The sequence below is a fragment of the Ranitomeya imitator genome, chromosome 4, assembly GCF_032444005.1.
Source record: "Ranitomeya imitator isolate aRanImi1 chromosome 4, aRanImi1.pri, whole genome shotgun sequence".
Taxonomy (NCBI): domain Eukaryota; kingdom Metazoa; phylum Chordata; class Amphibia; order Anura; family Dendrobatidae; genus Ranitomeya; species Ranitomeya imitator.
The window spans coordinates 450,408,579-450,552,757 of NC_091285.1; the positions used below are offsets into that span (position 1 = coordinate 450,408,579).

The window sequence follows — 144,179 nt, forward strand, 5'->3', positions numbered from 1 at the left end:
TTTGCCCCCCCCCCTAAAAAATATCTGCCCCCAGCCACCCCGGAAAAGGCCCATCTGTAAGATGCGCCAATTCTGGCACTTAGCCTCTCTCTTCCCACTGCCCTGTAGTGGTGGCATATGGGGTGATAAGGCGTTAATGTCACCTTTGTATTGTAAGGTGACATTAAGCCTGGCTTAGTAATGGAGAGGTGTCAATAAGAAACCTCTCCATTACTAATCCTAAAGTTTGTAAAGGGTTAAATAAACACACACACACACACACACACACATGCAGAATAAAGTATTTTAATGAAATGAAAGATCACACGGTTTTGCCATATTTATTCTTTTGCCAATCCAAACGATGCCCTCAATCTCCTGTAAAAAAATGTAAAATAAAAAACCAACAATATACCCATACCTGTCCGGCGTAGTCAGTCCCACGCCGTAATCCATATCTGGGGTATTATTATTTTTTTTATTATTATACATTTTTATAGCGCCATTTATTCCATGGCGATTTACATGTGAATACGAGGCAAATATAGACAAATACATTAAACATGAGCAGATATCAGGCACACGGGTACATAAGGAGGGAGGACCCTGCCCGCGAGGGCTCACAGTCTGCTGTGGATGGGTGATGAAACACTAGGAGAGGGTAGGGCAGGTTGCGCGGCGGTTCAGTAACTTCAGGATCACTGCAGGCTGTAGGCTTGTCGGAAGAGGTGGGTCTTCAGGTTCTTTTTGAAGGTTTCTATGGTAGGCGAGAGTCTGATGTGTTGGGGTAGAGAGTTCCAGAGTATGGGGCAAGCACGGGAGAAGTCTTGGATGCGGTTGTGGGAAGAAGAGATGAGAGGGGAGTAGAGAAGGAGGTCTTGAGAGGATCGGAGGTTGCGTGTAGGTAGGTACCGGGAGACCATGTCACAGATGTATGGAGGAGAAAGGTTGTGGATGGCTTTGTATGTCATTGTGAGGGTTTTGAACTGGATTCTCTGGGCGATAGGAAGCCAGTGAAGGGCTTGACATAGGGGAGAGGCTGGGGAATAGCGGGGAGACAGGTAGATTAGTCGGGCAGCAGAGTGTAGGATGGATTGGAGCGGTGCCAGAGTGCTAGAGGGGAGTCCAGAGAGTAGGAGGTTGCAGTAGTCGAGGCGGGAGATGATAAGGGCATGCACTAGCGTTTTTGCGGTGTCGCGGTCAAGGAAAGCACGGATCCGGGAAATATTTTTGAGTTTGAGACGGCAGGAGGAGGCAAGGGCTTGGATATGTGGCTTGAAAGAGAGGGCAGAGTCGAGGATCACCCCGAGGCACCGGGCGTGTGGGACTGGGGAAAGTGAGCAGCCATTGACATTGATGGATAGGTCTGGTGGAAGGGTAGAGTGAGATGGGGGAAAGATGATGAATTCTGTTTTGTCCATGTTCAGTTGTAGAAAGCGAGCAGAAAAGAAGGCTGAAATAGCAGACAGACAGTGCGGGATTTTGGTAAGGAGGTGAGGTCAGGTCCGGATAGGTAGATCTGCGTGTCATCAGCGTAGAGATGGTACTGCATACCGTGGGATTCTATGAGCTGTCCCAAGCCGAAAGTGTAGATGGAGAAGAGTATGGGTCCTAGAACAGAGCCTTGAGGAACACCGACTGACAAGGGGCGAAGTGAGGAGGTGGTGTGGGGGAGGGAGACACTGAATGTTCGGTCTCTCAGATATGACGAGATCCAGGAAAGGGCCAAGTCTGTGATGCCAAGAGATGAGAGAATTTGTAGTAAAAGGGAGTGGTCCACAGTGTCAAAGGCAGAAGACAGGTCCAGGAGAAGGAGGACAGAGTAGTGTCGCTTGCTCCTGGCAGTTAGTAGGTCATTGGTGACTTTAGTTAGGGCAGTTTCAGTTGAGTGATGGGGACGGAAGCCTGATTGTAACCGATCAAAGAGGGAGCAGGAGGAGAGGTGCTCCAGCAATTTGGAGGCATAAGGGAGAAGAGATATCGGGCGATAGCTAGACACAGAGGATGGGTCAAGGGAGGGCTTTTTGAGGATGGGTGTGATCTTGGCATGCTTGAAGGATGAGGGGAAGACACCTGTTGTGAGTGAGAGGTTGAAGAGGTGCGTTAGGGTTGGGATGAAGACCATGGAAAGGTTAGGGATGAGGTGGGATGGGAGCGGGTCAAGCGTGCAGGTGGTGATGTGTGATCTTGACAGGAGGGTGGAGAGCTGATCTTCTGTCATGGTGGAGAAGCTGGTTTTGGAGGAGCAGGGTTGAGCAGCTAAGAGGGGCAGTGGGCGCTGTGGGCCAAAGCTTTCTCTGATCGTATTGATCTTCTGTTTAAAGAAAGAGGCGAAGTCTTCAGCAGAAATGAGGGGGGAGGGAGGAGGTGCTGGGGGACGGAGTAGAGAATTGAAAGTGTTGAAAAGCTGTTTAGGGTTGTGAGACAGGGAGGATATGAGAGATGAGAAGTAAGTTTGTTTTGCGGCAGTGAGCGCAGACTTGAAGCTGGCGAGGGACTGCTTGTATGTAGTGAAGTGGTCGGAAGAGCGGGATTGCTTCCATCTCCGCTCAGCAATCCTGGAAGCCCGTCTTAATTCTTTGGTCAGGCTGGTCAGCCAGGGCTGCCTGTTAATTGTACGAGTTTTACTATGCATGAGTGGGGCGGCCGAATCAAGTGTTGCTGTTATTGTGGTGTTATAAAAAGTGGCAGCAGCATATGTGTCATGAAGGGAGGCTATGTCTGTGAGAGGGAGAAGGGACCCCGAGAGTGATTGTAAGTTGAGATGTTTGAGATTTCTGCGAGGGAGTTTGTGGAGTGGGGGTTGCACATTAGGAGAGGGAAGAGAATGTCAGTAGGTTGTGGTCTGACAGGGGGAGGGATGTGTTAATGAGATTAGTAAGGGAGCAGATGCGGGTGAAAATGAGGTCCAGCGTGTGGCCATCTTTGTGAGTGGCCTCAGAGGACCATTGACCAGGGTATATATAGTTTACAACCGGGAGTGGTGCTAATGCGATCGGCCCGGCTGTTAACTACTGAGGAATGAATGAGAAGCTGCTGGCGTCTGCATCAATGACGTTAGTGCAGCCTCCCAGCCTGACCCGAGGTGAACTCTTGAGCATGGGAAAAATCAGCTGGCATTTTCCCACGCTTAAGAATTCATGCTGTGAGGGAGAACTGCTTCAGTGATGTCATCGCTAATCTCTGAAACTCCGCTCCCAGCATTTCATTCATTCCCCAGTAGCTTACAGCCGGTCCGGTCACATTAGCACCACTCCCGGTTGTAAACTTTTTATAGCCCAGATATGGATTACGGCGTGGGGCTGACTGAACGCCGGACAGGTATGGGTATATTGTTTTTTTATTTTTTACAGGAGATCGAGGGCTTCGCAGATTACCAGTAACAATAAAATGGTCAAACTGTGTTTAGTGTTTTATTTCATTAAAAGACTTTTTTCTGGCTGTCTTTTTTGAACCCATTAACAACTATAGGATTAGTAGTGGATAGGTGTCTTATTGACACCTCTCCATAAGCCGGCTTAATGTCACCTTACAATACAAAGGTGACATTAACCCCTTATTACCCCATATGCCACCACTACAGGGCAGTGGAAAGAGAGAGGCTAAGTGCCAGAATTTCTGGGGTGGCTGTGAGCTGGTGTTTGTAGCCGGGGGGGGGGGGGGGGGGGGGGGGCAATAACCATGGTCCCTTCCTAGGCTATGAATCTCAGACTGGAGGTGTCTGCATAGCCTTTTCTGGCTATTAATTATATATATTATATTTTTTGGGGGGTCCCCCTATGTTAATAGCCAGTATAGGCTAAATATACAGCTGCGGACTGAGATTCATAGCCTGGGAAGATCCATGGGCATTAATGATGTGTAAATGACTTAAAGAATTTCTCTATGTAAATGCTCATGTTAAAATCGCATTGCAGTCTGATAGCAATCGCACTGCATTCGGATGTAGATCGGATGCTAGGTGTGAAAAATCGTATTGTACTGGCACAAAAAACACATGACATTCACATGACAGTTGCATTGCACTCGTCCGACTCTCCTGCATCAAAATCGGACCGATTTTTAAATCGCTAGCGTGTCTCCAGCCTTACAATGCCATTACATTCCAAAAATGTGCAGACAGGTTCTCTTTAAAAATGCATTTTTTTTAATTTTACTTTATTCTCTGTGTATTTCTTATAATCTGCCTTCAGAGAACTAAGGTTATAGACAAAAAATTCTGCTACAAAAAAAAAAAACAAAACCCTAATCACACAAACAAAAAATATGTCTTCCTTTTCCCTTTCCAACCAAGGGATACACTGTAAAATTTCCTTAACTTTTTCTCTGCAAGACACTTTTATAAAGTAATTGCATTGTTCATTTTATTTCACCGTTGAATCACCATGTTGCTATTAGATAACATCCAATTTTGAGGAATTACCGTCTTTGCTACCTTTAACATCCATAAGGCAGCTATTACTCTCTCTTTCATCTCGTCTCATAAGAATCACAAAATTCAGGTTCTTGGGTTCAGCTTGAAGTTTATTTTATATTCTTATTATGCAGTCTACTGTATTCAACCTGTATATCTCTAACTTTGGCCATCAACAGATTACCAGTAGATATAATATCAGCATAGTTGAAAATGCAGTTGGAGCATATATCATCCATGCTATTTTTTATTCCACATAATAATTTATGTGTATAATATTCTTCATGCCAGATTATAAATGGTGTAACATAATTGAGTGATTCGCACTCAACCTGTAATGTATATTTTCAGCGCAGGTCGTGTGTGTGAGGTCTATTGCCTGGACTTTGTAGCTGATTATACTTTATACTGGGCATATGTCGGTCTTGTTATATAGCTGGCATCTGTTTGTAACAGCAGCAACTTGAGTTGGCTTTGGTTGCTGCTCTTAAACCATTTAAATGCTTCTGTCAATCTCTGACAGAGGCATTTCAATGTACTGGATGCCAGTGAAAGAAATTAAATAAAAAAACAAACTATATATGGTACTGTCGTGCCCATAAAAGTCCAAACATAATGTAAAAATAAAACTGTACATTAAGTGCTTAAAAAAACCTCAACAACCTCCATGCCAACGCCCTTTAAAAACTGTAATCGTACTTAAAAGAATTGAAGCTCGGATGCTGTTTTGAAGTCAAAGTGTTATCACACCACATATTGATTTGATTTAGATTCCTCTTTTGCTCACTTTGTTTTTTGGTAATTGATAAAACTATTAGCATCTCTATTTTTTAAAGAATTCTTACTTTGCAGCATTTTTTCCTTATCTGGATAAAATGTTTGCACAACCCTTTATATATACACTCCTGAGCACTGAAATTGCAGCACCAAAAAGGAAAATTCATGTAATAATGGAAATCAAAGGATCAATAGACATGTTAGTGATATGCAAAGGATGAAAAAATGGAAACAAAATTTTCAAAGTCTCAATATTTTCAGTATCAACTATGAGCACTACACACACTTGCATGCTATAAATGAGGTTACTAATTATTGTCTGAGGAATTATCTGTAATGCTCAATATGCAAATTGCCTCTTCAGAGAAAAAGAGGACTTGAACTCTATAGCACTACCTATTGGAAGTCATGCTCAATGCATTTGGAAACGCAAATCATCAAAATCTGAGGTTGGCAACTCCCTTTGCAGATGCCGACCAACGACGTCCCAGATGTACTCGATGGCAGACAAGTCCGAAGACACTACAGGCCATTTTAGAAATTCTCAGCCATGTAGGCTGCTCACAGTAGCATGAGCAAAATGTGGCCTGACATTGTTGTGTTGAAAAATGGTTACTGGGACACTTTAGTGAAATAGCCATACCATTGGTTCCACAACCAAATCAACGCAAGCTGAGCTGTTAGTGTATCTGTAATGAAGACTCAGGGATCTGGCTACCGTACATTATGCCATCCACACCATAATCCCAGGGACCAGGACCGGTATAAATTTCCTGGTGAAGGCATCCATATAGAATTGCTCATGTGGCATCATAAGATTCAAAGAACGGTGCGTTGTGATTTATTCTTTACTACAGAGTCTGTTTTTTTTTTTTAGGCTTGGACAGAATGATAAAAGTAGATTGCCTATGTGGTCTCCAGACCAATGCCCTGAAGAGGTCTTCACGAAGGAACATCACACTTCCCACTGGCTGTTTTTCAACTAGTCAACACCAAGCTGCATGTTGCTTAAGCTACTGAGCACAGCCTTTTTGGCCTTAATATTATACCATTACTAGTAGCGGCCAACGCCTGGTCTAGCATCCAGCACATCTAGGACGTTATTAGTCAGTATTTGCACAAGGAGTTGCCAGCAGCAAATTTTTTATTTAAATATTAGCTTTTTCTTTTAAATCAGATCTTTATTGATAAGAGAGAATAAATAATGTTACAAGCCAACCATTAGACAATAACATGATTACATGATAGGCCATCACAGTATTATTATCCATTGAATTTTAACACTATCCATTTATATAAACATCTTTATCTCTTATTTATTGATAATTCTAAAAATAAAAAAAACTATTCTCACCTAACTGCCCCCAGGTAACACACCAGAGCAAACTATGTACACATTTCAATACACCACATACAGGTGTTTCTCACAAAATTAGAATATCAAAAAGTTAATTTATTTCAGTTCTTCAATACAAAAAGTGAAACTCATATTAAACAGTCATTACAAACAGAGTGATCTATTTCAAGTGTTTATTTCTGTTAATGCTGATGATTATGGCTTGCAGACAAGGAAAACCCAAAAGTCATTATCTCAGTAAATTAGAATAATTATCAAAAACACCTGCAAAGGCTTCATAAGCGTTTAAAAAGGTCCCTTAGTCTGTTTCAGTAGGCTCCACAATCATGGGGAAGACTGCTGACTTGACAGATGTCCAGAAGGCAGTCATCGACACACTCCACAAGGAGTGTAAGGCTCAAAAGGCCACTGCTAAAGAAGCTGGCTGTTCACAGAGTGCTGTATCCAAGCACTCTGGAAATGGAAAGTTGAGTGGAAGGAAAAAGTGTGGTAGAAAAAGGTGCATAAGCAACCACAGCCTTGAAAGGATTGTTAAGAAAAAGCCATTTAAAAATTTGGGGGGAGATTCACAAGGAGTGGACTGCTGCTTGAGTCATGGCTTCAAGAGCCACCACACATAGACGTATCCAGGACATGGGCTACATGTGTCGCATTCCTTGTGTCTACAAGTGTCGCATTCCTTGTGTCAAGCCATTCGTGACCAATAGACAACACCAGAAGCATCTTACCTGACTGTTGCTCAGTGGTCCAAGGTGTTTTCAGATGAAAGTAAATTTTGCATTTAACTTGGAAATACAGGTCACAGAGTCTGGAAGAAGAGTGGAGAGGCACACAATCCAAGCTGCTTGAGGTCTAGTGTGAAGTTTCCACAATCAGTGATGGTATGGGGAGCCATGTCATCTGCTGGTGTAGGTACACAGTGTTTGGTTTTGATATAAGTCGGCACAGCAGTCTACAGGAAATCTTAGAGATCTTCATGCTTCCCTCTGCCGACAAAGCTTTTTGAAGATGGAAATTTAATTCTCCAGCAGGACTTGGTACCTGTCCACACTGCCAAAAGTATCAATACCTGGTTTAAAAACAACAGTATCACCGTGCTTGATTGGCCAGCAAACTCGCCTGACCTTAACCCCATATAGAATCTATGGGGTATCGTCAAGAGGAAGATGAGAGACACCAGACCCAACAATTCAGACGAGCTAAAGGCTGCTATCAAAGCAACCTGGGCTTCCATTACACCTCAGCAGTGCCACAAGCTGATTGCCTCCATGCCACACTGCGGTGATGCAGTAATTGATGCAAAAGGAGCCTCGACCAAGTATTGAGTGCATTTACTGACTGTACATTTCAGTAGGCCAACATTTTGGATTTTATCAAATGGTGTTATCAAGTATTCTAATTTACTGAGATAATGACTTTTGGGTTTATATTGGCTGTAAGCCATAATCAACATTAACAAAAATAAACACTTGAAATAGATCACTCTGTTTGTAATGACTATATATGAGATTCACTTTTTGTATTGAAGAACTGAAATAAATTAACTTTTTGATTATATTCTAATTTTGTGAGAAGCACCTGTATATCCTGAATTGACTGACATGCAAGAGTCATCCCTGAACTTTATGACCTTAAGCAACCCCTTTGACCATTACTCGGGAATACTGTAACATTCTAACCTGGAATCATTAACTGCCATAACCTTTCAATAATGCAGCAGACGGTAGGCCTAGAACATTCAACCAGGGTCCCCATATTTTCACATTTCTTTATTGCTTTCCTCTTTCTGTATACCCCTTTTTCTAATCATATTTTATAGTTTATTCAATTTATTAATTAATTCATTGACAGAGGCTGGGCATTCAACCAATGTACGGTAATAAAATTAGTTTGCGAGATTTGTATAGTATTCGTGATAATCCAGTAGCTAACAGAGATTCACAATCTGTCAACAGATACCCTAACACACACACATCATAGGGTCCGCCTGAAATTGCACCCTGAAAACCCCTTGTACTAGAGCCAAGGTATTATTCCAATATAAGCCCAAACACCTACATTCCCAGAACATGTGCATTAACCCCTTAGTGACCGAGCCAAATTTTGTAAATCTGACCAGTGTCACTTTATGTGGTAATAACTCTGCAACGCTTCAACAAATCCCAGTGATTTTGAGATTGTTTTTTCGTGACACATTATACTTTATGATAATGGTAAATTTTGTTCAACATTTTTTGTGTTTATTTATAAAAAATATCAAAAATTTGAGAAAAATGTTAAAAAATTAGCAATTTTCTAAATTTGAATGATTATCCCTTTAATCCAGATAGTCATACAACAGCAAACCATTAATAAATAACATTTCCCACATGTCTGCTTTACATCAGCACCATTTGTAAAATGTTATTTTATTTTGTTAGCATTTTAGGAGGTTTAAAAATGTAGCAGCAATTTTTCATTTTTTCAAAGAAATTTACAAAATTTATTTTTTTAGGGACTTATTCATGTTTGAAGTGACTTTAGGGGTCCCATATATTGGGAAACCCACAAACGTGATACCATTTTAAAAACAGCACCCCTAAACATATTGAAAACTGCTGTCAGGTAGTTTATTAACCCTTCAGGTGCTTTACAGGAATTAATGCAAAGTGGTATGACAAATGAAAATCTGTATTTTTACCACCTAAATGTTGCTAACTTCTAAACAGATTACTACAGCCATCAGACTCTAAGACCACTATTTGGTCATGAATTGCCATGGCAAACATCAGGACAACAAAATCATGACCTGAGGGCACCAATTGTGACAAAGAAGAAGCCCCCACACTCTGTTAACCATTTATAATGATGTAGTCACTATTGACAGCAGCATCTAAGGGGTTAAACAGATTTAGATGGTGCAAATACTGATCGTGGCTGGTACAGCAAGTTGTCAGCTATAGTGTACAACCGACAAATGCTGGATTGTCCTCTGTATGGGGAGGCTATTCTCTTATATCTCAGGTCAGTTAAAAGACGTATTGGCGGTCATTAAGGGGTTAAATATGCTTCCTCCACCCCCACATCTATGGGATTCTGCATTAGAGCGAACCCCAATCTTAAAAAGAAAGCTATGCAGCGTATGGAGATATATCTTCGAGAGTCTGACATTCACATGGGGACAGTCTTGGAATATGCTCCAACACCTCCTTCCACTGCTCTTCCGTGATGTCTCACATCCACTTCCCATTTTAGTTTTAACTGTCCAATTATTGCTACTGGAACGGGACTGCAGTAGGTGCTGATATATTCTAAAGATTAGACTGGTCATACATTTTGCTGATGCTAATGACTCAAGTACATAACTTTTTATTTTTTTAATTACAGGTGTGGCATCACAAAACTGAATCTGGAATGCGTGTCTCAATTGTAGGTATTGCAAAAAGGAAGCCAGACAAAGCCTATACTCTTGTCAAAGTTTTATTGCATGAAATTTATAATACAGTAAATCAGAGGCATAGCTAGGGTTTTGGTCCAGGGAGGCGAAGCTTCTGAGTGGGCCCCTAACCAGGTAACCTTGATTACAACTCGGTGACACCCCCTAATGGTGGAGGAGAACCTCAGCAGATGACCGCGCTGTTACTGAAGATAATCTCTATGTAACGACCAATATGGATATTACCGCCATATCTTCAGTGGTAGATGCCAGCCCTACAGAACATGTAAGAGATCACAGCACAGTTACAGATAATGTCTTACCGCTGACGTCCTTTCTGATGGAATCGTTCATTTTTCCCGTCTTTTCCATCTGGCCCAGACCGACATGACAACTTCTTCCAGCAACAACTCACCTGCAAAGAATACAACAAAGACACATTTCACTTCTCATATTCCAGCCCCAACACCATCTATTCCCAACCTGCACAAACTCCTCATGCTGCTGATATCTCAATAGTGAGCCACTGCTGCCGTATGTGACCCTATTACTGTCCCTGATACCCCAATATTGAGCCTCTGCTGCCGTATGTGTCCCTATTACTGCACCTGATACCCCAATACTGAGCCTCTGCTGCTGTATGTGTCATTATTACTGTCCCTGATACCCCAATACTGAGCCTCTGCTGCCGTATGTGTCCTTATTACTGTCCCTGATACCCCAATACTGAGCCTCTGCTGCCGTATGTGTCCCTATTACTGTCCCTGATACCCCAATACTGAGCCTCTGCTGCTGTATGTGTCCCTATTACTGTCCCGGATACCCCAATACTGAACCGCTGCTGCCGTATGTGTCCCTATTACTGCCCCTGATACCCCAGTACTGAGCCTCTGCTGCCATATGTGTCTCTATTACTGTCTCTGATACCCCAATACTGAGCCGCTGCTGCCGTATGTGACTGTTACTGCCCGATACCCCAATACTGAGCAGCTGCTGCCGTATGTGACCCTATTACTGCCTCTGATACCCCAATACTGAGCCGCTGCTGCCGTATGTGTCCCTATTACTGCACCTGCTACCCCAATACTGATCCGCTGCTGCCGTATGTGTCCCTATTACTGCCCCTGATACCCCAATACTGAGCCTCTGCTGCCTTATGTGTCCCTATTACTGCACCTGATACCCCAATACTGAGCCGCTGCCGCCGAATGTGTCCCTATTACTGCACCAGATACCCCAATACTGAGCCGCTGCTGCCGTATGTGCCCCTATTACTGCTCCTGATACCCCAATACTGAGCTGATGCTGCTGCTGTATGTGTCCCTATTACTGCACCTGCTACCCCAATACTGAGCCGCTGCTGCCGTATGTGTCCCTATTACTGCACCTGATACCCCAATACTGAGCCACTGCTGCCATATGTGTCCCTATTACTCCAATACTGAGTCGCGGCTGCCATATGTGACCATATTAATGCCCCTGATACCCCAATACTGAGCCGCTGCTGCCGTATGTGTCCCTATTACTGCCCCTGATACCCCAATACTGAGCCGCTGCTGCCCTATGTGTCCCTATTACTGCACCTGCTACCCCAATACTGAGCCATTGCTGCCGTATGTGTCCCTATTACTGCACCTGCTACCCAATACTGAGCTGATGCTGCCGTACGTGTCCCTATTACTGCCCGATACCCCAATACTGAGCTGCTGCTGCCGTATGTGTCCCTATTACTGCACTTGCTACTCAAATACTGAGCCGCTGCTGCCGTATGTGTCCCTATTACTGCCCCTGATACCGCAATACTGAGCCGCTGCTGCCGTATGTGTCCCTATTACTGCCCCTGATACCCCAATATTGAGCCACTGCTGCCGTATGTGTCCCTATTTCTGTCTCTGATACCCCAATACTGAGCCGCGGCTGCCGTATGTGACCCTATTAATGCCCCTGATACCCCAATACTGAGCCGCTCCTGCCGTATGTGACCCTATTACTGCCCCTGATACCCCAATACTGAGCCACTGCTGCCGTATGTGTCCCTATTACTGCTCCTGATACCCCAATACTGAGCCGCTGCTGCCATATGTGTCTCTATTACTGCACCTGCTACCCAATACTGAGCTGATGCTGCCGTATGTGTCCCTATTACTGCCCGATACCCCAATACTGAGCTGCTGCTGCCGTATGTGTCCCTATTACTGCACTTGCTACTCAAATACTGAGCCGCTACTGCCGTATGTGTCCCTATTACTGCCCCTGATACCGCAATACTGAGCCGCTGCTGCCGTATGTGTCCCTATTACTGCCCGATACCCCAATATTGAGCCACTGCTGCCGTATGTGTTCCTATTTCTGTCTCTGATACCCCAATACTGAGCCTCTGCTGCCGTATGTGTCCCGATTACTGTCCCTGATACCCCAATACTGAGCCGCGGCTGCCGTATGTGACCCTATTAATGCCCCTGATACCCCAATACTGAGCCGCTCCTGCCGTATGTGACCCTATTACTGCCCCTGATACCCCAATACTGAGCCACTGCTGCCGTATGTGTCCCTATTACTGCACCTGCTACCCCAATACTGAGCCACTGCTGCCGTATGTGGCCCTATTACTGCTCCTGATACCCCAATACTGAGCCGCTGCTGCCATGTGTCCCTATTACTGCACCTGCTACCCCGATACTGAGCCGCTGCTGCCCGATACCCCAATACTGAGCCGCTGCTGCCGTATGTGTCTATATTACTGCACCTGATACCCCAATACTGAGCCGCTGCTGCCGTATGTGTCTATATTACTGCACCTGATACCCCAATACTGAGCCGCTGCTGCCGTATGTGTCTATATTACTGCACCTGATACCCCAATACTGAGCTGCTGCTGCCGTATGTGTCCTTATTACTGCACTTGATACCCCAATACTGAGCCGCTGCTGTCGTGTGTGTCCCTATCACTGCACCTGCTGTGTAGTTCTCTGTGCCCTCTAAATTCTAAAGCAACTCTCTACAATATAGTAATGCCAGGTGCAAGTGAACTAGAAAACAGTGCCCATAGTTTGCCCCTAGAAAGTAATAATGCCCTGTGTGCCCCTTTGACAGCCACAGTAACCTGAGTTCCCCTATAACAATAAGTGCCCACTTTACATTTAATAAAGTTCGGAGTCTCCCCCTGTACAGCTACCCTTTACACAGCATGATGCTCTCTTATACACAGTATAATGCACCCACACAGTATACTGACTCCGTAGAAGCCCCCAAACCGAAAACAGCTACGACAACCCTCACACTATAATCTCCATATTGTATGATGGCCCCCTAGATAGCCTCCATATACAGTAGCATAATGCACCAAATAGTCCACAATATAGTATAATGCACTCCCCATAGGCAGACTCTATAGCATACGGCAGCCCCCATAGGCAGACACTGTAATAAGGCAGCACCCTCATATAGGCAGACCCTGTAATAAGGCAGCCCCCATAGGCAGACTCTGTATTATAAGGCAGCACCCCCATAGGCAGACCCTGTAATAAGGCGGCAGACCCTGTAATAAGGCAGCACCCCATAGCCAGACTCTGTAATAAGGCAGCTCCCATAGTCCGACCCTGTAATGAGGCAGCACCCCTATAGTCAGACCCTGTAATAAGGCAGCCCCCTTAGTCAGACCCTGTATTAAAGCAGCATCCCCATAGTCAGACCCTGTAATGAAGCAGCACCACAATAGTCAGACCCTGTAATAAGACAGCCCCCACATAGTCAGACCCTGTAATAAGGCAGCACCCCCATAGTCAGACCCTGTAATGAGGCAGCACCCCTATAGTCAGACCCTGTTATAAGGCAGCACCCTTATAGGCGGACCCTGTAATAAGGCAGCACCCCCATAGTCAGACCCTGTAATAATACAGCCCCCATAGTCAGACCCTGTAATAAGGCAGCCCCCTTAGTCAGACCCTGTAATAAGGCAGCACCCAGATAGTTAGAGCCTGTAATAAGGCAGCCCCCATAGTCAGACCCTGTAATAAAGCAGCACCCCCATAGTCAGACCCTGTAATGAGGCAGCACCCCCATAGTCAGACCCAGTAATGAGGCAGCACCCAAATAGTCAGACCCTGTAAAAAGGCAGCCCCTGTAATAAGGCAGCACCCCCATAGTCAGACCCTGCAATAAGGCAGCACCCCCATAGTCAGACCCTGTAATAAGGCAGCCCCCATAGTCAGACCCGGTAATGAGGCAGCACCCCTATAGTCAGACCCTGTAATGAGGCAGCCCCCATAGTCAGACCCTGTAATAAGGCAGCACCCAGATAGTCAGACCCTGTAATAAGGCAGCTCCCCCATAGTTAGACCCTGTAATAAGGCAGCCCCCATAGTCAGACCCTGTAATAAGGCAGCACCCAGATAGTCAGACCCTGTAATAAGGCAGCACCCAGATAGTCAGACCCTGTAATAAGGCAGCTCCCCCATAGTTAGACCCTGTAATAAGGCAGCCCCCATAGTCAGACCCTGTAATAAGGCAGCACCCAGATAGTCAGACCCTGTAATAAGGCAGCTCCCCCATAGTTAGACCCTGTAATAAGGCAGCCCCCATAGTCAGACCCTGTAATAAGGCAGCACCCCCCTAATTAGACCCTGTAATAAGGCAGTACCCCCATAGTTAGACCCTGTAATGAGGCAGCCCCCATAGTCAGACCCTGTAATAAGGCAGCCCCCATAGTCAGACCCTGTAATAAAGCAGCACCCCCATAGTCAGACCCTGTAATAAAGCAGCACCCCCATAGTCAGACCCTGTAATAAGGCAGCCCCCCATAGTCAGACCCTGTAATAAGGCAGCCCCCCATAGTCAGACTCTGTAATAAGGCAGCACCCCCATAGTCAGACCCTGTAATAAGGCAGCACCCAGATAGTCAGACCCTGTAAAAAGGCAGCCCCTGTAATAAGGCAGCACCCCCATAGTCAGACCCTGTAAAAAGGCAGCCCCTGTAATAAGGCAGCACCCCCATAGTCAGACCCTGTAATGAGGCAGCACCCCTATAGTCAGACCCTGTAATAAGGCAGCACCCCTATAGGCGGACCCTGTAATGAGGCAGCCCCCATAGTCAGACCATGTAATAAGGCAGCACCCAGATAGTCAGACCCTGTAATAAGGCAGCACCCAGATAGTCAGACCCTGTAATGAGGCAGCCCCATAGTCAGACCCTGTAATTATGCAGCCCCCATAGCCAGACTCTGTAATGATGCCGGACCCCTATAGTCAGATGCTGTAATAAGGCAGCCCCCTTAGTCAGACCCTATAAAAAGGCAGCACCCCCATAGGCAGACCCTGTAATAAAGCCGCACCCCCATAGTCAGACCCTGTAATAAGGCAGCACCCCTATAGGCAAACCCTGTAATGAGGCAGCACCCCCATAGTCAGACCCTGCAATGAGGCAGCACCCCTATTGTCAGACCCTGTAATAAGGCAGCACCCAGATAGTCAGACTCTGTAAAAAGGCAGCCCCTGTAATAAGGCAGCACCCCCATAGTCAGACCCTGTAAAAAGGCAGCCCCTGTAATAAGGCAGCACCCCCATAGTCAGACCCTGTAATGAGGCAGCACCCCTATAGTCAGACCCTGTAATAAGGCAGCACCCCTATAGGCGGACCCTGTAATAAGGCAGCCCCCATAGTCAGACCCTGAAATGAGGCAGCACCCCTATAGTCAGACCCCGTAATGAGGCAGCCCCCATAGTCAGACCATGTAATAAGGCAGCACCCAGATAGTCAGACCCTGTAATAAGGCAGCACCCAGAAAGTCAGACCCTGTAATGAGGCAGCCCCATAGTCAGACCCTGTAATTATGCAGCCCCCATAGCCAGACTCTGTAATGATGCCGGACCCCTATAGTCAGATCCTGTAATAAGGCAGCCCCCTTAGTCAGACCCTATAAAAAGGCAGCACCCAGATAGTCAGACCCTGCAATGAGGCAGCACCCATATTGTCAGACCCTGTAATAAGGCAGCCCCAACAGTGAGACCCTGTAATAAGGCAGCCCCCCCATAGTCAGACCCTGTAATAAGGCAGCACCCCTATAGTCAGACCCTGTAATAAGGCAGCACCCCCATAGTCAGACCCTGTAATAAAGCAGCCCCCCATAGTCAGACTCTGTAATAAGGCAGCACCCCCATAGTCAGACCCTGTAATAAGGCAGCACCCAGATAGTCAGACCCTGTAAAAAGGCAGCCCCTGTAATAAGGCAGCAACCCCAGTCAGACCCTGTAATGAGGCAGCACCCCTATAGTCAGACCCTGTAATAAGGCAGCACCCAGATAGTCAGACCCTGTAATAAGGCAGCACCCCCATAGTCAGACCCTGTAATAAGGCAGCACCCAGATAGTCAGACCCTGTAAAAAGGCAGCCCCTGTAATAAGGCAGCACCCCCATAGTCAGACCCTGCAATAAGGTAGCACCCCTGTAGTCAGACCCTGTAATGAGGCAGCCCCCATAGCCAGACTTTGTAATGATGCCGGACCCCTATAGTCAGATCCTGTAATAAGGCAGCCCCCTTAGTCAGACCCTATAAAAAGGCAGCACCCCTATAGGCAGACCCTGTAAGGCAGCACCCCCATAGTCAGACCCTGCAATGAGGCAGCACCCCTATTGTCAGACCCTGTAATAAGGCAGCCCTAACAGTCAGACCCTGTAATAAGGCAGCCCCCCCATAGTCAGACCCTGTAATAAGGCAGCCCCCATAGGCAGACCCTGTAATAAGGCAGCACCCCATAGTCAGACCCTGTAATAAGGCAGCCCCCATAGTCAGACCCTGTAATAAGGCAGCACCCCTATAGGCAGACCCTGTAATAAGGCAGCACCCCCCCATAGGCAGACCCTGTAATAAGGCAGCACCCCTATAGTCAGACCCTGTAATAAGGCAGCCCCCCATAGGCAGACCCTGTAATAAGGCACCCCCATAGTCAGACCCTGTAATAAGGCAGCCCCCATAGTCAGACCCTGTAATAAGGCAGCACCCCTATAGGCAGACCCAGTAATAAGGCAGCACCCCTTTAGTCAGACCCTGTAATAAGGCAGCACCCCCATAGTCAGACCCTGTAATAAGGCAGCCCCCCATAGGCAGACCCTGTAATAAGGCAGCCCCCGATAGGCAGACCCTGTAGGCAGCAGCACCCATTAAAAAAAACAAACTCACCTGTCTTCTTCCTGGTTCCTGCGCTGCTCCTGCTGATCTCCTGACAGCAGGCACCGGGCAGTGACGTCATCGCGCCCGCTGTCAGTGAGGTCAGACGCTGACAGGGGGATGGGAGGAGCGCAGCGCTCCTTCTCCCATCAATGGGATCAGCTATATTGGCTAAATGCCAGTACAGCTGATCTTCTGATGGCGGCGAGGGGACCCACTGCTGGCACCAGGCCCCCCCGCCTGCTCAGGGGCCCCATAGTGGCAGAGCAGGGAGATTGATTCTCCCTGCTCTGCTGCAGAATGTAACTGTATACAGCCGATACTGTTACATTACTGTTTGTATTCCACTCAACTCTTACCTCCTAATCCCCTTTAATTTGTCAAACTACTAACTTATGATTATTCCATAATGGAGTGAATTTGGAATAACCGGTAATTCCTAACAATCTCTTTCCCCTATCCCACACCTTGTGCATTAGCACCAGAGTTGGTCTATCTCCATCCAGGCAGCCCACACCCTCCTCCAAAATTTGAATAGGTAAAAATAATTTTCTGTCTTGCAAGACAAAGGTTCCAGCTTTGCCCATATATTCCCTTGTTTCCCAGCCATGAAAATGCTGCATCTGTGAAGGTATAAAGGTACAGTCACACTCAACGACGCTGCAGCGATATAGACAACGAGCCGGTCGCTGTAGAGACGTCAAACACAGCAACTCCAGAACGATGCAGGAGCGATCCAGTGACGTAACGGCGACTCACTTATCGTTCACGCTCCATGTAAAAACATTGCTGGCGTCGTTGCTTTTGCTGTCAAACACGACGATACACGCCGACCTGACGACCAAATAAAGTTCGGGACTTCTAGCTACGACCAGCGATATCACAGCGGGATCCAGATCGCTGCTGCGTGTCAAACACAACGAGATCGCTATCCAGGACGCTGCAACGTCACGGATTGTTGTCGTTCTCGTTGTAAAGTTGCTGAGTGTGAAGGTACCTTAAGGTATATCCACCAACCCACCCCCGTTTAGTCCTTGCATTACATTTACACCAGATTAGCTCTCTAAACAATATGTCTGCACTTAATTCAATATGGGAGGAGGGATCCAGCATGGGGAATTGTGTAGAATGTAACAATTGTGGCATTAATATAATTTTTTATGAGGTTACGTCTACTGATAATGGAAGTCTACAACATGCATTTTAGATCAAATACTGTCTAACAAGAAGTTAATGTTTAGCATTATATAGGCTTTTATATGTAACTAGATGGTGGCCCGATTCTAACGCATCGGGTATTCTAGAATATGCATGTCCACGTACTATAAACAAAAATGTCCAAAAACATAATAATGCTGCTCAAAGGGTTCCTCCACCAGGATAGGAAATCCCACAGAAAGCATATAGGGTGTGTGGAAAGCTTACACTAACCCAACAGATACAGAGGTATCGAAACACACCACTCAATGAAACTATATAAAAAAGGTAACAAATTTTATTGAAAGTATACACATACTAAAAAAGTAACAATAATCAATAAGCAAAAAAGTAATAAGAGGAAGGATAATACCCGAGTAAAGTGCAAAAAAATCAGAGAATGAGGTAGACTAACACAGGCTATGGGAATGAGGTAGATACCCACAGTCTCCTAATTACATACTGGCATGCATAAATAATTCACCATTACTAGCCACAGTCCAAAGTGCAAGTGCCTAGAGAACTAGTAGTTACCGACACATACCCATGAAATCCACCTGTCCTCAGTCTCAAGAGAAACCCCAACGCGCGTTTCGCGTTCTTGCTTTGTCAAGGGGAAGAAAATTGTGCGTGCTATGTCTCTACTAAACCCCCAGTATATAACGTTCGCTAGTTACCACAGCCACCAATGCCGCATCGCGCATGGCACAGCCGCCCCCGGGTCTCAGCTGCAGCTGTTTCCGGCACTCACGATCGGTGTGCGGGGAGGAAATCCTCCATGACGTCATATCCGCACAACCGATGGTGTAGAGGCCTTCAACAAAATGGTGGTTCCCGGGCGCAGTGCGCATGCGCGTCGCCATATTGTTGAGACCAGATTTCAATACTCTATACACACCGCTGAAGGAGTCGGTCGGTCAAGATGACAAGTGTCGCTCCGGGCCCGCACAGTGAGAGACCCACTTTATAAAGAGAAACGTAGGATATAGAGTATACCGCCACCACAAGACAGAATATAAGAAATACAATTGCATATATAATTCACTTACATAGAAAAATCACATAATAATTAACCATAGAACAAAACATAGGAGATCAGGAGACAACGTAATGAGAGGACAGTGCCATAATCATATATCCACGGAGGTGTTGCTTATAAGTTCTCAAAAAAGATCTTCTCTCCATGTCTCCATATCTCCAAATCATAATCGGTATATAGTCCTCCAGACTGTTAATAAAGGTGGTGGTATTCTTGATATATCCCAATACACAACATCAGGCCAATGAAAAAGTCAGATGCTGCAAAGTGGCAGGTGCTTTAAGCCAGAGTATATATTTCTGGGGCAGTTTATCCAAATTATTACTAAAACAAAACATACAAATACATGAATAAAGACATAAACACATAATTAAAAGACAGAGATTTATAAAAAATGGGGCAAAACTAAGTTTCTCATTAAGTCCCACAGGGGACATAGTACCAAGTTCTACAGTCCACCTAGTTTCGGTTTGTGCCAATAACTGTTTTAAATTGCCCCCTCTTATCCCCCCATGAATCCTATCAATGCCTCTAACCTTGAGGCCACGGGGGTCAGAATTATGATACTGTAAAAAATGTTTTGGTAGCGTTTTTAGTGAAGTAACATCTTCCACCTCCTTCGCAGCTGAAATATCCCTCGCGTGCTCTCTCACTCTAATGCGCAGCTCCCTAGTTGTCAAACCAATAACATTTTGGAGCAGGGACACTGTGCAAGGTATATAACATATGAGGTAGTGCAAGATATATAATGGACAATGTTATATTCATGAGTCCCAGCAGCATTTTTGAAAGTCTTAGCTCTCACGATATTTGATAGGTTGCACGCCATACAGTTCCCACATGGGAAACACCCCCATCTTTGTTTGGGGTTTCCAAAAAGACTTTTGTGTGGAGCCACATAGTGACTTCTCACCAATTGGTCCTTTAAGTTTTTGCTCCTTCTTGCAGTAATGAGGGATCTTGTAGAGATTTCCTTATTTAGTATGGGGTCAGTTTGAAGAACAGGCCAGTGTCTGGTTAAGATTTGACGCATAGCGTCCCACTGACAATTAAATGTAGATATGAATCTAGTTTGAGTATCACCTTTGTCAGTCAAAGTGCCAGAATTACAAAGTAATTTCTGACGCGGAGTATATTTGGCACGGTGATAGCCATGTTTGATGTTTCTCTGGCTATACCCTCTTTCCAGGAAACAATTTCTCAGATCTTTGGCCTGCTCCTCAAACCTATCCATGGTGGAGCAAGTACGCTTTACCCTAAGGAACTGACCAGTGGGGATAGCTTTAATAGTTGAGTAAGCGTGTCCTGAGGAGGCATGAAGAAAAGAGTTGACGGAAGTATCCTTTCTGAAAATGTCAGTGTGTACAGACCCTGAATCGTCAACTGACAACGCAATATCCAAAAAAATCGATCTTGCGTTCATGCCATTTGTATGAAAGTCGAATGTTATAAGGATTGGTGTTTAAAATTAACATAAATCTCTCCAGTTCAGGAACCGGTCCTTGCCAAATCATTAAAAGATCGTCAATATAACGAAACCAGCACTGCACATGGTCGGCGGCGCATGCCCCATCCCCACTAAAAACCTCCCTCTCCCAGTAACCAAGGAAGAGGTTAGCGTAGGCGGGCGCACACGCCGCCCCCATGGCAGTGCTGCGTTTCTGCAAGTAGAACCGGTCCCTGAAAGTAAAGAAATTATGATGCAGTACATACTGCAATAATTCCAAAAGATCGACAAAGGGTCTGCCCAGGCTGCTCATCTCCAGAAAGTACCGTACGGCTTCAAGACCATGTTGATGGTCAATGCAGGTATACAGGGACTCGACGTCCGCGGTGACAAAGAGCATATCAGAATCCAAACAAAGGCCATCAACCCTAACCAGGACGTCCGCAGAGTCTCTGACATAGGAGGGCTGCGTTTCGACCAAAGGTTTAAGATAATAATCAATAAATTTACACACAGGGTCACACAGCCCTCCAATGCCAGAGACTATGGGACGCCCAGGTGGGTCAACAGGATCCTTATGAATTTTGGGAAGGACGTAGAAGGTGGGGACCTTGGGAAATTTTGTCATTAAACCATCCAGGATTTTTTTGGGGATAAGTCCTTTTTCCCATGCCTGGATCAAGATGGTATCAAGCAGTTGTGAGAATGCGGTCAGCGGATTATGAGGAAGTAATGCATAATAATTTTTATCTTTAAGTTGTTTGAATGCTTCCTTCTCATATTTGTCTGTTGGCCAGATTACGACATTTCCCCCCCTGTCCGCAGATTTAATAACCACATCATCTAAGGATTTAAGTTGCTTTAAAGCACGTCTGTGATCAGGGCTAAGATTATCCCGTCTTATTTTAGTTAGAATTTTTTTTAAATCTTCAGTCACCAGACGTGCAAAAATGTCAATCTGTGGACAAACGGACAAGGGGGGAAACGTTTTAGATCTAGGCACAACAGCACTCGGAAACCCGACCGCATTGTCAGAGTCCTGCTCATTAAGTAGGCCCTCCAATACCTCCAAAGCCTCCAGCTCGGTGTCACCACAGACGTCGATATCCCCACCAGGCCGATGATGTAGCCTCCTCAGGACAAGCTTACGACAAAAAAGGTGAAGATCTTTTACCGCTGTAAAATAATGGAAATTATTAGTAGGGGAAAAAGATAATCCATAACTAAGAACCTCCTGCTGCGCTAGAGATAAGGTGTGTGAGGAAAGATTAATTACCTCCAAATTATTGTGGGCACTGCGAGTTTTCTTATAATATTGTTGTGGAGGATAAATTCTCCCTTTATTAAATTTATTATTTCTCCTGGGATTTCTGGTGCTTGGTGGCGCAGATAGATTTTCAGCAGATGGGGCACTAACACTAGGTCTCGGTTCATATACTGTACATGTACTATATTGCCCAGCCCGCGTAGTACATTGCCCAGCCCGCGTAGTACATTGCCCAGCCCGCGTAGTACATTGCCCAGCCCGCGTAGTACATTGCAATGTGGGCATCATATCCCTGTTAAAAAAAAAGAATTAAAATAAAAAAATAGTTATATACTCACCTTTCGTTGGCCCCTGGATCCAGGAAGCGTTTACCGACGCTCCTCGCGCGTTCCGGTCTCAGGAGTGCATTGCCGTCTTGCAAGAGGATGATGTAGCGGTCTCGCGAGACCGCTACATCATCATCTCGTGAGATCGCAATGCATGGGCCGGTCACCGGAGCATCGCGAGGAGCGGGAAAGGCGCCGGAATGTGAGTATATGATGATTTTTTATTTTTTAAATTATTTTTAACATTAGATCTTTTTACTATTGATGCTGCATAGGCAGCATCAATAGTAAAAAAGTTGGTCACACAGGGTTAATAACAGCGTTAATGGAGTGAGTTACACCGCGGCATAACGTGGTCCATTAGCGCTGCCATTAACCCTGTGTGAGCGCTGACTGGAGGAAGGAGCGGCCATGTTGCAGCCGGACTGCGCCCATCGCTGATTGGTCGTGGCAATGGTCGTGGGCATTTTGCCACGACCAATCAGCGACTTGGATTCCATGACAGAGGCCGCGACCAATGAATATCCGTGACAGAAGGACAGACAGAAAGATGGAAGTGACCTGTAGACAATTATATAGTAGATGCAATCACTACTCCAAGGTATTTAAACTTTTCTACCACTTGAATTTGTGCATCTGAAATTCTTTCCATGTGGAAAGGATGAAGGGTGCCAATCCGAGTACAAGTGGTTTGTCAACATGTTTAAGTATACAGACCTCAGGACAACCACGTGGTTGCCCTGAAGAAGTATGTGTACTTCGAAACGTGTTGACAGATAAACCACTTTCACTCGGATTGGCATCCTTCATCCTTTCCACATGGCAGTGCAGATTTAATCCATTTATTTCTCCATCGCCTGCACTTTCATCTTAGTATGATCCGACTCTCTTGGATGAGAAGTTTGAGAACAAAAAGTTCTCTATCCTCTCCACATTGTGTAAATCCATGGAAATCAGACTGCACTCTGTCATCCGAGTACAGTCTGATTATTTCCATGCACCCATAGACTTGAATGGGTGTGCCATTTGTTTTGCACTGCAAATGTCAGTATTCTGCAATTTTTTTTTTTGTCATGCCAAATCGGTATGAGAAAAAAAAAACACTTCAGCAGTCTCAGAATAATGACCTGAGTGCTGTCTAATGTACACGATCGTGTGAGTGAGCCCTTACTATTCTATCAGCAAATGAAAGGTGATTTGCCCAAAATTCAGCTTGCTTGGGGGCAGTACTTTCCTGAAGATTGACAGTTCAGCTACTCTGAACAGTCTTCTCTCATGCTGGAGAGTCAGCTTTGCCTCTACAGTATTGGAAGAGCGCAATGACACTGAAGCTGGCCAGATCCAGCAATCCGGTCAGCTTCAGAACTGTACTCAGTGCCTAACAAGCTAGCTATTGGTTCTATACACATGATCATAAAACTGGCCTGATCCACTATGTGCAGAATTAGCTGGCAACCTTATCTTCAAAACGAAGTCCAGCTCAACTGATTTCCAACACATCTTTTCTTCTCAGATGATTTTACAAATATTACCAAATTGGGGAGAACCTCAAAAGAAATCCCTCTCTATCAAACCATAAAATTTAACTTTTATTATGTTTGCTTTATAAACTAAGGGTATAAAATGTTGTCCCTAATATTAGAGCACTCATCCCTCCAATTTGTTTCACTAGTCCGGCGTCATAAGAGGATGGGACACAGGCATGAACGACCACCAGCCAAACAGATATAGCTATCTCTCCTAAGAACACTTGAGTACCTGGTCGCAAGTCGGATTTTTCCCAGTTGATGTGCCATCATAGATCTTCTAGTATGTTGTATGAGCGGTCACGTGGTGCCGCTTATTACAGTAATGAATATGCGGCTCCACCCCTATGGGAGGTGGAGCCGCATATTCATGACTGTAATCGGCAGCCCCACGTGACCGCTCATACAGGAGAAGGTGCGGCAAGGACAGGACGCTGCGAGGGAGCCGGGTGAGTATTTTATTAACAGCAGGGGGGGGGCGCACAGGGGATGGGAGGGGGTTGTGGGGACAGAGATCTTTATTTTAAACACGAGGACAAAAAAAAAGGATTATTCATATCTTCTTTCCAGCGAACGCTGCTGGAGAGAAGATATGAATGGCCGCTTCAGCACCACGTGGGGACAGCGCTTAACAGTAGCGCTGTCTCCTGCAGCGGTACGCGTTTTACACGGACCCATTGACTTTAATGGGTCCGTGTAATTCGTGCGCTCCCACGAACACTGACATGTCTCCGTGTTTTGCACACGGACACACGGTCCGTGAAAACACGCTGACATGTGCAGTGACACATTGATTTCAATGTGTCTACGTGAGTCAGTGTCTACGGTACGTGAGGAAACTGTCACCTCACATACCGGAGCCACTGACTTGTGAAACCGGCCTTAGGCACATTATTCTGGAGGATGCGGTTCCAGTATTTGTATAGGAGAGATTGGGTCCATCTTTCCGATATTGGCCTGGATATCTTTAATTTGGATCTCCAGGCCATTATCGAGGTTTGGCTGCTGCGTTTTGGGGGGGCCATCCCTCAATTAGGCCTGGCATTTGGAAAATCGCCCGGATTTGGGTGGATTTGGACAGTTCATGGTGATTGCTATTCAGTTCATGAAAATTTTATAAAGATTTGATTGGTTATAATTTATTAAAATTTTTAGGTTACTCAAAAATAAACGCCACGGCCAAAATTTTATTCCAAACCAATCTCTTGTGTCTTTGTTTATTTTACCATTGGATAAGTGGTGCTTATGTTACCATGAACGCCCTCCCCTGAGTGAATCTTAGGGGGGGTCGCATGATAACACAGCCCCCAATAACATTTTTATTACACGGTTTTTAGTGTGCTGCAGCAAAAGGGTTAATAAGTTTTCAACAAGTAAGCTGTGCAGTGCACGAGCAGGTTATAACTGGTTTATTCTGGATGTTCTTCCCGCTCTTTTTCCGGTATTTTGATTGGACACCTGGCTCTGAGCGGGAGGAATTTTTGTGTATTAAAGCAGCTGTTTTGGGACCGTGTCATCAGTCGACCTCAGGAAGATTTGAAGATCCCACCCGCCCTCCCATTTGCTTTGTTAACCCCTTAGTCGTGTCTTTTTTTTTGTGGGAAAATCGCCCAGATTCGGGTGGATTTGGACAGTTCATGGTGATTGTTATTCAGTTCATGAAAATTTTATAAAGATTTAAAGGTTATAATTTATTTAATTATTTAGGTTACTCAAAAATAAACGCCACGGACAAAATTTTATTCTAAACCAATCTCTTGTGTCTTTGTTTTTATTTTCCCATTGGATAAGTGGGGCTTGTGTTACCATGACCAGGCCTAATTTTGAAATCTGACCACTGTCACTTTATGAGGTTATGACTCTGGAATGCCTCAACGGATCCCACTGATCCGGAGATTGTTTGTTTCGTTTCTTTTCAAGACATTCTACTTTGCTAGTGGTAAAATTTTGCGTTTGTGAACTAACACGCCATCAATAACAGGTGAAAAGATGAATTAGTTTAATAATGTATGAAGAAAAAATAAATAAATAAAAAAATCCAAGGCACTAGATATTATTCTTACAAAACTTTTCATAATATATGGCATCCTTTGATCCAGGCACAAAATGACGATGACCTGTCTAGAATAATATCTTTATCCATGTAATACATAAATATAGCATTCCTTATCGAGACAATCTACTATATAATTGTCTAAGGGTCACTTCCGTCTGTCTTTGTCACGGATATTCATTGGTCACAGCCTCTGTCTGTCATGGAAATCCAAGCCGCTGATTGGTCGTGGCAAAACACCCACGACCAATCAGCGACGGCTGTAGTCTGGCAGTGAAATGGCCGCTGCTTTACTGCCCTGCAGTCAGCGCTGAGCGCGCTCACACAGGGTTAATGCCAGCTTAACAGACCGCGGTGTAACGCACTCTGTTACGCAGCTATTAACCCTGTGTGACCAACTTTTTACTATTTATGCTGCGTATGCAGCATCAATAGTAAAAAGATCTAATGTGACAAAAAAAAAAAAAGGTTATTCTCACCGTCCGACGTAGCGTGCTGTCCTCGGCAGTGCAAGCGGCAGGTTCCCGTACTAAGGATGCTATGCAAGAAGGACCTGCCATGATGTCACGGTCATGTGACCGCGACGTCATCACAGGTCTTGCGCTCATACCAACCCTGGGACCGGAAGCTGCCGCATGCACCGCACACAGGCGCCAGGACTTCAAGCTGCCGCGTGCACCGCACCCAGGCGCCAGGACTTCAAGGGGCCTTCAGAAGGTGAGTATGTGTCTATTTTTTTTATTTTAAGTCTTTTTTAAACACGCATATAGTGCCCACATTGCTATATACTACGTGGGTTGTGTTACATACTGAGTGGGCTGTTATGCTGTGCAATATACTACGTGGCTGACCAATAAACTACATACCTGTGCAATACACTACATGGCTGTGCTATATACTACGTAGCTGTTATATACTACGTCAGTTGTGTTATATACTACGTCACTGTGCAATATAGTACGTAGCCTGTGCTATATACTACCTACATATTCTAGAATACCCGATACGTTAGAATGGGGTCACCATCTAGTAAGAGATAAGTTGACGTGGATTAATAGAACATCTGATTTCAAAAGTTAACACTTAATGTCTTATATTCTCCCCTTTTCCCTTCCCCATTAAGCCCAATACAGTTAAGTTAAAACTGTTATGTTTCGGTTGTATATAAATAAGAATATAGAGTCAAGGATATTGTATTTCTCTTTACCCTGACATATTTCCCCCTGCAAGGGGATCCTTGCACTTTTATAAATCAGTGTTTTTCTTGTCAAGTGATAATTTTATTTGAAAAAAGTGTTGAAACTAAAATTTTGTGTTTGAAATTTTTCAAAATTTATACCAAGTTTATGTTCTCACACTTAAGTTTTTATGCCCCTAAAATCAGAGCGTTATGTCACAAAATAGTTAATTAACATTTCCCACAAGTCTACTTTACATCAGCACAATTTTTTAAACAATTTTTGTTAGGGAGTTAAGGGTTAAAAGTTGACCAGTGAGACCACCTCACGTTTGAAATTACTTTAAGTGGCAGAAAATAACCAAAAGTGACACCATTCTAAAAACTGAACCCCTCAAAGTGTTTAACCCCTTTCTGACCTCGGACGGGATGGTACATCCGAGGTTAAAACCCCCAGTTTGATGCGGGCTCCGGCGGTGAGCCCGCATCAAAGCCGGGACATGTCAGCTGTTTTGAACAGCTGACATGTGCCTGCAATAGCAATGGGTGGAGTCGTGATCCACCCGCCGCTATTAACTAGTTAATGCCGCTGTCAAACGCTGACAGCAGCATTTAACCGGCGCTTCCAGCCATCGGGCCAGAAATGAGCGCATAGCCGACCCGTCATATGATCGGGGGTCAGCAATGTGTCTGCATAGTAACCATAGAGGTCCTTGAGACCTGAATGGTTGCTGATGCCGGATTGCTGTGAGCGCCACCCTGTGGTCGGCGCTCATAGCAATGCAGAAATTCAGCTACATAGGAGCTATCTGATGATCGCTCCCATGTAGCAGAGCCGATCGAGTTGCGCCAGCTTCTAGCCTCCCATGGAGGATATTGAAGCACGGCAAAAGTAAAAAAAAAAAAAAGTCGTAGTTACTCACCGATAACGGTGTTTCTCGGAGCCCATGACAGCACTACGGAGAGAGGGGATCCGCCCTTCAGGGACAGGAAACCTATAGATATAAGGGCGGTACCTCTCCCTCGCATCAGTTGGTTTACAGAGCATCGGAGGACCTCCAGGTTAGTTTACAACAGAGAAAAAAATCATATTACAACATTTCTTAAAAGAGGAACCCCGTGCCTATACTTATACTATATACACTATATAAATTATATGTAATTAAAGGTGCTCACCGCACACGTGATGGGAGGGAATAAGCGAGTGCTGTCATGGGCTCCGAGAAACACCGTTAATCGGTGAGTAACTACGACTTTCTCGGTCTCCCATGACAGCACTACGGAGAGAATTGCAGAGACTAAGCTTAGGGAGGGACCACCGCCTCGAGAACCCTTCGTCCGAAGGTTAAGTCAGACACAGAGGCTAGATTTAATCTATAGTGTCTAAAAAAGGTCGATGGTGATGACCAGGTGGCCGCTTTACAGATTTGCTCTATTGATACCTCTGACCTCTCAGCCCATGAGGTAGCTACTGCTCTTGTGGAATGTGCTTTTATACCATCTGGGATCTCATTCCCCGAGGATGAATATGCCAAGACTATCGCCTCCTTTATCCACCTCGCCAAAGTACCCTTGGATGCCCGAAATCCTTTTCTGGGACCCTGGAAACAGACAAACAGAGAGCCTTCCTTCCTATACTCTCTGGTGGAATCTAAATATTGGATTAGGCACCTTCTGACGTCTAGATTATGGAAGTTCTGCTCTCTCATTTTTTGGGTTTGGACAAAAGGATGGCAGGGAGACTTCTTGTGACCTATGGAATTTTGATGCCACTTTTGGCAAATAGGCTGGGTCAGGTCTAAGAGTGACTCTATCATCTAATATTTTAGTGAAGGGTGGATTAGAGGATAAGGCTTGAATGTCACTTATTCTGCGTGCGGATGTTAACGCTACCAAGAGAACGGTTTTAAGTGATAGAGTTTTAATGGAAATCGTCTCTATGGGTTCGAATGGAGGACCCGTTAACGCCGAGAGGACTAAATTTAAGTCCCATGAGGGCACTTTCTGAGCGACTAATGGTTTTGATCTCGTCACCGCCTTAACAAATCTAATTATCCATGGGTTGGCCGCAATATTATGGTTATAGAGTGCTCCTAGAGCTGCTATTTGTACTTTAAGAGTACTAACCGACAACCCCTGTTCCAGACCTTTTTGTAGGAACTCCAGTATTTTAGGAATTGAGGGCCCATCTTGGACTTTTACTTTGGAGACGGACAGAAATTTTTTCCAAGTTTTCCCATATATTTTAGTAGTGATGGGTTTTCTACTTTTTAACAATGTGGTAACTAAGTTATCTGAGAAACCTCTTTCTTTTAATAGTCCCCGTTCAAAAACCAGGCTGTCAAATGTAAGTTCGATTCCTGTGGGTGGAAGATCGGCCCTTGATGTAGAAGGTCTGGTATATTCGGCAGGACCCATGGGTCCGAGACCGAAAGCATCCTCAGCCAGGAGAACCACGTCCTTTTTGGCCAGAACGGGGCTATGAGGATCACTTTCGCTTTGTCCTCTCTGACTTTCCGAATGACTGCCGGGATCAGAATAGTTGGAGGAAAAGCATAAGTTAATTTTTGAGTCCACGGAATCATAAAGGCATCTAGAGCCTGTGGATTCCCTACCGGGTTCAGCGAGCAGAATTTGTTCACCTTTTTGTTTTTGTAATTGGCGAATAGATCTATTGTCGGTGCTCCCCACATTTTTGTGATCTGATCGTAGATGGAATGGTTTAGGGACCACTCGCCTTGTTTTAACAGCGATCGACTCAGGTAATCTGCTCTCTCATTGTTTGAACCCTGAATGTGTAGCGCAGAGAGGGATAGTAGATTTTCTTCTGCAAGGTTGAAAATTTTGGCTGAAGAACTCATGAGTGCCTGAGACCTTGTTCCTCCCTGGTGGTTTATATACGCTACAGTCACTTTGTTGTCCGAAAAAATTCGGACATGATGTCCCTGAATATAGGTCAGAAAAGAAAGAAGAGCCTGAAGCACTGCCCAAAGTTCTTTTTGGTTTGAGGATGCTGATATTTCCTGAACTGACCAGGTTCCCTGGGCCACTCTGTCCCCCATATGAGCCCCCCACCCTGTGGGACTCGCATCGGTTGTTATCACCCGGGATATTTGTGTCACCCAAGGAACTCCCTTTGATAAGTTTTGGCTCTCTGCCCACCAACGAAGGGAATGAATAACTGAGGAACTCAGGGTGATTTGACTTTCCAATTTGTCTTTTAGTATTGACTGCCATTCGAGTACGTGCCACTGAAGTTCTCTTGTGTGGAACTGTGCAAAGGGTATCGCTGGTAGGCATGAGGACAGAGAGCCTAGTAGTGACATTGCTCTCCTTAGAGTCATGGAAGGATGGTGAAAGGTTCGCGCTATCATGGCTGATATGTTGACTTTTTTGGGGTTTGGAAGTCGGCATTCTTGTACTCGGGAGTCTAATGTCAGACCTAGGAACTCCTGTACTTGACAGGGTTCCAACTTTGATTTTTTTAAGTTTATGAGCCACTCCAAGTCCGTCAAGATAGTCATTACCCGGTCCCTCGGTTCTTTGCAACTTTGGGCCGAGTTGCTTACGATAAGAAAGTCGTCTAGGTAAGGGACTATTAATATATTTTGTTCCCTTATGTGGGCCATCATTTCCGCTATTACCTTCGTGAATATTCGAGGAGCTATAGAGATTCCGAACGGAAGAGCTCTGTACTGAAAAAATCTTAATTGTCCTTTTATGGGAACTGCCAATCTCAGGAATTTTGAGACTGATTGTGGATGGGCACATGATAATATGCATCGGTTAGGTCTATCACGACCATGTAGCAATTCGGAAACAGGATTTTTATGGTGGACTTTATTGTTTCCATTTTGAATTTGTAATTTTTTACGTATTTGTTCAGGTTTTTTAGATTTATAATGGTCCGAAAGGACCCGTCGGGTTTTGGTACTAAAAAAAGAGGGGAGAAAAACCCTTCTCCTACTTCCTGAGGAGGGATTTCTTGAATCACAGATTTTTGCAGTAGGGAAATAATTTCTCTCTCTAAAGCTGCTTGTTCTGCCACTGAAGATCTTATTTTCGTTTCTATGTACTTCCGGGGAGGGAAAGAAATAAAATCTATTTTTAGACCGTACTGTATGATGTTTAGAATCCAGGTGTTGTTGGATATTTTCTTCCAGGTGGGAAGGAAAGATGTGAGTCTTCCCCCTACCGTAGGCACAATGTCATTTGGAGGGTTTTTTGTCGCGAGAGGTGTTGCCAAAGAGGTAACCTCTATCCCTTCTCCTGCCTTCTTCCCATTTATTCTGCTCCCTGGGGGGTCTGCGGCGGAAAAATCTCTGATTCTGAAAGGACTGCCTGAATGGGGCTGGGCCCAAATTTGGAAACCCCTTCTTTTTGTCTCCTGCTTTTTGGAGGATGTCATCCAGGGTCTCTCCAAACAGAAAATTTCCTTCACACGGAATAGAACATAGCTTCAGCTTTGTCTGGAGATCCCCAGGCCAGCTTTTGAGCCATAAGGTTCTTCTGGCTGCGTTGGAGAGAGCAGCGGCCTTAGATGTTAACCGTACGGAGTCTGCCGAGGAGTCCGCCAGGAATGCTGCTGCTGCTCTAATTGCAGGGATAGAATCCAGTAATTTATTCCTGGGTAGCCCGTCTCTAATTTGATTCTCTAATTGATCAATCCATACCATCAGAGATCTGGAGGTGCAGGTAGCCGCAACAGTAGGCCTCAAGCTACCCCCAGCCGATTCCCATGCCCCTTTAAGAAATGTGTCTGCTTTTCTATCTAAAGGGTCTCTGAGGGTACCCATGTCCTCGAACGGGAGTGCAAATTTTTTCGAGGCTTTTGCCACCGCTACATCCAACTTTGGTGCCTTATCCCAGGAAGTGGATGCGTCATCTTCGAAGGGATACTTTCTTTTAAGCGAGGGCACTGAAGAGTTTCTCCTATCTGGTTTTTCCCATTCTTTTTTAATTAGGGATTGGACATTGGGATTTAAAGGAAAGGTTTTCCGTTTTTTTTGTCCCAAGCCACCAAACATAACGTCTTGGGCTGTTTTGTCAGGTTTAGGCTCCTCCACCCCCATAGTAGCCCTAACAGCTCTCACTAAGGCATCCACTTCCTCGAGTGGAAAACAATGTCGGCCTGAATCTTCCTCGGAGGAGGATAGGGAGGAGTCAGAATCGTCCGAATCTGCGTCTTCAGATGAGGATCGGACAGAGTGAGATTGTACTGTTTCCTTTACTTTATCTTTTCCTTTTTTGGAGGAAGATACAGCATTCTGAACCTCAGATCTAATGATATTTTTTAGCTCGGATGCAAAGTCGGGAGTCTCCTCACATAGCACACGCTGGATACATGATTTATAAAGCTTTTTGTCCCAGGCTACTGGTAAAGCTTTGTCACAGATGGGGCAGGATTTGTTTTTCCTTTTCTCCAGCTTCTTCTTTCCCTATTAAGGGAGAAGAGGGAGCCCTATTATAATACATTCACGAAGATCAACTCACCATTCGGACGTGCAGGCAGGTACCGGTTCTGGAGGGGGCCCTGGGTCTGGAATGGAAGGTTCCCGAGGAGGTGAACTAGTCTTCGCAGCAGACCTGCTGCGCTGTGTAGAACGGCTGCTAGACCCACTCCTAGCGCTCTTAGGGTCTGTCTTCTTATGGTGCTGCTGCCTAGGCTGCAGCTCCTGTGGATCGCTGTCTTCCATGATTTACAGGGAGATGGTGCGACAACTATGTGTGCACCATCTCCCTATTTGTATTTGGCGCCACCTCCGACGTTCCCCGCACTTCCGGTCCTGCGTCACGTCCTCCAGGGAGAAGAGAAGCTACCGCGCATGCGCGCGGCGATGACCCGGAAGTCCTGCCGCATTTCCGGAGCGGCGGCCATCTTAGTACACCCGGAGCGTGCGCTTATCGGCACAGGAGCTCCGGGTGATCCAGCGCCCCTTCCTCTCCTCAGAATCGGCGGCGTTCTCCCTCCGCTCACCCTGAAGAACCCCTCGGTTCCAGTGGTGGCGGCTTCGGGAGCCGGACAAGCTGCGGCAGGAGCCTCCTCGCTGCCGGAACTCGACCGCCCGGTCCATCGGTCTTCATAACAGGTACCACCGGAAAGAGGTTCCCTGTTCAGGGACAGGAAACCAACTGATGCGAGGGAGAGGTACCGCCCTTTTGTCATGGGAGACCGAGAATTATAAAATATATATATATATATATATATATATATATATATATATATATATATATATATATATATATATATATCTCTCAAACCTACACATTTAGTATCGCCGCGTTCAGAATTGCCAGATTAAAAAAAAAAAAGGATTAACCTGATCGCTAAATGGCGTAGCACGAAAAAAGTCGAAACGCCAGAATTGTTTTTGGTTGCCGCGACATTGCATTAAAATGCAATAATGGGTGATCGAAAGAACGTATCTGCACAAAAGTGGTATCAATAAAAACGTCAGCTCGGCACGCAAGAAATAAGCCCTCACCCAACCCCAGATCACGAAAAATGGAAACGCTACGGGTATCAGAAAATGGCGCAATTTATTTTTTAGCAAAGTTTGGAATTTTTCTTCACCACTTAGATGAGAGAACCTAGACATGTTTGGTGTCTGAACTCGTAATGACCTGGAGAACTCGTAATGACCTGGAGAATCTTAATGACAGGTCAGTTTTAGCATTTAGTGAACCTAGTAAAAGCCAAACAAAAAACAAGTGTCGGATTGCACTTTTTTGCAATTTCACCGCACTTGGAATTTTTTTCCCGTTTTCTAGTACACGACATGGTAAAACCAATGATGTCGTTCAAAAGTACAACTCGTTTTGCAAAAAATAAGCCCTCACATGGCCATATTGATGGAAAAATAAAAAACTTATGGCTCTGGGAAGGAGGGGAGTGAAAAACGAACACGTAAAATCCCAAGGCCATGAAGGGGTTAAAAGCACATTCAAGAAGTTTATTAACCCTTCAGGTGCTTCACAAGAATTGAAGCAATGTGGAAGGAAAAAAAAAACCCACGGACAGAACTTTCACAAAAGTTACTTCAGACAATTTTTTTCCCTCAAGGGTATCAGGAGAAATTGCAAACCAAATATTGTGGTTCATTTTCTCGCGAGTACGCAGATACCCCATGGGTGGAGGAAGACCACTGCTTGGGCGCACGGCAGGGAAGAAAGGATTGACTTTTTGAATACAAAATTGGTTAGAATTGAGAGAGGATGCCATGCCACTTTTGGAGGGCCCCTGATGTACCTAAACAGTGCAAACCCCCCACAAATTATACCATTTTGGAACTAGACCCCTCAAGGAACTTATCTAGATGTGTGGTGAGCATCTTGAACCACCAGATACTTTACAGAAGTTCACAACAGAGCCAAGAGGAAAAAAAAAAAAAAACATTTTTCCTGCAAAATCTCTTTTTCAGCTCTAAATGGTTTATTTTCTCAAGGTTAACAGCAGAAGATGGACCCCAGAATTTGTTGTGCAATTTTTCCTGAGTGTGCCAATACCCCATGTGTGAGTGAAAACTACTTTTGAGGCACAGTGCAAAGCTCAAGGGAAGGAACGTCACATTATATTACAGATTTTGCCATTATGGCTTGAGGCTGCCATGACCCACGGGGAGAGCCACTGAGGTGCCAGAGTATAACACCCCATAAGTGACCCCATTTTACAAACGACGCCTTCATTGAATCAATCTAGGGGTATAATGATCATATTGATAAAGATTTTTATACCATTGGTTAGTGAAGAAAAATTACATTTTTACCACAAATTTTGTTTTAGCCCCAGATTTAACTTTTTCCAAACAAGTGGGTAAAAGTTTCTGCTGAATATAGAAATACAGCATATGTGGCTGCACAGTACTGCTTAGCTATATGGAGAGTCTCGGTACGAATGGAGTGCCATTTGCCTCCTGGAGCACATTTTTCCTAAAAAAATTATATAGAGTCCACAAACTAGAGCCCCCTAAGTGCTAGAGAGCAGAACCCTTTCCCCACCCACAAGTGACCCATTTTGGAAACTATACCCCTGCCAAATATGAATGCTAAGGCCAGTCTCACACGTCAGTGTCTCCGGTACATGAGGTGACAGTTTCCTCACGTACCGGAGACACTGACACACGTAGACACATAAAAATCAATGCATCTTTTCAGATGTCATTGATTTTTTGCGGACCGTGTCTCCGTGTGCCAAACACGGAGACATGTCAGTGTTCGTGGGAGCGCACGGATTACACGGACCCATTAAAGTCAATGGGTCCGTGTAAAACAAGTACCGCACACGGACATTGTCCGTGTGCCGTGCAGGAGACAGCGCTACATTAAGCGCTGTCCCCCCCACTGGTGCTGAAGCTGCGATTCATATCTTCCCTGCAGCAGCGTTTGCTGCAGGGAACATATGAATATTAGTGTTTAAAATGCAGATCCACGTCTCCTGTATGCGGTCACGTGGGGCCGCCGATTACAATCATGAATATGCGGCTCTGCCTCCCAAAGGGGCGGAGCCGCATATTCAGTACTGTAAATGATCAGCCCCACGTGACCGCATACAGAAGATGCTGCGACCAGGAGAGGACGCTACAGCGAGGGATCTGGAAGCTAGGTATTTTAATCACAGCGGGGGGGACCTGGATCTGCATTTTAAACACCAATATTCATATGTTCCCTGCAGCAAACACAGCCTATTTAAGGACACTCTTGTATTAAGAATTGCATGATAATAGACACTGGATTCCTGCCTGTGAAGCTGGCACTTGGGGTCTCAGGCTGCATAACTTGTATTCTGTGAGTTGTGGCCCATATTGTGCTGGGAGAGAAAATTGTCATTTTTTGCATAAGTTATAAAGAAAAGTTGGTTTAATATCATATTGTGCTCCGAGTCATTCGTAGCAGCGCCGTATTCTGTTCGGGCAGAGACCGACATAACGGTCGTTACAACAACCCACTGCCACCCCTTGACAGCATGGCAATAAGGATGAAGCTCTTCTGCCCTACAAGTGTTAAGGGAATCAGTCACCTCTTTTGCATATAATCTGCAGCCACCGCCATTAGGGGCTTAACTACAGCATTCTATAATGCTGTAGATAAGCCCCCAATGCAACCTGAAAGAAAAACAAGTTAGATTTTGCTTTCTCAGGGGTGGTCTGGGTCCAATGGGTGTTGCAGGTCCAGGACCTCCCATTTTCTTGCAATGGCATCCTCTTTGCTTCTGTCGCAGCTCCTGCTCAGACAATTCTCTGCCCTGTTGAGGGCAGAGCAAAGTACTGCAGTGCGCAGGTGCTGGGAAAGGTCAGAAAGGCCCAGCGCCTGTGCACTGCAGTACTTAACACTGCCCTCAGGGCAAGTCAGTACACCTGCGCCGAAGCAAGGAAGACTACATCGTATGAAGATTGGAGGCACCAGACCCGCATGCCCATCGGACCAGAACCGCCCCTGGGTAAGTATTTAACTTATTTTTTTATCTTTCAGGTTTCATCAGGGGCTTATTTACAGCATTAAGGTACCGTCACACTCAGTGACACTGCAGCGATATAGACAACGAGCCGATCGCTGGAGCGTCGCTGTTTAGGTCGCTGTAGAGACGTCAAACAGCAGCTCCAGAACAATGCAGGAGCGATCCTGTGACGTAACGGCGACTCACTTATTGTTGTCGCTGGTTGTTAGCTCCATGTAAAACATTGCTGGCATTGTTGCTTTTGATGTCAAACACGACGATACACGCCGACCAAATAAAGTTCTGGACTTCTAGCTTCGACCAGCGATGGCACAGCGGGATCCAGATCGCTGCTGTGTGTCAAACACAACAAGATCGCTATCCAGGACGCTGCAACGTCATGGATCGTTGTTCTCGTTGTAAAGTTGCTGAGTGTGAAGGTACCTTTACAGAATGCTGCAGATAAGCCCCTAATGGCAGTGGCTGCAGCTTATATGCAAAAAGTGAGGTGACAGATTCCCTTAAGTTCTACTGTCAATTATGGTACTTGACAACAGGATTAACGGTTAACAGCAGCATAGCACCACAGCACTGGAGCTGTTAAGGCACATGATGGCAGGTTTAATCAGCCGTCATGTATCGGGAAAGATGCAAGCCAAATGTGTGAGCCTGCATCAAAGGCAGGACATGTCCCCATAAGGCCTATAACTATAATTATAATAATCACAAGACACCTTTAATGGTTGGAATAAATGGCCGTGAGGTTTTATTTTGAGTTACAAAATCCAATTAATTAAATAAATAACCAATAAATAATATCCATAAGTTCATAAGTCCAAATGTCCATAAACTTCCAGAAACGAAATCCACCCAAAGTTGAGTGATTTTTACCCACAAATAAAACCAAACGACAGGTGAATGATAACATAAAGGGAGGGAGGGCGGGCTCTTTTCTTCAAGCGCCGGCGAACTGAGTATCCAACGCCGGTGCTCAGGTATATATCATAACAAAATCTGCCCAGCAACTGATTGACAACCAATCATCCATCAAAAATTTAGGCGGGCAAAAAGCCAGTCAGAACCAGCTCTGGCTGCTTTTACATACAGTAACAGTAAATACCCTGACCTCAACTTGACCCCTAATATTCATGGCATAAATGAATGTGCCAGGCCTATGTGGACATGGGACCCCCGCTATATTTCTGCTGTCTGAGCGGGGGGGCTTACATGTCCCCATAAGGCCTATAACAATAATTATAATAATCACAAGACACCTTTAATGGTTGGAATAAATGGCCGTGAGGTTTTATTTTGAGTTACAAAATCCAATTAATTAAATAAATAACCAATAAATAATATCCATAAGTTCATAAGTCCAAATGTCCATAAACTTCCAGAAACCAAATCCACCCAAAGTTGAGTGATTTTTACCCAAAAGGCCAAGGTTCAAAGAGCCGAGGCCCCCCCCAAACCACACAGCCATTTTTCGATTATATTGCCCATGTTAAGATTAAATATATCAAGTCCGATATCGGACAAATGAACCAAATCATTTCTGAACATCCCTGGTAAAAAGCCTTCTAAGTCTGTATGTCTAAAAGAAAACCCAGAAATAAGAGGCAAAAACTTCTTCATGGAGAAATTAACCCTCTTCCGGATCTTATCCAAAAATGAAAGTTGATTACAGTGCCAAGCACGCCTGGGAATGATTTCTGAAAAAACGACACCAGACAATGGAAAAGTCTGTCTTAAATAAGTAAGATCTGACCGCATAATGGCCAGTAAATTCAAAGTGTTGATTCTTCCTAAGTCATTCCCAGCGAGATGCACTACAATTAAATCCGGATAAGGGAACTTCTCCAAACAACTCTTTACCTCGGACACCAAAGAAGGCCATTTCAGGCCGCGAATGCCGTGCCAAAAGACTTGAACTTTAGAAGAATGGAACGACAAATTTTCAGAATATGATCGAAGGCCGGCCCTCTTCTGAGCCCAGAAGACAAATGAATGCCCAACGATCCAAATAACTGCAGGGTATAAGAGAAATAAAAATTAATCGGGATATAAATCAGGACGAACATAATTTTTGAATCTTTTCGACTCCCATCTTCCCATTCTTTTAATTCTATCGTCAGATAGGCCAGCTCTTGAGGCTTCTGTAGCCGCACCTATTCTGAAAGAATGGGAAGTAATTTTGAGATGACTTTTACCCAAAAATGCCAAACACTTCAAAATAAAATTGAATTGAAAAACCGTCACCGGGGAAGAATCTCTATGAATAAATAGGGAGCCTTCAGCCGGAGGCCTAAACGTAATCCATTTAGACAGATTAGCCACAGGACAAAATTTTAGATTCAGGGAACGAATTCAATATTAGTTCAGATCCTCTCCCCAGCTGATCCGTTTTAGACTTCCTGATAAACAAGAGAAGAAACGATTCAAAAATTCTGACGTCCGAAAGCATGAGCCCGGATGAAACAGCTTTCTTGGCTGATACTACCTCACTGACCCTCAGTGCCCCAAAAAAGGAGATAGAAAATATGGAATTAAACAAAAGCGCTCCCTCAAAATTCTTACAAACGCGCGCAAGGGCAGAACAAATGTCAATTAACAAAGAAATAGAAATAGGGCACCTTGAATCCGGAAAAAACCTTTCCCTTTTCAGGCCCTTCAAAAATTGCTTAACTAAGAAAAATTCCGTTAACGCAGTACCGCCATGTAATTTTAAAAAGAAAGAGACTCCCGCAAAGCTTTTGGCTATTGCGGAGTAAGATAAGCCCTGTTTGACCAGAGACTCAGCGAATTTCAAAGCCGAAGTCGGGTCAGGAACAGAGGTGTCAAAACCGAAAAGCACAGAAAAAAAATCGACCCATTTCTTCCATGCAGCTGAGTAATCAGCCCATGATCTGTTTGATAAAGAATTCTGAATAAAATAAGGAATTATATCGGAATCAGGTCCTGAATTGAAAGGGGGCAATCGTACGCCTCTTTGTCTACCATTGGGACCTGTAGATAAAAATCAAGCCACTGACGGTGCAATATAAGATCAGTTAAATGACTAACTTTACCACCTCCCGAGACTGCTTTTAACCAAATATTGCAGTTCAAACATTCCAAAACCAATTTTCTCAAAATTTTTGCTGCATTCGCATTTTTGGATGATAGGGTATTAATTGAAAAAATTACTGCCTGATTCATGGAATGTAGTAGAACCCTGGAATTTTGCAATTCACGGCCCCATAAGCAAATACATAGAAGGATTGACAAAAGTTCAGTAATAAAAGGGTTCTTGTTTAATTTTCTAGCAACCCAATTGACAGGCCAGTTCAGGGATACCCAGTGAGATTGAAACAAACAAGCTACTCCTAGAGTGGCGTCTGCAGAAAAAACGAGGGGAATAGAATCCGAAGAGACAAAAGGGGATTGGATTATTGATCTGCCACTAAAACCCGCTAAAAATGCTAGCCAGATTCTGGCGTCCTCTTTCACCTCGGAACACAATCTGATATGAGAATTGGGGGAAGAATGCCCTTTAGTAGCTTCGTAAAGCAACCTGGAAAAAACCCTGCCAATCGGAATGACCCTTAAGGAAAAGTTCAGTAGCCCCAGCAGGGACTGAAGCTCCTTAAGAGTGATTTTGTCTTTTGCTAGTAAGTTTTCCAGAGAACTACGAAGCTTGTAAATTTTTTCCTGGGGCAGGACGGTTTCCATTTTGACCGAATCGATCATGATGCCCAAAAATTCAATGCGACAAGAAGGGCCTACTGTTTTCTCGTGGGCAATTGGGACTCCAAAAAATGCGCACAATTCAAGAAACCTAGAAAGAGTATTTTCACAAGACATAGATTGGGATGGGCCAACAAAAAGGAAGTCATCTAAATAGTGTAGAATACCCGCCTCACAACCGCTAGATTCCAAAACCCAATGCAAAAAGCGGGAAAAATTCTCAAAATAAAAACAGGACAGGGAAAAACCCATAGGAAGGCATTTGTCAAAAAAGAAGCAGTTATCAAAATGAAAACCCAATGAATTAAACCCCTCCGGATGAACTGGGAGAAGTCTGAAGGCAGATTTAATGTCTGATTTGGATATAAGGGCATTAGGGCCGAATTTTCTAAGCATATCCAGAGTGCCATCAAAGGAGGAGTAGGTGACAGAACACATTGTCTTGTCTACCTCATCATTCAGTGATTGGCCGACTGGATAAGATAAGTGGTGAATCATCCGGAAAGAACCCGGCTCCTTTTTGGGAACAATACCCAGGGGGGATAAGCGAAAATTTAAATATGGGGGGAACAAAAAAGGGCCGGCGACTCTGCCTAGCTCAATTTCAGAAAAATTTTTCTCCCTAGCGACATCAGGAAAGTCGGTAATGGACGGGAGATTTTTAACTAAAACACAACCAGAACCTTTGAATTGAGGAACACGAAAACCTAGAGAAAAACCGTCATATAGTAAACTACTGATCTCCCTGTCTGGGTATTTGCTTAGCCAGTGGACCATTTTTTCCAGCCTCACTGGCGATTGAGCCCTTTGAAATTGATTCCTTAGAGGATTGCTGGGCAGCCTGCTTTTTAAAGCATTTGGACATTGAGTGGGAATTCCCACAGAAAGAACATTCATGCCGAAAACGGCAACTATTGTTCCACTTACAGAAAGAATCATTGTAAGCAAAACAAACACCTTTTTTGCTGACAGAAACAGAAGGCTGCCTAGTAACAGCATTCCTCATAGGAAGCATGAGATTGATCCATAAACCAATGTCTTTGGAGCCCCATTTTACTTCGGGATGAACTGACAGCTTATGTCTAAATGCCTCATCATAAATGAGCCATGCGGAGCCACCAAAATTTTTATAAGCCTCCAAAATAATGTCGACGTGTTGGAAGAGACTACTACAAAGGTTAGGTGATTTCTCTCCCAACACGGCAGCATAGATGGCAAACGCCTGGACCCAGTTATTAAAGGACCTAATACTACGCTTAGGATCATCATGGTCAGATTTGTCATCTTTCCTCTGACTTAGGGGGGTGATCCCTACTTGGTAACAATGAAAACAGATCGACAAATTGATTATTCCAAATGAGCTCCTTAACTGAGGGGCTCAAATGGAATCCCAATGGGGAAAGCTCACAAGTTAAAGCCTCCTTGAAAGGATTCAAAGGAGGCATACTAAGGGCAGGAGCTTCTGAGCGAAAAGGAGCAGGAGAAGCTGCTGCCCGAGATGAGTTATTAGCCTCGCTTAATGCTTCAGCTACTACGGATTTAATTAAGTCTCTTAACTGGCTCTGAGGGACAGACAAGGGGATATTACAAGTCTCACCCCTCGCAGGTCGGTCGTCCGGTCTTCTTCCTCCTTCACAGCCTGCGCTCCAGCCCGCAGAATGGGGCGAGCGCAGCTGCCTGGCAAGTCTTGGGTCACGATCCTCCTCTTCATCAGATGACAGGGGGGGCAGAGCAGACCTCGAGCCCCGTGCAGCAGCTGCAGGAGCCGACCGGGCGCCAGCGGAGAGGGGCACCGCAACGCTTTTACGGCCGGTGCCCTTTCTGGCTCTTCCGGCCGCTCCCGATGACGTGGACGGCTCACCCAGCTGATGGTCGCCAAAATCTCGCGGAGGGCTGCGAGACTTCGACGCGCAGCGGCGGCGTGACTTCCCGCTTGCTTCTGACAGACCGGGCCTGGACGCCGCAGGAGACGGAGCAGGGGAGGAAGCCGCCTTCTGTCTTCTGGTCCTCGCCGGAGGGCTCACAGCAGCCGGAGCTCCCATTTCTTGCCCCGCAGCTGGCACCACAGGTTCCGGAACAGGAGGAGGAGCGACGGCTTCGGAGGCTGCAAATGGAGGTTTCATAGCCAAGCAGTTCCTCAGCCAATCCTCCCCGCCAGCTCTTGCTAGGAGTTCCTGCAGGAGCTTCTCCATTGCTCGGTGAGGTCTCTTTTCTTCAAGCGCCGGCGAACTGAGTATCCAACGCCGGTGCTCAGGTATACATCATAACAAAATCTGCCCAGCAACTGATTGACAACCAATCATCCATCAAAAATTTAGGCGGGCAAAAAGCCAGTCAGAACCAGCTCTGGCTGCTTTTACATACAGTAACAGTAAATACCCTGACCTCAACTTGACCCCTAATATTCATGGCATAAATGAATGTGCCAGGCCTATGTGGACATGGGACCCCCGCTATATTTCTGCTGTCTGAGCGGGGGGGCTTACATTGCATGATGTAAATGTGTGATGTAGTGAAAAATCCATTGGGTCTTCACAGAACTTCCTTGAGGGTTATAAAAGACAGTTATTCCCATAGTCCTATATTTGTCAATGGCTAAAGTCACTTCGACAGAGTATAAACACATTTTCTAATGGTAAATGCCAAGAGAAAAAAAATGAAGTGAAGGAGAAAGTACGATTTAAAACAGTAAATTTATTCAGAAATTATTCTAAAAAGGTGTATTTACACAAGATATAAAATTAGACAAAAAGCAGGGGGAACGGAAACCTCCAAATACCAGGGGAGGCACACCACAGTCTATCACCGTTCTGTGGTGCTAATAATCAAAAAAAAAAAAAAAAAGGTCAGCTAGATGAATTGATTACATAATATGCAGCGCACAGAGTAAATTAGCAGATGGTAATGTATAACCTTAGAGAGGGCATGTACCCATGAGACCATAAGCATATGTACCCAGTATGTTAGCATGCAATATGCTGTGAAAAATTCTGGGGAGTGAGCTAAGCACTATATATGCAAGTGGAGTGTAAGGTTTAGCATCTATCTGAATGCAGTGGGTAAAGTAATTACCTGAGGTGAATGGATGTCAGGAACCTGTGCGTGGAAACAGGATAGTGTGGAGGCCTCCCGCGCCCAACAAGCGCCGTTTCGCAATAGAGCTTCTTCCAATGGGGCGTGAAACCTTACACTCCACTTGCATATACAGTGGGGCAAAAAAGTATTTAGTCAGTCAGCAATAGTGCAAGTTCCACCACTTAAAAAGATGAGAGGCGTCTGTAATTTACATCATAGGTAGACCTCAACTATGGGAGACAAACTGAGGAAAAAAAATCCAGAAAATCACTGTCTGTTTTTTTATCATTTTATTTGCATATTATGGTGGAAAATAAGTATTTGGTCAGAAACAAACAATCAAGATTTCTGGCTCTCACAGACCTGTAACAACTTCTTTAAGAGTCTCCTCTTTCCTCCACTCATTACCTGTAGTAATGGCACCTGTTTAAACTTGTTATCAGTATAAAAAGACACCTGTGCACACCCTCAAACAGTCTGACTCCAAACTCCACTATGGTGAAGACCAAAGAGCTGTCAAAGGACACCAGAAACAAAATTGTAGCCCTGCACCAGGCTGGGAAGACTGAATCTGCAATAGCCAACCAGCTTGGAGTGAAGAAATCAACAGTGGGAGCAATAATTAGAAAATGGAAGACATACAAGACCACTGATAATCTCCCTCGATCTGGGGCTCCACGCAAAATCCCACCCCGTGGGGTCAGAATGATCACAAGAACGGTGAGCAAAAATCCCAGAACCACGCGGGGGGACCTAGTAAATGAACTGCAGAGAGCTGGGACCAATGTAACAAGGTCTACCATAAGTAACACTACGCCACCATGGACTCAGATCCTGCAGTGCCAGACGTGTCCCACTGCTTAAGCCAGTACATGTCCGGGCCCGTCTGAAGTTTGCTAGAGAGCATTTGGATGATCCAGAGGAGTTTTGGGAGAATGTCCTATGGTCTGATGAAACCAAACTGGAACTGTTTGGTAGAAACACAACTTGTCGTGTTTGGAGGAAAAAGAATACTGAGTTGCATCCATTAAACACCATACCTACTGTAAAGCATGGTGGTGGAAACATCATGCTTTGGGGCTGTTTCTCTGCAAAGGGGCCAGGACGACTGATCCGGGTACATGAAAGAATGAATGGGGCCATGTATCGTGAGATTTTGAGTGCAAATCTCCTTCCATCAGCAAGGGCATTGAAGATGAAACGTGGCTGGGTCTTTCAACATGACAATGATCCAAAGCACACCGCCAGGGCAACGAAGGAGTGGCTTCGTAAGAAGCATTTCAAGGTCCTGGAGTGGCCTAGCCAGTCTCCAGATTTCAACCCTATAGAAAACCTATGGAGGGAGTTGAAAGTCCGTGTTGCCAAGCGAAAAGCCAAAAACATCACTGCTCTAGAGGAGATCTGCATGGAGGAATGGGCCAACATACCAACAACAGTGTGTGGCAACCTTGTGAAGACTTACAGAAAATGTTTGACCTCTGTCATTGCCAACAAAGGATATATTACAAAGTATTGAGATGAAATTTTGTTTCTGACCAAATACTTATTTTCCATCATAATATGCAAATAAAATGTTAAAAAAACAGACAATGTGATTTTCTGGATTTTTTTTTCTCAGTTTGTCTCCCATAGTTGAGGTCTACCTATGATGTAAATTACAGACGCCTCTCATCTTTTTAAGTGGTGGAACTTGCACTATTGCTGACTGACTAAATACTTTTGCCCCACTGTATAGTGCTTCGCTCACTCCCCAGAATTTTTCACAGCATATTGCATGCTAACATACTGGGTACATGCCCTCTCTAAGGTTATACATTACCATCTGCTAATTTACTCTGTGCGCTGCATATTATGTAATCAATTCATCTAGCTGACTTTTTTTTTTTTTTTTGGATTATTATTAGCACCACAGAACGGTGATAGACTGTGGTGTGCCTCCCCTGGTATTTGGAGGTTTCCGTTCCCCCCGCTTTGTCTAATTTTATATCTTGTGTAAATACATTTTTTTTAGAATAATTTCTGAATAAATTTACTGTTTTAAATCGTACTTTCTCCTTCACTTAATTTTTTCTCTTGGCATTTACCATTTGAAAATGTGTTTATATTATAAAAGAGTGTGGTTTCCAAAAGGTGGTCAACTTGGCGAGTTATGTTTCCTCACAGGCTCTCTAAACAACTTTATTGCCCCCATAGTCTATCGCAACAAAATCTGTGCCAAAATTCATATTATGCTACTTACCTTCAGAGCATTGTGAAGTGCCCAAGAAGATTTTTACCTCAGTTTCTCATTAGCTTGTGGGGATTTGTTAGAATTTAAATTTTTAACTTTCAAAGCTATCATACACACCTTGATGTGTTTTTAGCTCCCAAAATGGAGGTCACTTATGGGGTAGAAGGTTTTTGCAAAAAGTTTTTTTTTAAATCCGATTTCTTACATGCAAATGATTTTTCCCTTTGAGCTTGCCAGACAACTGCAGGTTTTTTTTCTGCTGTAATTAAAATTTGCCACTTCCTTATTTAGTTTACCTTATTGCAGAGGCTTTGAAAGTCCACGTTTAGCTACATACAGTACACATTATGCACTATTCTTTCATAGCCAATTTGATATGGATTTCTGGAGTGGCATGTACAAATTTAAGATGGTGTGTGCACTTGATCAGAAACTACACATATGAATGTGTCCCATGTAGGAGTGGGTGTTAAAAAAAAAAAATAAATAAAATGATATAACCCAATCACTGCTTCAACGTGTTTATTATGTGCCAAACAAAAAGAAAACGACACCACATCTGTAGGTTAAGTGCATTTTCTGCTTGCATAACTACAATGAGGTAGAGACTTTACACGCAGCTTCACAGAAATGCCCACTTAGGGCAGCTAGTGCAGATTTAGCTCAGCATGTACTGGAAAGAGGGGGAGGGTTACAGACAGTGGGATCTTTGGCACAGAGCTTCCAAACAGAGGGGTGGGGTACAGAAATAAAAAAACAAACATGGACACAAATTTGAAAGGCTTGCAACAATTTGCACAAGTCAGCTGCTTCCTATAACAAAATACTTAACCTAAGAGCATGGGCACATTCCCTCCAGGAGAAAGGTCTCATCTCTTGCCTCTACCCCATTCTCAAAAGAAAATATATATTACAGCCCTTTTCTGACCAGCCAACCAAACAAGTAGTGATTAAAAATTCTACCATCCCCTGAAGTGCAAATTAAAAAAGTGCAACAAACATCCTTAAAACTATATACACACACTGTACTCATCTGTTTCAGCCAAGGCCCCAAGTCTGTCATTTTGTTGCAATTTCTGTTCTACATATAAAGTATTTTAGGTAAATCACTTCAGCTAGCAGCTCTCAGAAACAGAACACTTGCAATAATGTTAAAAGCTGCCAGGAAAGAAAAAAAAATATGGACTTAAAAACCATCTTAAGAGTGTAAAAAGGAACTGGTAAAAATCCCACAGAGGGTAAAATATGAAATATGATTTGGTTTAAATTAAGATCAGATCCTGCAATTGGTGTTTCAGTAAAAATGCCAACTGAACAGCCTGTGGTTCAGAAGGACATTAAAGAAATCAGAAGGCACTGTGTGGCAACTGCAAAAGACTGGGTAACCACTCAATGAAATTTATCACCCACAGTATTTGCAAGGAATGTAAAAAAGCGCCTGTAATAAAAAAAAAAAAAAAAAAGAAGAAGGAAAAGAAAAAAAAAATTACGAAGGCAAAAGCAATCCAGATACTGTCCACACATTGCTTATATTCAGCAAGTGTTGTAGCTTATTAATAAGAGTACTGCAAAACTATTGGGAGGAGATCCAAGCTCCCCATTTAAGGAAAAAACAAAACAAAGAACTTGAATACAGACAGTATCCCTGGCAAAACTTCACTGTGCACAAGTGCAAGAAAACTGTTACAAGTTACAGCAAACAGTAAGTGCCAAACAAAATAAAGTGACTTCCCCCAACCATCTGTCTTCCACAATAATCCTGGAAAGATTTTTGAATGTTCTTCGTGCTGTCTGGTGGGGACATGGGGCGCAGGGTCCTCTTCAGCACATTCGTTGCAAATTAAATTTGTTCTCATCTGGTAACTAACTGGAGTCACGACTCTTCTGGTTGCGCATTAGAGGGCGGTGGTGACGTAGAATCTCCATAGAGTGTTGCCAGTGCCAGCAAGAACGGCAGAAGTACTTAAAGCAAACCTAAAACATTTAATATGTTAATTATTGAATCTTATTTAAAATAATTTCTAATCAAGCAGGCTTTAAAGAATAAATACTAAAAAAATCTAGCTTCTTAACCTTCAAGTATCAAAAACTATATTGATTGAAAGTCCATTTCAGAAACTGGAGTTTAACCACATGAGCTTTTCAAAGTAAATACACCAGCCTCATAAGGGCCATTTAATAATGTATACAAAGGTTGTGCAACTGACAAGTCTATGTCAGCATTATAGTTCTTACAATGATTGCATTTATCATTCAATCCAACAAATAGCACCAGGCAAACTTAATTGTGCAGTTACCTTAAAGACCACCAAGTCATTGTATGCCCAATGTTTTACAGGTACATAAAAGTGGCACTGAAAATAGAGAAGTGCCTCTGCACTGAACTGGCATGTGCAGACACTGCATCTGGACATTCGGGTAAATGCAACAGTGAGATTCATGTAAGGCTCATTATCAAACATTACCTGTCCAATATACAATATAATTTCTACCTTTTGTATACTACCCAAACACTGCAGATCCGAAATTTGAAGCTACCTGGTCTCTGCAGAAGAAAGGACCTGGTTGGGAATTGCAAACCTGGCACACAGAATCTTCAAGGTAAGGGTCAATTTGAACCTTAAAAAAAAAAAAAAAAAAGTAAAAAAAAGTAAAGATTTGCCACATTTACAAGCAGATGGTAAATGCCCTACTGGTAATGCTGTTACCAAGGTTTATTATGTATAGTATTAATGGCATCACATGATTGTCTAGTGTTCAACCACAAGTATTAAATGCAAGCAATACCGTTTAGTTTACACATTGGGAAAGCTTGCAGCACATCCAAAAAATATACATTTTATGACTGGAGCATAGAAGTAATAAATATTAATATTAATTTTGTATTTACATGCACACAAGACTGGCTGGTGAGTAGCTATAAATTTCAGGGCTTCGGGTGCGTGTCCACAGTCAGGATGGCTGGCGCTTTAGACTGAGTGGAAAACTCGCTCCGCCCCCTTCTGGAGACGCGATGATGGCGGATGTGATCATTGCACACATCCGGAATCATTGCACCCCACACATGGGGCCCTGTGTTTTACCTTGCGGCGGCGCAGCGTCGCCGCAAGGTAAACGACATGCTGCGATCTAAAAAGACTCACTACATGTCCTGAATCTCAGGGCCGCCGGATGCGTGTTACCACGCATAGTGGAGATGGGATTTCATTAAATCCCCTCCACTATGCTATAACATCTGGACGCTGCGGATTGAACGCTGCAGCTCCACGCAGCGTTTAATCTGCAGCTAGTCTAGATGTAAAATGGCCCATGGACACATACCCTTACAGCATGACAAGGGGCAACATACAAAAGATATAAGTTAGTATCCTGAAATAGGGCTTGGACAGTAGTATGGCATACAAAAGTAACACATTGCCCTTAATTGCACATGCTTTACAGTGCTGTATGGATGATGAAGGATGCATGATCCACATCAAGTAAATGCGATTGAGATTTTGGAGAAAAGGGAAGCAGCACCCATTTGACTGGATGATGCCAGTTAATAAATTGATGGGCTCTATGTGAATGCTAATGATGGCTGAGCATTTCATCATGAAGACCACTGCTTGACTGTCCTATCCCCTGAGGATTTCCTTTTGTTGGAATGAAATGCGTAGGGAGGTGGTCCTGAAAGGAACAAGAATGGTCTATGGAGTCATGTATCGATTTGTAGGATCGTTTGACTAACTGAATGGCAGGGTGCATCCTCCATGTGGCATCTTTACCAATTGGTGAGATTGTTCCAATTTATATCATTGCATCCTTTATCTTTACTTTTGCTGGTACATTGTGGTGATTATCAGTGGTACTGATCAGTTTTCACATATTTGAGCAAAAGTATATTGGTACAGACAGCAATATTAGTACAATTTTTTGATCCCGACTTCTTTACTGGGTTGGATAAGACTTATTAGCTGTATAGGCGTTTTTCTGAAACATTTTTGGCTTGTAGTGCCATCATTTTGATCTCTTAAATTGTTTGACCAGTTGTTGGTAAAACATGTTTGTACATGTTTGTCATAACATTTAATATACCTATTAAAATTACATGTTTTAGGTCCCTTTTTTGTGCCATTTAACAAATTTTGTGGGTACCCCTTTTTTCCTAAAAAGTTGTTTGCTTTCAACCCTTTGCTTATTTTCAGTTAATAAATTGTGTGGGAGATTTACAAGATGCACTACTGAGGCATCCGTCAGTCAAAGTGCTATGGCATGCTTAGTAGAGTTCAGCGAATTTGATTAAGTCTCTGCTTATTCAGCAAGCTATAGCGCTTGCAGAAGGAGCCTGGATACGTGATAACTTTTAGAACACCATTACGCAACTTGACTGCCCTTGCCGAAACATCTGCAAGTTTATATTTTCTCCTATTGCATAGGTTTCCTCCCACATGGCAAAGACATACTGATAGTGGTAATCTAAATTCCCTGTATCCATTGGGGCTCACAATGTCCGTGAAACTGACTAGTTGGCCCATGCGAAATTCAAGCTGGTCAAATATAAATGCATTTAACCCCTTAATTCTGACCACTGTCCCTTTGAGGTTATAACTCTGGAACGCTTCAACAGATCCTGACGATTCTGAGAAAGTTCGTGACATATTGTAGTTCATGAATTTTGGATATTACCAGCGTTTGTGAAAAAAAAAACAAACAAAAACGGAAATTTGGCCGAAAATTTTTGCAATTTTCCAACATTGAATTTTTATGCTCTTAAGTATTTTGTGCGACATCTGATTTAAGTAACATTTCCCACGTCTACTTGACATCAGCACAATTTTGGAACAAAATTTTTTTTTTTTCGTTACGGAGTTATGAGGGTTTAAAATTGACCAGCAATTTCTCATTTTTACAACACTTTTTTTTAGGGACCACACCACATTTGAAGTCACTTTGAGGGGTCTATATGATAGAATACTCAAGTGTGACACCATTCTAAAAACTGCACCCCTCAAGGTGCTCAAAATCACATTCAGGAAGAAGTTTATTAACCCTTCAGGTGCTTCACATGAATTTTTGGAATGTCTTAAAGAAAACTAACATTTAACTTTGACAAAATTTAATTCAGCGCCAATATGTTTTATTTCACCAAGGGTAATGGGAGAAACTGAACCCCAAAAGTTGTTGTGCAATTTGTCCAGAGTACGCCGATACCCCATATGTGGGGGTAAACCACTGTTTGGGCGCATGGCAAAGCTCAGAAGGGAAGGAGTGCCGTTTGACTTTTCAATGCAAAATTGACTGGAATTGAGATGGGATGCCATGTTGCGTTTGGAGAGCCCCTGATGTGAGTAAACATTGAAAACCCTCACAAGGGGGACATCATGTTATAGTGACAGCTCGCTGATTGGACACTTTGTAGTGTCAGATCAGAGATCACAGGCACTGCAAGCCCCCTGCAGCCATTTTGGCTTTGGGCCTGCAGGGATGAGGAGGTAGGAGACCCTCGGAGCAACGAGATCACATCACGTTGCTCAGAGGGTCTCAGGGAAGCATGCAGGGAGCCCCCTCCCTGCGTGATGCTTCCCTATGCCGCCGAAACGCTGCGATCGTCTTTGATCGCAGTGTGCCAGGGGTCAATGTGCTGGGAGCAGTCCGTGAAAGTCTGGCATAGTGCTGGATGTCAGCTGTACCAGCTGACACCCAGCGGAGAGAAGTAGAGACGTTTTGGAATGCAGACTGATGGAATGGTCTGTGGGCATCATGTCGAGTGGAAAGCCCCTGATGTGCCTAAACAGTGGAAACCCCCTCCCCCCCCCCCCCCCCCATTCTAACTCCAACCCTAACCCCAATGCACCCCTAACTGCAAAACTGGGGCAGCAGGGGCGATCAGGTGTGGGGGCTGAGGAGATGCAGCAGCAGATTGGGTGATCACTGGGGAAGAGCAGACGGCGGGGGAGTGGATGGGAGTACCTGGCGGTGGGGTTCGCAATCAGTATGTGGCAGGGCAGCATGCAGGCACCTCGCTGTTCAGCTTCCAGGGACGGATTTAAGCTGGACAGAGGCAGCCATGTCTTACTCTGCCCCTCCACAACTGAATGGAGGTCACTGTAGAAGCGCTTGGATCAGCACGAAACAGCTGTCGTCGTTCACCTGCTCACCTCCCGTCCACCTGCACTCCCTCGGATCGCAAGGCTGTACTTTTTCATGTTTTGAATAAAGAATTGGACCACAGATGGGTGAGTGCTGCCGCATTTTCTGTTCTGATCTAAGGAATGAATGAGTCACCTTCTCACCAACTTACACCCTCCTCTGAATTGATCGTGTGCTGTAAAAAAAAATTCCTATCAAAATTAGTACCAACAGAATCAGACAAAGCAAATTTTTACCTTTTTAGTAAACTTAGCAGTTTTTATCTCCACAAATGCAGCACTAACAGCCTTTAAATAACTGCGCTGGTTGTTAAATGTCACTCGACCAGAACCTGTTTTATAAAAAAAGGATAAAAGTTAATTCAATTGATGTCATCAATATTAACTTGGGTTAAGTGCACAGCTTTACACACCTATTGGGTACTTGTGCTTATCCGTATCAATGCCAGCATAGACCACACCGCCAAACAGATCGTTCATTATAGAGGCAAGAGCTTCTGCATTCAGCATTCCATGCAAAGCCCCAACAAACACAGTCTTGCTGGGATCCAGACGCTGAGATGGACTACGAACAAAGTTGCTGTCTGCCAGCACCCAAGGAATGACCTGCACCTACAAATAAAAAAAAGTTCCTTTTAATGAGATAAGTAAAACATGTTTTGATGTTTAATATAAAGTTACGAGTTAATCAAAATACAAGGCTTTGATATCCATTTCTGTGTTTGAATTTGTCAGATTGATTGCTACAGACCACTAGGGAATTATAACGGCCCTTCAATGAACTTTGGGAGGAGTGCAGAATAAAGAGTCAATATCTTAGAGGACCTTTCTTTGGCCTTACCAACAAGAATATTGTTTTTGTGTAGAGTTTAAGTGCAAATTGTTTCTTTTTCAAGCCAAACTTGTGATAAAACAGGGAACTCACCTCCTTGCAGCGCATCCTGCGACTTGACATTTTGAAGTAGTGCTCACTCAATCCATCCTGGCTTAGCAAGTCCTGAGTGCAGGCTTGAAGTAGTGCTCTCACGGATTTCTCAGATTCAAACACCAAGTACACATACCCTACAGCAAAGAAACGACATTACAAACATACAATAATGAGGTCTAATGAAATTAATTTCTAAACTTTTTAATAGTAACAGCTGAATAACTTTAAATTTTTAAAGAAATAATCTCTAGACAATCTGGATCGATGAGGCAGCTAATGAAACAAGTGACTTTCATGTAGCCTTAACTGACAATCTCCATATTCTCAGTTCGGCAACTACATCTAGCATATGCCCTAATCAGTGGTTGATTTGAGTCAGTTGACTGAATAGGCCATGAACTTTATAGTATGGTATTGTCACTAGGCTAGGATCAAGAATGTCTGACTTATGGGACCTCACCAATTGTGAGAAAGGGGCCACAGCACCAAATCTTCCCTGCAGAATGCAAAAAGACAAAACAAACAACCTTGTAGATCAAAAATTTCATTACTTTCTTAAATGAAAGGCAGCATCTGTCTGCCATGAGGCTAAAGTAGAGCTACAGCCCAGATTGTATCTTGACATGTAAAATGCTTATCAAGAATTGTTGAATTTGTAACTAAAGGTATGTCACACTCAGCGACGCTGCAGCGATATAGACAGTGAGCCGATCGCTGGAGCGTCGCTGTTTAGGTCGCTGTAGAGACGTCAAACAGCAACTCCAGAACGATGCAGGAGCGATCCAGTGATGTAACGGTGACTCATTTATCGTTCTCGCTGGTTGTTCGCTCCATGTAAAACGTTGCTGGCGTCGTTGCTTTTGATGTCAACACGATACACACCGACCTGACGACCAAATAAAGTTCTGCACTTCTAGCTCCGACCAGCGATGTCACAGCGGCATCCTGATCGCTGCTGCGTGTCAAACACAACAGGATCGCTATCCAGAACGCTGCAACGTCACGGATTTTTGTCGTTCTCGTTGCAGAGTTGCTGAGTGTGACGGTACCTTAAGCAAATTGCAGAGTAGCTGGTCTTGAATTTTAATGAGATTAACCCTGTAACAGACAAGACACTTAAGCTTTAGTGTTTAGGATGCGGAGTCACCATTTACTGACCAGTCATGGGAAGTGCCAATTAAAGGGTTATTTGTAAAATTTGAATGAACCAGATGTGTGCATGCTTTGTAGAGCTAGTTTATCAGCACCCAGTTTTGGGGATTTCTGGGGTGGGAGGGGTTCTGTCAGACCTCCAGCAATCAGCAAATGGGGAATTTAAAGTAATTTTTGCATTAAAATATGAAGTGCAAGCACTACCATATTCAGCTATTGAAGCCTTTACACTAACCTGCTTTGTTATTAATTCTGCAACTGTCCCATCACCATATCACCAGCTATTTGTCCCATGTGAACCAGTCCACCAGTGCACACCCAGGAAGTGCTAGAATAAAAATTTGATCCTACCATCTTTGCATTACCTTTAGGCATATTACCTTTAGGAGGACAACGGGGATGTTTTCCATCCTTACCAGGCCACTCAACACTCAGAGCCCCAAACACACGGAATGTGTTTATTAATCCAGCTGGAAAGTAAAAGTTGTACTTTAGTTTAACACAATATTACAATATATTAAAAATCATATTGTAAAGCACTGTACTTAATTGACAATTTTGCCTTTTTATTCAGTTAAGTCTTCTCCTTCCATTAGGTCTGACATGACAGGAAGAATTAGCTGGGTAGAAAGGCAAAATTAGCAATTTACTTTTAATATACTGCAATAATCAAAGGCTAAAAACATTGATTGGAGTGCTTTAATTGATCTGCCTGTAGAAATTATTCAAAGATTTAGAGAGTCATTGATTACAGACAAGATAAGCGGCCTAGGAAGATGAACTGCAACTTGGGTGCACTTGCCCCATCCATGTACTAGATTATCTGGCCATACAAGTGAAGGTAGTGTCACTGGAGAATACAGGTCACTGAAGGCTGCTGCAGGCATCTGCAGCTTCCTGGGCTGGCCTGCACAGAATCTTCAGTATGTGTGCAGCTTATGAGCATGCACAGCAGTACACCAGATTTTGGTGTGATCAGTCAGGGTCACATGAACCATATGGTAGTAGCTAGGGAAGATGCTGAGTAACTGGAAACTTTTCCCTTGTAGAATTAAGTATTCATGTCTAGTCAAAGAAAGTTGTGTTCATGTGATCTTACTTTCTGTAATGTCCCATGGCACACCACCAAGAAACACTTTGCAGGAATATACTGGATTTTTGTAGTTACGAGGTGGCAGCTGGCCACTCCATGTGCATGTAGCTTCATTTACAGCTGGGTTAAAAAAAAAAAAAAAAAAAAAAAAGTAAAACGTTACTTTATAATGTTACCATCTGTATGATTAAAATGCAGTTTAAACAGGAGTGTCACCATGAAAATGCACTCTGCTCTATATATCACAATTCCTGCAAATTAAAAGGGGCTGAGCAGGTTGCTAGCTGGGCAAGAAAATGCTTAGTATAATCTTTAATTCTCTGCTCTCTGGGATTTAAGACCCAGTGGGTGGTTTCATCAGTGGGCCCGCTTTCTACAAGAGTGCATATGGATAGCAGTCACTTATTAAACTGAAACATCCCAGGAAAAGCAGGATAAAATGAAACAGGTAATAATCTCCCAAGACTGTCACTCCCCTCAGCTCCTGCCCTATAACAAGCTGCCTGCAGATGGTCTGAGTTTTCATTTTGACAGGCCTCCTTTAATCTGATGGCATGTCATATCAATCTGAGCACTGCTGCAGCAGTGAGGACAGGTCAGCAGCCTGGTGTTAATACCAGACTATTTTCACTGCTGCAGTGTAATGCCCACACTGCTGTACTCTACATCAACATGTTAGACCTGAGGCAGTGGTCAAATCATGTGATACATGGATGTCTGAATGACAATGTAGGCTATGTGCACACGTTCAGGATTTTGTGTTTTTTTTTTTGGCAGTTTTCTGCAGGAAAAACACTTAACGCATACATAAACATCCCATCATTTAATGCATTCTGCAATTTGTGCAAATTATGTGTTTTTCCCCCCGTGAAAAAAAAGGCATCATGTTCATTAATTTTGCATTTTTTGCTGCTATTTTATGCATTGGGAAGCTCTGGGGGGAGAAAAAAAAAAAAAAAAAAAAAAAAAAGCAAAAACACATGCGGATTTCCTGCAGAAAAACTCTGGTTTTGTTCAGGAAAATTCTGCAGAAGGATTTATTAAAGTTAAGTGTGCAGAATGGTTTAAAAGGAACCTGTCACCAGGTTTGGCCAATACGAGATGTGGCCATTAACTTATAGAATGCTGTATATCAGCCCTGAAATGCTGTATCTGCCTCCAGCCTGACCTGCAAGAGAAGAAAAATAACTCTACTCACCTGTGGGGTGTTGCTGGTCCGGCACCTCCCATCTTGTGATGCTGCCCTCCTGCTTGCTTCATGTGGATGACACGTCTCCTCGGCACCGCGCACAAGAGCGCTGTGCTGAGGAGACTGGATGACGAAGGGATGTGTCATCCACAAAAAGCAAGCAGGAGGATGGGGATTGCAAGATGAAGGTGCTGGACCAAGACCATTGACACCTGTTGTACCAGACCTCAGGTGAGTATAGCAAGTTATTCTTCTCTTGCAGGTTGGGGCATATCTACAGCATTCTAGAATGCTGTGTATCAGTTCTGAAAGGTAATGGCCGCATCTCTTATCAGCCAAAGCTGGTGACAGGTTCCTTTAATCAGTCAGTGGTTGAAGAGCTCTGTACATTTATAGTCATCTCATGATGTGCTTTGCAGATGTAGCAGTAATGCTTCAGGCATCCATGCATCATGGACATCTGAATGAGGCTTTATATTAAAAGCTTAGTGTGCAGTGTTACAAGGAAGGGGGGGGGGGAACATTTGAATCACCCATTGGCTATGAAATAAAATTCAAAGATAAGTAGTGTCAAAGCCAAGTCAGAACTTGTAAAAAAAAAAAAATATATAAAAAAATAAATATAAGATTGTTAAATGACAGATGAGCGCAAGTTTTAAAAACATTTTTTTGTAGGTGGAATGCTTAGAAAAAGGTAAAAATGCACATCCAGCAAAATGGCACCAGCCTCTGCACAGTGGCAGAGTCACTGAGATGCTACACCCATTTTACTGCAGCCAATTGTTTAGCCCCTCCAGCAAAATGGCACAGTGGTTGCGCATGTGCAGTAGCATCTATGCTGGGGGGAGAGAGAGGAATTTCAACTTAGTCTTTATGGTATAGAATTTGGAAGTTTTAGTGCTTTCTATGGTTAAAAATTCCATGACATTCCCAGTAAGTAACAGTTTCAGGTGAACTTAGCAGGCTGCTGTAGAATTTTATGCGTACCAACTGTCAAAGCTCAGTAATCAGCCTGAATTCACGGAAGACAGATTTTACCCATGAATGGAGAATGAAAGATCAGGCCAGGATGAGACTGCAGCAATTCTTCACTGAGAAAGTTAAAAGGGAACCAGTCAGCAGGATTGTGCACAGTAACCTACAGACAGGATCAGGTCAGTGCCATTATACTGATTAAAATGATACCTTGGTTGATGGTCGTTTCATTTTTATTTTCATTTTTGTAATGAGATTCTCATGCCCTAAGGTGGGTTGGTGTATGAGGTGCTCTGATTATATATCCTTAATGACCCACCCCCTAGTTTACATAATTTTTACATCCTGAAAAATAGCCTTCAGAAGGCAGGCCCCGGATGTGGCACCTGCGCTGAAATAAACTGAAAACAAACATTAAACCACAAGATGGAATTAGTCAACCAAGGCATCATTGTAATCCAGTATAACTGCGCTTATGTGATACTGTCTGTAGGTTACTGTGCACAATCCTGCTGACAGGTTCATTTTAATTGAAGCTTTAAATCTTAACTATTGCTTTATGGAGAGAAAAAAGTTACATTTTAAAGGTTCCACAGCAAGTGCTGTTGACATTTAAAGTAACATTACTTACAAGCCAAATGTTACATTGAACTACAGATTAGCGCAAAACTATCTTACCTGCTGCCTGTCTGTGCAGGCGTGCCTCCCTTTCAATGCTGAATGGATCGTCAGCAGTGTCAAGCAAATCCCATGATGGCCATACAGAAGTACCAGGCCATCTTTTTGATAATCCTATGGGGGAAGCGGTGGCTGCTGCTAGAGCAGCATGATCTGGATCAAGCCTTGAGCCAATAGCCAGCTTTAGAGGGTCCCGGGAGACTCCGCTCCCCAATGGAAGAAAGGGTAGAGGTGGTGAAATACGTAGACTAGACTGGAAAGCATCAAGATAAGAAATTGTTAAACAGTTGCACTGCTGCAGATAACCTAATCCATAGACAGCTGAAATCCAGTGCTGGTTACATATGTATGACTACATAAAAGCATAAACACATGTCAATCACTTGGATCATTTGTTATTAAGTTATACACTTTTGATCCATTGTATTAACCATCAACATTATGCTTACAATCAAGTCAGAGAGGTGGTCTGAGCCAGAGCTGAATCCACTAGTATCAGAGTCAGAAGGGCTGCTAGAACGAGAGTCCAAAATTGATCGGCTGTCCAGTCGTGAATTACGAAGCAGTGGGGAAGGGTACTTATCCACCAAGTCTGAGCCAATCGGGTCCAAGGGCAAGAAGCCAAGAGGTGGAGGTTTTCCCAAAGGATTGTGGAGAAGGTTGAAAACTAAGAAAGAAACTTTTCTTCAACACAATTGTACAGCATCATCCTTAAAAATTCAACACCTTTCTTTAACAGGATTTACAGTCTAGCAAACAAGTCACATGAAACAGTTTTGCTTGATTGTCATGTTCAAGCTGCATACAAGCCAACACCCACCTTTGGGAAAGCTAGAAGCCTGGACATACTGGATGCCAGAGTTTTACAGTTTAGATCTCTGCAGTATTCGTTTATGGGATTGGCACTGGATGTTCCAGAGGATACATTTTGCTGAATCACTGCCTTAAGGGAATCTGTCACCAGGTTTTTGCTACCCTGAGAGCAGTATGATACAGGTGCCCATGCCTCAATTCCAGCAATGTATCATATTACTGGGCTGCTTATTTTAAGTTTAATCAAAACCATTTGAGCTGCTGCAGATTAGTTTATGAATGCTGCACCCTTACAGCCTACAACATACTGTATATACTCGAGTATAAGCCGAGAGTTTCAGCCCGTTTCGGCTTATACTCGAGTCATACCCAGGGGTCGGCAGGGGAGGGGGAGCGGGGACTGTAATTATACTTACCCGCTCCTGGTGCGGTCCCTGGACGTCCCTGCTTCTTCCAGCGCTGCAGCTTCTTCCTGTACTGAGCGGTCACATGGTACCGCTCATTACAGAAGTGAATATGCGGCTCCACCTCCCATAGAGGTCAGGTCAGAGGGCACAGTGACAGTCAGTGCACGCCCTCTGCTGAACATCAGTGCCGAAGACGGAGCCGCACGAGGAGCATGTAAAAAAGTGTCGGGGTCCTGAGCGACGGAGAGGTATGATTTTTTTTTTTTTATGGCAGCAAATGGGGCAAATGGCTGTGCGGAGCATCTGTATGGGGCCATAACACTTGTGCAGCACTATACAGGGCAAATATCTCTATGGAGCATCTTATGGGGCCATTATTAACCTTTATGCAGTATTATATGGTGCATATTGTGTATGGAGCATCTTATGGGGCCCATCATGAACTGTATGGAGCATTATATGGGGCTCCTGATTCAATATGGATATTCAAAAACACTTAACCTACTGATGTCTCAATTAATTTTACTTTTATTGGCATCAATTTTTACTTTTGAAATTTACCGGTAGCTGCTGCATTTTCTACCCTAGGCTTATACTCGAGGGGGGGGGTCAGCTTATACTCGAGTATATACGGTACACTATGCATAAGCTGAATGCAGTCAGTGAGGAGGGGGTTGTACTGCATGGCAGCCCCTGATACCATCTGCAGATCTGGGGTCTGATACTGGAAGTCTAGCCTGCTCCCCACTGCTAGTAGCAGCCAGCCTCCTGATATCACATGTGATGCTATGACCCATAAGGGTGGGGGAGAAGCAGTGTAAGTTACAGGTAGTGTGAGGGTAGAAACCACACCATTCATGTTGTCCTAAGTTTATGAAGGTATGGCCATTGCAGTCATTTCCCCCCCCCCCCCCCCATCTCACCCACCTGTCACCCCGTTTTTTCAAGAAGAGTTAAATAGGGGCAGAGCTGGGCTTTACATTAGTGTATTTTGAAGCCTTTATTCCCCACCTATGCTGTCGAAATACCTTTGTAAAGTCGCTGTTTTGGGCTGTCACTCACGCTGGTCAGGTCATATGGGCGTGGTGACAGCGCTGTTTCTCCCCCAGATCTCCGTTGGTGGCGTAGTGGTGTGCGCATGTCCAAGTGGCGAATCCACTGCGCAGCTTCAAGGAAAATAGCGCGATCTGCGCTATTCAGCCGTTTATCGGTGGGCGCGGCTATCTTTTTGAGGCCGCGCATGCGCAGATGGCGATCTCGGCGGCCATTTTCCTGAAGCCAAGTTTGCATCTCGGCTGCAGGAAAATGGCTGCCGCGATCTCCATCTGCGCACGCGCGGTATCCCGCGGCCATTTTCCTGAAGCCCCGGGAAGCAGAGAAGAACCATCTGCGCACGTGCGGCCTCACAAAGATGGCTGCGCCCACCGATAAACAGCTGGATAGCGCAGATCGCGCTATTTTCCTTGAAGCTGCGCAGTGGATTCGCCACTTGGACATGTGCACACCACTACGCCACCAACGGAGATCTGAGGGAGAAACAGCGCTGTCACCATGCCCATATGACCTGACCAGCGTGAGTGACAGCCCAAAACAGCGACTTTACAAAGGTATTTCGGCAGCATAGGTGGGGAATAAAGGCTCCAAAATACACTAATGTAAAGCCCAGCTCTGCCCCTATTTAACGCTATTTTTAGCTCTTCTTGAAAAAACGGGGTGACAGGTTCCCTTTAAAAACAGCCATCTACATCTTCTCTATAGCCAGGCAAATAGAGTGCATGTAAATGGTGAAGTGGGATAGGTTGAGTGATTTACAGGCATCAAATGAGGTCCTTAGGGTCCTCAAACCACCATGGCCCTCCTCTGAAAGCAAGATATCACCCTTTGCAATTATCCAGCACCACCACGTGGTTAACAGCTTGGTAGAGTATGACAAGCTGGGTTAGTAACAGAGCAAGAGCTTGCTCACTTCAATGAGGGCCATGGAAGTTTGTGAGATCTCACTTTTGCTCTATGGTCAAGTGACTGACAGGGATCTCAGGACCAGCATCAATCTACCAGGCTTTAAAGTGACCGTCACCTGAATTTGGAGGGAACAATTTTCAGCCATAGAGGCGGGGTTTTCGAGTGTTTGATTCACCCTTTCCTTACCCGCTGGCTGCAATATTGGATTGAAGTTCATTCTCTGTCCTCCATCGTACACGCCTGCGCAAGGCAAGATTGCCTTGTGCAGGCGTGTACTACGGAGGACAGAGAATGAACTTCAATCCAATATTGCAGCCAGCATGCAGCCAGCGGGTAAGGAAAGGGTGAATCAAACACCCGAAAACCCCGCCTCTATGGCTGAAAATTGTTCCCTCCAAATTCAGGTGACAGAGTCCTTTAACACAAAGGATTAACAAGTCAAGTCATATTAAACGCAACACTTACAGCCAAAACTAAAATTTAGAAGATAAGAATTAACTTTGTAAAGCTTAATAGCAATATGAAATATAGTTTCTCACCTGACTGCGCTGCTGATGGGGTGCTGGACTGCCCAGTAATCTCAGAGTCCTGAGTGCTCCATGGCCGGTCCCAACCTGTGAGGCTGAGGGATTGCAGACCAAGGCACAAGTCATTTGTGTCAGGAAGGCCACGAGGAGACTGATCATGTGATGTTGGGAAGAGCATCCTACTTGCGGTAGCTCCTTCTGTATCTGCAAAGTCTGCTCAGGAACAGGAATGAAAAAGCTAGTGTCTGACATTTAATGCAAGGAAATTGCCACCTGCAGCAGGCAACTCCTAAATCATTGCATCGTGCACAGCCCTCTATCCTGCAGGCAGAATTCAAGCATAGCCATTTTATACACTGAGGGGAAAAATGCAAAATCAAAACATAGGATCTGCAGTTGGCAAGAAAAAAAGTCAGGACAGGCTTCTGTGCACAAATGCAGGGACATTGCTTGTCCCGCTTTCATCCCCTTCAGGATCCCTCCCACACAGTTCTGGATAGATGCCCAGCCTGAATCAGCAGCAATGCAAGGCTTCATCATTGTGCTAGCATAATCTGTTTGCCTGGATTAGAGACAAGAGTTCTGAACTGCTGTTTACCAGGAAGCCACATGGATAAGCTTCTGAACAGTTGATTGTACTATTCATGTCAAATGTCATCAGCCCTTGCAACTAAACCATGAAATTAAAGAATTACTGCAGCGCATGCATAGAGAAAGGAGAAAGCCACTGCTGGACAGCACAGGTAGCTTTTCCAGGGTTGTTTTTTTTGTTTTTTGTTTTTTTTAAAAGGCAGCTTTTCACACTAAAGTTTTCAGATCCTGCCGATTTCAAAGAAACCCTTAGACAAACATTAAGATAAAGTGGCTGAAGATTGCAATAAGTTTTTTAGGAAGTGGTTTGTAAAGTTTACTTACCAATTTGCACTATAACCAAGGGGGTGTTGGACATTCTACTATGGGATGTTTGCCTGCTTCAACTGGGCAGAGGGGGAGTAGGCAGAGTTAAGCCCCTAAAGATGATCAGAACCAGCTTTCTCTACACAATATGTTAAAGGGAGCCTGTCACCAGGTTTTTCCCATATGAAGCAAAGACTACCTGCAAGCCCTCATACAGGATTCTGATATGCTACAAACCCCCAATCTAGCCTGCAAAACACTATTATACTCACCTACAGGGCAGTCTGGTCTTAACCTGGTGGCTCCTCTTCCAATGCCGTCCTCCTGCACTGCTTTATGTGGATGATGCATCCTGTCATCCATTGTCCAGAATCGTGCTCCTGCACATGCATACATTGAGATCTCATTACCAGTACCAAATGATTACATGCACCAGGACATAGAACTTGTAACAAAATGCAACAAAATGCAGAGGTACTTGCAATGGGCTCTCCTCTCCAGGTCATTCAGATCTCACTGCTGGCAACTACTGTGATGGCAAGTTCAAAGAGCATAGTTGTATGCTACATGTTGCCGCTCTCATCTCACAGCACTGTCAGTATGGTGGAGGAGAGCAGAGTTGCATATGTAATGACAGCTCTGCTCTCACTCCTGTATTTGTAAATCACAATAAGGCAATGTGCACATGTTCAGGAATATTAAAGACGCGGTAACAGTGGAAAAAAAAAAAAACGCATACATTAAGCATCCTATTAGGGTATGTGTCCACAGGCCGGATTACATCCGGAATAGCTGCGGATTGAACGCTGCCTAGAGCCGCAGCGTCCAGATGTTACAGCATAGTGGAGGGAATTTTACGAAATCCCGTCTCCACTATGCATACAAACACAAACCCGGCGGCCCTGCGTTTCCGGACATGCGGCGTGTCTTTAGATTGCAGCATGTCTGTTTACCTTGTAGCGACGCTCCGTCGCCAGGTAAGACAGGACCCTATGAATGGGGTGCGGAGATTCCAGATGTGTGCAATCAACAAATCTAGAATCATCGTGCGTATAGAAGGGGGCGGCGCAAGTTTTCCGCTCCATCCAAAGCATCAGCAATCTGGATAGTGGAGACATACCCTAAGAATGCATTCTGCATTTTTTGTGCACTTTTTTCTACAGCGGAATTGCATTCTGGAAAAAAAGCAGCATGTTCATTCTTTGTGCGGAATTGTGGGTATTCTGCACACAGGAATGCATTGATCCACTTTCCACATGTGGCTATGCCCACCATGCAGGAAGTAAGCAGATCATGTGTGGTTGGTACCCAGGGTAGAGGAGAGGAGACTCTCCTCCAGGCTCTGGGAACCATATAATGGTTAAAAAAAAAACAAAAAACAAAAAAAAAAAACAGGATATTCTCCCCTTCTGGCATCCCCCGCAGCCTTCCTGCTCCTCTCAATGCTCCCGTTCCCAAGGATGCTTTGCGGCAATGACCTGTGATAACAGTGGTCTTGCGTGATGCTACATCTGGAGTCATTGCTGCTAGGCATTATTGGAATGCGAGCATTGCTAAGAATGGGAAGACTGCCAGGGACGCCAGAAGGTGAGAATCATGATTTTTTGTTTTTTAACATTAGATCTTTTTACCATTGATGCTGCATAGGCAGCATCCATAGTAAAGAGTTGGTCACACTTGGCAGTGTTTGACAAGTGTGACCAACCTGTCAAGTTTTCCAAGCGATGCTATAGATTGCTTGGAAAAATGCTAGCATTCTGAAAGCCAATTACGCTTGTAAAATCCAAGTGTTTAGTGAGAAAACACATGCCAATTCTGCATGTATTTCCCGCGGCAGGGAGTTCCTGCGGAAATTTCCGCAGCAATTCTGGACGTGCGCACATAGCCAAAGTGTCAGCAAGCAGTGAGATCTCCAACTTGTCAGAGTTACCATACATCACTGAGAAAGCAGTTCGCTTCTTTGGGGTAATTTACTGCATGTTTGATTTTTCAACATTAACCCCTTCATGACCTTGGGATTTTTCGTTTTTCCGTGTTCATTTTTCACTCCCCTCCTTCCCAGAGCCATAACTTTTTTATTTTTCCGTCAATTTGGCCATGTGAGGGCTTATTTTTTGCTAGGGTCACTAAATGCTAAAACTGACCTACCATTATGATTCTCCAGGTCAGTACGAGTTCATAGACATCTAACATGTCTAGGTTATTTTTTTATATAAGTGGTGAAAAAAAATTCCAAACTTTGCTAAAAAAAAAAAATTGCGCCATTTTCCGATACTCGTAGCGTCTCCATTTTTCGTGATCTGGGGTCGGTTGAGGGCTTATTTTTTGCGTGCCGAGATGACGTTTTTTAATGATAGCATTTTTGTGCAGATACGTTCTTTTGATCGCCCGTTATTGCATATTAATGCAATGTCACAGCGACCTAAAAAACGTAATTCTGGCGTTTCGAATTTTTTTCTCGCTACGCTGTTTAGCGATCAGGTTAATGCTTTTTTTTTTAATTGATAAATCGGGCGATTGAGCGCTGCGATACCAAATGTGTAGATTTGATTTTTTTTATCGATTTATTTTGATTGGGGCAAAAGGGGGCGATTTAAACTTATATTTTTTTCACATTTTTTTAAATTTTTTTTTACTTTTGCCATGCTTCAATAGCCTCCATGGGAGGCTAGAAGCAGGCACAACTCCATCGCATCTGCTACATAGCAGCGATCTGCTGATCGCTGCTATGTAGCAGAAATGGAGGTGTGCTGTGAGCGCCGACCACAGGGTGGCGCTCACAGCCACCGGTGATCAGTAACCATAGAGGTCTCTAGGACCTCTATGGTTACCATCCTGACGCATCGCCGACCCCCGATCATGTGACGGGGGTCGGCGATGACGTCATTTCCTGCTGCCCGGCCGGAAGCGGTAGTTAAATGCCGCTGTCTGCGTTTGACAGCGGCATTTAACTAGTTAATAGGTGCGGGCAGATCGCGATTCTGCCTGCGCCTATTACGGGCACATGTCAGCTGTTCAAAACAGCTGACATGTCCCGGCTTTGGTGCGGGCTCACCGCAGAGCCCTGCATCAAAGCAGGGGATCTGACCTCGGACGTACTATCCCGTTCGAGGTCAGAAAGGGGTTAATGTAGACAAATCAATTCTCCTTGGTTATGCTGGAATTAAGTTTACAAGCCATTTCCTCTAGAAATGGAAATTAGAAAAAAATCATGCAGATCTTCAGCTACTTGATGTGGCCATTTTATAACATGAGGTGGAGAAAAAAAAAAATAGGATGTCCTTGTGCAAGGGAATCCTGTCCTATACATGGTCTGTGGAAGACCTGTTTTCTGTAAGCCAGTTTTACATTCTGGTGTTCATCTCATACTTGAGTACCACTAAAGCACAAGTCACCAAATCCACCACTCGCCTCACCCTAATCTGAAATACAGCCAACAAAAAGTTTGCTGGCATGTGAACGCTAAACCAATAACTTAGTGAGGTTTCTCATGAACATGTAGGCCAATTGTCTACTGCAGGCTTTATTTGTATCAACTTAAAAAGTGTTCCATAAAACTACCATGATTAAAAACCAGCTAAGGCTCCATTATCTGGAAAGGATGCAATCTCAACTGCATTCCTAAAATTTAAAAAGTCAAAATTTAGACAAAAGGTTTACCTTGAAGATGATCACATTTACCCTTGGCATTGGGGGTAGTACACACCCCAGTGAAGTCCAGTGAATTATCCAGCATGGCGTTTATCCTACGGAAGATGTCAGCATTGCTGCATGTAGATAGTGCTGGAGTGTCAGTAGGGCATCCCCAGCAATCTTTACTTCGCCCTAGATCATCCTTCTGTCATAGAAGCAAACGCTTGTCATAATGTATACTCTAAAGAAATACTTTAAAGAAAACCCACAGGTACCCTTTGAAAGCTCATTTCCAATTCATATACTGATCAGTTTGAAAGATACCAAGTCAAAGTTTCCCCATTAATACCCCAAATGCTGCATACCAGCATAAAAGCGTTAGCAAAAACAATTGTAGTTAGCACAGCAAAATGTGGCTGTAGCCTACAACAGCAAGAATTAGTCTTACCGGTAATTTGGTTTCTAGGAACCTTCCATGACAGTATCGGAGGATGTCTCCCTGCCCTAATGGGGGACAGGAAACAAAGTTAAATCCCCCTCCCTACAACCACCAGTGTTTTCTGAACACCAGCATGAATAGTTACCACTCAAGTGCAGGAATCATCCAATAAGAATATCAGATAGGGAAATTAGCACTGTTGTGGAAGGTTCCTAGAAACCAAATTACTGGTAAGTAAGACATTCTATTTTCTCCAGTCACCTTCCACAACAGCAGTATCAGAGTAAAACCAACAGCTAATTTCTTAGGAGAGACAACAGTCAGCAGAACTAGTCTGCAAAACGATAAGTCCCTATTTAAATTTCATCTGTACTGCCTGGTGAATGTATTGACTGACAACCAGGTGGTGGCTCTGCATATCTACTCTGAAGATGCCCTTTCTGCCTGTGATGTTGATACATAATGAGTAGAGTGGGCCTTCAACGGTGCATTCTCCCAGGTGGATGTCCTTTCTGCTGAGGAAATCTGCTTGGTTATTGTCCTGCTGTGATGGGCAAAAGATTTTTTTTTGCCTGGGGATGGAAAGGGGGGGGGGGTTGGTTGTGGAGAAGAAAAAAAGAAAAAAGAAAAAAGAAAAAAAAAACAAACAAAAAAAAAAAACACAACAACAACCCCCAGGAGAGCACCCCCAATCCCTGCACCGGAAAACAGTGGCTGGCGCGTGCGCTCCAGCATGGAACGCACAGGAACAAACTGGAAGCTCATGTGACATCACTTCCAGGATGCGTGCATTGCTGGAACTAGCAGCAGGGAGGGAGGAGGATGCCGGGAGCTACAGGAGGACCCTGGCTGCATGTCACTGCCCAGCTTTACCCCATGAGGAGGCACAGGGAGAGGGGGTCCCGAGTTGCACACGGACTGTGAAGATGGGAGCAACCAATGGAGGAGAGCAGCGCCCCTGACCTTGGCTGCCTGGCATGGATGGGTAAGAAGTGCTCCCGATTGCTGGCCACAGCAGCACTATCCAGGACCTCTTCATGCCCCATAGGGGACAGGAAAAGGAAAATCACTGGTGGTTGTAGGAAGGGGAGGGGTATTTAACCTCTGTTTCTGGTCCCCCATTAGGGTGGGAGACATCCTCCGATACTGCTGTCATGGAATGTGACTGGAGAAAGTGTTATAGGATTCTTGCAGAGTCTCATGACTAAGTTGCTCTAGCTGATCTTGATAACTGAAATCTTGCTGTCCTTTCGGTGCAGCCATGGTTAAGTGACTTAACCTCTTCACTCCAAAGCCTGTTTTTACCTTCCTAAATCAGACCCAAATTTTACAATGGTGACCAGTGTCACTTTGTCTTAACTCTGGAAAGAGTTTGAAGAGCCCCTGATGTGTCAAAATAGTGGAATAACTCAAGTGACCATTTTGAAAACTAGACCCCTCAAGGAATTTATCTAGATGTGTGGTAAGCACATGGAACCCACAGGTGCTTCATAGAATTTTACAGTGTTGATCTGAAAATATAAAAAAAAATTCCCACCCCAAAAAAGTTTTAGCCCCAAGTTCCCTTTAGTCATAGGAGAAATTGCTCAAATGTTGGTCTATTTTTCTCCTGAGTACATAGATACCACCATTTGTGGTTGAATACTATTGATGAACAGTGCAGAGCTAGGAAGGGAAAAGCACCATAATAGAGTTCAGATTTTGCTGGACTGGTTTGAGTGTGTCGTGTTACATTGGCAGAGCTCCTGAGGTTCCAGAACAGTTTACCCCCCCAAAGGTTGTTGTGCAATCTCTAGAGTATGTCAATACCCTACATGTGGTCAAAAACTACTTGTGGATGCATCGTGCAAAGCTCACAAGGGAAGAGGCGCTATATTGGAGTTAACATTTTGCTGGATTGGTTTGAGCATGCTTTGTCACATTGGCAGAGCCTCTGAGGTGCAAGAGCATAAGCGTCCCCCCATATTTTACAAATTACACCTCAATGAACTTATCTAGGTGTACAGTGATCATACTGATACCACAGGCGAGTCAGAAATTTATACCATTGGGTGATGAAGACAATTACATTTTTAACCAGAATTTAGTTTTAGTTTTAGCTCCAGATTTTAAATTTACACACTGGGAAATGGGTAAAAAAAAAGGCACCAAAATTTGTCCCACAGTTTCTGCTAAATGTAGAAATATCCTATATTTGGCTGTACAGTACTGCTTAGCCCTATAGCAATACTCAGAAGGGACAGAGCACTATTGGCAAATGGCTCTGCCCCTACTGAGTCTCAGTGTATGGCTAAGCAGTACTGTTATACAGGAGGCATACTGGAGTGCAGAGTTTTGCTAGAATAGTTTGTGGACCAGATATTGAAAATTATACCCCTTTGGGAAGTTATCTACAGATGTGACAGTTGATGCCATGGGTGTCTTCCAGAAACAAGCTGCCGAGTGAAAATTGCAAACTGCCATTGTAGTGCCCAGTATGTTGTAGTCACCAGCTCATGCTTCTGGAGACATGCACTTGTAAATTAGGTGGGTTCTCATCGCTACAGAAGTGCCAAACATGTGGACACCAACTGGTTTAGGCACACTGGGGCTCAGAAGCACAATTTTTTTTTGGGAGGGGGGCACTTTTGTAGAGCCTTTGTGCTACCAGCAATGTGGAAGTCCTCCCTATATTTCCGTTAACAGATGACCTGAGTGGGGACTTGCTTTTTATTGCTAAAGTTGAAGCTTTTACTTGGAACACATTCATCTGGCGCTGTACACTTTGCGGTTTTCATCTAAATGTGACTCAATTCAGATGAACATGAAGGAGCCACTCACTATAGTGAGGCAGCAGCGTTACCCTGGACTGTTCAGCATTGTCCTTTTCCCACCCTAGAGGTGCAGAAAACTGGCCAACAGCACTTATGCACTCCTAATAAGAAGATGGACACCACTAAATCATAGGCCAAATGGTGTCCAGTGTCTCCATTTGCCTCATTATAGGGAATCTTCTGCTGGGGTTACATCTGAAATCATGTACTTCAGAGATTTTCATGCAAACACCGGTATAAGTGCTGAGCGTAAAGCTCAGGATAAATATGAGCCGCACTGCGATCTTTGGGAGGTAGACAGAAGGGGGGAAGGGGGGGGGGGAGGGGGGAGGATGTGGAGCAGGTTAAGAATTGGTTGTATTTTATTACAGCGTTCCTCATGCAGTGTAAGTGATTAGACGACTATTCTTCGGGCTGGTGCAATAACAGATTTATATGTTTATTTTTGGATGCCATGCTCAAAAATGCTTTATTGCAAAAAAAAAAAAAAAAAAAAAAAGATAGAATTAGACTTACCGGTAATTTGGTTTCTAGTGACCCACCACGACAGCGCACCTGGAGGATGTTACCCCTTTCCTAATAGGGACAGGAAATGACAAAGGTTAAATAACCCCTCCCTCAGTGTTATTATAAAGGACCACATGCGTCAAATTATATTTATTCTTTTCAGAATGTATATTAAGCAAAGGGAGGGTTTACTCCTGCTGTTGTGGTGGGTTACTAAACCAAATTACCAGTAAGTCCAATTCCATTTTCTCTAGTAACCCCCCACGACAGCACACCTGGAGCAGTACCCAAGAGTAACATTTAGAGAGGGTCTATAGCTCTAAGGACTTTTTTTTCCCCCCCAAGGCCAAGTCTTTTGACATCAGGTCTAGCTTGTAATGTTTGGAAAACGTATGGACCGAAGACCATGTAGCAGCTCTGCATATTTGCTCAGTGGAAGCACTGGTTCTCAGCTAAGGAGACAGCTGTTGCTCTGGTAGAATGAGCTGTCAATCTTTCTGGTGGAAGGCCCTGGATTTGATAAGCCTCCAAGATTGCCCTCTTGATCCAGTTGGCAATTGTAGATTTGGAAGTCTTCCCTTTATTCTGGCCATGATGAATAAACAGGTTCTGATACTTTCTAATTTTCTCTGAAGCTTGAAGATAAGTACCATTCTCTGAACATCCAAAGTATGGAATTGTTCTTCCTCATTCTTTGGTTCCTGATAGGAGGGGGAAGAATACTCCTGCGACTTGTGGAAATCAAACGACTTCTGGGAGAGGATGGATCCAATTGCAGGATAAGCCCGTCTTGTAAAATCTTCATGTAGGGCTCATTGACAGGGCTTGTAGTTCACCTACTCTCCTGGATGTAGTTATTGCTACCAGGAAGGTGGTTTTCCAGGCAAGCTTATCCATATTTATTGACGACAAGGGCTCAAACAGGTGAAAGTGTAAGTCCCTTCAGGACTATATTTAGGTCCCAGGATGGGACCATTCATAGACCTTGGAGATATGCGGGATGCTGCCGCCAAATCGTATCCATCTGTGGTCAGCTAAAGATTGGTCAAAATACGAGCTCAGGGCCGCCACCTGTACTTTGAGGGTGCTGGGTCTGAACTTTCCAGGCCATCCTGTAAAACACACACAGAAAAAAAAAAAAAAAAATTATCACTCCATGTGATAAAAGGTCTTCCATATTTTTTGGTAGATTGAATTGGTTACTGTCTTTTGTCTTAATGACCTTTTTTGATAGCCCTCTGGTCCTCAGAATTAAGAATTCAGAAGCCAGGCATTCAGGTGTAATCTCTCAGGATCTGGATGGAGTATTGGCCCTTGACCGGAGGTAGTGCTGTTGGTCCATCTACCTTTAGGCCGATGAGGGTCCCGAACCAGCTTCTTTTGGGCCAAAATGGAGCCACCGGGATTACTGACCCGGTCCTTATCTTTTGTAGGACTTTTAGTAGAAAATCGGTAATGGAGGGAAAGCATAAGCCAGTGTGACTGTCTATGGTTGTGCCAATGCATCTACACCCAGCCCAGGATTGGCTGGATCTAGTGAAAAATACTGGTCCACCTTTGTGTTCTGACAGTTTGCGAACAGGTCCACCTCTGGCTGTCCACCTTCTGGCCAGTATAGGAATTAAAAAAAAAAAAAAAAAAAAAAAAACCACCTTCCAGGTCTAGACTCCATTCTCCTGGATGGATGTTTGTCCTGCTCAGGAAGTCAGCCTGGTAAGCCTGTCCCTTTCTGGAAGATAGGTAGGGAGGCTAGAATATCTTCTCTGGGAGTGCTTGAGGACTGGTGCTCTTCTAGTTGTCCCAACCAGCGGTGCATTGACCTAGCCACACAGGTAGATACAGAATTGATGTTCTGTAAGGATGCCGACGTTTTCCATAACTTCCTTAGTAGTCCGTCCATCTTACGTTCCAGAGGATCTTTCAACTGGGAGACATCCTCAAATGGTAGCCTGTTTTTTTGGCAGGGGGGATTCCCATTCTTCTAGGACTAAGTCATGGTTATTTTTGTGAATGGGAAACACCCACTTTTTCTTAGAAGTGAGACCTCTGAACATCCCTTCCTGTACTGACAGCCATTTTCTCTTCCTCAATCTCCATAGTCTTCCTTACTGCTGTAGTTCTATGTCACTCGAGGAGAAGTAATATCTCTTGCTGAGAAGTCTGAGTCTAGGGATAATTCACCCTCTTCTGGAAGATCATCCGACATCTCCCCCTGAGAGTCCTCATGCCCTTCATTCTCTGGATTAAGCTTTTTCTTAGCTTCCGGAGGGACACTAGGAGAGGGTGTGGGTTGGGAGAGGGGTTTTAATCTTGTGCTGGATTAAGCCTTTAATCTCTTCCATGATATGGCTGCTCTTCCCTGATAATTTTCTCTGTGCACTCTTTGCACAATGCCTTCTTGTACGAAGAGGACACCTTTATCATACAAACTGCACATTGGTGAGTAGCTTTAGATTTGCCTCCGGTTGCGGGTTCCTTGTCCCCCTGAAATAAATGGGAGAAGGAATCATAAGATTGTAACCTGCATCACCACAGTGGTCCTACCCGAGATGTATTCTTGTCTGGGGCTCTTAAATAGGCGACCGGACTGCAGCACCTGTCCTCCTGGTCAGAGTGTGAGTGTCCGTCATCCATGTGTCCGTGGAACGCAAAAGGACCTTCCTATCCGCTGAAGCCGGCATCTGACGTCACATCCTGCCGCAGGCTTCAGACCAGAAGTCCTCACGTCATGCGCACACTGCCGGAGAGCTCCAAGAGGCCTCCAGCTGAAGAACGCAATTTTTTTATTTTATTTTTATGCAACCAAGAGGGTGACAAAGGGGAGTTTGATTTACCTTTTTTTATTTTGATCACTGAAACCCCATCAGTTATCAAAATGAACCAATAGGAAAAAATGATAATTACTTATTGGTAATTTCATTTTCCAGAACCATGACAGCACTGTACGTGAGATGGCATCCGCCCCCAGGAACAGGAAACCTGCAGCAGAGAAAAGGGGGCAGCACCTCTCGGTTTGTTTCAGAGTATGGAAGACGACCACCTTGTTAGTACACACGTTACAAAAATGAATGTATAGGCACTTATTTGTTTCTATATGTATATTTTTTGTGCATCACACAACCATCACCAAGATAGGGTGGGAATGCGGTGCTGTCATGGTTCTGGAACAATCAAGTTACCGGTAAGTAATCATTTTTTTCCCTTCACCATGACAGCACTGTATGCAAGAGGAAATCGAAAGACTCCTAGGGTGGGGCAACAGCAGATAGGTCTGTCAAACTTTTCTTTTGGAAGGAAAGTGCCAAGCCTAGTCTATAATGTCAGAAGGTGGAGGGTGAAGACCATACCACTCTACAAATCTGTTCCACAGAAGCATTTGCCCTTTCTGCCCAGGATGTGGCAATGGCACGCGGGGAGTGAGCTGTAACACCCAGTGGGGGAACTTGACCAGAGGAAGAATATGAAAGTGAAATAGCCACACAACCACTGTGCAATAGTTGACCTTGAGGCCTTTTTCCCCCCAGTTTTGTCCCTTGGAAGGAGACAAAGGGCTGATGACTGACGCCAAGTTTTTGTAGCTTCTATGTATTGAGGCAGGCAGTGTCTGACATCAAGACAATGGAAGGTTTGTTCTCCCTGGGATTTTGGTTGAGGACAAAATGAGGGCAAGCTTTCCTGGTCTCTATGGAATTTTGAGTTGACCTTCAGAAGGAAGGCTGGGTCAGTTTTAATAGTCACTTAGTCATCCTGAAAGGTAGTGTAAGAGGGGGGGGGGTGTTTACCGAAATACCCTTCAGCTCGCAGGTTATGGCATTTAAAACCAAATTTAGATCCCAGGGAGCCACCTTAGGTAGTAATTTTGAGGGTCTGGCTGCAAAGGAGGCCCGGATGAACCTATAGACCCAAGGGTGGTCAGCAAGTTTTTGATCAAACAGACCCAGGGCGGAGACTTGCACTTTTAAGGTGCTAGTGGATAGCCCCCTTTCTAATGCTTTTTGAAGAAATTCTAGAATTTCTTGGCTCGTTTCGGACAATTGTCACCCTGAGAATTCCAGGAATTTCTGCCAAATTCTGGTATTTGACATGACCTTTTTCCTGCTGGCAAGCAACGTGGTCACCAAAGGTTTCAAGAATCCCTTTGCTAGGAGGAGCCCCCGCTCAAGTTCCAAGTGGTGAGATGGAGCCTGTGTACTTGAGGGTGTTGTACTGGTCCCTGGTGTAGGAGGTTCGGAGTATCTGGAAGGATCCATGGGTCAGAGACATGCGTCTGAGCCACATGAACCATGCCCTTTTTGGCCAAAAGGGAGCGACAAGGATTACTTGTGCCTTGTCTTCTTGGATTTTCTTCAAGACTGTTGGGATTAATGGTATTGGGGGAAACGCATATGCTAGACAAAAGTTCCATCGGTACAGAAGCGCATCCACTCCCTCCGGGTGTTCTCTTGGGTTCAGAGAGTAGAACTTCCTCACCTTCCGATTTTATTTTGTGGCAAACAAGTCTATTTCTGGAGTGCCCCAGCTGGCAGATTTTCCCAAATATTTCCTGGTTCAGGGACCACTCTCCTTGATGTATTATGTGATAGCTTAAGAAGTCGGCTACCAGATTCTCTGACCCGAGTATGTTCCTGCTAGGGAAGAAAAAAAAAAAAAAAAAAAAAAAAAAAAAAAAAAAAAGCCGGATTACTCACCAGTAATACTCTTAGTGAGTCCACGACAGCACCCTACAGGAGAGGGATCCGCCCCACAGGAACAGGAAACCTACAGAAAGATAAAGGGGGGCGGTCCACCTTTCCTCAGTTTTGGTTTCAGAGTACCTGGAGGACCGCCAGTATTAGGCAAAATATTTAAGTTTAAACTTACTTGCACTCTAGTAAGAGGAACTTTTTACTTTATTAGTATATACTACATTAACCTAGGGAGGGATGTAATAGGGTGCTGTCGTAGACTCACAAAAAGTATTACCGGTGAGTAATCCGGCTTATTACCCCTTGCCACGACAGCACCCTACAGGAGATCTTTCAGAGACCATCACCTAGGGGAGGGGGGACCACCGTGCTGAGGACAGTCCTGCCAAAGTCTAGGTCAGAAGTAGATGATAGGTCAAGCCTATAGTGGTTATAGAAAGTAGAAGGATCTGACCAAGTTGCCGCCTTACATATGGTTTCTATTGGGACGTCTCCTCTTTCGGCCCAGGAGGATGCCATAGCTCTGGTAGAGTGCCGTAATGCCTTCAGGAGGGTTTTCTTTCCTCGCGGAGTAAGCCAGTGTAAGACTCCCTGATCCACCAGGATAAGGTGCTTTTTGTGACTGCATGACCCTTCTTGTGACCCTGAAAGGATATAAACAGAGCCCTACACTGTCGCCAGCTACTGGTCCTTTCAACGTATTTTAACACTACTCTTAACGTCTAGAGTGTGATATTTGCATTCCTCAGGAGTGGAAGGGTTACTGAAAAAAGGTGGGCAGGACTATTTCTTGTGACCTATGGAATTTCTTCGCTACCTTGGGAAGGTAGGAAGGGTCTGGTTTAAGAATCAACTTATCCTGAAAAGTTAGCAGGAAAGGTGGATCTATAGAAAGCTTGGATGTCACTGATTCTCCTAGCTGAAGTCAGTGCTACCAAGAGTACCGTCTTTAGTGATAGGTATTTAATAGATATTGAATCTATTGGTTCAAATGGAGAGTGTTAGGGCTTGTAAAACTAAATTTAGATCCCAGGGTGGAATTCTAGGTATATTAACAGGATTTATCCTTTCACAAGCCGTGATAAATCAGGATACCCATCTTTTTCCCGCAATATTATGGCCATAGAGAGCTCCTAGTGCTGATATGTGAACTTTTAACGCATTTACAGCCAAACCTAGTTCCCTCCCTTTCTGAAGGAATTCCAATATAGATTGTATTGGAATCTGATGTGTTGGGAGATTTATGGAACTGCAGGAACTTTTTTTAAATTTTTGTGGCAGAATGTTTTCTACTTTGGAGGAGTGTGTCAATTAGTCCCTCGGAGAATCCCCTTAGTTTTAGCATTTGCCTCAAATTCCAGGCCGTCAGATGGAGATTGTCCACCTGGGGGTGCAGAAACAGACCCTGGAAAAGGTTGGGTGTCGAGGGGGGACCCAAGGGTCCAAAACCGACATGGCTTGTAGGTATGAGAACCATGGCCTTTTGGGCCAGAATGGTGCTATTAGTACAACTCTCTCTCCATCCTCCCTGATCTTCCAAATAACCTGTGGTAACAATATTATCGGAGGGAAGGCGTATGCTAGACTGTATTGCCAAGAGGTTTGCAGAGAGTCTAGAATGTCCGGATGATCTGCTAACGATAGGGAGGCAAATTTCCAGACTTGCCTGTTTTTTCTCGTGGCGAAGAGCTCTATTTGCGGATGACCCCATAGAGGGATACTATCTGTTGGAAGATATGATGGTTTAGGCACCACTCTCCCTGCCTTAAGGTATATCGACTTAAGTCTGCCTGCTGGGTGTTTTCCCCTTTATGTGAACTGCAGTGAGGGATAATAGATGTTTTTCTGCCAAATCCAGAGTTTTCCAAGCGGAAGACAGTCTGAGTACCTCCTTGTCTGTTTATATAAGCCACTGTGGTGGTGTCAGAAAGGATTCGGACGTCTTTTCCCCAGAGCTGTGGGAGAAAATGACATAAGGTGTATCTTACTGCATTTAGTTCTTTCAGATTAGATGAGTTGTGGTATTCTTCGGTGTCCCATAACCCTTGGCAAAAATCATTCCCCATATGAGCACCCCATCAGTGAGGACTGGCGTCAGTGGTTATAGTATGAGATGGTGTTATTACCCATGGAACTCCACTCAAATGGTTAGAATCCAGCCACCACGTTAAAGATGATAAAACGTTATCTTTGCATTTAAGCTAAGTAGCAGTCTTTCCTCTTGGAGGATTTGGTGCTGCAGTGTCCGGGTATGGTATTGTGCCCATTGGACTGCAGGGATACAGGAAATAAGAGATCCCAGTAATGACAAGGCTCTCCTTAGGGACATGTGTGGATTTATTGCTGTTGTGACTGTCTGATGAGTGAGTTTTTTACCTGAGGGAGCAGACATTTTTGAGTTATGGAGTCTAGATGGAACCCCAGAAACGCTTGGAGTGACAGTGGAGCCAGTCTGGATTTGTCGATATTGATTATCCAACCTAGATCCTGTAGACATGAAATTGCATGAGCTAAACGGTCAGCACACTGAGAAACTGAATTTCCGATAAGTCATTTAAGTAGGGCACAATTAATGTCTCTTTTTGGCGAAGATAAGCCATCACCTCTAGAATCACCTTGGTGAAAATCCTTGGCGCTGTAGACAGGCCGAAGGGCATGGCTGCATACTGGAAATGACAAATCTTGCCTTTGTCTCTGCTACCCTGAAGAATTTCTGGAATCTATCATGAATAGGGAGATGGTAATAAGCATCTTTTAGATCAATGCCCCCCATCATACAGTTTGGAAAGAGTAGCTTTATGGTGGATTTTATAGACTCCATTTTAAATGTATTTTTAATATATGAATTAAGCTTTTGAGGTTAATGATTGTTCTGAATGAACCATCGGGTTTGGAAATTAAGAATAGAGGAGAGTAGAATCCTCTAGTTTCCTGTCCTTTCGAAACTTGGACCAAAACCCGTTTTGATAATAGAGTTTGAATTTCAACCTCAAGTGCCTCTTGTTGTATAGGCGAGCTGAGTGATGTTATAATGTATGATTCGTTGGGAAAGCGAGAGAATTGTAATTTTATTCCATCTCTGATTATGTTTAAAATCCACGAACTAGTTGTAATTTTTTTCCCACTGGGTAGCAGAAGATTTTAATCTGCCCCCTACTGGAATGGTTATATCCTCAGTATTTGTTTTCTTTGGGTCTTCTGAACATGGTACCTCAGTCTTTAGTGAACCATGTTGCCGACCTGTCCGTCTGCCTTCTCTTGCCAAATGGCCTTCTCTTAAAGGCTCTCCTAAAAAATTGAATAGAGGTATCAGGAAAAGCTTTTCCTGTCTTTCGCCTTCTTGAGTATCTCATTAATGTTTTGCCAAAGAGGAACTCACCCTCACATGGGAATGCGCATATCTTAGATTTTGATTGTGCGTCCCCTTTCCAGCTCTTCATCCATAACGCCCGTCTTGCATTGTTTACAAGACCTGCAGATCTTGCTGCCAGGTGGAGAGAATCTGCGGACGTGTCCGCCATAAAGGCTGCTGCACCTCGTATTAAGGGAATAGCAGCTCGTAATTTTTCCCGTGAAATTTTATTCTCAATATTTTGGTCTAGCTGGTCAATCCAGATGAGCATTGACCTGGCGGGACAAGTGCTCGCTATTGCTGGCTTGAATATGCCTGTAGTTGCCTCCCAGGATCTTTTAACTCCTTCATGACCTTGGGATTTTTCGTTTTTCCGTGTTCGTTTTTCACTCCCCTCCTTCCCAGAGCCATAACTTTTTTATTTTTCCGTCAATTTGGCCATGTGAGGGCTTATTTTTTGCGGGACGAGTTGTACTTTTGAACGACATCATTGGTTTTAGCATGTCGTGTACTAGAAAATGGGGAAAAAAATTCCAAGTGCGGTGAAATTGCAAAAAAAAAGTGCAATCCCACACTTGTTTTTGTTTGGCTTTTTTGCTAGGTTCACTAAATGCTAAAACTGACTTGCCATTATGATTCTCCAGGTCAGTACGAGTTCATAGACACCTAACATGACTAGGTTATTTTTTATCTAAGTGGTGAAAAAAAATTCCAAACTTTGCTAAAAAAAAAAAAAAATAGCGCCATTTTCTGATACTCGTAGCGTCTCCATTTTTCGTGATCTGGGGTCGGTTGAGGGATTATTTTTTGCGTGCCGAGATGACGTTTTTAATGACAGCATTTTGGTGCAGATACGTTCTTTTGATCGCCCGTTATTGCATTTTAATGCAATGTTGCTGCGACCTAAAAAACGTAATTCTGGCGTTTTGAATTTTCTCGCTATGCCGCTTAGCGATCAGGTTAATGCTTTTTTTTAATTGATAGATCGGGCGATTTTGAGCGCGGCAATACCAAATGTGTAGATTTGATATTTTTTTTTTATTGATTTATTTTGATTGGGGCGAAAGGGGGGTGATTTAAACTTATTTTTTTATTTTCTTCACATTTTTTTTTCTTTAACTTTTGCCATGCTTCAATAGCCTCCATGGGAGGCTAGAAGCAGGCACAACTCGATCGCCTCTGCTACATAGCAGCGATCTGCTGATCGCTGCTATGTAGCAGAAATGGAGGTGTGCTGTGAGCACCGACCACAGGGTGGCGCTCACAGCCACCGGTGATCAGTAACCATAGAGGTCTCTAGGACCTCTATGGTTACCATCCTGACGCATCGCTGACCCCCGATCATGTGATGGGGGTCGGCGATGACGTCATTTCCGGCCGCCCGGCCGGAAGCGGTAGTTAAAGGGACTCTGTCACCTGAATTTGGCGGGACTGGTTTTGGGTCATATGGGCGGAGTTTTCAGGTGTTTGATTCACCCTTTCCTTACCCGCTGGCTGCATGCTGACTGCAATATTGGATTGAAGTTCATTCTCTGTCCTCCATAGTACACGCCTGTGCAAAGCAATCTTGCCTTGTGCAGGTGTGTACTATGGAGGACAGAGAATGAACTTCAATCCAATATTGCAGCCAGCATGCAGCCAGCGGGTAAGGAAAGGGTGAATCAAACACCTGAAAACTCCGCCCATATGACCCAAAACCAGTCCTGCCAAATTCAGGTGACAGGTTCCCTTTAAATGCCGCTGTCTGCGTTTGACAGCGGCATTTAACTAGTTAATAGGTGCGGGCAGATTGAGATTCTGCCCGCGCCTATTACGGGCACATGTCAGCTGTTCAAAACAGCTGACATGTCCCAGCTTTGATGTGGGCTCACCGCGGAGCCCTGCATCAAAGCAGGGGATCTGACCTCAGACGTACTATCCCGTCCGAGGTCAGAAAGGGGTTAAGGGACGACTCAGCTTTGCGATCTAGAGGGTCCAAGAGCAATCCCACGTCTTCAACAGGCAATGTGGACGGCTTGATTTTGGTCCACGTAAGTAACTCGTCACTAAACGGGTATTTCCGTTTTGACGCAGAGGGTAAAAAAAAAATTCTGATCTTGTTTCTCCCACTCTATTAATGCTTTCAATGTTGGGATGACTGGAAATCATTTCCTTTTGCTCTCCACCAAACCCGCAAACATATCTTGCGTTGTTTGTGCGCCCTTTGTCTCTGAACACCCCATAGTGTCTTTTTGATTTTACTAGATTATCCACACTATCTAAGGGGAAACATGAACGTCCCTCGATTTCTGAAGATGAAGAGGCTATAGAGATATCTGAGAGTACAGCTTGTTTACTATCAGAGTCTGATGATGGCGTTGGCCTTTTGGATTTACTTGTGGTTTATCCTGTGACATGGCCTTTAACTCCTCTCTAATAATGGCGTGCAAGTCCATAATAGACACCGGCGCTCCTTGTGTGGTTTCTGCTATACAATCTTTGCAGAGTTTTTTGGGGTATGAGTCTGGTAGGGGCTGGCTACATAAGGCGCATTCCTTATGTTTAGTTTTTTGTCGTTTTTTGGCCTGATCAAAATAAGACATTGCGAGAGAAGGAGAAAGAAAGGAGGGGAGATGGCGTCAGCTTAATAGGCAGAGTTTATAACTCACCCAGTGAAGCTATTATTACTGGATCAGACGGCCAAGATCCTTTGGATTTATCCACTGTGTTGCTCTTTCGACTGGTATCTGATGATCCTCTGCTGGAGCGATCCTTGGTGGGAACTGGGTCTCCTGCTGCAGGATCCATGGCACCTGGAGAGGACATCTTGCATCGCAGGTAACAGTGGTTAACCGGTTTAAATAGAGCACCATTTTTAAAAAAAAATTTTTTAAGCGGTACTGCGCGCGAACTCATGCTTCCCCCGAAGTTTAGCATCTACTTCCGGGGTGAACTCACTTATGGCAGTCAGCGCACGTGCGGTGCGGCCTTCCAGCCCGGACCGCCATTCAGGAAGCTCCTCTCACTCACCGCTTCTGCCGGGCGAGGATCTTCCATGCTGAAGTCGCCACAATGCAGATGCCGGGCGACTTTCTCCGGACCCGGCCATCTATGCCTCCCAGACGAGGAGGGAGCAGTCTAGCAGAACTCCTGATGCTGCTTCCAGGCTGCAGCCCCTGCCGTTCCGAAGAGACTGCACAGGTGGCGTGCATGCCCATGTACATCCGTAGGTTCTAGAATCCTGTCGTTCCCGCAGGAACAGGAAACCTAAACTGAGGAGGAAAGGCGGACCGCCCCTTTAGCTTTCTGTAGGTTTCCTGTTCCTGTGGGGCAGATCCCTCTCTCCTGTAGGGTGCTGTCATGGCGAAAGGTAAAAAAAAAAAAAAAAAAAAAAGGGGGTTGTTTTCTGCCCATATGAAGTTCTTTGGCCTCTGCCATAAGGGATGCTGATCTTGCTGATTTATGTAGGCTATAGGTGTGTTTTACAACACCACATGTTTTCCCTGTATTTTTTTTCCTATATGAAGAAGTGCTTCCCTCACCCCTGAGTTTTTAGATTGGAAGATGCTGCTCTCATTGAGGCCCCCCATTGACCCTGTAAGACTTGACCCTCTAGGTGTGCTCCCCACCCCCATGGGCTTGCATGGGTAGTTAGCACCACTGGATTCTGCACTGACCAAGCCACCATCTTAATGAGTCTTGAACTCTTGGTGATAGAAGAATTTTCCGATTCAACTTGTATGGAGTTTTCGTTTGCTTGGATAGTATCTGCCATTACAATTCTCTCCTGTGGGCTTGCGCCCACCGGGTCACTGGGATTGTTGCTTTTAGAACACCCAAGCGTGACATTGCCTTCCATAGCGAAATGGGCTGTCGCAGTTGGAACAGTTGTATGTTTTGTTGAATGGCTTGAATTTTCCTCTGTGGGAGGACACACTCGTTTGACTAAATCTAATTGGATCCCGAGGAATTCTTGAATCAATTTTGATTTAGGTTTACTATCCAGCCTAGCTTGGTCAGTACCTCCAACACTTGTGACTTTTTATGCAATTTTCTTTGTTGTCTGCCATTACAAGAAAATCGTCCAAATAGGGTACCAGTATTATATCTTCCTTTCTGATAAAAGACGCTACTTTGGAAATAATTTTTGTAAATATAAGTGGAGCTATAGCCACCCCTAAGGGAATGCATTGGTATTGCAGATGGGTGGGAATTTTTGCAATGTTTACCACTAAGCTTAGGTACTGTTGATGTTGGCCAGCAATTGGCACATGGTAGTAAGCATCTGTAAGATCTATTACTGCCATGTAACAGTCCGGGTTGAGTACTTTTATTGCAGTTCTTAGAGTTCCCATTTTGAAGCTCCGCACTTGAATATAGCGGTTTAGTGTTTAAGTTGAATATTGTTCTCAGCAAGCTGTCTGGTTTTGGCGTGAGGAACAAGGTGCTCTAGAAACCTTTCCCCTATCTCCTGGTGAGGTACTCTTATTAGGACCTCTTTTTGTATGAGGAGATAGGCCACACTGACCTCCCTCGTGGGGCCTGATTTTTTTGGGCCACCTGGGTCATCATGCGACTTGGTGGGGGGCTGGAGAATTTGAACTGTAGACCTTCCAACAACAAGCTGGTTACCCATTGAGAAGCTGGTAATGTTGCCCAGTGGTGGACAAACAATCGGAGCCTCCCCCCCCCCCACTGGGATTTTGGCATCATTGGTGTATGGGGGGGGCTTACTGAAGAGGAATCCCCTCTTTCCAGGGTCTGCCCCGCATGGACCCATCATCCTCCTCTATATCCGGACCCACAAAAGGACCAGCAAGACTTATTCCACCGGCATCTAGAAAAAGGGAGGCGGAAAATGTTTTCTTGTCAGACACCTTCTCTAGGATTTAGTCTAAGGCTTTGCCAAAGATACTGCCCTCACAGGGTACTGCACAGAGTTTGACTTTTGATTGGAAGTCTGCAGTCCAATTTTTTAGCCACATTGCTCTGCATCTGGAATTGGATAAGGCACATGCACGGGTGGCACATCTGACAGTCAACAGAAGCATCTGCTAGGAATCTTGCTGCCCCCTGCAAGGAGGGTAATGCCTCCAGTAGTCTCTTGGGCATTTGTTTTTAGTCTGATCACCCAGCTCCTCTAACCACTTAACTATAGCATGTGCTGTGCAAGTGGCGGCCACCCTGGGTTTAAAACCACCATGTCGCTGCCTCCCAGGCTGATTTCAGAAAAGCATCTGCTTTCTTGTCAAGGGGATCTCTTGGGGCTCCCATGTCCTCAAATGGTAGCGCTACACCTTTAGAGGTACTAGCAATGGCTGCATCTAACCTAGGAGCCTTTTCCCCACTTTTCAGACCTCTCCGTCAAAAGGGTATTTGCATTTTAATGCCTGCGGGATAGATTTTTGTTTTTTCCCCTCACTCTTGATCATATTTAAGATATCATGGAAAGGAAAAAAAATTGCATTTTTCCCCTCCAGATTGCTGAACATAGTGTCCTGAATTGATTGTGGCTCTCTAGGGGTTTCCACCCCAATAGTCACCCTAACAAGTTTGAGCAATTTTCTGATATCTTCAGATTGAAAATAAGGGCGGCCACACTTCATCTGATGAGTCCAGGTCTGAGGCATCAGAGGAGGTTAATTCTCCCAAATCTACAGACCTCTGGACACTTGTAGGGGGAGGAGTTCCCTTTGTTGCATGGTGTTTTCTTTGACAGTTGATTTAACCTCCTCCCAGATGATGGCTTTATTATTCTGCAATAGGGGCATTCACCCCTCCAGGACCCTGGGTACCCCAGTAGCTTGTACCTCTTAATTCATCTTGGGTACTGCTGGTATGTCAGGATCCGCTGCGGGCTTTGCCATGTTTGGGAGGCAATTGCCGCATTCATTTTTTTTTCTTTATAGGGTAGGAGCAGTGTGTGCGCCTCTGGAGCAACTTCCACCTGGAAGTGTCCAGCACACTGGCTCCTCCGGCGTGTTACGTCACTTCCTGTGAGACCGGAAGTCATCACCTTCACTTCAGTGCCAGTGAAGGACACACCCCTTTCCTGGGCCAGCCTCCTGAACAGAGCGGATGCCAGGGAGTCCAGCTGGGGGGGGGGGGGGGTGATGAGGCACAGTATGCAGCAGCTCCCTCAGACCTAGGATTCCCTGATAGCACTGTATGATGCCACAGAGTACAGCTGCCCCCACCGCAGACTGGTGATCAGAGGGAGATCCCTAGGGAGGTAAGCGCTCTGCCACAGGCATCCACCTGCAAGAACAGGAAACCAAAACTGAGGAGAGGTGCAGCCCCTTTTATAACAAAAAAAAAAGGGAAGAAGCCAGCACTGCTTATGGTCAGAACGCAATAACTGAAGTGCAATTGCACATAAATTCTAACTGTATTTCAAATATGAGACATTTAGCAAACAATTGATCAATTCTTTGAGCTACCCCGCCACTTCACGGCAATCTCATAATGGGGCAGTCCTAATCTTCGTATTTTATTTACGTTGTGCCATTATGGCTTCCTGAATGTATAAAAAAAAAAAGGACCACATTAAATGCGAACTGTACCTGGAGCATTTTCAGAATCACTCCCTTGGTGCCAGGAAAGGCAAGCGCAGGTAAAGGCCGACCAGGTCCAGTGCGGACATTTCAGATCTGGCTTCCACACTGCCAAACCCGCACCAAAGATGAAGGGCGAGACAGGCTGAGACACAGGTGCACAACTAACCCGAGCCTGAGGCGGGGCAGGGCTGCTGTGTGTGTGCACAGCAGCCTATCAATCACAGTGAACACAGAAAGAATGGCGCACATAACCCAGCGTGCGCGGCAACAGTGGTGGTCAGCCACATACCAATGCAAAGCAAAAAAAAAAGGGAAGAAGCCAGCACTGCTTATGGTCAGAACGCAATAACTGAAGTGCAATTGCACATAAATTCTAACTGTATTTCAAATATGAGACATTTAGCAAACAATTGATCAATTCTTTGAGCTACCCCGCCACTTCACGGCAATCTCATAATGGGGCAGTCCTAATCTTCGTATTTTATTTACGTTGTGCCATTATGGCTTCCTGAATGTATAAAAAAAAAAAGGACCACATTAAATGCGAACTGTACCTGGAGCATTTTCAGAATCACTCCCTTGGTGCCAGGAAAGGCAAGCGCAGGTAAAGGCCGACCAGGTCCAGTGCGGACATTTCAGATCTGGCTTCCACACTGCCAAACCCGCACCAAAGATGAAGGGCGAGACAGGCTGAGACACAGGTGCACAACTAACCCGAGCCTGAGGCGGGGCAGGGCTGCTGTGTGTGTGCACAGCAGCCTATCAATCACAGTGAACACAGAAAGAATGGCGCACATAACCCAGCGTGCGCGGCAACAGTGGTGGTCAGCCACATACCAATGCAAAGCAAAAAAAAAAGGGAAGAAGCCAGCACTGCTTATGGTCAGAACGCAATAACTGAAGTGCAATTGCACATAAATTCTAACTGTATTTCAAATATGAGACATTTAGCAAACAATTGATCAATTGATCAATTGATCAATGGTGCCAGGAAAGGCGCTTGCCTTTCCTGGCACCAAGGGAGTGATTCTGAAAATGCTCCAGGTACAGTTAGCATTTAATGTGGTCCTTTTTTTTTTTTTTTTTTTTATACTCTTTATACATTCAGGAGGCCATAATGGCACAACGTAAATAAAATACGAAGATTAGGACTGCCCCATTATGAGATTGCCGTGAAGTGGCGGGGTAGCTCAAAGAATTGATCAATTGTTTGCTAAATGTCTCATATTTGAAATACAGTTAGAATTTATGTGCAATTGCACTTCAGTTATTGCGTTCTGACCATAAGCAGTGCTGGCTTCTTCCCTCTTTTTTGCTTTGCATTGGTATGTGGCTGACCACCACTGTTGCCGCGCACGCTGGGTTATGTGCGCCATTCTTTCTGTGTTCACTGTGATTGATAGGCTGCTGTGCACACACACAGCAGCCCTGCCCCGCCTCAGGCTCAAGTTAATTGTGCACCTGTGTCTCAGCCTGTCTCACCCTTTATCTTTGGTGCGGGTTTGGCAGTGTGGAAGCCAGATCTGAAATGTCCGCACTGGACCTGATCGGCCTTTACCTGCGCTTGCCTTTCCTGGCACCAAGGGAGTGATTCTGAAAATGCTCCAGGTACAGTTAGCATTTAATGTGGTCCTTTTTTTTTTTTTTTTTTTTTTTATACTCTTTATACATTCAGGAGGCCATAATGGCACAACGTAAATAAAATACGAAGATTAGGACTGCCCCATTATGAGATTGCCGTGAAGTGGCGGGGTAGCTCAAAGAATTGATCAATTGTTTGCTAAATGTCTCATATTTGAAATACAGTTAGAATTTATGTGCAATTGCACTTCAGTTATTGCGTTCTGACCATAAGCAGTGCTGGCTTCTTCCCTCTTTTTTGCTTTGCATTGGTATGTGGCTGACCACCACTGTTGCCGCGCACGCTGGGTTATGTGCGCCATTCTTTCTGTGTTCACTGTGATTGATAGGCTGCTGTGCACACACACAGCAGCCCTGCCCCGCCTCAGGCTCAAGTTAATTGTGCACCTGTGTCTCAGCCTGTCTCACCCTTTATCTTTGGTGCGGGTTTGGCAGTGTGGAAGCCAGATCTGAAATGTCCGCACTGGACCTGATCGGCCTTTACCTGCGCTTGCCTTTCCTGGCACCAAGGGAGTGATTCTGAAAATGCTCCAGGTACAGTTAGCATTTAATGTGGTCCTTTTTTTTTTTTTTTTTTTTTATACTCTTTATACATTCAGGAGGCCATAATGGCACAACGTAAATAAAATACGAAGATTAGGACTGCCCCATTATGAGATTGCCGTGAAGTGGCGGGGTAGCTCAAAGAATTGATCAATTGTTTGCTAAATGTCTCATATTTGAAATACAGTTAGAATTTATGTGCAATTGCACTTCAGTTATTGCGTTCTGACCATAAGCAGTGCTGGCTTCTTCCCTCTTTTTTGCTTTGCATTGGTATGTGGCTGACCACCACTGTTGCCGCGCACGCTGGGTTATGTGCGCCATTCTTTCTGTGTTCACTGTGATTGATAGGCTGCTGTGCACACACACAGCAGCCCTGCCCCGCCTCAGGCTCAAGTTAATTGTGCACCTGTGTCTCAGCCTGTCTCACCCTTTATCTTTGGTGCGGGTTTGGCAGTGTGGAAGCCAGATCTGAAATGTCCGCACTGGACCTGATCGGCCTTTACCTGCGCTTGCCTTTCCTGGCACCAAGGGAGTGATTCTGAAAATGCTCCAGGTACAGTTAGCATTTAATGTGGTCCTTTTTTTTTTTTTTTTTTTTATACTCTTTATACATTCAGGAGGCCATAATGGCACAACGTAAATAAAATACGAAGATTAGGACTGCCCCATTATGAGATTGCCGTGAAGTGGCGGGGTAGCTCAAAGAATTGATCAATTGTTTGCTAAATGTCTCATATTTGAAATACAGTTAGAATTTATGTGCAATTGCACTTCAGTTATTGCGTTCTGACCATAAGCAGTGCTGGCTTCTTCCCTCTTTTTTGCTTTGCATTGGTATGTGGCTGACCACCACTGTTGCCGCGCACGCTGGGTTATGTGCGCCATTCTTTCTGTGTTCACTGTGATTGATAGGCTGCTGTGCACACACACAGCAGCCCTGCCCCGCCTCAGGCTCAAGTTAATTGTGCACCTGTGTCTCAGCCTGTCTCACCCTTTATCTTTGGTGCGGGTTTGGCAGTGTGGAAGCCAGATCTGAAATGTCCGCACTGGACCTGATCGGCCTTTACCTGCGCTTGCCTTTCCTGGCACCAAGGGAGTGATTCTGAAAATGCTCCAGGTACAGTTAGCATTTAATGTGGTCCTTTTTTTTTTTTTTTTTTTTATACTCTTTATACATTCAGGAGGCCATAATGGCACAACGTAAATAAAATACGAAGATTAGGACTGCCCCATTATGAGATTGCCGTGAAGTGGCGGGGTAGCTCAAAGAATTGATCAATTGTTTGCTAAATGTCTCATATTTGAAATACAGTTAGAATTTATGTGCAATTGCACTTCAGTTATTGCGTTCTGACCATAAGCAGTGCTGGCTTCTTCCCTCTTTTTTGCTTTGCATTGGTATGTGGCTGACCACCACTGTTGCCGCGCACGCTGGGTTATGTGCGCCATTCTTTCTGTGTTCACTGTGATTGATAGGCTGCTGTGCACACACACAGCAGCCCTGCCCCGCCTCAGGCTCAAGTTAATTGTGCACCTGTGTCTCAGCCTGTCTCACCCTTTATCTTTGGTGCGGGTTTGGCAGTGTGGAAGCCAGATCTGAAATGTCCGCACTGGACCTGATCGGCCTTTACCTGCGCTTGCCTTTCCTGGCACCAAGGGAGTGATTCTGAAAATGCTCCAGGTACAGTTAGCATTTAATGTGGTCCTTTTTTTTTTTTTTTTTTTTTATACTCTTTATACATTCAGGAGGCCATAATGGCACAACGTAAATAAAATACGAAGATTAGGACTGCCCCATTATGAGATTGCCGTGAAGTGGCGGGGTAGCTCAAAGAATTGATCAATTGTTTGCTAAATGTCTCATATTTGAAATACAGTTAGAATTTATGTGCAATTGCACTTCAGTTATTGCGTTCTGACCATAAGCAGTGCTGGCTTCTTCCCTCTTTTTTGCAGCCCCTTTTATCTCTGCTGCAGGTTTCCTGTTCCTGGGGGCGGAGGCCCTCTCACGTACAGTGCTGTCATGGTGAAGGGAAGATATATATATATATATATATATATATCTCTCTCTCTCTACTGTTGCTGGGTTCCAGCTGGCAGATCTTACAGACACTATGCATACAGCTGCCATTTTCTTCCAGGAAGATGATGCCGAGATGACAGAGCGCTCCATTTCTCTCCTCTGGCAGGCTAGACCATATCAGCTGAGAGAAATTAATGGAAAAATCTGATTGCTGTTATTAGGTGAATGGTAATTGTGTGACTGAACAGTAAAAACCAACCCAAATCATGTTTTCTGGGGTCTCACCTCTCCTGGCAGTTGAGATTTTCCGACGATGGGGGCGATAAACTTATTTGTCAGCACCCTTAAAGAGCAGCACTGCGGAATAAGCACTTTTAACTGCCAGCCTTAAAGGCATTGTGGTCATTAAGTTAGGCTGGGTTCACATTGCGTTGGTGCAGTCTGTTCAATGCATGTGTTAAACGGACTGCACCAACGCTAGTGCCCTTTAAAGATTGTGTTATGCGATAGCGTAGGTGAAGCATCTGCGCTATCAGTGGTAGACCCAGAAACGCTGCAGACCGCGTCTGAGGGTCAGTCACAGAAAGATGGCACATAAATACTCCCAACGCCATAGCACCACCTGGTGGTAAATCTTAAAGGGGAGGTCCGCTGTATAAAAAAAAAAAAAAAAAAAATTATTTTCAAAATGAGTGCCACCAGAAATAAAGGGTCTTCTCCTGCCTTAAAAATCCCTAACCCACCAAAAAGCAATAAAACTTATCCACAACGTCAAGCTAACAGATAGAGCTGACATTTCAAATAGAGACAGATCTCACTCGCCACGCAGGCTCAACTCTCCTATAAAACAAACCTCTCACTATCAAAACATATCTGACAACTCAGGGAAGAGTAGTCAGCCCCACACAGAGATGGACACATCCCAAAGCCTCAAAAGAAGCACTCCAGGAGCTTGGGGCAATGTCTGCACCTCCTCACATGTACAATCTGACTCGGATGTAGAGTCAGAGGACACTTCCCCGAATCTCTCCCCTGCCAAAACCAAGGCTAAGAAAAACCCCTCAAAATATAATTACGAAAATGACTTTCCAGCCTTAGCGTGTTCCAAACCAGGCCTTGAATCGCTACAGGGCGATGTACTATCTTGCTTAGTCAATCTGACAGTATTGAAAATATGAGAAGGGATATGGACAAAAATTTCAAAGACCAAAGACAGTTTGATCGTAAACTAGACTCAATGTTTGAAAAATTCTCCGAAAAAAATTAACAACCACGAAGAGAGATTACAAAAACTAGAACGCAAATCTGCTGATTCATCCTTTGACATTCAGGAACTCTAAAGAAGTTCATAAACTAAAGCTCAAACTCTCAGATGTGGAAGACAGAAGTCGCCGTAACAATCTAAAGATATGGGGTATCCCAGAAAGTGTCCCACCAGAACAGCTCTCTAACCATATCAAAGAGATCTTTAAATCAGCCATCCCGAATCTCTCCTCATCTGACCTAGAGATAGACAGGGCCCACAGACTCCCACAGCCCCCAAAAATAGCAGCTGACGTACCCAGAGATACAATCCTGAGTACACTTTTTCCAGACTAAGGGAAAACAAAAAACTTAAAATACCGTATTTTTCGGACTATAAGACGCACCGGACCATAAGACGCACCCCAAATTTGGGGTGAAAATTGCAGAAAAAAATATTTTTTTATAAGATGGGGGTCCGTCTTATTGTCCGAATTTACAGTATCTTACCTGAGGGCTGGCGGTGGCAGAGCAGGGTCACAGGAGGCAAGGTGTCGGCAGAGGTGGGGTGATGCTGGGATGAGAAGGTGCTTGGGATCAGGAGGTGCAGTGAGAGGTATGGCGTGAGAGGGGTCCCAGGCTTACCGTGCAGGCAATGCAGGCTTACCGTGGCGGCAGAGGTGCGGCGGCAGAGGAGGCGCAGTAAGCGGGGTCCCTTTCCCCCGGTATGGTGATGCAGCAGCCCGGTAAGCAGCAGAGCCGGGTGAATCCTGTTGTTATCGGTGAGCGCGGCCATCTTCCTGAGGCCGTGCGTGTGCAGATGAAGCGCTCTGCTTCCCGGGGCTTCAGGAAAATGGCCGCGGGAGGCCACGCGTGCGCAGATGGAGATCACGGCGGCCATTTTCCTGAAGCCCCGGGAAGCAGAGCGCTCCATCTGCGCATGCGCGGCCTCAGGAAAATGGCCGCCGCCACCACTGATAACAGGATTCACCCGGCTCTGCTGCATACCGGGCTGCTGCATCACCTCACCGGATAAAGGGACCCCGCTTACTGCGCCTCCTCTGCCGCCGCACCTCTGCCTCAACGGTAAGCCTGCATTGCGACTATTAGACGCACCCCCCATTTTTGGGGGGGAAAAGTGCGTCTTCTAGTCCGAAAAATACGGTACCTAAAAGAACGAAAGATGTTCCCTGATCCATACGGCGACCTGAAAGTCTTCCCAGATCTGTCAAAACTCACCCTGGACGACAGACGCTCCTTCTCCGGCGTCACCTCTGCCCTCAGGGATAGAGGCACTCTTTACAATTTGGGGTTCCCTCTTAAACTCCTGATCCGCTACCAAGGCAAGACTATCCCTGTTTTCACCCCAGAGGAAGGTTCCAATTTCCTAAAGTCCATCTCAAAACCAGGACAAAGCAATGGAAAGCAATAAGCTTCTCTTTTCTGCCTAAAAGGTTCTCTTCGTGCTCACACTGGGTTTCACTATTACCCGTCCACGAGTTTCACCCCGATCGCTTAGTAGCGAGTCTCTTTTGACTGACTGGCCTATGTTCGTTTTTTGTTCATTGTATTTAATTGTATTCACACTGTTTCTTTCCACAGGCTGATTCCAGCTGTTCCTCGTTACCCGTTTTCAAGCATTCGATCTCCGTATAATTGTTATTGTCTGTTACTGGTTACTCAGGTATCTGCCATCCACTCTTGCACCTTTTCCAAACTGAAATCAACATGAGCTTTAAACTCACCTCTTACAATGTTAAAGGCCTAAACAGCCCACGCAAGAGATTTTCCCTCTGGAGGGAACTAGAAAAATCCCACTCCAACATAGTATGTATTCAAGAGTCTAAGTTTATGATAAATAATCACCCACAATTTAAACATACCAAGTTCCCCCATATTTTCACTGCATGCGGCCCACAGAAAAAAAGCTGGGGTAATCATCATGATCAGCTCCTCCACTCCCTTTGAAGTTATTAATGAACATAAAGACATCAATGGTAGATACCTCATCTTAATATGTAAAATTAACGAGCAACTCTGCACCTTAGTAAACATCTACGCCCCCAATCAGAAACAAATCCGATTCCTAAATAAGCTCTTGAAAATTATCTCCAAGGTTAGAGAAGGAGAACTCTCGTCAGAGACTTTAACATCACACCGGATAGCACGGTAGACTCTTCCTCACATACTCGAAGTCCCACGAAAAATCTCAATCAATGGATCATTAAAAACGAACTATTCGATGTATTCCGGTGCCACAACACGTCGTCAAGAGAATACACTCTTTTCCGACGTCCACCAGTCCGCGTCCCGGATTGATTTCATCCTCATTACCTAGACTTTTAGAGGTTTCCATAGGGAAAAAAAAAATCTTTTTCGGACCATGCTCCAGTTTTCAGCCTAATCCAATTAGGCCCCCCTCTTAGGAAAGCTAACATGTGGAAGTGTAACCCCAACATCATCCACAATCCCACCCATAAACAAAACAGAGAAAGCCATCTCCCAATTCTTCCTAGAGAACAATTCTTCCTCAACCAACCCTTTCAACAATTGGTGTTCCCACAAAGCCGTACTTAGAGGTACTCTCATTGAAATTTCATCAAAAATTAAAAAGAGACTAGAAGGAAGATTATAGAAACTCAAACCCTAATCCACAATAAAGAATCTGAAATTTTAGCTCAAACCCAATCACCCTCTCTCCAATCCGAACTCATGGTTTTAAGACTAAAACTCAAATCCCTAATCTCCACTCCCTATGATGCCGCCGTTAAAGCCTCAAAATACAAATACTACTCCGCACTAAACAAACCAACATCCTATATGTCCAAGAGAATAAACAGTAATAGAATCCAAAACAGAAACAGAATTATAGCCATCTCTAAAAATGCTACTTTAACCCATCCCCAAGACATTGCAAACGAATTTGCTCAATTCTACCAAAAATTATATAACCTTAAACCAACCCCATACCCCCCTCAACCCAACCCCACTGCTATTAACGATTACCTCAAACTAATAAACCTCCCTTCCTTAACAGATGACCTGGCCTGTATGAACGCCCCCTTCTCAAATGAAATCAAAGAAGCCATCAATAAACTAACCCTCCACAAATCCCCAGACGGATTTAACAACTCATACTACAAATCATTCAGCAAAATTCTATCTCCCCACCTTGCGGAAGTATTCAACTTCGCTGCAGACCAAGGTTTCTTTCCAAAAGAAATGTTTGAGGCCTCGATTGTCCTAATACCGAAACCCAAAGGAAACCCAGAACTAATGACCAACTACCGCCCCGCCCCATCTCTCTTATCAACACTGACATAAAGCTATTCTCCAAAATATTAGCCAATAGACTGAGCACCTTTCTCCCGAACCTACTGGTCAACAACCAAATGGGATTTACTCAAGGGAGACAACCCTCAGACGCTACGAGGAGATCTATAAATGCCATCAGATACGCCAATTCTACCAAGACTCCCACAACACTAATTTCTCTTGACGCCGAGAAGGCCTTCGATCGACTTGATTGGGGCTTTCTCCGGCACACTCTTTAAATTTGGGTTCAACCAACAACTAGTGACCACCATTATGGCCCTTTATTCCAACCCAAGCGCAAAAATACTATCCAATAATCACACCTCTAACTTTTTCCATCACAAACGGCACTAGACAGGGGTGCCCCGTCTCCCTTACTATTTAACCTAGCCCTAGAACCCCTAGCCGAACGAATACGAAATAATGAACAAATTAAAGGTATACATACCCGACAAAACACAAAATCAGCCTTTTTGCTGATGACATCATACTGACGCTAACTGACCCTTATAACTCCACATCTGAGGTCTTCAAAGAACTAGATAAACTCAGACCTATCCAACTACAAAATCAACCAGTCAAAATCCAATATTCTTCCCCTCAACCTTGAAACCAACCAAATGGAGGCAATAAAGAAAATGTCATCTCTAAGTTGGTGTGACAAAGAAATTCCCTATTTAGGAATCTCTTTGTAGTAACCTCCAGCAGGGGCGGATTATCAGAGGGTCAATATGGGCGGTAGCCCAGGGCCCAGTGGTCTGGGGGGGCCTGGGCTACCGCAGATTAACCCTCTGATAATCCTCTGTGACTGCCCACCGGGCGGCGTTTATGTGCCCCCCAGACCCGGTGGGCAGAGAGAGGGGGCCCGCATTGGGCCCCTTCTCATCTGCTCACCGGGCCCCTTCCGGCGCTGCGGCGGTTTCCTATTGATGTGTGGGCACGCGCCCGCATGTCAATAGTTAACAGCCGCCAGCCAATTGGAGGCTGGCGGCTGATGTCGGCCGCAGCGCACACGTCGCCGGCATCTGACGTCATTGTCAGTCGCCGGCGAGTGTGCGCTGCTGCAGGGAGCTCGCCGCCTGGAGCGCGGACAGGTGAGGAGACTGCTTGTTTTTTTTTTTGGATCAGGTATCGGTGCGGTGGACACACTGGGGGGCAATGCTGGAGACACTGGGGCAGATTGGAGGACACTGGGGGGGGCAATGCTGGAGGAGACACTGGGGCAGATGATTGCTGGACACACTGGGGCAGATGATTGCTGGACACATTGGGGGCAGGACTGGAGGCATGGGCAGAATGTAGACACGGGGCATGATTGGAGACATGGGGCAGGATTGGATCATGGGGCAGGATGGATACGATGGAGACAGATGGGGCAGGATGTGGAGATCATATGGGGTAGAATGGATACTCATGAGTGCAGGATGGGAGAACATATGGCTGGAGCCAGGAATGAGATAAACGGAGCCAGGGTGGGGATTATTATTACCATAGGGGCTAATTAAGGGATATTATTACTGCAGTGATGTATTTATTTTATTTTTTGAGTATACTGTTTTAAATGGGGGGGCGGTCCTGTTATTGTGCAGAGTGACAATATATCGCTTTTTTTCTTCATGTGGTGTAATGTAGAAGTTGTGAAAAATTAAGTAATGTGTTCTGCAAGTGGAGCTCGAGATAACTGTTATTTCCTGCAGAAACGAGTCCTGGCTGGAAGAAATGATGGCAGTCTGTGCTGGATGAAAGATGAAAGAGTTCACCTAGAGACGTCACTGGTGAGTCAGTGTTACCCATATACACTGACACTATACACTGTATACTATATACAGAGGTCCTGTGTACAATGTCACCAGTGATCACTGTATTACCTCTACACAGACACTGCATACCAAGTACAGATCTCCTGTGAATACTGGCACTTATGGTGATAGTATTGTGTTTTTGTTTTTTTATTACTGATCAGTATTGTGGTACTCAGTCACTATGTGGTGGTAATATGTGGTCTGGAAATGGTGTTGTGGTATTTGTCCCTTGTATGTGTATTTGGTCACCAAGTGGTAATATGTGGTCTTGACATGGTGCGGTGGTATTTGTTCCTTGTATGTGATATTATTCGATCACTGTGGTTGTAATTTGTGGTCTGGTCACGGTGCGGTTGTATTTGTTCCTTGTATGTGATATTATTGGTCAAGGTATACCTAAATTGTATTGCAGATTTTAACAAATATTTAATAGGTTACAGTAGATTAGGGCCCGGCCATTTTTCTGGTATAATCTGGTTTGGGTATAACATGACCCCCGTCACATGACCGGGGGGGGCCCACAGTGTGTGAACAGCCCGGGGCCCTGGCTACCCTTAATCCACCCCTGACCTCCAGTACATGATAAAGGCAAACTTGAGTAAAATAACCGACTCAATAAGCAAGGTTTGTGCAAATTTCAAAGAGAAAGAGCTTTCATGGTGGGGGAGGAATTACTCTAAAAACATTTATCCTCCCAAAAATTCTATGTCCTCCGATGTCTTACTTTACCCGTACCCGCCATCCTTTTGACAAATATTCAATCCACATTGAACACATTCTTATGGGGAGGAAAAAGAGCCAGAACCTCTACCCTTTCATTATATAAGAAAAAAAGTAACGGGGGCATGGGCCTTCCCAACATCACTGCACATTACCAAACCTTGCTGATCAAACAGAGCGCCCATTGGATTCTTCAACAGGACCCTCCAGCTTGGTTCGACCTAGAAATGTCTTTATAACGGTAATCAATTAAGCAACATTATTTCACAAGCAATCTCAAACCACCTTCCCAACCCTAACACCCACCCCTTATTCCTTGCCATCGCCCAAGCTTGGCACAAATTCTCCAAACCAAAGAGAAGGACACAAATTTTCTATCCTAAAAAAAAAAAAAAAATCTACCCCTCACTCTCATCTTTCGCCTCGCCAACAACCCCCCCCCCCCCCATCTGGCAAGAATCAAAAATCTTAAAACTAGGAGATATCCACAATGGCTCTAACTTCCTAGATTTCATATCGCTGAGGAAAAAATTCAACATTCCTACCTCCTTATTCACATAATTCATCCTCAAAAGACAATGTATATACATTCCTCAACTCAAAAATGAACTTCACACATGCCTCCATAAAAGTCCTAAACAATCCCCACCACAAAGTTTTCTGGAGCCATGGCTTCCTTTACGACTCCTTCAACAATGACGAAATCATGCTTAAATCCCCCTACATGTTCACCTGGGAAAAAACTCTGAACTCTACCTTCTCCCCAGAACATTGGGAAGATGCTCTCTAAACAACCTATAACTCCACAATCTCATTTCCACTCCAAGAGACACACTTTAAAATTAGCAGATGGTACCTCACCCCGGCAAAATTGGCTCACGTCGGAACCCTCAACGTCCCCACTCTGCTGGAGATTGCGGTTTCAAGGGAGACCTAATTCACATGCTTTGGCAATGCCCTAAAGTCAAAAATGTTTGGTCTCTGATTTCCACTACCTTTAACAGACTCTCCAACAAAGTCTTTACCCTTACCCCCCAAATGGCCCTCCTATCTAGTAACTTGAATGAGTAGAGGTTGGAGTGTTGAGTCCAATTCATCCATCTATGCCTTGTAGCAAAAAACATTACTCGCCACTGGAAGAATAAAACACTACCCAATCCGGATATTATTTTACAATTATTCCAGCAACATAGATCCCACGAACTGAAATTCGCTCTGATCAACAACCAGTTTGGAAAATTCTGCAAGAAGTGGAACAAATGGGACAAGGCCTTTCCGCCTCCCATCACTTGATCTATTCGCCTCTAACATAGGCTTATTACTTAATTCTTAATTCCTAATTCTTGATTCCATACACTATCCATTAGTTAAAATATTAGTGTCAAATGCTTTGGATTAAATGCTGTCCTCATATGATTGGCCTTAAATGGCTTGCAATCAATTCAGTCCTATGAATAATATAATTTGAATAATTTGATTAATTTGCAAAAATTGTCTACAATAAGTTGTATTACAATGAACGTTCCTTTTGTTATATTGTAATTGCTACAAGTTCTTGTTAAATGATCCTCCACCTCCCCCCCCCCCCCCCTCTCAGTCCCTCTCATCCCTATAACAATAAATCTTTGGAAAAAGAAAGATGGCACATAGTTAAATGCATGCTGGATTATGACATGCATTAGCGATGCGCTACATGTCAGTCAATGGGTGCGCTAATGCATCTGTTACATAGCGTTAGTGCCGCTGTGTAACAGGTTCCAATGTGAATTCTGCCTTGATGGGACCCCCTGCATTCCATCAACGGATTCTTATAAAGCTTGTTAGTGTGAGCTGGGATTTCCTGAGGGCATTACTGAAGTGTAAGTTTTGGTCTGACCATGCATATAATAGAGAGAACAGTGTCAGCCAACAGCTCAGGGTAAAGCCCCCGTCACACAAAGCGAGATCGCTAGCGAGATCGCTGCTGAGTCACAAGTTTTGTGACGCAACAGCGACCTCAGTAGCGATCTTGCTTTGTGTGACACGTAGCAGCGACCAGGCCCCTGCTGTGAGATCGCTGGTTGTGTCGGAATGGCCTGGATCTTTTTTTGATCGTTGAGGTCCCGCTGGGTAGCACACATCGCTGCGTTTGACACCTTACCAACGACCTCATGACAGGACGTCCCTCATTGAGGTCTGTTAATCGTCATGAAATAGCTGCCATGTGACATCGTTGTACAGGTCGCTACATCGCTGCTGCGTCGTTGGGGAGATCTCACAGTTTGACATCTCACCAGCGACCACATAGCGATGCAGCAACGATCCCTGACAGGTCGTATCGTTGTCGGGATCGCTTTAGCGTCGCCAAGTGTGACGGGGCCTTAAATCAGTTACTTTCCTGCCCTGAATGGCATCAGGTCAGATGCGGACCTACTGCTTATGCCTAGAACTGAATCTTTATCAAGTGACTTAGTTTCAAGGCTTTCATTTCAGCAATCCAGATGGTAAACTCCACACAACTTAAATTTTCACAAGCTACTTGATCCAAGTCACCAACTCCAAGAGTGTTTTTTTTTTTTGTTTTTTAATCCCCCCAACCAGTAATAAGGGATTTCAATAGCATAAGGGTACTTTCACACTAGCGGTTTTTGTAAATCCGTCACAATGCGTCGTTTTGCAGAAAAAACGCATCCTGCAAAAGTGATTGCAGGATGCGTTTTTTCCCCATAGACTTCTATTGGCGACGCATTTGCGACGGATTTGCACACTTCGCATCCGTCTTGCGACGAATGCGTCGTGCTTTGGCGGACCGTCGGGAAAAAACCCTACATGTAACATTTTTCTCCCGACGGACCGCTTTTTCCGACCGCGCATGCGCGGCCGGAACTCCGCCCCCACCTCCCCACACCTTACAATGGGGCAGCGGATGCGCCGGAAAAATGCATCCGCTGCACCCACTGTGCAAAGCGTTAAACGCTAGCGTCGGAATCTCTCCCCGACGCATTGCGACGGGGAGATTCCGACGCTAGTGTGAAAGAAGCCTAAGTTTGCTTAAGGCTATGTGCACACGTTGTGGAATCTGTGCGGATCCGCAGCATTTTTTGTAGTGCAGAAACGCTGCAGATCTGCAAATGACTTACAGTACAATGTAAATCAATGAGAAAAAAAAAAAAAGTTGTGCACACTGTGGAAAATCCGCTGCAGTTTAAAAGTAGCATGTCACTTTTTTGTGTGAGTCTTCAGTGTTTTTGTACCCATTCCATTATAGAAAACTGCAGGGGTAAAAAACAGAAAATCTGCAGAAAAACGCACGAAAAATGCTGCAGAACCCCACAAAAAATGCGACAAAACCGCAGGTGCGTTTTCTGCCAGGAGAGGCAGAATCCGCACCAGGAATTCCTAAGCCTAATCCACAACGTGTGCACATAGTTTAAGGAACAGTACAGAAACAGGTATGTAGGTTTACTGTTCAAACCTCTCCAATATCTCCCCCCAGTGGAAAGACTAAACTTACCATAAGGCTATGTGCACACGTTGCGGATTAGGCTTAGGAATTTCTGGTGCGGATTCTACTCCTGGCAGAAGACGCACCTGTGGTTCCGCTGAGTTTTTTTTTTATATAATGGAATGGGTACAAAAACTGAAGATTCACAAAAAAGTAGTGACATGCTACTTTTTAAACCGCAGCAGAATTTCTGCAAAGTGTGTACAATTTTTTTTCTCATTGATTTACATTGTACTGTAAATCAATTGTGGATCTGCAGCTTTTCTGCACCTCAAAAAACACTGCGGATCCACATACCCTAAATATCCTTTCAGATTGGAGAGACCAAGTAGACCCATTACTGAAACAGTTACTTGAAATTATCCAGCCCTTTTATTCACATTAACATTCTAGAGACTATTCTTACCACTTTCTAGACAGTTTTTATGTTTCTCAGCTAACTTAGTCTTCTCCACCCCAATATACTGTCAACAATCAATACTACAGCAGGCATCTTGCTCACTCCCATACACATGGACACTGTTGTGTTTCATGACAGATGCTTCTACCCATCTGCTTGGCAATCTGAAATCAGCCATGCAGGATCTTACTGTCCATACAGACTGTCAGCTAAACCTGTCAATAGCTGCAGCTTCAGCTGATTGTAGCTTTGTGGAATGGGGTCTGGTTACTGGTAGCATTAGTTTATGCCATTTATAAATGGTAATGCTAGTATACTGTAAGTCTGTGTGCACACGTTGCTGTTTTTTTCCGTTAAAAACCACTATAAAACCGCCAACAGCATACAATAAGCATCCCATCATTTAGAATGAATTCCGCATGTTGTGCACATGATGCGTTTTTTCCCAGCAAAAAAAACAAAACAAAAAAAAAAAAAAAACACATTGCGGTAAAACACGCAGCATGTTCATTAATTTTGCAGGTTTTTATGGATTTCCCACTACAAAATGCATTGGGAAATATCTGGAAAAAAAACCTGGCAAAAACGCATGCAGATTTCTTGCTGAAAATTTTCAGTGAGAAATCCTGAACGTTTGCACATAGCCTAAGGGGTTAACATCAAAACATGACAATGCAACATTACAGCATACTTGATTAAAAGGAAACCTGACATGCCCCAGCAGTTGTGTCTAAGGCTACTTTCACACTAGCGTTAACTACAATACGTTAAAATGCGTCGTTTTGCAGAAAAAACACATCCAGCAAAATATTTTGCTGGATGCGTTTTCCCCATAGACTTGTATTGGCGACGGATTTGCATACGTCGGTATAAGTCTTTCGACGGATGCGTTGAAATTAGGCGACACGTCGTCTGGAAAAACGTAGATTGCAACGTTTTTTTGGCTCCGACAAAAAAAACGTGTCTCGGTGCATCCATCGGCATGCGTCTTTGGCTACAATGAAAGTCTATGAGCGACGGATGTGTCGAGACACGTCATACGACGCAATGCAGCGCTGCAATACGTTTTTTTTCTACTGAGCATGCTCAGAAACAGGATTTTTTTTAGCTAATTGGCCAGACATCCCCAAATAGACGGATCCGTCGAAATGCTGTATGCGTTGCATACATTTTGCACTTTTGACGCATCCGTTTTTTTTGGCAAAAAGACGTTTTTGTGACGGTTTGCAGTTAACGCTAGTGTGAAAGTAGACTAAATATCCAAATACCCCACATAACATTCTCTTTAAACAAATGGATCTTTAGAAAGTGTTTCTTTTTCAAACGTCTTTATTGGGATTTTAACCGGGAAGGTTAGGTAAGGAAGGGACGGAGGGGAAGGGTGGGATATGAAGGTGGGAAAAATAAACCCCTATCTCAATAGGGGAGACAGGCGGTCATATTGTACTTTCGTATAAACATAATGGAACAAAGAGCGGTATGACTACACCTAGATAATGCTACATATAAACTTGATTAGCTCCTCTCAAAAGCTGCCTGAAGTGACATAGTAGGATATGCATGTAAATTTGCTTGACAATTTCATAGTTTACTACGTTACCTTAACATAAATGCTGCGTGCATAAATCGCTTAAGTAAACCTCTGAAACTGTATGAGGTAACCAGTAGAAAAAAAAAATAAAAATGATAGATTACGAAGGCCTGTCCGGGTCATCTCCAGGTGACCCTCAGACTTTAAGCAGAATATACGATATATGGTAGCTTGTCGTGTCCGGGAACGTCCCTGGATGGTCCTGCGACTGGGCAAAATGTTCGGTTAATTTAAAACATTATCAAGTGGAATAAGGATTGTCTAATGACTGCTCCGTTTGTAGTCTAAGATGGGAGACCACATGGAACATGTGGTTAAGCGACACCCTGGTCCACGTAATGGAGTTTTTCCCTAGAGGCTTTCAGTCAAGTAGAAAATATTGAGGATGAAAATGTAAGAAGCCGATGAGGAAAGTATTCCGATTTTTCTCAAAAGACGATTCCTTAATCCGGAGATGTGATTGTTAGTTTTGACGCATATTTAACTTGTATGGAGGAAGTCTGAGACCAATAATAGGGAATTCCTGTGCTTAGTAGTTCTCTAGTAATGCGATGGAATGATTTCCTTTTTTGAATTGTGGCTTTAGACAAATCTTTGAACAGTTATTTTGTCGTATGAAGAGGAGAGTTTTTGAACTCCTTGTCAGGGCTAGAAGATCATTCCTTACCCACCCAGGGTAAAAGGATACTATAATGTCTCTTGCAGTGTCTGGAGGGAGAGATGGTGGTCTTGGAATTCTGAATGACCTCTCAACCAGGTTCGTCACTTTGGAATTGGCTAACAGATTGGATATCAGAGTGGAGATATAGCTTTTTAATTGGGAGGGTTGAGCTGACTCCGGAATCCCTATGATTTTTAAAGTTAGTTTCTTTTAAAGTCTTCATATTTGTATAGGTCTTCCCTAAATAAGAGGATGTTGTTTTTTATCTTCTCCAGGGAGTCTGAGAATAAGGACGAGTTTTTAGCATCCTTTGGAAGTGGGGTTATGAAATTTTTGTATGTCTTGTCGGTTTTTGAAGGGAATTACGAAAGGTCATGGGCCTTAGGAGGAATAGGTTTGGGGGTTTTCACAATGGCTGACAAGGTGTGTTAGTAACTTTTTGATAAATGCCTGAGGCTGTTTCGAGGTCAGATGTCAAATTGTACACGATGCAGAACCCCCCCCCCTCCTGTGGTGTTTGCTGATAAAAAGGCCTTACATATTTTAATCATAAATCGGACAGATTGAGAATTTTTTTTGACACGGGGATGCTGTCCATTATGAGTAAGTTATGGGAGTTTATCCCAGACTCCCTTGAAATATCCCTCAAATTAGGGTTCTCTGTAGTTGAGTGCTGAGAGCGCCCTGGGAGTCGGAGTTTTGGGAACCATTAGAGCCCTCTGAATAAAAGTAAAGAGGAGCTGGAAGACCCTCCCCCATACGAAAACTCACTCTCCCCCCCCCCCCCCAGAGAAGGGGACTCCGCCACATCTGAGAGGTCCTCTGAGTAGATACTCCCAAACCCCCCCCCCCCCCCCAGAGTCAGAAAGGATGTCAGGATCAGGGTGTGAGACCTGGCACGAAGTCACTAGCTCTGAATGGTCCTCCATAGCATTTCAATCTTCCATAGTAGGGGCCAACCCTTTTTGGAATCCCGAATAAAATTCCTAGACAATTATGCTACCTTCCATTCATCGAGGTTAAACTTGTCAGGGCGGTGGGAATGATCAGGAGGGGTAAAGGTGACGTCATCCCCCGTTGTAGAGTAAATTTGAGGCTTTACATAGGACTCCGCAGGAAACCCTGTATCTGCCATTGGCTGTGTCTCTTTATAATTATAGTTGTCATCTCCGGAAATTACTTTGTAATGTCTTGTCTGGTGTGTTCCCGTAGGTCTTGTCCCCCTGTATGTTCCCTGTAAGTTTCAGGCTCCATTAGGGGATTTAGGGGTGGCACACCTCTTTTGAAGAGTATGGGGCTGCTGCATACCATCGAGGTGTTGAAGCTGGGTAGTGCAGCCTACATCATTATTCCTCATAGGTGTGGGTATACTGTAAGCATTTAATTTGTTAAGCTGCTGGGCTTTCGTTAATGCGAGTGTCCTGTTCCGGTCACCCTTGCTTCTCTGGCATGTCCCCCTGCAGAGTGTCCTGACCAGCAGCCGCCGCCATTTTTCCCTTCCCCCTGCAATCTCCTGCCTCTGGGCCCGTTCCACAGCTGGCTCCCGCATTCTTACTGGCGTGCAGCTCTCTGGGCCGGTCCTGTCCCGCTGTAGTGGCATTTCCCCTGGCTCCAACACTGCTGTGTCTTGTGGCAGTGACTCCGCAGCCACTTCGGCACAAACTCTGGAGCGCCGTGCCGCAGCTGCGATGGTGCCATCTTGCTTCTCCAGGCACGCTGAGCCGCCGCTTCACTCTGGCCCTTGTCCTCGGCGCCGCGGGTCTCTTCCGAAGCTGGGGAAAGCCCCTTGCTGCTCAGGGTCTCTTGGTGCCGCAATGATCCCTGCAGCTTCGGGTTGAGTTGGGCCCGGGGAGGGCCGGGCTTTGTGGCTGCAGACTTGGTCTGAGTCTCTCCGAGTGCTGTTAAGCCACTGTTCCTCCTAGTCTCTCCGGCTCCATGTAGGGGCATTCTTTGTGGGATCGAGTCCCTTCCGCACGTATTTGTTTACTGGCATGTTATAAATGCCCCAGCAATCCAAAATTCAACTTTTTGTAGGCTTATATATGCTTTTTTAGGGGAATTAGCAGGAGCTCCTGTGGAACACGTCTGCTCCCTTCCCCCGGCAAACCACGCCCCTTAGAAAGTGTTTCTAATCTATTAAGGTCAGACTGACATGTAAACGTAGCCTTTGACTAGTCTATTGGTTCTTGGTGTCCCCAGACTAGTCAGCCCACTTAGCAGGTCATCACACCCCCTATGGGCATGAGATGTCAAAGTCATGTTAAAAGGTTGACTAGCCTGGGACACCAATGCCCTATTGACTAGTCTAAAGCTTCATTTACATATCACATGGACTTTAAAAATATTTTCTAATGATCTGTTTATTGTAATAAACAGACCATTAGGCCAGGCATTTAGTTCTGGGTCCAGGGAACCTGGTTGTTCTATTTAAACAAACCTTTCGGTTGCTTGTGAAGTAATAGGAACAAGATATCTTGTGAAAAGAATAGTGAACTGAATTTTTACAGGTAGACGTCTAGAGGCTGTCCAAGCCAGGGGGCTACCATCTGCTGACATTGCAACTGTTGACTTGTAAATCCACAGTGTGTACACTGGGTGCTGTCAGGATTCTCCAGCACCAGAAGCAGGTGTGATTTGCATACATAGTCACATACCAACTAGAAGTGAGCAGCATTGCTCAATACAAACAAATTGAGAGCGGCTGAGTAAGGCTACTTTCACACTAGCGTCGGTATGGGCCTGTTGCAGTGTCAGGCCGAAGCATGCTGTGAAGTAAAAGCACAACAGGAGCAGCGGGTGCAGTTTTTCAATGCATTCGCTGCCCCATAAGGTCCGGGGAGGAGGGGGCGGAGTTCCGGCCGCACATGCGGTCGGAAATGGCAGACACGACGCACAAAAAAACGTTACATGTAGCTTTTTTTGTGCAGATGGTCTGCCAAAACATGACGTGTGGCAATCTGTTGCTAATGAAAGTCTATGGAGAAAAAAAAAACGCATCCTGCGGGCAACTTTGCAGGATACGTTTTCTCCAAAACGACGCATTGTGATGAGGCCAAACGACGTTAGTGTGAAAGTAGCCCAAGTCTAACATTTGTGGCTACATTCCTGCAAGTTACATAGTTGGTCACATGACCAACCACTCCCAGTGTGTTTTGTGAGGATTCACAGGTATGTAGTTACTATCCACAAATCTGGACAACCACTTTAAAGGGCCACTGTCACCCCCCTGCAGCAGTTCTAAACTAAAAGCCACCTTGTGCAGCAGTAATGCCGCATTCTAACAAGGTGGCTCTTTTAGTTTTGTGTTCAGCGCCGGATTTGAAAAGAAAACAGCGTGGAGGGGGCGGCGACCATCGCCCCAGAAGAGATGAGTGATGGCAGTTGGGCGCTTCACAGAGGAGGCTTCAGACCCGCCTCCACGGACCAAGACAGGTATTTTTGCAAAGTTTCAAACTGCTTTATTTTAGTAATACCTGAACACAAAACTAAAAGCCACCTTGTTAGAATGCAGTATTACTGCTGCACAAGGTGGCTCTTAGTTTATAACAGCTGCAGGGGGGCGACAGTGGCCCTTTAACTACAGACATGCAAGTCTAGGGACAACTCTGGAAGTTTCTTCATAGGTCGTTCAGGTAAAAACCCTCCCAAAAAGACAGTTTTAACAAATCAGAACTCGTATGGAAAACCATGTCAAGGTACAACATTAAAGATAGTTTAGATTTCACTTTAACTGCTGCTTTTGGGCCAAGACTGAAAATGTACAGAATTCTAGTAAAACAAGCTGTAGGAAGACTGCAATAAATGCTCATTTACATACATTTTCCCCATAAGGTGCAGCAAAAATCTTCCATAACATTATAAAGCAATACAGAAGTTGCCACTAGCAGCAGACTAGCCACTTTGTAATGGGATTTTAGTATTTCTGCACTATAGTGTACAATAGAATAATATTTAATAAATAATTGCTTTAGTGTACTAATGCAATGTATATGAAAACAAGTCGCCAAATAGGATCACGGCAAATTATTCAGCATATTTAAATGCCATGATACAGCACAAACTGGAAAGAGGCACACAGTAATTTACAAAAGCAGCATCACTGCAGATTAACAGTAGCTCATTGAAAGCATTACAAGCTTCATCCTTACATTATCAGATATTGTCAGACACAAGGTTGGCATCATGTTAGCGTTAGACCCCTGTAAGCATCATAGCAATACTGCTGCAAGCCAATCAATGTAAATCAGACCTACCTCTAGTCTCACTGAGTCACTATTGCTGCTGCAGATGAATCCAATGCCAGCATGAGGAGCAACTAGTGGCATCAATGCCTGCACAAAGCACCTCCCTCAGAGAGAAACCTCATGCTTCGTCTCCATGACTGGGCAGGGTCTGCATGCACTTCAAGCTCCAATACAAATTATTTGTGTGGACAGACGTTATGGTCATTCGTTTTTGCACTACATTAGTTGCTAGTACTATAGATTTGGGAAACATCCAGCCCTTTATGGAAGTGCAAAAAGGTTTATAGCAATGAAATGTAGCAGATTCTGGATACATTAAAATGCTGCAAGGAATACCATCACAAGTACTGCTGAACCAGCTGTCTATGGAAGCTATAGAGCTGCGCTTAGGGTAAGTTCACACAGGGTGTTTTTGCTGCTTTTTTATGCTAATTTTCAGCCGCTTTTTACAATACCAGCAAAGCCTATGAGATTTCAGAAATCTCATACACACATTGGTTTTGTTTGATCAGTATTTTGATCTTTGCTGCGTTTTTTGGACAGAGCATGTCACTTTCCAGCGTTTTGCACTCTGACTTTAATGGGTGTTGAAAAAACGCAGGTATTGTTTGCTGCTGAAAATCCAAGGGCATTAGCATGGACAAAAAAAAAAAAGCCATCAAAAAAAATACAGATACGCAACAAAAACGTCCTGTGTGAACTTACCCTTATACAGCAATGACCACCATGTTATGCACTTCCTATATGGTTATATTTACAACTAAGGGTATGTGCACACGTTGCGGATTCTCTGCGGATCCGCAGCGTTTTGAGGTGCAGAAACGCTGCAGATTTGCAATTGATTTACAGTACAATGTAAATCAATGGGGAAAAAAAAAAAAAAAAATGTTGTGCACACTTTGCGGAAAATCTGCTGCAGAAATGCTGCGGTTTAAAAGTAGTAGCATGTCACTTTTTTGTGGATCTGCAGTGTTTTTGTACCCATTCCATTATAGAAAATTGCAGGGGTAAAAACCTGCAGCAAATCCACAAGAAAACTGCAGAAAAAAAAAAATGCACAAAAAAACGCTGTGGAACCACAGGTGTGTTTTCTGCCAGGAGAGGCAGAATCCGCACCAGAAATTCCTAAGCCTAATCCACAACGTGTGCACATAGCCTAAGGGTATGTGCAGATGATCAGGAGTTGGCAGTGCATGTATGCTGCGTCCAAAGCGCTGTCAGCTATTGAACACAGGTAAATCTGCGTATGTCCATTGAAAAATAGGTATTAAGCTTACCGTTAATTATGTTTCCAGGAGTCCATCCTGACAGCACTCTGGAGGACGTCCTTCCTCCCTTGCTGGGACAGGAAACACGAGAGTTTAAAAGGTCCGGTCCCACCCTCAAACCTCAGTGTTGTAACAAGAACCGCCTCAAGGAAATGCAGAAAAGACATTTTAATGGTCAATTGAACATAATACATTAAATATCAGACACATTACATCATATGCTATGAACACACTACAACTCTGCCAGAGTTATATTATGCCAATCCATATTACCAGGGGGGGAGGGGGGTTTGGAGAACTACCCGTGCTGTCAGGATGGACTCCTGGAAACCTAATTAACGGTAAGCTTAATACCTATTTTCCAGGACGTCATCCTGACGGCACTCTGGAGAGTACCAAAGCACCTCCTCAGGGTGGGATTACCGCTTGGAGAACCTCTCCCGAAAGCAGTATGATAACCAGACAAAACATCGAGTTTATAATGTTTACAAAAGGTATTAGCACTGACCCATGTTGCCGCCCTACAGATCTGATCTAGAGAGGCACCAGCCCTCTGCCCAAGATGTAGCTATCCCTCGAGTAGAGTGTGCATGAAGACCCCCCGGAGGAGGAATCCCCTCTGATCGGTAGGCCTCAGATCACCGAAGTGATCCAACGAGCGATAGAGGCCTTAGAAGCCTTTTTTCCCTTATTTCTCCCACCAAACAAAATAAACAAATTTGGATCAATACGCCAAGAGTTGGTGGCCGCCAGATAGTCAAGGACAGCCTGTCTGACATCTAGAGAATGCAAAGCTCTCTCCTTAGCATTAGCCGGATTATTGCAGAAGGATGGTAACACGATTTCCTGGTTCCTATTTTTAAGAGTTGCTACTTTTGGAATAAACGAGGGATCAAGTTTGAGGATTAAACTTTCATCTCTAATCTGAAGGTACGGATCCCTAGTACTCAGAGCCTGAATCTCCCCCACTCTCTTATCTGTGGTAATAGCTACTAAGAACGCTGTCTTTCGTGTTAGAACCGAAATGGGCATATTATCAGCTGAGGCGTAAGCATCTTTACAGAGAAATCTGAGGACCAAATTAAGGTCCCAGGAAGGCGACAGTTGCCTAATGGTGGGGCGTAACCTCTGGGTGGCTCTGATAAACCTGACTATCCAAGGGTGAGATGCTAGGGGATAGTCAAAAAAGGAGCCAAGAGCGGAGATCTGCACTTTCAGGGTGCTTGGTTTGAGACCTTTGTCAAACCCAGCCTGCAGGAAATCTAGAATTCTAGGTAAGTCGGGAGTGCCTGCCGCAATCTCAGACCTGCCACCCTCCAGACAGAATAGTCTCCAGATCTTCAAATAAATTGCCGACGTGACAGGCTTCCTACTGGCCTTGATTGTGGCAATTACTTGACTTGATAGCCCTCTGGCCTTCAAGATCATCCCTTCAGGATCCAGGCTGAGAGATGGAGCTTCTCTGGATTTGGGTGATACACAGGACCCTGGTGGATTACATCTGTCCTGAGAGGCAGCTCTACTGGGTTCTCGACTGCCAAGTCTACCAGACGGGAGAACCAACTTTTCGGCCAGTATGGCACAACCAGAATAACTCGAGCCCGGTCTTCCTTGATCTTCTTGAGAACGGCAGGGATTAATGCCAGAGGAGGGAAGGCATAAGAGAGGTTCTGTCCAATCCTGGCTCAGACTGTATCCCTTCCGGAAGATCCCGCGGGTTCAGAGAGAAGAATTTTGAGACCTTTGAATTTCTCCCATTTGCAAAAAGGTCTATACTGGGAGTTCCCCCGCGAAGACACAAATCCCGGAAGATATCCTGGTTGAGTTCCCACTCTGTTGCAAACACTCTTCTCCTGCTCAGGAAGTCTGCAATGACGTTCTGGGAGCCTTCTAGGTGAACCGCAGAGATGGAAAGGACCGATCTTTCTGCCCAACGAAATATTCTCCCTGCCAGTTCCTGAAGTCGATAGTGCCTTGGACCTCCTTGATGCTTCAGAAAGGAAACCGTAGTCACATTGTCGGATAGAATCCTGACATGTCGATTCTCCAGAATCTGATGGTTCCTTTTCAAGGCCTCCCAAACGGCATACAGTTCTTTGAAGTTGGAGGAACTGTGAACGACGTCTGAAGGCCATCGGCCCTGTAGAATCCTGCCTTTTAAATGAGCACCCCAGGCGCTGGCGTCTGTTGTGATTACCACATAGGGATCGGTGGACCATAGTACCCCGTTCCTTAACTTCTCTGGGTTTGTCCACCAAAGGAGAGACCTTCGTACCTGATACGTCAGCTTTAAAATATTGTCCAGAGAAGACTGACGCCGGTCCGATTTGGAGAGGATTAATCTCTGCAGAGGTTTTGAATGGAACTGTGCCCATCTTACACATGGTATGCATGCCGTCATTAGGCCTAGCATTCTCATAGCCATCCTTACTGAGACTGTTCTAGTAAGAGTCTGACCTGGATCCATATTGCCTCCAGCTTGGACTCTGGTAGAAGCGATATTCTGTTTACTGAATCTAAACATACTCCCAGGAAGATCTTCTTGTGTTCGAGTTAAGTCGGATTTCTGCCAATTTATGACCCAACCTAACTGTTCCATCACAGATAAGGTTCGGTTCCTGTGATCTACTAGAATCTCCGGAGTACTTGCCACCAGGAGGAAGTCGTCGAGATAAGGAATTATTCTGATTCCTTGGTTCCTTAGGAAAGCAACAATCTCCGACACCAACTTTGTAAAAATCCGAGGAGCCGATGCAAGGCCGAACGGAAGGCTCTGAAACTGGAAGTGACAGGTCCCAGATGGCAGAACTACCGCAAACCTCAGAAGCCTCTGAGAAAGAGGGTGAATGGGAACCTGATAGGCACTTTTCAGGTCGAAAGTGCACATTACATTGTTCTGATCTATGAGGAGGATTGCCGAACGAACTGACTCCATACGAAACCTCTTGTACCTGACCCAATGGTTCAGGGGTTTCAGGTTTACTATTGTGCGAGAGTCGCCGGAGGGTTTCGTTATTGAAAATAGGGAAGAGTAGTGACCCTGGCCTACTTCTGATGGTGGTACTGGAATTATGACTTGAGAGGAAAGCATCCCCATTAAGTCTATCATGGGCGAGTCCTGAGGAACCATCGTAGGTACAATGTATCTGTCTGGTGGAGGGGAATAAAGCTCGATCCTGTAGCCCTCTGCCACAGTCCGAAGAACCCACTGATTCTTGGTGATCTGGGCCCAGCTGTCTGAAAAGTGACGAAGCCTCCCCCCTATAAGGGTGGCGTCATTGAGACTTAGATTTCGAGGAGGGACTGAAGAAAACATTTCTGTTCCTATTACCCTGGGTACGTGAACCCCTGTTGAATCCCCTGTTAGATCTACCGCCTCTGAAGTCTGACTGTCTCCTGAAGGAGAACCCTCTCCGAAAGGACTGCGACCTCTTAGGCTTGTCCTCCGGAAACCCTTTTTTCTTGTCAGAGGCTGACTCTAGAATAGTATCTAGAGATGGACCGAATACCCTTGTACCTGAAAAGGGGATTGAGCATAGCTTGGTCTTAGAGGCATTATCTCCAGACCAAGATCTTAACCAGACCGCCCTCCTAGCCGCATTAGATAATGAACTATTTCTGGCTGAAAATCTGACGGATTCAGCCGTCATGTCGGACAGAAAAGCTGTGGCAGATCTCATTATAGGGAGAGATTTTAGGATCTCGGATCTCGGGGTCTTATTAGAGAGATGCTCCTCTAATTGACCCAACCAAAGGTACATAGACCGGGCTACTGAGGTAGCTGCAATGTTGGTTTTAATTAGCGCCGCAGAGGATTCCCAGGTCCTTTTTAACAGTAAGTCGGCTTTCCGATCCATGGGATCGTGTAAGTTTGATGAGTCCTCGAAAGGAATAGCAGTCCTTTTGGCAACCTTTGCCACAGGAACGTCCACTTTGGGGATCTCGTCCCAAAGTTTTACTTCCTCTGAGTCAAACGGCAGACGAGCCTTAAAGTCCTTGGACAATACCAGCTGACGTTCTGCCTCCTTCCACTCTTCGAGTACCATGGCTTTGATATGCTCGCTAACTGGGAAGACTGTCTGCCGACGCGACATAAGTCCCCAAAACATCAGGTCCTGCCTGGATTGCGGTTTAGAAGTTTCTTCTATTTGCATTGTGCTTCGCACCGCTTGCACCAGATCATTCGTATCCTCAGCCTGGAAGAGGTACTTCCTCTGGTGGTCCTGGCTTCCTGAAGGAAGCTCCCCTTCCTCTTCAGAGACAAAGTCTTCAGAGTCAGACCTATCTTCAGAAGAAAATTCTGGTTCTTTAAAGTCCCGTTCCTTCCTGGCCCTCTTGCGGACAGGAATAGGGCTAGATCTTTCCATCATACTAGACAGAGGATTGGACTTCCTCTCGTATAAGGGACCTCATCTCCGATAGCAGTGAGGGCTGCTCATCTCATAACCTTGGATGTGCAATCTGCACATAAGGTCTTCCCATGCGAGTCTGGCAGCTTTACGCTACATATGGGGCATCTACTGGACTTTCCAGAGGCCTTGCCAGATTTCTTAACTGGACCAGGCGGGACAGCGGGGGTACCCTTATCCTTAAAGGATATAAGATAGGGAATAGGTAAGGAGCACCTGTCTGTGCGAGCCGGTGGGGAAGTTTGCGCTATGCGCACTTACCCCCTCAGGTGGCATGCTTCCTTCCATGTTTGCAGAGGTCCTTGGAACTCCCAACAGAAGCGCTACAGCCGCCGACTGAACCGCGCTGGAACGCACACCTCCCCCGTACATCAGCGTTACCGGAAGTGACGGTAACGGGTGCCGCGAAACCGGAAGTGACGCGGCCCCTGGGAACTTCCGCTTAAAGACGCCGAGCCGGGCACTGCCGGCCTCCAGGAACCGCGTCCGCAGCCGAGAGCCTCCCTCCGGGAGGAGCGGCTGCCTCCAGAAGCCCTGTCCACTCCTGGCCTTTGGAGCAGAGGGACCCCCCTCTGGAGGGTATCTGCCCTGAGCCTCTTGACAGGGGGAAGGGTATTGGACGAGCCGCACGATCCCCCTGAGCTCCGGTAAGTTGCTCTCGTGCGTCCCTTGCAGGGACAGGAAAAAACACTGAGGTTTGGGGGTGGGACTGGACCTTTTAAACTTTCGTGTGTTTCCTGTCCCAGCAAGGGAGAAAGGATGTCCTCCAGAGTGCTGTCAGGATGACGTCCTGGAAATGTGCCTTCAACATCAGCATTTAACACCAGCAGGGGCAAGTCATTCCACACACCTGTAACAGTAGTGGGTCGCCGAAGAGTTACTATGACAGACAGGGTCTGCTGAAGACCCCCATGCCTGCCATTACAAGTGTTAAAGCCAGTGCTCAGCTGGTGGTTATAGGAGATTGTGATTTTCTCTATACATGGCAGTACTGAGGCACTGCCATGTCTGGTACAGGTGATCATTTGATTCCAGCTTCAAGTCCCCCAAGGGAGGCCATTGGACGTACTATTCCATCCATGTGGGGTAGGCCCCAATTCCCGGGGACGGAATAGTACTTCCAGAGCTATCAGCCGCACTCATGGGGGGGGGGGGTGCGTGGCCGAGTGTCAGCTGACCGCCCCCGGCACACTGCGATCAAACATGATCGCAGTGTTCCGGCAGTATAGGGAAGCATCGCTCAGGGAGGGGGGCTCCCTGCAGGCTTGCCTGAGACCCCCAGAGCAACGTGATGTGATTGCGTTGCTCCGAGGGTCTCCTACCTCCTTCCTCCCTGCAGCAGGCACAGATCCAAAATGGCTGTGGCATCCGGGTCCTGCAGGGAGGTGGCTTCACAGCGTCTGCTCAGAGCAGGAGCCGGGAAGCCTCACTGCTGTGCATGTCAGATCACTGATCTGACAGTGCACAGCAAAGTGTCAGATCAGCAATCTTACACTATAGCATGATGCCCCCCTGAGGAAATGTTATGTGTAAAAAATAAATAAATAAATGTACACATTTACTATTGCCACGACCGTAATGACCCGACCTATAAAAATCTCCCACTAGTTAACCCCTTCAGCAAACACTAAAAAAAAAAAAACTGCCATACAGAGTCAAAGAAAAAATAAAAAAAAGTTATAGTCCTCAGAATAAAGTGATGCAAATATAATTATTTTTTCTATAAAATAGTTATCATATAAAAGCGCCAAAACAAACAAAAAAGTGATATGAGGCATCGCTGTAATCGTACTGACCCTGAAGAATAAAACTGCTTAATCCATTTTACCAAATGTGGAACGGTATAAACGCCTCCCCCAAAAGAAACTCATGAATAGCTGGTTTTTGATCATTCTGCCTCAAAAAATCGGAATAAAAAGCGGAAAAAAAAAAAAAAAAAAAAACCACGTGTCTGAAAGTGTTACCAATAAAAAAAAAAAGTCAACTCGTCCTGCAAAAAACAAGACCTCACATGACTGGACCCAAATATGGAAAAATTATAGCTCTCAAAATGTGGTAATGCAAAAATTATTTTTTTTATTTTTTTTTTTATTATTTCAAAAGAGTCTCAGTGTGTGATGGCTGCCAATCAAAAATCCACAAAAAAAAAAAAAAAAAAAAAGCCTTCATCACCTCTTTAGTTAGGGAAAAAAAAAAAAAGAAAAATAGAATTAGAACTTACCGGTAATTCGGTTTCTAGGAACCTTCCATGACAGCATAGGGGGATGTCTCAATTCCCTAATGGGGGACAGGAAGCACAAAGGTTAAAAGTTCCCTTCTACCTCCAAATCGCCAGTGACTTCTAACTGATACCATAGCACTAGCTACCTTAATAAACCCAGGATAAATCCAAGGAAGGGAGGGAATTAGTGCTGTTGTGGAAGGTTCCTAGAAACCGAATTACAGGCAAGTTCTAATTCTATTTTCTCTAGTCACCTTCCACGACAGCATAGGAGGAGTACCAACCAATTCAGCACTGGGGGGGGGGGGGGGGGAAGCAATACCCTGGAGAACTTTCCAGCCAAAGACTAGATCCCAGTTGGACAATAAGTCCAATCTATAGTGTTTGGTGACTATGTGAAGACCAAGTTGTGGCCCTGCAGATCTGCTCGATGGAAGCGCCTGCTCGTTCAGCCCATCAAGTTGATGTAGATCTTGTAGAGTGAGCCCTGACTCCAGTTGGCAGTGTTAGGCTTCCGGAATAGCCCTCTTAATCCAGCTAGACATGGTGCTTTTTGCCACTTTCTTCCTTTTATGACATATGGACAAACAGGTTTTGGTCAGTCCTGAAAGTTTGTCTGTTCAAGGTAGTGTATGATGATGCGTCTAACGTCAAAAGTATGGAATTCTCTAGAGTTGAGGATTCTGACAGAAAGAGGGAAGGATGAGGTTTTGAGATCAATGAAAATCAGACCACTTTAGGTAGAAAAAAGGGATCCAGACGGAGATTTATGGAGTCATCTGTTATCATCAAATAGGGTTCTCTTACTGATAGGGATTGAAGCTCTCCCACCCTTCTTGCCGTGGTTGCCACTAGAAAGGCAGCTTTGTACATAGAATTGAGGAGAGCAAGAAGAGCAAGAAGACAGGGGCTCAAACAGTGCTTGAGTGAGACCCTTGAGGACCAGGTTTAAATCCCAAGAGGGGACAACTTGTTGTTTCCCAGGTTGCAATCTGAGAGCCAATACCATAAATCTCTTGAGCTCCTGATCAAAAAACAGCACCGAGAGCAGAGACTTGAACCTTCAATGTGCTAGGTCTAAAGGTACCTTCACACTGAACAATTTAACGATATCGCTGTGTTGGACACGCAGCAGCGATCTGGATCCTGCTGTGACATCGTTGGTCGGAGCAGAAAGGCCAGAACTTTATTTCGTCACTGGATCTCCCGCAGACTTCGCCGGATCGGCGTGTGACGGCGATTCAGTGATGTCTTCACTGGTAACTAGGGTAAACATCGGGTTACTAAGTGCAGGGCCACGCTTAGTAACCCGATGTTTACCCTGGTTACCATTGTAAATGTAAAAAAAAACAAAAACAAACAGTACATACTTACATTCCGGTGACTGTCCCCCAGCGTCAGCTTCCCTGCATTGTGTCAGCGCCAGCTGTAAAGCAGAGCGGTGATGTCACCGCTGTGCTTTACGGCCAGCACACAGTCAGTGCAGGAAGCTGACTGCGAGGGGACAGACACTGGAAAGTAAGTATGTAAAAAAAAAAAACAAACTACATACTTACATTCCAGTATCTGTCCCCTCGCCGTCAGCTTCCCGCACTGACTGTGCCGGCTGGCAAGCACAGCGGTGACGTCACCACTCTGCTTTACAGCCAGCGCTGACAATGCAGGGAAGCCGACGCTGGGGGACAGACACCGGAATGTAAGTATGTACTGTTTGTTTTTTTACATTTACAATGGTAACCAGGGTAAACATCGGGTTACTAAGCGCGGCCCTGCACTTAGTAACCTGATGTTTACCCTGGTTACCTCGGCATCGTTGGTCGCTGGAGAGCTGTCTGTGTGACAGCTCTCCAGCGACCACACAGCGATGCTGCAGCGATTGGCATCGTTGCCTATATCGCTGCAGCGTCGCTTAGTGTGACGGTACCTTAAGCCCTAACTCTAAACTGCACTGAAGAAAATCTAATCTTTTTGATATATTTGGATGGAGAGGATCAGGAGTACTAGGAAGACAAAAGGTGGAGAAGGTCTTCCACACCTTACTGTAGATTGCATTTGTGACAGGTTTCCTGGATCTTTGTAAGGTTGAAATCACTGCATCTAATAGTCCCCCGCCTTTAGGACCTGGGTTTCAGCAACCAGGCTGCTAGGTTCCATTTCCAGGGGTTGCAATGTTGAAAGGACCCTTGATTGAGAAGATCGGCATCCACTGGTAAGAGAATCGGCCCGTCTATATGCAGTTTGACAATGAGTTTGAACCAACTCCTCTTTGGCCATGGTGGGGCTACCAGTATGGTAGGTACCTGTTCCTCTCGTATCTTCCACAGGACTTTTGCCAACAGAGGAATTGGTGGGAAAGCGTATGCCGGTCTAAAGTTCCACATCTGAACCATGGCATCTACCCCTCTGGGATTGTCCCTGGGATTTAGGGGGCAAAAAAAAAAAAGTCTTTACTTGGGCATTCTAACCTGAGGCAAAGAGATCCTATCTCTGGAAGGCCCCATTTGTCCACCAGCATCCTGAAAGTTCTTCTGTTCAGGCTCCACTCCCCAGGTTGAATGTCCTGACGACTCAGGAAATCCGCCTGGAAGTTTGATGACCCCCTTCAGATGGACTGCTGTGAGGGAGAGAAGGTTTTTCTGCCCAGCAAAAAATTTGACTCAAGACGCCTGCCAAACTGTTGAATTTTGAGCTCCCCTGAGATGGGCGACAGTAGTTGTGTTGTCTGAGTAAACCTGGACATGTTTTCCTGAAATTAAGCTGCTTGCTGCTTTCAGGGCTTCCTCCACTGCTTTCAGTTCCCTGAAATTGGAGGATCTGGCACTTAGGCTAGGTTCCCATTGCATTAATGGGACAGCGCTAACGGACAGCGTTGCACAGCGAAATAAACGCCGTGCAACGGGTCTGTTAGCGCGCCCATTGACAGCAATGTTATTTTTTTTGTAGCGATGTGCCGTTCATTTGTGATGCGCCTCGGATGCTGCTTGCAGTGTCTGAGGTCTGTTCCTCGCAGATCGGGGATCTGCGCTAGCGGGGACGGCAAACGCGGCCCCTAAATAAACATTGCGTTAGCGCAATCCGCTAGCGCTATGCACTTAACAGATTGCCCTAACGCAATGGGAACCTAGCCTTATTGTCTGACTCCAGAGGCCCTGAAACAGTATGCAGGATTACTGCTCCCCAACCCTGCTTGCTGGCATCTGTCGTGATTGTCACAAGAGGAGATTGTGACCAGCTTATCCCCCTGCACCTGGGGTAAACGCTCTTCTGTTTAGGGAACCTGGATTTCCATCAAAGTTTGCAAGAATGTGGGCCTGGAGGACTCTGGAATGGGCCTGAGCCCATGACACTGACTGGATACATGCAGTCATGGAGCCCAGGACCGACATACTGTCCCGTATGGTCAGATCTGCTTTCTCTGAGGTCTATCACCTTTTTTTGTTACGGCTCGAAGATGGTCCTCAGGGAGAAAAGACTGTCTCACCGAGTCCAGCAGAACTCCCAGGAACTTTCTTGTTCTGGAAGGCTGTAATTGAGATTTTTTTTTAAATTCGGGAGCCACCCTAATGTTTTGAGAATGTCCAGGGTTCTCACAACATGATAGGCGAGTCTGAACTGAAGGGGCAATTAGAAGCAGATCGTCCAGGTAAGGGATGATACCGATTCCGTTAGCGGATATGAGACACCATCTCTGCCATTATCCTTGAGAAAAAATAAAAACTCTTGGAGCTGAAGAGATTCCAAAAGGGAGCACGTTGAACTGAAAGCGAGTCACCTGCTGATTGAACTGAATCGCAAACCTGAGAAAGTATTAAGCTACTTACTGGTAGCGGCATTTTTCGGAGGCCCATGACAGCACACGAGAGGGGATCCGCCCTTCAGGAACAGGAAACCTACAGATACAAAAGGGCGGCACCTCTCCCCATGCATCAGTTGTATTTCAGAGCTTGAGAGGACTACCGCGGTTAGTGGTACACAAATATACAAAACAATTCTATTGTATCGAACTAGATACCACTCGTGAAATCTATCATTATATACACTATACCCCCACATGAATAGGGAGGGAACTAAGGGTGCTGTCATGGGCCTCCGAAAAATGCCGCTACCAGTAAGTAGCTTAATGCTTTATTCGGACTCCCATGACAGCACACAAGAGATTTACAGAGATGTAAGCTACCTTAGGGAGGGACTATAGATTGTAGCACCCTTAACCCAAAGGAAAGATCAGAGGAGGACCCCAAATCCAACCGATAGTGTTTAAAGAAAGTCGAAGGGGATGACCATGTGGCCGCCTTACATATCTGCTCCACTGACACTCCAGATCTTTCTGCCCAGGATGACGCCATGGCCCGGGTGGAATGTGCCTTTAGATTCTGCGGAGCTGGCCCCCCACCTGCTGTATAAGCTAGAGAGATAGTTTCCCTAATCCATTTAGCCAGTAAATATTTTGATACTCTAAACCCTTTCTTTGGACCCTGGAAGGAAAGAAGCAGAGCCCCATCTTTCTTCCAATTATCAGTAGCTGAAATATACTGAAGAAGAGATCTCCTGACGTCTAACGTATGAAGCTCCAGCTCTTTAGGATTAGAGGGATTAGGAATAAAGGACGGCAAAACTATCTCCTGTGATCTATGGAAACGTGTCGCCACCTTTGGTAGATATGCTGGGTCTGGTCTAAGGACTACTCTGTGACAAGATTTCAGTGTATGGAGGAGCTCTGGAAAGCGCCTGTATATCCCCTATCCTGCGAGCTGAGGTTATGGCAATCAGGAAGGCTGTTTTGAGTGCCAACATTTTGATTGAAGCCTCCTGCAGAGGTTCAAAGGGGGGTTTAGTGAGAGGACAGAACTAAATTTAAATCCCATGGAACTGTTCTGTCTTCATGCACTGGTGTGGATCTACTAACTGCCTTAATAAACCTTGCTATCCAGTAGTTATTAGCTATATTACAGGAAAACAGGGCACCTAAAGCTGAGACCTGTACTCTAAGGGTACTAGGAGAGAGTTTTAACTCAAACCCCTTTTGTAGGAACTCTAAGATTTGTTGTATTGGCACCCCGTCTTGGATGTTAAATTTTGAACAAGTCAAGAACTTTCTCCAAGTCCTAGAGTAGATTCTCGTAGTTATTTGCTTTCTACTCTTTAGGAGTGTCTCTACTAAGTTTGGAGAGAAGCCTTTCCCCACTAATAGTGACCGTTCAAACTCCATGCCGTCAAATGGAGCCCCGCCACTTGTGGATGGGAGATCGGTCCCTGAGAAAGTAAGTTCGGGATCTCTGGCAGTACCCAGGGGACCGCTACGGACATTGTCTTGAGCCAGGCAAAACAGGTTCTTCTGGGCCAAAAGGGGGCGATAAGGATGACTTTCGCTCGATCCTCCCTGATTTTCCTCACCACTAGAGGTATCAGGTTCAGTGGTGGGAAAGCATAGGCCAGTGGAAAATCCCATTTTATCAGAAACGCGTCCACCGCCAGGGGATTCTCCCTGGGATTTAGGGAGCAAAAAAGTTTTACTTTTCTGTTGTTTCTGGTGGCGAATAGATCCACCACTGGTTGACTCCATCTGCGGACGACAAGATTGAAAATGTCCTCGTTGAGAGACCACTCTCCCTGTTTTAACACATTTCGGCTGAGGAAATCTGCTGCCACATTTTCTTTTCCTTTGATGTGAAGAGCTGTCAAAGATAGAAAATTGAGCTCTGCCACCTGGAACAACCGATCCGTGATCTGCATTAAAGTTTCGGAACGAGTTCCCCCTTGCCGGTTTATGTAAGCGACCGCCACTCTGTTGTCCGACAGAATTCTGACGTGCTGGCCCTGCAGATATACGAGGAATTTTTTAACAGCTAATTCAACCGCCAACAACTCTTTGATTTGATGAGAATGTTGTGAAGGGTTCCCACTGTCCCTGGACCACCATGTCCCCCATATAGGCTCCCCACCCTGAAGAGCTGGCATCCGTGGTTATCACGTGGGTGACATCCACCATCCAGGGAACCCCTGCTGATAAATTCAGTTTATCTAGCCACCATCTAAGGGAATTCAATGTTATCGGCCTCAACGTCAATTTCCCATTCAATGCGCCTCCTAAGGCTCTGTCATGGAACAGGACTTCTTTTTGCAGGGACCTGGTGTGGAACTGAGCCCACTTAACTGCTGGAATGCAAGATGTGAGTGACCCAAGTAGAGACATTGCTTGTCTAAAGGTACCGTCACACATAGCGACGCTGCAGCGATACCGACAACGATCCGGATCGCTGCAGCGTCGCTGTTTGGTCGCTGGAGAGCTGTCACACAGACCGCTCTCCAGCGACCAACGATCCCGAGGTCCCCGGTAACCAGGGTAAACATCGGGTAACTAAGCGCAGGGCCGCGCTTAGTAACCCGATGTTTACCCTGGTTACCATCCTAAAAAGTAAAAAAACAAACGCTACATACTTACCTACCGCTGTCTGTCCTCGGCGCTCTGCTTCTCTGGTCTGGCTGTGAGCGCCGGGCAGCCAGAAAGCAGAGCGGTGACGTCACCGCTCTGCTTTCCGGCTGACCGACGCTCACAGCCAGAGCAGGAGGAGAGCAGAGCACAGCGCTGGAGGACAGACGGCTGTAAGCAAGTATGTAGTGTTTGTTTTTTTACTTTTAGGATGGTAACCAGGGTAAACATCGGTTACTAAGCGCGGCCCTGCGCTTAGTTACCCGATGTTTACCCTGGTTACCAGCAAAGACATCGCTGAATCGGTGTCACACACGCCGATTCAGCGATGTCTACGGGGAGTCCAGCGACGAAATAAAGTTCTGGACTTTCTTCCCCGACCAGCGATCTCCCAGCAGGGGCCTGATCGTTGGTCGCTGTCACACTGGACGATATCGCTAGCGAGGACACTGCAACGTCACGGATCGCTAGCGATATAGTCTAGTGTGACAGTACCTTTAGTGTCATGGAAGGTGTATTGATTGCTCTTAATACAAAACTCTGAATTTGGTCTATTTTCTCTATAGGGAGGAGACACTGCTGTGTCACTGAATTCAACATTGACCCCAGGAATTTTTGAACATTTAGGGGCTGTAATTTCGATTTTTCAAAGTTTATGATCCAACCCAACCGTTCTAGTTTGGTTTTAGCAATCTCCCATTGTGACAGACAATGATCTACCGAGTTACCTACAATGAGGAAATCGTCTAAGTAGGGGATTATAAGGACATTTGACTCCCTTAAATGCGCCATGACTTCCGCAATTATTTTAGTAAACACCCTAGGTGCCGAGGTGATCCCAAAAGGGAGCGCTCTGAATTGAAAATGTTGAATCCTACCCCCCATTAGTATCGCTACCCTCAGGTACCGTTGGAAATCAGCATGAATGGGTACATGATAGTAGGCATCTTTCAAATCCACTACCACCATGAAACAGTTGTTGAAAAGCATTTTTATTGCCGAATTGATGGACTCCATTTTGAAAGTATGTTTCACCAAAAACTTATTGAGACCCTTAAGATTTATAATGGTCCTGTAAGATTTATCAGGCTTCTGGATTAGGAACAGGGGAGAGTAAAACCCTTTCCCTGCCTGAGAATACGGCACTTCTACCAAAACATTTTTGGAGCAAAAAGTCCTCACTTCCTCTTCTAGGGCGAATTGTTCAGTGGGAGATGAGCGCCAGGGTGTTAAGCTGGAATTTGTTCATATTCCACAGGACAAATTTAGTTTGAGACCATGGGAAACAGTGTCTTTTATCCAAACGCTGTTTGTGATTTTCGACCACTCTGCCGAGAATTGCAATAGTCTCCCTCCCACTGGAATTGCCAGTCATTGGTCTTGTTTTTTATTTTCCGTCTGGTTACAGCGAAACATGAGACCTGTACCTCGTTTTTGCCTATCCTCCCATCTGGGACGATCTCTCCCTGGTGAAAAGGCGCGCTTTCCTCCCCGGTTGAACCTTCTTTTGTTGAAGGGACGACGGTATGGATTGAACAGGTTGGGAAACTTTCTTATCATCTCCTGCTTTCTCCAGGAGTTCATCCAGGGTAGGCCCAAATAAATACTCGCCTTTACAAGGGATAGCGCAGAGCTTTGCTTTTGCCTGCATATCCCCCGGCCAGCATTTCAGCCATAGGGCTCTCCTTGCAGCATTAGAAAGTCCTGCTGCTCTAGCTGCCAACTTTACGGAGTCAATTGAGGAGTCTGATAAAAAAGCCGCCCCCTCCTGGATTACAGGTAATGCTGCGAGTATGGAATCTCTAGAGGCCCCTTGCTTTAATTGGGTCTCCAACTGGTCCAGCCAGACCATCATTGACCTTGCCGTGCAGGTTGAAGCTACCGCAGGTCTTAAGGAGCCAGCTGCCATTTCCCAGGTCCCCTTTAGGAAGGTATCCACTTTCCTATCCAGGGGGTCTTTAAGTGTTCCCATATCTTCAAATGGGAGAGAAGATAGTTTAGCTACCTTGGCAATTGCTGCATCCAGCTTTGGTGCTTTCTCCCAGTTACCTACTGCTGGGTCATCAAAAGGGTACCGACTTTTTGCGCAGGTGGTAAGGAGCCTTTTCTCTCCGGTTTTCTCCACTCCCTATTAATAAGATCTTGTATTTTCTCATTTAAAGGAAACACTCTGCGCTTTTTCTGCTCCAATCCACTGAACATCATTTGTTCTTTGGATAGTTGAGGCTTGGGTTCCGATATACCCATTGTGCCTCTGACCGCCTTTACCAATTTGTCTATTCTTTCTAGGGGTAGGCAAAACCGAGCAGCGTCTTCTTCCGAAGAGGAGGATGATGCTGCTGAATCGTCCGATTCTTCAGACTTGTCCTTTTCCACAGATGAATCAGATGCCCACTCAGTTCTCTGCCTAGAACCTCCTGACTGAAAGGTTTTTAAAGGACTCCTTAACCTCCATTCTAATCATCTCTTTGAGACTGGCCGTAATAGAGGAGGATTCTTCGGCTACCTACGGGGATAAGTATGGTAGACTAGAGTGTAAGATCTACATGCTATACCCCCTCCCCTCCTTCCAGAACCTCACCGTCTGCTGGATACAGGGGTCACAGTTTTTTAGGGTGTGAGTCAGGCAAGGGAACCCCGCAGATGGCACATTCCCTATGCTTCGCCTTACTGACGTTTTTCCTTCCCTGCATAAAACATATGAGGGGACACTAGTCACTAAGTGAACTTTCTCGAAGGTCACTTACCAGTGGCTGCCCCACACCCAGAAGATACCGAAGTACGAGGGGGATCTTTTCTGGCTGATGCTCCAGACCCCTGTCTGGAGGAGCTTCTGCGGCCAGACCCATCGCTCTTTTTCTCACGATCCTTCTCCATGGATTTCTGAGGCACTTCATCCAGCAGCAGAGGCTGCTGATCCTGAACAGACTCCATCTTCAGTTAGGAGACCAGGAGCAAGGATCGCGCTCCTGGAGCCGATATATCGCCCCTCCTTCGGCCAGCGTAATTATGCCGCGCTTGTAGCCACTTTACACCCCCCCCCTCGCAGCTGCAGGGGATCAGCCGACACCTGAGGGTGATCGGCGCACATTTACCGGTGGGCGCCGCCATCTTGGAGCCCCTGCGCATGCGCAGAAGCTCCGCGACCCGGAAGTCACCGCCGGCTCCGCCCCCCCGACGTCACCCCTAGTCCACAGCGCTTCCTGTCAGCGCTGTGAACAGCGTGGGACGCCGAGACCATGCTGGGAGACTCCGAGGGTGCCCCCACAATGCCGCTGACCCCCCAGCGCCTCAAGGGAGGAGGACCTTTATACATACCACGCGCGGCTTCCGGAGACAGGACACCCCCTGGCGACCGCTCCACGCTGATCAGACACTGCCGTGCAGCCCTGCCAGAGCCACCGTGTGCTTCAGGTACTCCGCACCGGCCGAGGTAGGAGACCCCCTCGCCACCCGAATCTGTCCGGCCGGCCTGGAATCTGCTAGCAATCTTCTTGTAGGATCCAGTCCCTCCAGGAACAGGAAACCAACTGATGCATGGGGAGAGGTGCCGCCCTTTTGTATCTGTAGGTTTCCTGTTCCTGAAGGGCGGATCCCCTCTCTCGTGTGCTGTCATGGGAGTCCGAATAAATTGTATTTTCTGTGATGGGGTGAATAGGCACATGAAAGTCTTTTAGGTCTATTGTTACCATAAAGAACCCTGGACCTATTAGGGGAACGGCAGACTTCACAGAATCCATCTCTTTCAGGTTTATTAGGACTTGGTTCCCCTGTTTCTGTTTACCAGGAACAATCGGGAATAATGTCCTACACCCCATCCTTCTGGGGGTATCTGAGAAATTGCATTTGATTTTAGCAGGTCCCTCAGTCCTGTCATCATTGAAAAATCTCTGAGACGACGAGGAGGTAATCTGCAGACTCCAAGAGGGGGGGATAAGAACTCTATCAGAAGGCCCTCTTGTATTATGTTGAGGACCCACTGGGATTCGGAGATGGCGAGATGGCCCGCCAGTGATGGACTAATTTTGCGAGCCTCCCCCCCCCCCCCCCCCCCACCGGGACAGTTATTTCTCCTGCTGTTGGGGAATTAGGATATTTTTTTCCCCTCCCTTTGGCATAGCTCCATCTTCCAGTTTTACCTCTTGTCTGAGGGGTACGGGGGAAAAAAAAAAAAAAAAAAAAAAAAGCGCTTCCTGATAGGCTTTTGCTCTGGAAAGGCCTTTCCTAGCTGTGGCCTTTTCTAGAATTTCATCCAGAGAGGGGCCAAATAGGTAGTCACCTTTAAAGAGTATTGAGCACAACTTAAGATGTGGAGTGGTGACGTAACCTCCAAAATTAAGCCAGAATGCTCTTCATGCAGAATTGGACTGGACTAGGGACCTAGCCGCAATCGTAAGACTCCATGGAGGCATCTGAGAGAAAGGCTGAAGCCTTTTGAAGCATCTGTAGAGAATCCAGAAGTTCTCCCCTTGATGTGCCCTGAGAAATATACTCCTCAAGTTAATCTATCCAGCGCGAAAGGGCTCTAGCGACACAGGTAGCAGCAATGTTAGACTTTAAATGAGAGGCGGATGTTTCCCAGGATTTTTTTTAATAGACTCCATTTTTCTATCTAATGGATCCCTTAGGCTACGTTCACATTTGCGTTCTGCGTCGGGCGCAGCCGCGGCGACGCATGCGCCCCTATATTTAACATGGGGGCGCATGGACATGTGTTTGCATATGTTTTGCGATGCATGCGTCTTTTTTGCCGCAAGCGTTAGGGCGCAGAGGACACAGCAAGATGCATTTTTTTTGCGTCCAAAATCTGGCAAAAAGAGGACGCATGTGTTGCAAAACTATGCGTTTTGCATGCGTTGCCGACGCAGCCCCGCACAACGCAAATGTGAACGTAGCCTTAGCTGGGAGGAGTCTTCAAAGGGGAGTGAAGTTTTCTTAGCCACTCTTGCCACCTGTATGTCCACCCTTGGTAGATCCCAGGAGGGGGAACCTGCTTCTAAGGGAAACCTGTGTCTCATTTCAGATGGTGTGACTAGCTGCTTTTCTGGGTATTCCCACTACTGAGATATGTCCATGATGTTTTGGTGTACTGGGAACCCCATTCGCTTTTCTGACTTCAATCCTCCAAACATTTCATCTTTAATAGTTTGAAATCTAGGTTCCTCCTGTAGCCCCATAGTGCTGTGCACTGCCATCACTAGTTCAATGTAATTGAGGAGAAAAGATACTTTCTTGCTTCAGAAATTTTATAACTAGAAGTTTCACCCCATTTTTCCGAGGAGGAAGAATAGGAGGATTGAAGGCAGCTAAGGAAGATTGTACTTCACTCCTGACAAGGGTATGGATTTCTTCTAGCAGGGAAGGTTGCTCGGCTCCAACGATTGTCCGTGCAGGCCTGACAGTTTCTTCTCCCATAAGGAGTGAAGCTTTATACTGCAGATTGCACATTTTGCAGTTTTCTTGGCCGGGTTTCTCTGGGCAGACCTGTCTCCCTAAAATAAAGGGAGAGTGGAGTCGGGAATTAAAATAGGCCCCTATCACCCTGGGCACAGATCCACCCCGCAACCGACTTACAGGAGCTGGGGCAGCACTGGGCTCTACAGATGTAGGGCAGGAAGCAGTCTTACCTGGAAGTGTCTTCAGGCTGGTTTATATAGCCATAAACCAGCCCCCAGCGCAGTTGAAAACAGTCCCTCATCCTCGGGTCCAAGCGCTATCTGCGGTGTCTGAAGGCCGGAACAAGGCCACACCAGGAAGTGAGTTCCACAGGGTGGAACGCAGAAACCGGAAGTGACGCGCGTGCAACTGCCAACGTCACTTCTGGGATGCCGAGCCACAGGAGGATGAGGAACATGGCGGTAAGCTCAGGAGGACACCGCCGGGGGATCACTGGCCCGCTTTACCTCAATGAGGCACGGGTGGGCCAGGAAAGGTACAGAGTCCGGAGGAGACGGGAGCAGCGCAAGATGTGGAAGAAGGCAGAGCCACGACCACCACTGCCTGGTTAAACGCAGGTATGCTACAGTCATCAGCCACGCAGCATAGAAAAACCTCTCCATGCCCCATGGGGGACAGGAAAGACACTGGCGATTTGGAGGTAGGAGGGGCCTTTTAACCTCTGTGCTTCCTGTCCCCCATTAGGGAATGGAGACATCCTCCTATGCTGTTGTGGAAGGTGACTAGAGAAATGTATTTATTTCCATTTTCCCATTAGGGTTAAGGTTGGGGCTAGGGTTACAGTAACGGTTGGGATTAGGGTTAGGGGTGTATCAGGGTTAGGGGTGTGGTTAGGGCTTCCGTTGGGAATAGGGTTAGGGGTGTGTTTGGATTAGGGTTTCAGTTATAATTGGAGGTTTCCACTGTTTAGGGGGTCTCCAAACGCGACATGGCATCAGATCTCAATTCCAGCCAATTCTGTGTTGAAAAAGTAAAACAGTGCTCCTTCCCTTCCGAGCTCTCCCGTGCGCCTAAACAGGGGTTTACCCCAACATATGGGGTACCAGTGTACTCAGGACACATTGGACAACAACTTTTGGGGTCCATTTTCTCCTGTTACCCTTGGTAAAATAAAACAAATTGGAGCTGAAGTATAACTTTTTTTTCACAAAAAAATTAAATGTTCATTTTTATTTAAACATTCCAAAAATTCCTGTGAAACACCTGAAGGGTTAATAAACTTCTTGAATGTGGTTTTGAGCACCTTGAGATGTTCAGTTTTTAGAATGGTGTCACACTTAGGTATTTTCTATCATATAGACCCCCTCAAAATGACATGTGGTCTGTAAAAAAAAAAAATTATATATATATTGTATATATTAAAAATTAGACATTGCTGGTCAACTTCTAACCCTTATAACTCCCTAACAAAAAACAATTTTGGTTCCATAATTGTGCTGATGTAAAATAGACATGTGGGAAATGTTACTTATTAAGTATTGTGTGACATCTCTGATTTAATTGCATAAAGATTCAATGTTGGAAAATTACGAAATTTTCACAAAATTTCCTTTTTCACAAATAAACGCAGGTAATATCAAAGAAATTTTACCACTATCATGAAGTACAATATGTCACGAGAAAACAGTCAGAATCACCGGGATAAGGTCAAGTTATAACCTCATAAAGGGAGTGATCAGAATTGTAAAAATTGGCGCAGTCATTAACATGCAAACCACCCTCGGGGGTAAAGGGGTTAAATAAAGTAAACATTTCATATATAAAACCACAAGCTCACATCTTTTGGCCCCATTAAATATAAAACAATTTAAATACAAACTTGGTGATAAACCTCTTGTAAAACCGTCCAACATCAAATGAACAGCGCTCCACTCGGGTGTAAATATCTCCAAAAGGTATTTTATTTAGCCATGATACAGCAACGTTTTGACCATAAACTGGTCTCATGAGGAGTCGTGGGAGCTGGGCATTTCTCTGCAAGCAGGTGGGCGCAAGGAGGGGTGGGAGGTGACCCCAAACGTAAAAAAACAAACTTGATCTTTCATCCCTTCTCTCCTGCGAGCGCTGCTTTCAGCTGAGCAGGACAGAAGGGATGAATGGCGGCTTCAGCACCACACACAGGGGACAGCACTTACTGTTGAAGTGTTCGTGTGCCGCCTGAAGACCACACGGACAGCATCCGTGTGCGGTACGCGTTTACATGGACCTATCGACTTTAATGGGTCCGTGCGCTCCCGGAGACACTGACATGTCTCCGTGTTTTGCAAACAGACACGGTCTGTGAAAACACGCCGACATGTGCAGAGACACATTCATTTTAGTGTGTCTACGTGAGTCAGTGTCTCCGGTACGTGAGGAAACTGTCACCTCACGTACCGGAGCCACTGACGTGTGAAATCGGCCTTACACCGAGTTGTGACTTTCAGGTCACCAAAACACTGGCGAGACCACCGACTGCTGGAAACTTTATAGCTGATAAAAGATGGAGGGCAGCTGGTTAGCATAAGCAGGGAGCTTGGGTTAGTAGCACCATTCTAGAGGTGCACAAAAAGAAAAAAAAACAAACAAACAACCTCAAGAGGAAGGAGAATGTTCAGTCAGAAGAGAATACATTTCTTAAAGGTGGCCTGAAGTCACGGAGCCCCCGAGGTGACCTGCATACCTGCCCTCAGGTGAGGCACATGTTTGAAGTTGCTACAAGCAGAGCCCCTACACATGTTGTCATGCCCCCTAATTGCCAGCATGCAAAAGCTCCACAGACTACATTTAGTAGCCAATGCCCATTACTAGTCGCCACTTCAAGCAGATAGCGGGAGCAAGGACCAGTGTAAACACGCGCATCCCGGCAGTGATACATTGTAACAAGTGAAGGCGCCATACAACACAGCAGCCGCCGAGCCAGAGATAGTGCAGGGAAGCGCGGCCGGGCGAGTACTGGGAGCAAAGCTCCCGCCAGCCTCCTCACTGCGCGGCGACCACCAGCCGCCTTCCCGCCAGTCTGCTCTGTGGGCGTGGCCTGTGGAACCCTGGACCAGGCGGATCTGCGCCCACCATGACTGCAGTATACTGAATGCTCGGCTCCGGTGTCCATACAGCGCATTATGCTCCATGCAGAGTGCTGGCCGTTGTTTGCAGCCCAGTCCTCCATACACAGTGCACGGCCCCCGTATGTGGCTCCCACATACACTGCACTTACTGTAATATATGCATTACATAGGGCTGCAAACTATAAGGAGCAGGGGACGATATTCTCGGCAGACCTTGCACTGCATAGGAGGCCGCAGCCCTTACCAGTGGAAAAGCCATTGCACGTTTCAGCCTCCCCGCGGGCGGAGCTTCTTCAGACTTGTATTTGCTTTCTCTGTAACTCGCCGGTACTCCGCAGCCTGTTGATGCAAGCTGTGACGTTTCCTTTATGCACCGAGCTGTTCGCGGGCGCCGGTCACTTATAGCCCCGCCAAGTGCACTGATTGCCCGCACCTGCCTCCCGCCTTCAGGGCCGTGTGGGAGGCGCTGAGGGGCGGGCCGGGGTCTGAGGGGCGGGCCGGGGTCTGGGGTCTGAGGGGTGGTCTGGGGTCTGAGCCCCGCTTATTATTCCAGGAGACAGTGAGTGTGTGCACCATGGGGCATCGCAGGCTGCTGGTGGCCTCTGTGCTGACGTGTGAAAGAGGAAAAAAAAAAGATTCATTTAAGGTCACTTTTTATTCTATAGTTTTTACATAAAAATGGACTATTTTTGATCTTGTTCACATGTCAGGGGTTCCATCTGAATCTCTGAAAAATAGGATAAAGGCCACGCTCAAGCATCAATATTTTGGTCCATCAGTATTTGTAGGCCAAAGCCTGAAGTGCGACAGCCAGAGGAAAAGTGTAAGGCCGGGGTCACACTTGTAATTGCAATACAAGAAACTCGCCTCAATACCCGGCACTGCCGCCGGCTCTCGGGACCGGAGCATAGAAATACTTGTAGCCGCACACTCCGGTCCTGAGAGCCGGCGGCAGTGCCGGGTATTGAGGCGAGTTTCTTGCATTGCAAGTGTGACCCCGGCCTAAAGCTAAGTTCACACTGGGCATTTTGCTGCGTTTTTTTCAGCAGCAAAACTTGAGTGCTTGGCAGGAAAGCAGCTGCTGCAAAAAGTTGCATCGTTTTTTGCATCGGTTCTGGTATGTTTTTCCCATTCAATGGGTGAAAAATGCTGAAAAAAGTAACATGCTCTATGTCCAAAAAAAACATGCAAAGCACAAAATACTGATGACAAAACAACCAATGTGTGTGCATGAGATTTCTGAAATCTCATAGGCTTTGCTGGTACTGAAATAAGCAGCTGAAAATAAGCATAAAAAAGGCAGCAAAAAAAAAGCTGCAAAAACACCCAGTGTGAACATAGCTTAATAGAAACACATCACCATTTCTGCATTTATCACCCATTCCTGGTTTTGGCTTACAGATACTGAGGTAAAAAATTCATCAAAAACTGAACGTGACCTAAGGCCGGTTTCACACGTCAGTGGCTCCGGTATGTGAGGTCACAGTTTCCTCACGTACCGGAGCCACTGACACACGTAGATACAGTGAAATCAATGCATCTGTGCAGATGTCATTGATTTTTTGCGGACCGTGTCTCCGTGTGCCAAACACGGAGACATGTCAGTGTTCGTGGGAGTGCACGGATTACACGGACCCATTAAAGTCAATGGGTCCGTGTAAAACACGTACCGCACACGGATGTTGTCCGTGTTCAGTCCGTGTGCCGTGCAGGAAACAGCGCTACTGTAAGCGCTGTCCCCCCACTGGTGCTGAAGCCGCGATTCATATCTTCCCTGCAGCAGCGTTTGCTGTAGAGAAGATATGAATAAACGTGTTTAAAATAAAGATCCATGTGCCCACCCCCTGTTCGCCCCCCCCCCGCTGTTATTAAAATACTCACCCGGCTCCCCGGCTCCCTCAATGGCTGGTGCTGCTACCTGTCCTGGCCGCACCTTCTACTGTAAGAGCATTCACATGGGGCCGCCCATTACAATCATGAATTTGCGGCTCCACCTCCCATAGGGGAGGAGCCGCATATTCATTATTGTAAATGAGCGGCCCCACGTGACCGCTCATACAGTAGAAGGTGCGGCCAGGACAGGAAGCGTATCTTCTCTACAGCAAACGCTGCTGCAGGGAAGATATGAATCGCGGCTTCAGCACCAGATGCAGGGGACAGCGCTAAACTTTAGCGCTATCTCCTGCACTGTGCGTGTGGTACCCAGTGGGCACACGGGCGGCACATGTGTGCCGCCCGTGTGCCACACTGATGTGCCACAGAAACGCACCGGCACACGGACACGGATAATTCCGGTACCAATTTTTCCGGTACCGGAATTATCTGGACGTGTGAGACTGCCCTAAGGCATAGCCGCCGACGGGGGCCATTGAGTTTAAGGTGTGCACTACTTGGACAACTTCTTCTCATACCCCATGCTTGGCCCAGATGAAATAAAAAAGCCTATGGTCACCTCCTGTGCTGGCGTCATTTTCATGCTGTCGGCACTCGCTCTCTCCCTGGGGCTCCCATGCAGTTGTGACACATGACATCTGACTCCGGCGCCCAATCAGTGTCACTGTCACTGTCCCCACCTTCAGACAAGTTGAACACTGTTGAGAGGAAAATGAGGGGTGGTGGGGGAGAACAATGATGGGATGGTGGTGAAGACAATGATTGAAGTGGAGGAGAGTACATGGTGGAGGAGAGGACAATGTTGGTGGTGGAGGAGGGACAGTATTGGATGTGGGGGAGAGGACAATGAAGGGGGTGGGAGAAAGGACAATGATGGATGTAAGGGAGAGGAAAATGAGGGGGTGGGGGATTGGGATGGGCGTAAGGGTGACTTATAATGGACTTATGAACAGGGTGAGGGGAGGAGGAAGTTGGGTATGGATGTAAAATTAATTAGGTGGTGGATGAGGGTGCTAAGTCCCTGACAGCATTGTCCACCACCTCACAATTCACTATCAGGAACTGAATCTTTATTGGAGAGAGGAGGTGATAAGGTGCATAGGACACTTTATAACGAAAGGAGGGAGAAGACGCTATCAGGGACTTGTAATGAATTGAGAAGTGGCAGAAGATGCTCAGTACCTGATGGCGTCTTCTTCCACCCCCAAATTCATTATGATGCCATCAAGTACTTATAATGAGTGGGAGGGACACATGACAGGGACTAAGGCTATGTGAACATGTTCAGGATTTGCAGGAGAAAATTCTGCTGCATATCCTAATGTTTTGGAAGAAAGAACACTATATAAAATACATTTTTTATCATGTTTTTTACATGCCTTTGTTGTGTATTTTCCCCCTTCATTAGTATGGGTTAAATACACTGCAATAATTGAAATTATAAATAACATATATGATTTAAAAATGGAAATTCTGCAGCTTTTAAAGGGAACCTGTCAGCTGTTTTGACCGCTATAAGATGCGGCCACTGCCTTACAGGGCTTATCTACGGCATTCTATAATGCTAAAGATAACCCCCGGTCCGACCCGCGATGGGTGTCGCAGGTCCGGGTACGGTTCCTCCCCTCTTCTTGCGACGACACCCTCCTGCTTGATTCATAGCTCCCCGGCATCGCGCTCCTGCGCAGGTGTACTTTGTCTGCCCTGTTGAGGGCAGAGTAAATTCCTGCAGTGCGCAGGCGCTGGGCCTCTCTGACCTTTCCAGGTGCTTGCACACTGCAGTACTTTGCTCTGCCATCAACAGGGCAGACAAAGTACACCTGCGCAGGAGCGCGTTGCCGGGGAGCTATGAATCAAGCCTGCATTTATGGGTAGATAGGAACCTGCTGTAATTAATTGTTTTTTTTAATCTTTTCTGATGGGGCCATGCATACCAGGAACGGGATGGGCCAATTATAAAAGGAAAAGGATGGGACCAATCATACCAGTAACAGGATGGGGCCATTTATACCAGGATGACAGAAAAATGAATATGCATTGCCCTCCAAACCATGGGCGTGGAATGCAGTGCATATTCATTTCCCTTTATCAGCAGGCACAGGAGTTTGCATGAGATTTCTATAAATCCCATTCACTTTGCTGGAACTGTAAGACCCAGCATCAAAAATGCACTAAGAGCTCATCGTGGGAAGGTAACCCTAATGGTCTGGATCTGATTTTCACCCATTCTTGGGTCATATGTCCATTTTTATTATTGGTGTGGAGTCCGTTTTTCTTAGGCCGGGATCACACATGCAAGAAATACATCCGAGTCTTGCATGGTAATACCCGGCATTGCCGCTATCTCTCTGTAGCGGAGCGTGAGGCTGCATAGCAATACATGCAGCCTCACGCTCCATGCGAGACTCGGACGTATTTCTCGCATGTGTGATCCCGGCCTTAGGCTACGTTCCCACAATGAGCATTATTGCGTTTTTGATGCTGCATGTTTCCCCTGTGTCAAAGATGCAGTGTCTTACAGTTCCAACAAAGTGGATGGGATTTCTAGAAATCTCATGCCCAATATGCTTCTTATTTATGCTGCATAAACTGACCTGTGGTGCAAGTTTCAAATCTGCAACATGTCAATTTCTCTTGTGGAAACGCATCAAAAACACTTAGGCTATGTGCCCATTATCCGGAAGTATCAGTGTTTTGGATGCAGTGTATTTTCGCTGCATCCAAAACGCTGCGTTCTATTGAACGCAGGTAAATCCACATGTGTTCAATGAACCGTGCGGATTTACAGCATTCAATACATTCTATTGATTAAATTTCTGTTGCAGAGACTTGCATCTCTGCAAGAGAAATTGACATGCTGCGGTCCTGAAACACACGCCGTATGTCAGTCTCCACAGGTGATCTGCAGGTACACATACATACATAGTGAATATGGGATTTCTAGTAGAGGTGAGCGAATATGTTCTGGTTCCCTCTTATTCGGCAAGCTATAGCTCTTACCGAATAAGCTGCAGAGGAAGCCAGTTCCTGGATAGCGCTGGCTGATCAGCTGCTGTTTTTCTCACAGACAATACTCAGATACTGTATCATGAAAAATACATTGTGTGGATATGCACTAAAATAGAGGCGTCAACAATAGATAACAGAAAAGATGGCCTTGTTGGCTATAGCAACCAACTTCTTAGTATCCATGACTTTTCCAGAATAATGTAGAAAAAGAAAGCTGACCTCTGATTAGTTTCTATGGGCAGCTAAGTTCACAAGGTTTTTTTGCTGTTGCTACCAATGTATAACTAAACATATTCACTGTATGTAACTGGTGTTCTAATATACAAGCTTTTATATGTTTTGGGTAGTCCGGACAGGGGTGGGATTTCCAACACAATATTCTGAAACAATATTATGAAGCAAATTTTTTTGTAAATTATTTTTTCTAAAAATATTTACAATTATACGTGTAAACAAAGATGAGAGGGGTTTCAAAGTGATTTTTTTTTCCTTTTACGGTAGAAAAATTATTGTTCCGTAATTGTGAACAAGATAAAATCTCTTCTAAATTTTGCATTGCAATAAGCTATATTCACTTGTGGCGTTTTTGCAGCATTCTTTTGTGCAGCCCAAATCTTCTCATTTAGCAGTAAAAACACTGCATATAAAACGCAGCCAATATTTGTATTTTTGCTGTGCTTTCCCGGCAGATTATATGTGTAATTTGTCTATAATACGTGTTAATAAAGTTGGTTTTATTCACTAATAATGCTGCAAAAATGTGTACATTTTCGCATTGCTTTTCATAGGTGAAAAAAATGTGGAAAGAATTGACACGCTGCTGATTTTCAAAAATGCTACCGTTTTCAAATTTAGTAAAAAAAAAGCTGTGTGTGCATTAGATTTCTGGAATCTCATAGCTTTTAGGGGCATTGTAAAGCTCAGCTACTTTTCTGCATAAAAAATGTATCCCAAAGTGAGCTGTGTGAATATTACCTAAGTGTATTGTTTAGTTTATTAAAGGAATTGCTCCATCTGAAACAGTAGCGTAGCCACTGGGTGGGGACCGGGTGGACCCTGCGCTCTGAGTGGTCCACCTGGAGCTACACTACTTTTCACTGTATCAGCATGCACAGTGTGACAATACAGTTAAACTCTGTGGCAGAGCAGGGAGACACGATCCCCCTGCATTGCCGTTATGGGGCCCGTGAGCTGGGGTGGGCACCGGGCCTCCCTGCAAGTTCAACTATATGTGCCAATACAGTTGAATGCAGTGATAGTAGAGGGAGAGTCAGCTGATGCTTCTTACCCTATCATTCTTCCTCGGTGTCTGACGTTTCAGCACAATGATGTTACTACATGGTGTCCTCTACGCTGAGATTTGCCACTCTTCAGGAGTCAAGCTGCAGAGACCAGAGCAGCGGAGGAACAAGAAGGAGAGGTGAGTATTATATTTTATTGTTTTTTAAAAAAAACATTATGCCATAAAACTGTACTGAGGAACATGGGGGATGCATTATGCTGTATGGACCATGGGGAGATGCATTATACTGTGAGGACTATTAGGGATGCATTATACGGTATGGAACATGATGGGATGCACTATACTGTATAGACCATGGAGGGGATGCACTATATTGTATGGACTATAGGGCAGAGGTGTCAAACTGCATTCCTCGAGGGTTGCAAACAGGTCATGTTTTCAGGATTTCCTTGCATTGCACAGGTGATAATGTAATCACCTGCAGAGAATGATTCCAGCACCTTGTGCAATGCTAAGGAAATCCTGAAAACATGACCTGTTTGCAGCCCTCGAGGAATGCAGTTTGACACCCCTGCTATAGGGGATGCATCATACTGTATGGACCACAGGGGGATGCATAAGGCTCCCATCACACTAGCAGTATTTGGTCAGTATTTTACATCTGTATTTGTAAGCCAAAACAAGGAGTGGAACAAATAGAGGAAAAGTATAAGAGAAACATATGCACCACTTCTGCATTTATCACCCACTCCTGGTTTTGGCTTACAAATACTGATGTAAAATACTGACCAAATACTGCTAGTGTGACGGCAGCCTTATATTGTAAGGACCATGGCGGGATGCACTGTACTGTATGGACTATGGAGTGATGCATTATACTGTATGGACCATGGGGGATGCACTCTACTGTATGGACCATGGGAGATACACTATACTGAATGGACAATGGGGGATGCAGTCTACTGTATGGAACATGGGGGAATGCACTATACTGTATGGACCATGGGGAGATGCACTATACTGTATGGGCTTTGGGGGTGCATTATGCTGTATGGATTACAGGATGCATTATACTGTATATACTATGGGGTGCATTATACAGTATGGACCATGGGGGGATGCATTATATTGTATGTACTATGGGGTGCATTATACTGTATGGACCATGAAGTGCATTGTACTGTATGTGCCATGGGGGTGCATTATACTGTATGGGATATGGGGTACATTATACAGTATGGGCCATGGGGGGATGCATTATATTGTATGTACTATGGGGTGCATTATACTATATGGACTATGGAGTGCATTATACTGACTGTGCCATGGGGTATATTATATTACAATATATGGACTTTGGGGTGCATTATACTGTATGGACTTTGAGGTGCAGTACATTGTATGGGCTATGGGGTGCAGTATACTGTATGGACAATGGGGTTCATTATACTATATGGGCCATGGGGTGCATTATACTATATAGACTATGGGGTGCATTATACTGTTTGGACTTTGGGGTAAATTATACTGTATGGCTTACGGGATGGGTGCATTATACTGTATGAACTATGGGCTACATTATGCGCTAAACGCTCTCATTTTTCATATTTCTAGTGCAGTAATGCAGTTCAAATTTCGTATTTAAAGTTTGTATGTTCTAGCGCTGCAGTGTGCTGCCTTATTTATTTAACTATATACGAGTTGGCGACTCTAGGTTCAGCACCTGTTCACACTTAGTCTATGTTTGGATGTGCAGGTCAGGTTTTTGAAATGTATTCTCTAGCCTTCTGATCGTGCACTCCGCCTTCTAGCCACAGGTGTTTTAATTACAGCAGGTCCAATACCCCTCCATAGAGAGAGAGAATTTTAGTCTAGGAAGAGGTTTCACATGTACCCATTCAGATGTAGACGTTTATTCTCAGCGAGGTAAGGCAAGCGTAGGACCTGGTATAAGAGAGATGCCGTAAAGTGGCTACCAGGTACACATAAAATTGGCCATTTTTATGCGCTAAACGCTCTCATTTTTCATATTTCTAGTGCAGTAATGCAGTTCAAATTTCATATTTCAAGTTTGTATGTTCTAGCGCTGCAGTGTGCTGCCTTATTTATTTAACTATATACGAGTTGGCGACTCTAGGTTCAGCACCTGTTCACACTTAGTCTATGTTTGGATGTGCAGGTCAGGTTTTTTAAATGTATTCTCTAGCCTTCTGATCGTGCACTCCGCCTTCTAGCCACAGGTGTTTTAATTACAGCAGGTCCAATACCCCTCCATAGAGAGAGAGAATTTTAGTCTAGGAAGAGGTTTCACATGTACCCATTCAGATGTAGACGTTTATTCTCAGCGAGGTAAGGCAAGCGTAGGACCTGGTATAAGAGAGATGCCGTAAAGTGGCTACCAGGTACACATAAAATTGGCCATTTTTATGCGCTAAACGCTCTCATTTTTCATATTTCTAGTGCAGTAATGCAGTTCAAATTTCGTATTTCAAGTTTGTATGTTCTAGCGCTGCAGTGTGCTGCCTTATTTATTTAACTATGGGCTACATTATACTGTATGGGCTATGGGGTGCATTATACTACATGGGCTACATCATACTGTATATACCATGGGGTGCATTATACTGTATGGACTATGAGGTGCAGTATACTGTATGGGCTATGGGGTGCAGTATACAGTATGGACAATGGGGTTCATTATAATATATGGGTCATGGGTTGCATTATACTGTATGGACCATGGGGCATATTATACTTTATGGGTTATGGGGTGGGTGCATTATACTATATGGACTATGGGCTACATTATACTGTATGCACTATGGGGTGCATTATACTATATGGGCTACATTATACTGTATGAACTATGGGGTGCATTACACTGCATGGACTATAGAGTGCAAGATACTGACTGGGCCATGGGGTGTATTATACTACAGAGTATGGACTTTGGAGTGCATTATACTGTATGGACCATGGGGGATGCATTATTATGTATAGGTGATGGAATGTGTTATACTATATGGACTATGGGGTGCATTATACTCTATGAGCCATGGGGCAAATTATACTGTATGGGTTATGGGGTGTGTGCATTATACTATATGGACTATGGGCTACATTATACTGTATGCTCTATGGGGTGCATTATAGTATATGGGCTACATTATACAGTATGGACTATAGGTGGCATTATACTGCATGGACTATAGGGTGCAATATTCTGACTGGGCCATGGGGTGTATTATACTACAGAGTATGGACTTTGGAGTGCATTATACTGTATGGACCATGGGGGATGCATCATTCTGTATTGGCCATGGGGTGTGTTATACTATATGGACTGTGGGGTGCATTAAACTGTATGGACCATGGGATGCATTATACTGTATGGAATATAAGGTACAGTATACTGTATGGGATACAGTATACTTACTGGACCATGGGTTTCATTATACTGTATGGACTATGAGGTTCATTATACTGTATGGACTATGGGGTGCACTATACTGTATTGGCCATGGAGTGCATTATACTAAATGGACTATGGGGTGCATTATACTGTATGGGCTATGAGGTTCATTATACTGTATGGGCCATGTGGTGCATTATACTATATGGACTATGGGGTGCATTAAACTGTATGGACCATGGGGTGCATTATACTGTATGGACTATGAGGTACAGTATACTGTATGAGCTTATGGGGTGCACTATACTGTATGTGCCATGGGGTGTATTATATTATATATAAGGTCTCAACCTTCTGTGATCGCACTATACGGAGTTATTGCATAAATTGCATAAATTGGGATTTCCTAAAGTCAAGAAGGGCTGAGACCAGCCCACAACCTGGCCCATGTGAGGTCATCACAGGGTGTGTGTGGGTGGGACTCAGGGTCTGATAAATGATCAATCCCAATTATGATCTGTGTTCATGCAGAGAGTTACATATCGTGTATGCAGGGACCCCGTTTATTAACGGCCTCAAGCGAAGAGCTCTCCTTCGGCTAAACTGAATCGTTTCTGCGATTAGTGTAGTCAGTGCTCCTGTTAATAATTTTTATTTTCTGTAACTGTTTATGCTGTAAAGTTTTGTCCCCCTTGTAAAATCCTTAGTATATTTTTCATAAACACTGCCCTTCTTTGGATTAAAGGGACTATGTCACCTGAATTTGGAGGGAACAATTTTCAGCCATAGAGGCGGGGTTTTCGGGTGTTTGATTCACCCTTTCCTTACCCGCTGGCTGCAATATTGGATTGAAGTTCATTCTCTGTCCTCCATAGTACACGCCTGCGCAAGGCAAGATTGCCTTGTGCAGGCATGTACTACGGAGGACAGAGAATGAATTTCAATCCAATATTGCAGCCAGCATGCAGCCAGCGGGTAAGGAAAGGGCGAATCAAACACCCGAAAACCCCGCCCCTATGGCTGAAGATTGTTGTTCCCTCCAAATTCAGGTGACAGAGTCCCTTTAAATATAAAATTTAATAGTTCTGTTCCTTCTGTTCTGTAAACTCCGATTCGAAGTGATAAGCACCGTAATCAGTGTCCAATCGACCAAGACAGATTGGTGGTGGCGGCAATGAGTCTGGGGTTATCAGAGAGTTGGTGGTGACCATACCAGGGTGTATACACATATTCCATGTGTTGCAATCTGGAGGTGTATATGCCATACGCTCACAGTTAATTTTCCGATAGCTGACCTCGTGGTGCGAACAGGGTGCGGCCTTCTCCGTTGATCGTCGGCCATTCATGTAATTGACAACTCCAGAGAGCTGTTCGCTCCAAAGATCACAGCGGATGGTACTCGCGACCTTCCAGGCCTGTGATATTAAGCATTTGTGGGATTAAGAAAGTCTTGAGAAATTAAATCCCTGACAGGGGTATCAGCAGGATAAGGAATTTGTGCAGGTTGGGGATAGATGGAGACGGTGCCTGAAATGTGAGACATCAGATACTGTATGTCTTTGTTGTCTTTGAAGCTGAGTCCTGGCAGGAAGAAGTTTCCATGTTGGTCTGGGCCAGAGGGAAAGAACGAGAAAAGTGAATGACTCCACAAGAAAGAACGTCAGCTGAAAGTCACCATCAATAACTGTACTGTAATCTATTACATGTTCTGCAGGACACTATTTGGTCACCATATGGCAGTAATATTAGTGTTAGGCTGCCGTCACACTAGCAGTATTTGGTCAGTATTTTACATCAGTATTTGTAAGCCAAAACCAGGAGTGGAACAATTAGAGGAAAAGTATAATAGAAACATATGCACCACTTCTGCATTTATCACCCACTACTGGTTTTGGCTTCCAAATACTGATGTAAAATACTGACCAAATACTGCTAGTGTGACGGCAGCCTTAGGCCGGCGTCACACTAGGCGTATGAAAATACGGTCTGTTATTTTACGGCAGTAATATGCAGAAATGTTCCCAAAATAGTGATCCGTATGTCATCCGTAGGCAGGGTGTGGCAGCATATTTTGCGCATGTCATCCTCCGCATGTAATCCGTATGACATCCGTACAACGAGATCTTCTCACCAGCTTGCAAAACGGACATACAATGGATCCATAGGCTCAAATATTCGTTAAAACATATATAAAGTCTATATATATATATATATATATATATATATATATATATGTGTGTGTGTCAGTGAGACACACATATACAGTTAGGTCCATATATATTTGGACAGAGACAACATTTTTCTAATTTTGGTTATAGACATTACCACAATGAATTAAAAAAAAAAAAAAAATTCAGACGCAGTTGAAGTTCAGACTTTCAGCTTTCATTTGAGGGTATCCACATTAAAATTGGATGAAGGGTTTAGGAGTTTCAGCTCCTTAACATGTGCCACCTTGTTTTTAAAGGGACCAAAAGTAATTGGACAATTGACTCCAAGGCTATTTCATGGACAGGTGTGGGCAATCCCTTCGTTATGTCATTCTCAATTAAGCAGATAAAAGGCCTGGAGTTGATTTGAGGTGTGGTGCTTGCATTTGGAAGGTTTTGCTGTGAAGTAAACATGCGGTCAAAGGAGCTCTCCATGCAGGTGAAACAAGCCATCCTTAAGCTGCGAAAACAGAAAATACCCATCTGAGAAATTGCTACAATATTAGGAGTGGCAAAATTTACAGTTTGGTACATCCTGAGGAAGAAAGCAAACACTGGTGAACTCATCAATGCAAAAAGACCTGAGCGCCCACGGAAGACAACAGTGGTGGATGATCGCAGAATAATCTCCATGGTGAAGAGAAACCCCTTCACAACAGCCAACCAAGTGAACAACACTCTCCAGGAGGTAGGCATATCAATGTCCAAATCTACCATAAAGAGAAGACTGCATGAAAGTAAATACAGAGGGTTCACTGCACGGTGCAAGCCACTCATAAGCATCAAGAATAAAAAGGCTAGACTGGACTTTGCTAAAAAATATATTAAAAAGCCAGCACAGTTCTGGAAGAACATTCTTTGGACAGATGAAACTAAGATCAACCTCTACCAGAATGATGGAAAGAGAAAAGTATGGCGAAGGCGTGGTAAAGCTCATGATTCAAAGCATACCACATCCCCTCTACGAGCCTACCAAACATTATTTCGGAGCTACATAAATTTGGCCACCTAAGTAACTTCAAAATGAATTCCCATAAATCCGAAATCCTAAACATATCACTCCAACTCCCCTTGGTGGATCAATTAAGGAGGGCTTTCCCATTTAAATGGAGCTTTGATTCCCTTACTTATTTAGGTATCAAAATTACAAACAAAACGTCTAAACTGTTTGAAACCAACCTTGCGCCAATCCTACAGAAAACAAACTCAGACTTGGAGAAATGGCACAAGCTCCAATTGTCCTGGCTGGGTAGAATCAATGCAATGAAGATGGACCTCCTGCCTCGCCTCTTATATTTTTTTCAAACAATTCCCCTATACCTACCAGCTTCCTTCTTTTCCCGCCTCAAACAAATAATTACTCGTTTTATTTGGTCTCATAATCGAGCACGTATTTCATATACAACATTGAGTAGATCTAAATCGACAGGTGGACTGGGTCTTCCGGACCTCGCGATTTATAGTTATGCATCAATGGGAACTTGTATCCTAGACCTTTATCACAGTAAAAACAACAAAAAGTGGGTTAACTTAGAAAATGATCTCAATGGACGAGACTCCCAAATTGTACTTTGGAAAGGAGGCAAGGGGCTAGGGCCGGGCACCTACATACCCTTCCTTACGAGAAACTTGTTGCTTCTTATCAAAAACCGAAATAAAGACTTTCAGATCACAACCCTCCCGGGCCCCTTAATTCCAATTTACGATAATTCTGCTTTTCCGGCAGGGTTGAATAGAGAGACATTTCTAAATAAAAGAAAAGATTCAAAACCCATCATCCATGACTATTTAAATGAAACTGGGATGAAGTCCCTTAGGGAACTATTCCCAGAGGAGGAATCATACTCTGTTGACTGGTTCTTCTATGAACAACTAAAAAGTTATATCCACTCAATCTCTAAACAAGCCAACATCAACAGGCCGCTAACTCCCTTTGAGAAGCTTTGCATATCAGCAAATCCCCCAGATCATACTGTCTCGCTGCTTTATAAAATCTTCCAAGAGGGAAGGGCTCCGCTGCAGGGTTGGCCATTGTTTTTCTCAAAATGGGAGGGTGACCTAGGAAGACCCTTGTCATCTGAAGATAGGGAAAAAATTCTTCTCTTTTCTTCCAGATCGTCATTATGCGCAGTATCACAGGAGAGGAGCTATAGGATTCTAGCAAGATGGTATAGATGCCCCTCCATGGTGCATGCGGTATTCCCCACGACTCCTGACGTCTGTTGGAGATGTTTAAAGGAAATAGGCTCCTACATGCATATCTGGTGGGACTGTCCCCCCATAAGGGATTTGTGGCTGGCCATCTTTAAACTTCATAATAAGCTGTCTATCACACAGATCCAACCTTCACCAAGTCTAGCATTGTTGTCTCTATGCGACCTATCAATATCTAGGTTCAAGAGGGGTATCCTCAGACACTTTCTTACTGCAGTCAGAAATCTGATCCCTAGGTTTTGGAAACAAGAAAAATTTCCTTCCCGTACAGATTTTGTGGCAGAACTTAATGACATCTATAGAATGGAGCAGTTGATAAATCAGTCACCAGGTAGCGCAGAGAAAACTTACAACATATGGGCCCCTTGGATCGCTTTTAGGGAAACTCCTGAACTAGATCTCTGGGTTTCCAGAACCCGACGCACTTTATAGCCTATTCTCATATGCTTCCAGGCCGTTCCTCAGCTTGCGTCCTGTCCGCTGGGATGCGGGGGCAGCCACACTCCTTCCCTGAATTCCCCACACCCTCATCCATCCTTCTTTTCTTCTTCCCACCCTCTTTTCTTTCCCCTTCCTTACTTTCTATGTTTGTCCTCCTCATAACTAGTTCGATTATACATATTGTATTTTGAATATCCACAAAGAAATCTAACAATTGGTACCATCTATCCCGGCTGTTTTTTATTGTTATCAGCTCATGATTTCGGGATAGCCAGGAGCATTGCTGATCAGAAAAGTTAAATCATAAGACATAAATGCTGTACCTATGCTCCTCTTGTTCGACTTAAAATTACTGCCTATCATTGCACAGATTTACCAGTTTGTAACGTTTGCCTTCGTTTTTTTTATTGCTGTGACCAATAAAAATGATTTATACAAAGCATACCACATCATCTGTAAAACACGGCGGAGGCAGTGTGATGGCTTGGGCATGCATGGCTGCCAGTGGCACTGGGTCACTAGTGTTTATTGATGATGTGACACAGGACAGAAGTATCCGAATGAATTCTGATGTATTCAGAGCCATACTGTGTGCTCAGATCCAGCCAAGTGCAGCAAAACTGATTGGTCGTCGTTTCATACTACAGATGGACAATGACCCAAAACATAAAGCCAAAGCAACCCAGGAGTTTATTAAAGCAAAGAAGTGGAATATTCTTGAATGGCCAAGTCAGTCACCTGATCTCAACCCAATTGAGCATGCATTTCACTTGTTAAAGAGTAAACTTCAGACAGAAAGGCCCACAAACAAACAGCAACTGAAAACCACCACAGTGAAGGCCTGGCAGAGCATTAAAAAGGAGGAAACAGCGTCTGGTGATGTCCATGAGTTCAAGACTTCAGGCAGTCATTGCCAACAAAGGGTTTTCAACTTAGTA

General features: G+C 44.9%; 1 protein-coding gene across 1 annotated transcript; it reads right to left on the reverse strand.

Moving 5' to 3' along the window:
- Positions 1-46,106: 46,106 nt before the first annotated feature.
- CPEB1 (cytoplasmic polyadenylation element binding protein 1) lies at positions 46,107-106,039 on the reverse strand. The gene is made up of 12 exons (XM_069765746.1): positions 105,997-106,039; positions 66,014-66,191; positions 61,469-61,669; positions 58,197-58,414; positions 57,748-58,000; positions 54,912-55,025; positions 54,193-54,282; positions 52,658-52,794; positions 52,146-52,344; positions 51,970-52,064; positions 48,140-48,220; positions 46,107-47,575 (listed from the first exon to the last, which is right to left on the reverse strand). Exons 2-12 carry the CDS (start codon positions 66,087-66,089, stop codon positions 47,465-47,467), a joined length of 1,575 nt encoding a protein of 524 aa, XP_069621847.1. The 5' UTR covers positions 66,090-66,191; positions 105,997-106,039; the 3' UTR covers positions 46,107-47,464.
- Between the last annotated feature and the right edge of the window lie 38,140 nt (positions 106,040-144,179).

Bases quoted from the DNA above. Each gene is read 5' to 3' on its own strand.
- CPEB1 (XM_069765746.1), bottom strand. From the start codon at position 66,089: ATGCTGGATAATTCACTGGACTTCACTGGGGTGTGTACTACCCCCAAT. The intron at 61,670-66,013 runs GTAAACCTTTTG...GTTCCTGAGCAG, and splicing joins TAAATGTGATCATCTTCAAG to ACTTTGCAGATACAGAAGGA. The intron at 48,221-51,969 runs GTAAAAATTTGC...TTTTTTTTTAAG, and splicing joins CTGCTAAGTTTACTAAAAAG to GTTCAAATTGACCCTTACCT.